We start from the raw sequence: 118,773 nt of genomic DNA, 5'->3' as shown, positions 1-118,773 counted from the left end.
ATGACTCTGATGATATTGGAGACTTTCCTGAAGATTCTGACTTTGTGGGGTTTGATGAAGTGTTGACAGAAGTGGGTGACCCTGGCATGAGAGGCAGGAGAGGGGACAAGGCCTGCAAGGGGTCAGGGGATATGCTGCAGTAGCCTGCTCCATATGCAAGCCTCAAAACAATCATCACACCAAACACCTCATTAACTCCTTTAAAGTGAGTTTTATATTACTCATGACAATAACTAATCTCATTGTTTCAGCAAAAAAAAAGTAGTGATAGGAGGACTCCAAATGGGTAAAAGTCGTGGGGTTGCGGCACCAATAAACCTATTATACATGTATTTTAATGTCACGCAAATAATATTTTCATTAATAACGACATTTTTCTGGCACCAATTATATGTTACTGGCGAGATCCTACTGTACAACATAAATATGGTTCATATGCTATTAATCATTTTGAAACACACCCATGCCAGCTTAGTCAGGAGTGCTGAAATAAGAAGCACAAAGCTCAGGATGATGTAGCGCTCTTGTTTGACGAAGTCTTCCTTTGGCTGGAGTTTACTGGTGCTTTGTAAGGTGGGAAGGCCAGACACCTCTCCATGAGGCAGAGTGGGAGAAGTGGCTGGGGAGGAGGGGATGTGGGTCTGGATGGGTCGGCCTCGCATGTAATGTTTTCCTGTTTCAATTATCTCCACTTCAAGTATTTTTCCCCAAAAGCTGTCATTTTTGGGTACCAACACCTGAAAGGTAGAGGAGGTGGCACTCATAATTGATCTATGCAGACAACATGCAAAGAAAATTGGAAGTGGGTAACAAAATGACAAGGACAGCTTGGATGGCTCACGGCACAATTAATAAAAGGTTAAATCCACTAAGAAAGAAAAATGGACATATCAGCAACATGAGGGAAAGTAAAAGATGGATGGAATGTATGGGAAAAAAAAAAAAAAAAAAAAATCAAGGGAGAGAGGGAGGAAGCATGAGTGGCAGACCTCCAAACAGTATCCCAGCAAAATGGGATAAACGGTCATTCACACGTGAAACTATGGTGTGGCATGAAAATGAAAAGTCAAGAGTGAAAGGAGTGGAGATTGGACTGCTGAAGCATGTATGTGGAGCACAGAGAGTTGATAGGATACGAAATAATGTGATTCATGAAAGATGTGGAGTGAGGAAGTCTGTGGACACCAGAATCAAAAAGAGTGTACTGAGATGGTATGGTCATGTAGAAAGAATGGATAACAATACAGTGGTGAAAAAGGTATATCTGAGCGAATTTGAAGGAGGGAGGGGACGAGGTAGGCCAAAGAGAAGGTGGAGGGATATGGTGGATGAGTGTGTGAGGAAGAGAGGTTTGGAAGTTGGTGAGGCTAGGGAACTGACAAAAGATTGAGCTGGCTGGATTAACATTGTAAGAAGCGCATGATCAGGGATTTGGCACCCCTTTTCAACATGACAGCATCCGGACTGACTCTATTGGATATGTTTATGTGAAGCTACAGTTCGTGGTGAATGTTTTTGGAGTATAAGATAGAGTCAGGATTCCGGGGGCTTGAAATGTGAGTGAATGGAAGCGTGGCCCATTAGGCTGGGCAAATTTGGGCTGTCTGGACATTGCTACTCCTTACCCTGTCCTAGGGAAAGGAGGTCCAGATGATGATGATGATGATGATGATGTAAAATACACATTTTAATAATCTCATTATAACATACCTGTTCATAAAATTTGTTGTGTGCTACCCAGTGACATTTGTCAAAAGACTCTTCTGTCACTAGCACCTCTTGCCTCTCCCCAAGTTTGTGATCATATGGGCGATACGACTGGAATAACTCCGTCAACCTTCGTGTTCGGTTTTTTACCTGGCAAAAAGGTGACAAGTTAGCACAAAGAATAACCTAAAAAGACGTCAGAGAAAAAATCATGAAAAGACTGAAAATGTTGGTGAGGGGACAAAGTGGAGGAATACATATGAGAGACCTGGACAAGTTCTTGATGATCTATTCTGGATGAATGCCAAGATTTGAAACTTGACAACAGCTAAACAGTCAATAAAAATAACTGATGTTAATGTTACATTCAAGTACAAATTCAGATTCCCAGTTCTAATTGCAAGAATTATTAAAAGGGAAACATAAGTAGTGCAAGGTGGTGGTGACCATCATCCACTCGATGCAGTGCTGCCTACTTCTTCCTTCGCATTTATTACTCTGTTTCTGTCTGCCCTCCTCTCTTCCTACTTTTCTCTTTTCTTCCTGTGACTTTTAATTACTCTTCTTTCCATTTCAGGTGGTTCTACACTGAGCAGCAAGTCTATTGGCTTCCTGTGACTCTGGACACCATTTACAAAGCTGACTAGTAACCACATAACCAGATCATGGCATGAAGTGGAGCCTACTAGGATACCCTTGGTAACTGGGTGAAGAGATGCAAATGTGGCATCCACCCAGGAACTAAACTTCCACACTTTTCCCCACACTTTGCTGCAGCAAGGGGCTGTCAACCACTTGGGAACATCGGTTCACTGCAAGGGACTGCCCTGCAGGGGCAACTGCTTGCCTGTGATTGACAAATCTGCTCAGCCAGACAGACTGGGGCTGACCAACAACGACAACAACCAATCAATTAAAAATGGTATTCAACTCCCTACACTGTAACACACAAAAACTAAGTTAAGAATGGTTTTGACAACTTTACTTGCCACGAGTTAATTAAGATAGCTTTATTCAACATAACAATGTAAGTTGTTTTCAAGAAACAAATCCCTTGAGTCCACACTTGCTATTTTAGGGAATTCTTCAACTGTTTACTTACATCATTCAAGGATGGGGGACAGGGAGGAGAAGGAGGAACAGAAAGGTTAGGCTGTGATGGATGATGGGGCAAGGCAAGGATTGTCTAAATGAATATTACTGCCTAGGCAGTAATGGCAGTGTGAAAGCTAGAGTCAAAGTCTTACGGAAAATGAACATGAAGGTCAAAATATAATGCTGACTTTCACTTATGCCATATTATCATCATCAATCATCAGTAAATCTTGTCTGTTCATCTACAGACATATGTCTTAATACTATAAGAAGTAGCCAAAAACATGTCTTGTGATAGAAATAAAATGGCAAATGGCAAAACTGGCTACAAATAACAGACAATACTGTATTATATTTAATACCTGAACTAAAGGTAAAATTGCATTAGCAATTAGTTTCGGTAACTATTAACATGGTGACCTAGTCACCATGTATTATTATGTGATTGAGCTGTATGGAGATGCTAAACCCAAAAATAACCAAACAAAAATGGAAATGAGTATGTAGGATCGTATCGTATCATACTGTTTATAATGGTTCCAACATGCCTGCATGCACCAGCCTGGTCACCTAATGGCAGCTCTCCACGCTGCTCAATCTTTGGCAGCCTCCCTATTCAATCCCTTATCCCTGAGGTCACACTCCAAGGTTTATTTGGTCTGCCTCTTGCAATCCCACCCCCGACCCTACCCCCGGTGTTCACACCACTCACCTTCCGCACCGAATTATCATTCCCCATCCTCTCGACATGGCTAAACTATCTCAAGCTACCTTTCCTCATCACAACACCATTACATTCAAGTTTCATCCTTCCTCTCAACTCTCCAATCACAACCCTGGCCCCCTCTGGCCTTGCATTCAGGGCAGCACTAAACATCTACCTAACCAATGTCATTTCTGGACATTTAAGCCTATGAATATCCTCTTACTTTACTACCTAGTTCTCACTACCATACAGCATTGCACTCCTAACACATGCCACATACAAAGATCCCTTAACACAGAGGGAGAGCCCTCAGTGTTAAACAGCAACAGCTCACTGAACTTCCTCCAACCACTCTTTACCCTAGCCACAGAACTAGCTCCAGTCCCACCTCCAGCACATGATATGTCCCAGAAATAACCAAATTCCTCCACACACTCAAAAGACTCTCCAGCAAGATTAATCCTTTAGCATTTGTCAATCTTTACATACTCTCCCTGACACACTGCACACACAAAATCAGCATTATTTTGCAGCCTACCTCTAATGCCACTACACATCTTATGCATACACTTATCACAAACACAACACAAGATGGAGTTACTTCCCACACCCTTATGGCAAAAAGCACACAGCCACACTCCCTCTGCTTTGACATTACCACCACCCGCACTAGATATCATAATCTTTGTTTTATCCGCATTTACTCTCAAACTCTCGTGCCCCATTCCACCTCTGCACTTCCTAAATCCTTCCTCTGCCTCCCTTTCATTCTCTGCAATCAACACCAAGTCATCAACACACAATGTGTGAAAGCTTCAAGCACCATGACAAACCATAAGAGCCTCAAGACTGACCCATGATGCATGCCAACATTCATGGAAAACTCATCACTCAAATCTCCATTCACTCCCACCTGGGTGCCAGCACCCACATACAAAGCCATAACCACTCTAATCTGCCACTCTTCACTCCCAAGTTTTCTCTTCGCCCATTCCACCACCTCCCTAGGAACTTCGTCACAGTACAGCTCCCTTTTCTTTCCTATATACTGTATTTTTACCTGCGGCAATAGCCAGCAGGTCAGTGGGTGGCTAGAGTTCTTCATCTTCTTCTGCTTCTGGCAGATTTGTCACATGGGGGCCTTTGGAGACATTATAGTGATACCTCATCAGGTAATTTGACATGAAGAATACAAATCTGCCATCAGCTGACACCTGAGGTGGTGCCATCTAGTGACAACTTGAGTAAATGTGCTTAATTTAAGCCTGTTGAAATACAAAAGAGCCTCAAGGCAGGTCCCAGAGCAATTCTACTCTTGTTCCTGAAGATGTTGGACAATGTTTATGGCATCAGTGGTCCCTTTGTCTGGCATAAACTCAAACTGTATCTCATCAGTATTCACTCTTTCCCTTATCATACCTACTAGACTCTTTCCATTACCTTCATAATCTGGTCCAAAAGTTTTATGCCTCTGCAATTTCCTCTTTCCAGGCATCACTCTTCCCCTAATACACATTTACAATCACACTCTTCAGCCAGTCTTCTAGGACAACATACTCATACTGTATATAATCAAATTAATCAAATCAGTAACTAAACCCACTCTCTAAATCTGAGGCCTTCAACATTTTAGTGGTCAATCCAAATGCACCCACCATCTTCCCCGAACTGCATCCTGCTAATTGCCCTGCTCACAGTAGCAGCATCAATCAAAGGTCAAGGGCCAAACACTGAATTTGCTGACTCCAAACCTTCCCTGTTCCAGCAAAACTCCTCATTCAGCAGCTGGTTATAATACTCTCTCCAAGTGTCTTTAATACCCTCAATGTTCACCACCACCTTTTCCTCATCATTCTTCACATACTGCTCATCAATGATATTCCTGGTTTCTCTCTTCATCTGATTTGCCACCATTACTACCGTACCACATTCTTCCATTCAGCATTATTTAGTTATCCAGAAAAGGTCTCTGAGGCTTGGATTTTGCCATGTATACTTCCTTTCTACCTCTACGCTTGGCGGCCAAGTATTCCTCTATGTTACAGTGCTGTAAATCAGCAAGCAATAATACTAGTACAGGTATCTGTACTGGAAGAGAAAAATTATCTGATAATTTGAATCATATTGGAATCCACTAAGTAACGAAGAAAAACAAATAAATATTTCACCCAATGACCCTAGACTTATCTAAGACTTCTGGCACACATTTCTCCACCATTTTAGGTGTGAATTAAGGCTGTAATGATGATAATCATCACCACCATCATCCGGACCTCCTTTCCCACCTTAGGGCAAGGTGAGGAGTACCAATGTCCAGACAGCCCAAATTCGCCCAATCCAATGGGCCATGCTTCCATTCACTCACCATCCAAGCCCCCGGAATCCTGGCTCTACCTGATATGCCAAAAACATTCACCACGTTCTGTAGCTTCACATACACGTATCCAACAGAGTCAATCCAGATGCTGTCACATTAAAAGGGGGTGTCAAATCCCTGATCATGCTCTTGTCCTCACAATATTCATCCAGCCAGCTCGATCTCTTGTCAGTCACCTAGCCTCACCAACTTCTAAACTTCTCTTCCTCACACACTCATCCACCATATCCCTCCACCTTCTCCTTCGCCAACCTCGCCTCCTCCTTCCTTCAAATTCACTCAGATATAGCTTTTTCACCACTGTATTGTTATCCATTCTCTCCACATGACCATACCATCTCGGTACACTGTCTTCGATTGTGGTGTCCACAGACTTCCTCACTCCACATCTTTCACAAACCACACTATTTCATATCCTATCCACTCTCTGTACTCCACATACATTCCTAAGCAGTCCCATCTCCACTGCTCTCATTCTTGATTTTTAATTTTCAAGCCACACCATTGTCTCACATCCATATGTTAAAGCTGGCACTAACACTCCTTCATGTAAGCTTCCTGCAGCTGCTACACTCAAACCCCTGTTTCTTATCAAGGCCATTGCACAAGCTACTTTCCTTCCTTGTGCCACTCTACTTTCCATTTCTTTTGCACATATTCCTTGCTTTTCTATCACTGTACTCAGTTATTTGAACTCTCACCAATTCCTGTCTCTCTCCATGCACTGTAACATCACACTGGGAGCCACCTTCTCTCTCAAAAACCATCACTTTACTCTTTTCTACATTTGCTCTTAAGGCACGACACTCACAGACATCAGTAAAACTCTGCACTAGTTTACCAAGTTCTTGTCCGGTATTTGCAAGTAGTACTGCATCATCAGCATTCAACACATTTGAGATATTCCATCTATCACCATTCATTACCAATGCCATCCCCCTCTCCATTACTCATGTCTTTACTTCTCTCATCACCCCATCTATATATATTTTGAACAACCATGGGGACATCACACAACCTTGACCGATGCCCATACCGATGGTGAGACATTCACTTAGATGCCCATTAACCCTTACACATGCTTCACTACCATCATACAAACTCTTGACGGCACCTAGCAGCTTACCATCTACTCCGTATATGAGCAAAACCTTCTATAATCATTCTCTGTCTACTTTGTCATACGCTTTTTTCCAGATCCATGAATGCCATAAACAACTTATAGTCCTTCTCACAAGCCTTCTCCACTATCTGTCTCACTGCAAATATTTGATCCACATATCTTTTGCCATTCCTAAGGCCACAAAAAGTAGTGAGACAGATGAATGTACAGGTAGGTCCCATTATATTATGATCACTCAATATACGAGAAACCGATGATACGACCTGGGTAAATTAGGGACTATTATCAATATACGATCCCGAAAATCCAATGATACGACATTCAGTCTGGGGTGAGGGGTGAGGATTCTAACTCAGTCATCCCAGCAAACGCAGTCACCGCTGTTTTCTTTCAACCTCGGAGAGAAATAGCAGGACTGCTCAGCTGCAGTGTTGCCAGACATGCGATAATTATCGCAAAATGCGATATGCAATAGCATGCATGCAATAATGTAATAACTTTCATAATTTCATGACCTGAAAAATAAATCGAGGATTGCAAAATTAACAAGTCTATTGTAAGACTAGTACAACAGCAGGATTTAGTAACTCTTTATGATAGCCAGTATTATAATCTGGAAGGTATTTAACAGTTAAACAAATTTAATAAAATTAATTAATCACTCCACATATCAGTATTTTAATTCCACAGTAATTGCCAATTTATGTGAAGAAATGCCTTTGCTTATGTGATAATTTTGATCAAAAAGTGATAATTTTAATGCGCCGGGCACAATAATATGAGTTTGGGAATCTGGCAGTGCTGCTCAGCTGGCAAATGCCAAGCCAGCTTCCCACCTCCAACACAACATTACCACCAATAGATGTGTGTTATGCATGTTTTATATGTTTAATTAATGTGCAGTCATGTTATTTGCATGCTATTTACTATTTGCTCTTTCAGGTTGCTATCTCTACAGTTCAGTAAAATAGACATGTTTGTTCTATTTGGTATCATATATTTTAGCTTGAAAACTTACCTCTGATGGGATCCTTGAGCCCAATCAATATTTTACCATTAGTTACGTGTTCTGTCACACGAGAATTAATTTTACGACTATGCCAAATGGAACCTAACTGCTTGTATCTTCAGGACCTCTCTGTATAAAAATATAAATACATAAAATAAAACTCAGCCCCAGTTTAACTCTTTTTGGACCAGTAACTGCTACTCAGACCTTGATCTTCATTTCAGCTGCTTAGTTCATATTACCTACTTGCTAGACTTTGAATAACCTAACCTAATCCAATACAGACTGTTCCTCAATACCTAATCTTGACTTGCCTGACCTCTTTGGTAGGTATCCTCTGCATCTTAGCAGCTGGAGTGCCTGGACGGGGGTAGAATTGGTTGATGAAAAGTGATGGAAATTTATACTTGTTACACAGCTTAAGGGTCTCCTGGAAATCTTCCTCAGTCTCAGTAGGGAAGCCACAGATGATGTCTGTTGCTATGGTGATGCCTGGTACTCTGGAAAATACACCAAAAACATAAGATACGTCTTTATCATCACCCCAACCTGCAAGTCCTAAGTATCATTCTCTTATAACTCTGGGAGCACACATCAGAGGAGCCTCAGTAACAAACCCTTCCACTCCTGTGCTGTAGGAGGTACACAAGACTGAATGCAACACAAATGCTGGGTAGTACGGCTGCCACCTCTATACATCAGTACACATAAGAGGGTTTTCATCCCCCCGCCCCTTGCCTACTGTAATTGGTTGCTTACAACAAAGTACAAGGAATGCATGAGTAGTATTCTTCTCCTATTCTCCACGATAAAATATAAATGAAGTATATGTAAACCATAATACAGTAGTACCCCGATATACGATACCCCTAGATGCGATACCCCAGCTTAGCGATGGGGGTACAAATACCACCAGGCCCTGATACCCGGTGGGCGAGCCCCGGTTTAACGATGGGCCCTCTGATGTCACGCCCACCGACGACAGACCAAAATTTCAAATTGCACAAATTCCCAGTGCCAGTTGAGCCCGCCCACCTCCCAGGATGCACAGAAATGCTCGCACAGGCCCCATAGCCATCGCTCACCCATATCGTTCTTCTTTAACCAGCCATCTCAGTGTGAGGATCTCCCTTATGCTCACCCACCACGCATTGTGTAGCACTACCAACGTTACGCAAGTTGCTATCGTAGTGCATCGTAACTGTGTTCAAGCAGTGCCGTGAGTAGAGCAGTGATACTAATCATGTGTGGAGTGCAATATTGTGTGATTTTTGGCCCAAATAAGTGAGATAATGTCTGGTAAGGGTTCTGGACGTAGTGGGGCTAGTGGTGATGCTGGTGGAGTCCCCAGTCATGGTGGTATGTGGCCTGCTAGTGGTGGTGCTGATGTTCCCGCGAAGCATGTACGTAAGACTGTGTCACTGGAGGTGAAATTGGATATCCTTATGCAGCACAACAAAGGTGAAGGTGTGTGTTCTATTGCCTCAGCTCTCCACCTGGCACAGTCGACTGTCTCCATCATCATCATGAAGAAGGAGGCCATTATGGCTGCTGCTGGGGAGGTTGCAACCTTATCCACCTCCCATATCACCCGCCAGCGAGAGCCTCTGATGGAGCAGCTGGAGCGGATGCTGCGCACGTGGGTGGAAGATCAGAACCAGTGCAAGGCACCCATGAGCCAGGCCATTACATGCATAAAGGTTCTCTTACTTTGGGACGAGCTAAAGGTCAGGCGTGAACTTGATGAATGCGAGACCTTTAAGGCGAGCCATGGGTGGCCTGACCGGTTTAAGAGGTGGGCAAATCTCCACCACGTGAAGATGTACAGTGAGGCAGCAAGTGCAGATATGGTGGCGGCGGCAGCATTTCCTTACGAGCTGAAACACATCATCGCGAAGGGTGACTATAACGTGAAGCAGGTGTTGAATTTTGATGAGACTGGGCTCTTTTGGAAGAGAATGTCCTCCAAGACATATCCTACAACAGAGGAAAGGTCTACGCCAAGATTCAAGCCTTCGAAGGACCGGCTGACACTGCTGCTGGGGGGCAATGCCGAGGGTGACCTCAAATTGAAGCTGCTCCTAGTCTACCACACCGAGAATCACACGGCTCTGTTAGGGTATGTTAAGGAGAACCTTGGGGTTATCTGAAAGTCAAACAAGAAGGTTTGGTTGACTTCAAATATCTGTTTGTCCTATTTCCACTCGTACCTCTCTTGTGTGCTGAAGAGGTATGCGTCCCGTGAAAATTTGGCGAACAGATTTTTCCTGGTGGTGGATAACGTGCATAGCCACCCGCCTGCAATGAAGGAATGGGACAGCGATATTGAGGTGGTGTTCCTGCCCCACAACACCATGTCTTTGTTGCAGCCAATGGACCAAGGGGTAATCGCTGCCTTTAAGGCCTACTAACTCCGCCGCACAATGAAGCAGTTGGTAAGGGGCTGCGACAGTAACGACAGGACAACAGTGCAGCAGTTTTGGAGGAATTATAACATACGCCATGCCCTTGAGAATATAACTGCTACATGGGACAAGGTTAGCCAGGCGACGATGAATGGTGTGTGGCGGATGCTGTGGCCAGAGCACGTGCACTCCTTCACTGGCTTCCCCAAGGGCGTGCAACCTCTGCCTGTCGAGCGTGTGCGGCAGGACATTGTTGAATTATCACACGGAGGTCGACGAGGATGATGTGGAGGAGGTTCTCAAGAGCCACAGGGAGGAGCTCAGCAACGAGGAGCTCCTCAATATGGAGATCCAGCGGGCGCACCGGGAGGCAGGAAAGGAAGAGGTTGTGCCTGAGGTCTGAGCTCTCAACATCAAGATCCTGAAGGAGATGCTAACGAAGCTGGATGAAATCATAGACTTAATATGAACATATGACCCCCTTCCAGGACGAAGCAGGGACACAGCTAATTGGCTCGAGGAGGGTATGAAAGTCTACAGGATGATGCTGGAGGAGAAGAGGGCGGCCAGGCAGAAAACGATCACAGTGTTCTTTAAGCAGGCCCCCACAAGGCTAGCAAGTCGAACAGGATCTCCCCAGCTCTTGACCAGCAGAGCATCTCCCCAGCTCTCAACCAGCAGAGCATCTCCCCAGCCCTCAATCAGCAGAGCATCTTCCCAACCTTCAACCAGCAGAGAAACACCGAGGGACACCTCCTGCCAAGGACATGCTTGGCCCATTGTGCTGGACCTAACCTCCAGCCAATCCCCATCTCCCATGTCACCTGTGTCTCCACTAAGGCACTCTGCCACTCCATCGCTGCCTTCCTCGTCCTGGCCTCCATCTCCCACACCACTTCGGCTACTGTCTCTGTCTCCCTCACCACGACGAGAACCACCGTAACTGACTCCATCGCCACCTCATCATTCATCGCAGCAGTCTCCCTCGCCACCTCACCAGACATCGCAGCTGTCTCCCACACCACCTCCTCTATCATTGTATGGCACTCCATCGCCATCCCCAAAGCCATCGTATCACACCCCATCGCCTCCTCCTGAGTCATCGCATCGCACTCCATCGCCAACCCCCTCTGACTCTCTCCTGGAGATGGGGTTTAAAGGTTTTGAGGAGGAGGATTGAGCATTAGGGAGCACCACATGTCCCCTAGCCTCGGAGGGGATAACAAGGATGATGACCAGGACTGGACATGGACTTAAGTTATGACAAGTGTTTGATATTTTCTAACCTATTCCTTATGATTTTCAGGCTATATTTGTTGCTTTTAGTGAGTTATTTACAGGTGTTAGGCTTCGGTTAGGTTCCTTGACAGCTGTTAGGCCATTTAGATTGCCTTTAAACCTGTTTTTGGGCTCATCTGGGTGGGTTTTGAACTTGGTTTGGGGAGAAACCCAAGGCTGGTAAACGGTCCACATTGAAATACACGTTAAAAGTATCCCGATATACGATACCCCACTTAACGATGGGGTTTTACCTAACCAATTAGATCGTTAAACTGGTGTATGCCAATACAAGGACTGTCCAAAAAGAATCCAGACTTTTAATATAGTGCACCTACTAGCTGGCATAGTGTGATTGCAACGGGAATTCTGTGTAGTGATGACTTTGAGCTTTAGTCTGACATAACTACATCATGCCACGTCACTTAGTCATCGAGGTACACGCGTTTTGATGTACACGTATTTAGTGCACTCTCCAAATTTTCCTTTATCACCTGAAACTTTGGGGGGGGGAGGGGAGGGGGGATTCTGCAGGGGCCAAATCTGGAGAACAGGGCAGCTGGGGAATGATAATCGTCTCATGCTTCATCAAAAAATCACAAATAAAGAGTGATGCATGGGCAGGTGCACTGTCATGATGCAGCATCCAGGTTTTGTTTGTCCATGCCTCAGGCCTCTTCCTTCTCACTGCTGCCCTCAGATGCTTCAGGATGCCCAAGTAAAACTCATTATTGACTATCTGACCACATGAAAGAAACTCATGATGAACGATGCCCTTCTAATAAAATGGGACGATCATCACCTTTACATCTGAGCAACTCTGACGTGCATTTTTTGGTCACAGTGACAATGTTTCAACCCACTGCGACGACTGCCTTTCTGTTTCAACATTGCAGCCGTACACTCATATTTTATCACCTGTTATGATATTTCCAATCTGAAACAAAATTTCATGCAAACACACTGCTCTTCAAAATCCTTCATTGTTCAACAAATCATCAAGTGCACTTAACACACATTCACTCAAGAGCATGTACATCAGTGACTAAGTGACGTGGCGTGATGCAGCTAATGTTAGACTGAAGCTCAAAGTTGCAACTACACAGCATTCCTATCATGATCATTGTCACGGTTTTTTTTTTATTTCACGGTAATTTTGAAATAAATGGTTAAATGTTATTTAAATTGATAATAATATTCAATAATATTGAAGAGCAGAGACAATGATTGTCTTGCTACATCAAGCAACGATTACTTTACGCTGACTTGCTACGATTCTCTAAGATCGAGAATTTATAAACTTTCTCAACAGTACACAGCAGAGACTAATTACTCACAATTGCTGAATTACTGTACTGTTAGCCTCTGGAGAAAGTTACTTCACCCCTGACAATAAATAACTAATACTAATAATAATAACATTAGGTTCTTGCTGATGCATTAACTCCTGGCACAACGGATTTTAAGTTAATACAACAAGAGTGGTCTAAGTACCAGTTATGAAAGCAAACGTTTATGCAAGCTAGGAGCTGTATGGAAAATAAGCTTAATTATGGAGAAATGAAACAAGATTTTACTTTACATTGAGCTCAAGAAAAAGAACTGTTAAATTTATTAATTACAAAAAATAAATTTAACATTACAATTCAAATCAAATTAAATGAGACGCACTCACTCACACAAAAGCTAAATACTTACGCCTAGGAAAAAACACCTTAACTAAACTCTTATGACTACAAAATACAAAAAGGAAATACTAGTCAATGAATGCGGTGTATCACCCAAAGCTGGAGAACTAAAGGTGGGAGCTTGGAGAAACTGTAAGCGGAGTTTGGGTACTAGCTGACCTCTCGCACTGCTGCACAGGTCCTGTCTCCGTCACAGCAAACACTAGACTGAGTAAGTCGTGGGAACAAAAGCGGAGCACTAGGCTGCATTTTTAACGGTCAAGTGCAAGCAGGGGCGAACAATAAAGAAAACAATAGTATCGCTCAGTACAGCACTTAGTGACGTGCATTAAATCGGTCACTCTTGAAAACAGTGACGAATGTTTTGAAAAGTGTACCGAAATGGAGGGAGAAACGGTTAGCTGAGCGATACGCAGTGAGTTTTCCACTAATAGTTCGTGGCTTCTCACAAAAGGGAAATGTCGCGGATTGATTCGTGACATTACGCCCTTACAAAGTTAAATTTTTTCCTTATGGGAAAAAATTTGTGGATATATATATATATATGTACACATCCTAAGTCATTCGCACAAGATTCACACTGTGGTGTGTGTGCTATCCTGCTACAGGAGAAAGTCGCAGTCGCCAGTGAGCGAAAAAACCTCGTATTTAAGTTAATAGAAGCAAGCTTGAGGGAAAAACTCCGTGACGACGGTGAAAATCCTGTACTCAGGTCAAACTGAGCGAAAATTCGCTACATTTACACTGACAACTAATTGTTGTGTAGCGTGGTGTATGTAATACACGGTGTAGGTGTGACAGTTGTAGTGTAACTGTACCTATGTGTAAAATGACACAGTAAATAATAATATGGCGACAACGAAGGCAGAGGAGAAGAGGCGGCAGCGTGCGGCAGACGATCAGCTGGTCCGCACAGCAAAACTGCTACACCCATTGCTGAACCTGCAAAACCAATTGAGGTGGAGCATCAAAAGTGTCAATGAGACAAAATTTTATCATGTTACAATTACTCTCTCTGCCTAGCAGTCAGTGCTACGACGTACATTCAAGGTCGCCATTAATTATAGCACACGATTATGGTCGGCAAGTTGAGAATCCTTGTGCAACCTCGGGTCTTCCATAGCCTCGAACCGCACACGGGTCCTCAACCTGTGCCCTAACCTACAGTACTTATATTAGTATCGGAGAGCTGAGAATCCTTGCGCAAACTCGGGTCTTCCATAGCCTCAAGTCGCCTCTGCGGAATTCTCACTTCCCCCTTAACCTACAGTACTTATATTAGTATCGGGAAGCTGAGAATCCTTCTGCAAACTTGGGTCTTCCATAGCCTCAAGTCGCCTCTGCGGAGTTCTCTCTTGAACTTCCCCCTTAACCTACAGTACTTATATTAGTATCGGGGAGCCGAGAATCCTAGTGCAAACTTGGGTCTTCCATAGCCTCAAGTCGCCTCTGCGGAGTTCTCTCTCGAACTTCCCCCTTAACCTACAGTACTTCTATTAGTACCGGGAAGCTGAGAATCCTTATGCAAACTTGGGTCTTCCATAGCCTCGTGTGACCCCCTGAGACTGAACAATGACCCCATTGTAACACTGCTAGGCGGTACTTGGCGGGAACGACAAACTGCAGTCGAACCTCGCCCTTGGGTGTTCGTGACTCATGGTAGAGCCGTCCTTGTTTGCGAAGGAACTTGGCTCGACCTCCCCGTGAATACTTAATCACTCGACCCTTTTGTTTGTTCCGCACGGCAGCAAGTGTCGGGTCAGAATGTTGTTCTTGTACAACAAGTTGACTACACATCAGATCTTGCGGCGATTCAATGATCACTGGGGTGACACAGTCTGGAGCCTCAGTCATGGCTCGTGTTACCGCAGCAGCCGAAGTCTGAGTAGCGTCATCGGAGCAACTATCCTTGACTCCATTAATATTGCCTACTATAAAGTCAAATAGAGGCCCTGGCATGACAACCGCAAGTGTCGTACCAGTATAAAATGGAGATGCCACCTGGATACATGCCTCAGGGAACAATCTCACTGATCCATCAATAAGCTTTGCATGGATCTGTCGACCTGTATACTGCTCAGGCCGAACTAAACTCTGCTTAATAGAGCAACCTGAGGAACCATTGTCTCTCAGGACCTTCACAGGAATGCCTCCCACAAACCCTGGCTGAACAAGGAAGGTACTGTCACCTGTGGGAGGGCCTGTGGAGGAAGCAGCTAGCCACTCATGAGGCTGCTGAATTGATGTGGCAAACATTGTGCCTTGAGGGTTATATTGGGAAGATGGAACATTGGCCATCTGTGGAGGGGGGTTCACTGTCACTGTGGGACTAGTGAACTGTGGGGAAGTACCCACACTGGTAGGGACGTGACCACCAGGCTGCTGCTGAGGAATGAAGGCTGCATTCGCTTCCTGCCTCTTTTGAGTTGGTGGTGAAAAAGTTTGTCCCGACGGTCGGTTGCGTGGCTGATACTGCTGCTGATTAGGGTACTTGTTGTATCCCTTCCACTCAGGTTTCTGAGTGTTTTGCCCCTGGTCCTTCCACTGCGGTTTTGGACCTTGGCCATTACTCTGAGAACGGCCTTGGTGCTGGGATTCAGTCTGAGACAGCTTCCCAGACTTGGCAGTATCTTTTCTGCTCCAGGTGTTTTGCTTACGAGCTTGATACCCGTATGCAGTAAAGAATGCGTCAGCCTTCTCTGCCATTTGGCTGGCATCTTTCACCTGGCAGATCTTAAGCTGTGCTATGAGCTCAGCAGGCCACGACCTCTCTAGCTGTGTACGCAGCATAAGGTCAATTATCCCCTCACGCGTGGAAGGAGTTTCATCTTTCTCCATCCACTCATTTAAGTAAGCTGTGAGACGATCAAGGAACTGAACAGCTGTCTCCTTGTCTTGGAGACGAGCTCGCATGAACTGAACTTCGGCGTCGTCTACTGTGAGACCATACGCCTTAATGAGTGCAGCTTTCATCATCTCATATGTGAGATTGTCTCCACGAATTCTGTGGAGAATATCGAGGGCAGGGCCCTCAAATAGGCTAAGAAACTGAAGCCGCTTAGCTGCCTCATCCAGTTGATACATGTCTGCCATGTCCTCAAAACGAGCTATGTACAGCTCGATTCGCTCGCTTTCCTTGTATGAAGGAAGCTTGATGCGTGGGGTCGCCAGGACATGTGCAGGGAGAACGCTCGTGGAGCTTGGACCAACTGCAGCAGACGTGTCTGAAGCCAAGGAATCTCGCTTGAGCTTCAGCACTTCAAGTTCATGTCTCTTGCGTGCTTCTCGCTCGGCACGTTCGTGTTCTCGTTCTCTCTCTCGTTCCTCACGCTGTTCTCGCTCATGTTCCAAGTCGAGTTCGCGCTGTTTTTGCTCGTGTTCGCGCTGTTCTCGCTCGTACTCGCGCTCCTTTTCACGCTGCTCTTGTTCATATGCACGCTCTCTTTCACGTTGTTCGCGCTGTTCTCGCTCGTATTCGCGCTGAATCTTACGCTCTTCACGGGCATCATTCTCGCGCTGCTGCTCCTGATTATGCCGTGAGAGTATATACTCTTTAATTTCGGTTGGGTCCGAAAGACCCATTTCTTTGGCTTCCTGTAAAAATACAGTAGTAGCCATGGCACTAATTTATTAAGCAAAACCGAAATTGAGTACTGACTGCTTAGCGACGAATACTAATAAACACAAGTAAAGAGTACAGACACAAGCTAGTGGTGACCAGTCTTATCCAGTTAACTGGCAAAGAATAAATAAAAAATGTAGATGACTGGGAAGACTCAATAATAAACACAATGGGTACGGCGACTTCCCAGGAGCGAATAAAATCGTCTGGCGTTACCAAAAATAAACTAGAGTTAAGTATTCTATTGATTAATAAAGCAAAATTCACTTGCTAAATTAAGGGTGAACACCAGAAAGCTTGTGCCTATAAACTTTAATGATAAATACCTAAATATGAATGAGTGAGCACTATCTCGTGAATAGCTTTAGAGCTAGGAGTTAATATCCTGGCGAGGTCGCCAATTGTCACGGTTTTTTTTTTATTTCACGGTAATTTTGAAATAAATGGTTAAATGTTATTTAAATTGATAATAATATTCAATAATATTGAAGAGCAGAGACAATGATTGTCTTGCTACATCAAGCAACAATTACTTTACGCTGACTTGCTACGATTCTCTAAGATCGAGAATTTATAAACTTTCTCAACAGTACACAGCAGAGACTAATTACTCACAATTGCTGAATTACTGTACTGTTAGCCTCTGGAGAAAGTTACTTCACCCCTGACAATAAATAACTAATACTAATAATAATAACATCAGGTTCTTGCTGATGCATTAACTCCTGGCACAACGGATTTTAAGTTAATACAACAAGAGTGGTCTAAGTACCAGTTATGAAAGCAAACGTTTATGCAAGCTAGGAGCTGTATGGAAAATAAGCTTAATTATGGAGAAATGAAACAAGATTTTACTTTACATTGAGCTCAAGAAAAAGAACTGTTAAATTTATTAATAACAAAAAATAAATTTAACGTTACAATTCAAATCAAATTAAATGAGACGCACTCACTCACACAAAAGCTAAATACTTACGCCTAGGAAAAAACACCTTAACTAAACTCTTATGACTACAAAATACAAAAAGGAAATACGAGTCAATGAATGCGGTGTATCACCCAAAGCTGAAGAACTAAAGGTGGGAGCTTGGAGAAACTGTAAGCGGAGTTTGGGTACTAGCTGACCTCTCGCACTGCTGCACAGGTCCTGTCTCCGTCACAGCAAACACTAGACTGAGTAAGTCGTGGGAACAAAAGCGGAGCACTAGGCCGCATTTTTAACGGTCAAGTGCAAGCAGGGGCGAACAATAAAGAAAACAATAGTATCGCTCAGTACAGCACTTAGTGACGTGCATTAAATCGGTCACTCTTGAAAACAGTGACGAATGTTTTGAAAAGTGTACCCCGAAATGGAGGGAGAAACGGTTAGCTGAGCGATACGCAGTGAGTTTTCCACTAATAGTTCGTGGCTTCTCACAAAAGGGAAATGTCGCGGATTGATTCGTGACAATCATGTAAAGCCAGTTGGTTGGTGTGCTATTTTAAAAATTCGGTTTCTTTTTGGGCAGACCTCATACACAAGAGAAGAGCATTGTAGGTGCAAAAATATGCCTATTTTAACGGGTAAAATTTTTATCTGGCTCCAATAATCATGAGAAAAAGAAACCATGGATATGCAAAAAAAAAAAAAAAAAATTCAGGAAAATACATATCCAAGAAAATGTTCTGTACATCTTATGAAAAATTACTGTAACTACTGAAGTGTTAGAGCTAAGATGAATTCAACATTCTGAATGGTAGGGGTATCTCACAGTAATATGAAACTGATGTTTCCCAGAATCTTAAAAATAGGACCATATTAGTGAAAGGGTTAGTAAGATGGACTCAGCTCTTCGGAGAAGTATGAATTTCCAATATTTCAATAATATCATCTGGAATTAGCCCACCTTCCCCCCCCCCCCAAAAAAAAAAGACTAAATTCAAGTACATGTAAAAATGGATAATTAGAAACTGTCTTCATCAACCTTTTGTAAGGCTGGGTATCATAGATCAATTTAGGTATTGCTTCGATTCCTGTCAGATTATTTCACTCAACAAAAAGGAGCAACTCTTCTAAAATGGGATAAGCTAATATATACTGGTACAGTGTACAGTAAAACCTCACTAGAACAGACTAATTGGGGCCAAAGCCATTCCAAAAAAAAAAGGGCGAAACTCAGATAAAAGCGACATGTGGACTTCTCTCTGCAAAGATATTTTCATACATGAAAAGCATCACAGCCACCATCCTGCTTCACTCCACCGGTTCCTTCTAACTCGGGGCAATATCCCATTTGCCTCTTAACTTTTTTCAAATGCCATTATAAATAATTTACCGCATAACACAGTATACCATAATTTTAACAAGGTTTAGCCTCAATAAAGGTCATATGTAACATACACAAGATACTGTCATACATGAAAAGCATCATGACCACCATCCTGCTTCACCCCACCAGTTCCTTTTAACTCATTGCAATATCCCATTTGCCTCTTAACTCAAATGCCACTATAAATAATTTACTGCATAACACAGTAAAATTAAGCAAGGCTTGGACACAATAAAACTCATAATAAAAAACAAAAAATGATTTTCTTTCGTAACCATTACGACTCACTTGGCTCATCCTACTCCCCCCCCACCCCCCACTTTCCCGAGTGTAGCCTATCATCATTCAGCACCCGGTGAACGATCCTTCAGAGCAAATCCTTCAAATTCATTACCCATTATCAGCAGAGATAAGAAACAGGGAAGTGAGCATGGAAGTGAGAAAGTTACTACATGACAGTATTGTGATACCAACTCTAACGTACGGAAGTGAAGCTTGGACATTATTGGAAGGACACAAGTCAAGAGTGAGAGCAGTGGAAATGAGTTATTTAAGAGAAGCCTGTGGAGTCACGTGGAGAGACAGGCTGACGAATGAGGATATAAAGGAACGTTGTGGTGTTGATGTGGATGTGATGGGAAGCGTTATGAGGAACACACTGAGGTGGTTTGGCCATGTGGAGAGGATGGAGGGTGAAAGACTAACGAAGAGAGTGTATGTGAGTGAGGCGGAGGGGGGAAGAGGGAGGGGGAGGCCAAGGATGAGATGGAGGGATGGGGTGGAGAGGTATATGAGAGAGGGGGGTGTGAGTTGGGAGCAGGGCAGTGAAATGGCGGGGGACAGGGCGACTTGGAGGCGATTTGTTTGTGGCCACTCCAAACGGGATTGAGGCGTCTGGCAATAGATAGATAGATAGACAGTCATCATCAACGAACAGTGAATCATCCTCCTGATTGTCTTCACTGGCAGGAGCTGAATCATGGACGGGAACTGGAGGTGCAGCTTGTACCTTGCATGCTGTGTAGTGTACCGGTACTTAATTTTAAGCACTTTTCAAGTACAGTACACTTCTTACTATTTATGATCTTACAAACTAAAGATGTTCTACTTTGTCTGTATATTTCACTTATCACTCGTCACCCTCAAGCAGTAATTTTGGGACTTCCGGGGAAATGATGTGGGTCAGACTGAGACACAACATGGGGGGACAATAGTGATGCCACCAGCCCGTCACCAACTGACGCATGAACACATAAACTGCGGGCAATATGGCCACCCCGGCCTGAGCTTAGGCAGTTCGGATCGCTTCTAGCATTTTCAGAGTCTTCCCAATATATAAAAAACTATTCCGGTCGGCTCCTCGACTCCAAAAAAGGCGAGTTCCGGTTTAGTGAAGTCCGTTGTAGTGAGGTCATACTGTAATTAAATAAAAAAAAAAAAAAAAAAATTTGAATAAAAGAAAGCGAAATCAATATCTGTACACTTTGTGATGACTGGACACATTACATTAACAAAACTGATGTGTCTTAGACAGATGGAGAGACAGAATGAGGAAACATAATTCACAATTGAAGGTACAGTACCTTTCCCTTAACACATCAACCACCTTGCTGAACTCTGCCACTGTGTACTCTCTTCGCATTTCCCCGAGGACGCCATCACTCCCTGACTGGACTGGTACATGCAGGAAGGCATAAACACGATGGTCTTGCATTATCTTGGCTATCTCCTGTTTGGAAAATGATAGTGTACAAATTACATCTGCCTGTTAGACTGTTCTTTTTTTATAATGCTGACTGATGCAAGTCCACATTTTGATGAAGGAATTAACATGTTGAAGTATAACTTATATACAGTACTGCATACACAGTGGTGGTAGGTGGTGGCAACTATCATCCACCCACCTGATGCAGTGCTGCCTACATCATCCTTTATCTTTATCATTCTTTTTCTGAGTCTGCCCTCCTCTCTCCCCATTTCTCCCATCCTTCTTTTTATAATTCTTCTTTCCACTTCTGGTGGTTCTACACTGAGTGACAAGCCTAATGGTTTCCTGTAAGACAGGAAACCATCTACAATGCTGGGTGGTAACCATAAAACCAAACATCATGGTGATGTGAAGCCTATTATGGTACCCCTGCTGACTGGGTGGAGAGACACAAATGCAGAGTCCATCTGCGAAATAAACCTCCACACTTCCCCGTGCCTAATTGTGACAAGGCGCTGACTGCCAAAAGTGAACATCAGTTCACTGCATGGGACTGTAGTGCAAGGCCAGTTGCTTGCCTGTGTTTGATGATGTATGCTCTGCCAGACAGACCAGCATTACTTAATAACAACAGCTGTATGAGAGGTCTGTCCAAAAAGAAACCAAACTTTTTAAATAGCACACCAACTAGCTGGCATAGCATGATCGCAACTTCACTGAGTTACGGTGACCTTGAGCTTTAGTCTAACACTAACCACATCTCGCCAGATCAATTAGTCGTCAAGGCACTGTACAATCTCTCAAAAAAGTATTGCCCCCCTCTGTATCCAATGGTTCTTAAATGAACACAAGATGGCATGCAACTAAAGACTTAACAACTAAGGATGGATCACTAAGACAAACAGTACAGTAGAACCTCTTTGGTCTGGACCCCTTTGATCTGGATTTCTGTTAATTCGGACAAAATTTAAAAATAATAAGCTCCAAAAATATGTTGAAAGTAATTCTAAAGTCATTTTCAGTATCGGCGCGGAAAGCGATCGTCATTCGTTTAGTCTCGGATCACGCTAGGTCGCAACATGGGCGCCTGTTTAAACACACGTTAGCATTCGTTCCATCAACTAGTTCACCAACCATTTATATTTTTATGCTGTATTTCAAACATTAATCCTCCTTACCATGCCCCTTAATGCAAGTGCAGCTTCTGCAATGAATAACGGTGTTAAAAGGAGGAGTTTGCTTACACAAAAATGGGTCAGAATATTCTGCAGTGTTTAATTATTACTGTAGGTTATTTTTTGAACTTAAATGTGCTTTACCTGTACATCAAACATTAGCTTCTTGCCCATATGGGCGTTATCAATATGCCAAAGATGACAATGTATTTTTTGCCTACATAAGTTTTATTTTTATTCCAAATATTAGTTAATTAATTAATTTTTTTTTTTGCCTACACGGACCTTAGTCACTTACTACAATTTAAAATGTAGGCTAGTTTCTTGTCATGGCCTTACCTGTAAATTATGCAATACAAAACTATCATACATGATTAGTTTGGTTATTTTAGTATCCTTTCATCTTTTGCAGTTACATAGGGTTGACATATGCCACATATGTTAATAATTAACAAACATACCATATGTAGATAGTTTTTGGTATGAACTGGAGATTACCCTGATGGTCCGGACAATCTGCTAATTCGGACAACCCTTCCCCCCATATAGTCCGAATGAGAGAGGTTCTACTGTACTTATAACATGTGTCAAACTGACAACTGGCAATTCTCCCTTACTAGGATGGCAGGCCTACAGCTACTGCAAATTGACTCAGGACCTCCCCCCACAAGGTATTAAAAAACACAGAAATCATAGTATATCACAATGTTTGTCATGAAATGCCATTCATTAATATGAAATCATGTTTCCCTTGTTTTTCAGGACCAGTTGGATGCATTTTGGCATGGAATCACTTAGATCTCTAAAGTAATCTACGGACATTTCTTTGCACCAAACATTTGTCAGTTACCCAGTTTTTTTTATCGAGGCGAAGATGCACTTGACAGATTGGTGATTTCTGGGTGAATGCAACATTACTTCATAATCTAGCATTATTAACTGACAACAAATATCTGAGGGGGAAATTTGGGTTAGTAAATATTTTTTGGACATGTTGCATTCAGCCAATCATCATCAACCTGTCAAGTGCATCTTCGCCTCGATAAAAAAAACGGAGTATAGTCTTGACGTTGTCCAGATTGGATGTCTTCTTCTCTGCCATGATTTTCTTCATCTCTCCCCAGCAGTTTTCTATCGGATTTAGATCCGGACTGTTGCCAGGCTAGTAGAGGTCCTCAATCTGATTATCCCGAAGCCATTTTGTCACCTTTCTTGACTTGTGACATGGAGCTGAATCGTGCATGAAAAAGTCGCACCAATGAATATCAAAAAAGTTTAACAAATGATCTTTCAGAACTTGAATGTACCGGCCACCATTCATCATCAAGTTCTCAGGAAGAAAGTACAGGCCTCCCTTTCCCATTTCACCTGAGAAACACCCCCACGCCATTACTGATTGTGGGTGCTTAACAGTCGGCACTGTGTAAGCAGGGTCACATCGACTATGGGAGGCAGGGCGACGAACTCTGGCAGAACGCACCTGGAACACTTGATATGTGCTTTCATCGGAAAACATAACTTTTCTCCACCCATCCGACGTCCAGTGTGCATACCTCTTGGCAAACTGAATGCGCTGCTTCTTCATACGGTCAGTGAGAAACAGTTTCTTGGCTGCTGTGCGGCTTGGCAAACCTAGCTCCTTCTGCGAGCCGTGTTGTATAGTTCAAACTGAGAGGTCATGTAACAGCTGGGGATGCATTCTCTTCAATTCTGCTGCTGTCAGTCAAGGATTCTTGATTACATCCCTCTTCAGAAGCGTATCTGTGCCTCTGGAAGTCGTCCTCTTCTTTCCACCACCATGCTTGTGCTCTGGTATGACATCAGATGGCAGAACGTGCACTGCAGCAAGAATCTTCATGACAGTCAACTTTGTGCGCCCAGTACAGTACCCTCGCGTCCAACACGGTAATATTGTCATGCATGGGTCCCGTGTTGGACCAAAAACGTGTTGGACAAACAACAGAGCTTATGGGGAAAAATGAATTACGTCAGCAACCCTAGGAAAAGTCACCCTAAATACCTACCATATACCTATACATATATTGGTACTACTGTAATTATAATAAATGGTACTGTGCTATGAATGATAACTAACCTTTTAGGATAGTGTTGGTGGGCTTGCTGGGGATGGAAGGTGGTATCCAAGGCTGTAGGTAGTCCTACTGGGTCCCCGGAGGATGGCTGCTGGTGTCACTAGCGGGTAATGGCTGCTGCTCCTCCTCAACCTCCCTCATAAGTCCTTCGAAATCACACTCAGAATCACTATCTTCGTCCACCGCCATGGAAGGTCCTGCTTCTGCCTGTCCTAGCATTCTGTAAGCCTTCACTGCTGCCAGGATCTTGTCTTGGTTTTTTATTATGGTCCTCATGTTGGCTTCATTCATGTCGTAGGCCTTGGCAATGTCAACTTTCCTCTCCCCTTTCTTCTTCCTCTCAATGCTTTCTAGCTTGGTGGGCTGAGGGAGGTGCCTCCGTTTCTTGGGGTTCTCAGAAGGCTTCCTAGGCATCGTGAGCAGGGTAAAATGCAGTAACAAGGGCAGAAAATGCAGCAAGAAAAAAGCACCTTCCAATGCGAATTATGCGACTGAGTGGTGCTGTGGCGGGAGAAATTTAAACAAAACATCACGTGAGAGCAGAAGCGTTTTTAATCGGGCGACAGCACGATCGCCTTACGATAGTGGGCGGGGGAGGCTACTTGATTGGAAGTTTTTATTGGCTGTCAGCATCACGGGAATGTCCAGTATGACCGTGTTGGACCAGGGGTGATCGTGCTAGAGGCGAACTCTGCGGATTTCGCCCACTTCTCAGAGCTCCGTCCGTGTTATGCTAAAGCACCCGTGTTACAGTAATTAAACCGAATTAAATCTTACTAATTATTGTGCTCCGTGCTGGACACGAATCGTGCTGGACAAACGCGTGTTGGGCGCAAGGGCACTGTACATTCACAAATCATGTTGACAGGGACATTATCCTGCCTCCATGCAATGATGCGGACCCTCTCATCCCTTGAGCGGTACTTTCCAGGCATGACAACTCGACTCTAGGAAAATAACAGGGCAAACAGTAATGCATACGAAGAGAGAGGGAGGTGCAAGCTCGGAGCAATGGGAACATGTACTCCCACTCTTGATTCTGGGCAAGCACTGACGTGCTGAGTGTTTCACCCCCTCCCGCCAACACCAGAGGAGTTGTCAGTTACTTCTTGCCCAAAAAATTCATTTGGTAGAGGTGTAAACCCAAAGCAAAGACAGACAACTCTCCCATAGCAATTCTGTGTGTAGGTCCTGAGTCAATTTGTGGTGGGTGTACCTACATAATGCAAGAGTATACAATTAACAGTCAGAAGCCTTTGTCCATTGTGCCATACTGTATTGTTGGGGAAAGGGGCCAATACTTTTTTTAGACCGTTCACATGCCTGAGTGAACATGTGTTTAGTGCCCTTTGCAAATATTCTTCTATCTCTTCTATCTTATGAAACTGGTGAGCTTTCAGGATGGATTTCAACTCTGGGAGCAAAACAAAGTCCGCAGAGGCCAAACCTGGAGACTAGGGTGGCTGGGGGACGATAGCAGTCTCAGGTTTCACCAAAAAGGCATGGATAAGAAACAATGTGTAAGCAGGTCCACTGTCAAGGTGCAGCATCCAGGTTTTTGTCTGCCAATGGCTCAGACCTCTTCTTTCCCACTGTCTCCCTCAAATGCTTCATGAAGTCCATCCCCCTGGGGAGGAATGGGGGAAAGAATACTCTCCCCAGTATCCCTGCCTGTTTTAAGAGGCAACTTAAAAAGGCCTTTTTCTTTCCTGTCTTTTTCCTTACATTCCTCTTCCCCTCTTCTGTTCTACCTCTTTTCTTGATATTTCTGTGGTTCTTCTGGGCTTTATCTTCCCTCTACTCCTACAGTGCCATATAGCCATATAATGGCTTGGTGCTAATTCTTCATTATTTTTTCCTCCTTTCCTTCCTTCCTTCATGAAGTCTGATTATCTGACCACACTGAACAAACTTACTTTTACATTTGACCAACTCTGACGTTTTTTTTTATTCGCAGGAACGATGTCCCATCCCACTGCAACGATTGCCTTTTTGTTTTGACATCGTAGCTGTACACCCACATTTCATCTGTTATGATATTTTTCAGAAAGTTTTCATCAACATCTGAACAATCAAACAGCTCCTGACTGACTGTGACAGTTCTCTTTTTGCTCATCTGTTAGCAGATGCAGCACCAATTCTGAGGCAACATGAGGCACCTTCAGTTCTTCAGTTAAAATCATGTGGCATGAACTTTACAGAATCCAACTTCTTTGGAAAGTTCACAGACTTAACGTATCACAGAATGCACTTTCTCAATGTGATCATTGTCTCTTGACACAGAAAGGCCATCCAGATTTGAGATCATCTTCGGTGGGTGTTCTTCCCAATCTGAACCACTGGAAACACTTGTGTCCACTGCATACGGCTCAAACAATCCTCCTCATTTGCCTGTTGCAACATAAGAAAAGTCTCCATAAAAGTTTTTCCTAATCTGAAACAGAATGTCAGGTAAACACAGTGATCTTCAAGATCCTTCATTGTTTCTGCAACAAATCACCAAGTGCACTAAACACATGTTCACTCAACCATGTGTACCTTGATGACTAGGTGCCATGGCGTGATGAGGCTAGTGTTAGATTAAAGCTCAAAGTCGCCACAACACAGCGCTCCCGTTGTGATCACACTATGCCAGCTAGGTGGTGCACTATTTAAAAAGTTCAGTTTCTTTTTGGACAAACCAATTCAGTAATATATGCCCTCACCATTCACTCTCCTATATCTTTTCACCTAATTTTCATCCTCCTTTCTCTTTACATGTCCAAACCACCTCAACCTCTCCCAGTGCAATACCATCAAAATACCTATTGCCAGACACCTTAATCCCTTAAACGGGGTGGTCACAAACAAATCGCCTCCACGTCACCCTGTCCCCAGCCATTTCACTGCCCTGCTCCCAAGTCACACCCCCCTCTCTCATATACCTTTCCACTCCATCCCTCCATCTCATCCTTGGCCTTCCCCTCCCTCTCTCCCCTTCCACCTCACTCACATACACTCTCCTCATCAGTCTCTCACTCTCCATTCTTTCCACTTGGCCAAACCACCTCAATGTGTTTCTCCTAACGCTTCCTATCGTGTCCACATCCACACCACAACGCGCCTTCACATCCTCATTTGTCAGTCTGCCTCTCCATGTGACTCCACAGGCTCCCCTCAAATAACTCATTTCCACTGTTCTCAGTCTTGACTTGTCCCTCCAACAACGTCCAAGCTTCACTTACATACGTTAGAGTTGGTATCACAATACTGTCATGTAACTTTTTCACTTCTATGCTTACTTCCCTGTTTCTTATCACTGCCTTCAAGGAACCAGCAACCTTTCTTCCTTGTTGTACCCTGTCAAGCACTTCACCCTCCAAACTACCATCTTCACTCATCACACTACCCAAGCATTTAAACATACTCACATTTTCCATTTCCTCATCATCCAACCTCACTGTACATTCACTGAGTTCACCTCTCTTGAAGACCATAACTTTACTCTTCTCTACATTCACCTTTAGATTCCGTTTCTTACACACTCTCCCAAACTCATCCACCAAGCCTTGCAGCTCCCATTCGTTTTCACTTAACAACACGGTCTCATCTACAAACAACAGTACAGGGAGTTTCCAAACACTGCCCTCTCTCACTAGGGCCACTCCAACATCCACTGCCCTATCTTGTATCTCTTTTATAACCCCATCCATATACAGACTGAACAACCATGGAGACATGACACATCCCTGTTTCAACCCAACCTTCAAACAGAAAAACTCACTCAGTTCACTATCCACATGCACTGTAGTCTTAGCACCCTCATACATAATCTTCACACCATTCAACAACTTCCTATCTACTCCATTTATTCTTAATACTTTCCACAATCCTTGTCTATCCACCCTATCATATGCTTTCTCCAAATCCATGAAGGCCGCATACAACTTCTTTCCCTTCTCTAGAAACTTTTCCACTAAAGATCTAAGAATGAAATATCTGATCTACACAACTTCTTCCTTTCCTAAAGCCTCCCTGTTCTTCTCCAACTAATTCCTCTGTTATTTCCCTAACTCTGTCAATAAGTATCCTACCGTATATTTTTACACTAAGAAGACAAATGCCCCTATGATTACCACACACTTCTTTCTCCCCCTTTCCTTTGTACAAGGGAATAATTATACCTTACTTCCAATCCTCTGGGACTCTACCTTCCTCCCAGGCCAATCTGCACATCTTCCACATCCATTCTACTACTATCTCTCCCCCATGCTTCAGCATTTCACCACACATTCCATCAATTCCTGGGGCTTTCCCCATTTTGACTTTCTTCATTGCTTCCACAACCTCCATCCTACTGATTTCTTCCTGTCTTCTCACCTCCCTCCTTCTCCCAGCCATTCCTCAGCCACTTATTCTCTATGTTTAACAATTCGTTAGTGTTCTCTCCATCTGCTCACTTTTTCTCCCTTCTCAACTAGTAATCTACCATTTTTATCTTTCACTCCCCTACTAACTTCTTTGCCACCCTGTCTGACTCTCTTTACCTCTTTCCAGAACATTTTCTCACATTCCCTCCACTCGACCCACTCGACACTCAAATTCCTTCCAAATTCCTCAATCACTCTCATCTTACTCTCTCTTACCAATCTTTTCACCTCTCTCTTCCTTTCTACATATAACTCTCTCTTCCATCTCTCAGCTTCTTCCATGCCCCTGTTTATCAGTCATTCATTATATGCTTTTTTCTTTTGTGCCACAGCCTGTCTCGCCTCTTCATTCCACCATCCTGTTCCTTGCACCCCCTTCCATCTTCTCTTCACCCCACACACCACCTCACATGCTGCACATATTTCTTCTGTGAATATTTGCACACACCTACCAAGTCCCCCATCTGCTCCTATTCATATTTACCCAATCGTTCCTCCATTTCTCCCTTGTATTCTGCCTTTTTCTCATCCTCTTGTAACCTTTCCACTCTCCTTGCATCTACACCTTCCTCCTGTCCTTCCCTTCTTCTGTTCCTCCATTTTACTTGAACCTTGATTCTGACCACCACCAAGTGGTCAGAAAGTCCTCTCCCCCAACCTCTATATGCTCTTGCATCCATTTCATATTTTCGCATCATTTCATCCACACACACATAATCAATCATTGCCTTCCTTTCATTCAGGGCACCATCCACCCTCCTCATCACTTGCCATGTATACCTGTGGATCATTTTGTGCCTGAAGAGGGTATCGGCTATCATCAACCCCCTCCCAGCACAAATGTCCACTAATGCGCTGCCATTCTCATCAATCTTAGCAGGCACACCCCACTCACCAACTACTCCAACCACCTTCACGTTCCCTACTCTACCATTCGTATCACCAATCAAAAACACTCTCTCATTCCTTTCAGACTTTTCCATGCACACTTCCACATTTGTCCAGAACTCTTCTCTCATTCTGCTTGCACGATCTTGGGTTGGCGCATACACGCACACAGTCACCCACTTTTGTAGTCCAACTTTCAGTCTTACCCACACAATCCTTGAGCCAACTGATCCATACTCTCTTATATTCTCCTTCCATCTGTTAAAAGAATACACACTCCTTCTTTTTCCCTCTCATTCTCACCTACTCCTGCACATATACCCCATCCACACTCCCATTCTCTCACACTCTCACCTCTCCATTTAGTTTCAGTTAATCCACATACATCCACTTTCGCACCCTTAAGCACTTGGACAATCTCTCTCTCTTTCACCTCATCAATTGCACCCCTTACATTCCACGTCGCCATCCATATCATGTCCTTTGTTCGGTCCTCAGTCATCATTTTTTTGTAAGTCCTGGTCCAAGGCTTCTTGTTCGTATTTTTAGTTAGTTGTTTTCCAGGAAGGGGCACTAAACCCCCGCCAACCCACCTGCTGTCATGTAGGGAACACATGTCGGTTGGTTATAAGGTTGCCACCCAGCATTGTAAATGATTTCCTGGTTTACAGGAAATCATTTGGCTAGCCACTCAATGTAAAGATACCCTAAAAACAGGGTACCACTACACTAACTGGGTGGATGATGGGCGCCCCCACCTACCACCAACAAAATGTAGCAGTCAAATCCCAGTCAGCCTTTCTGCTGCTCAAATACAATCTGCCATCTGCTGTTCTCTTTTTCCATGAAGCGCTGCACATCCATCGGGCCATCCTCATCTTGGTATGTTCAAACTCATGGATCTCATCTTCATTTACTGCCTAAGCTTCACTACCACAAAGAATTTCACTCTTCACACACCTGTCCATCTACATACCTACAGCAAGACACTTTAAGGCAATCATCTTCATTTTTTACACAAAAAAAATTAAATTTTTTAACATTCTGAGAAAATTCCAAGACGTTCTGGCATCCTTCCTCTGTCCCTGTGCAAAGTGATATCATTTTCAGAAATGTATAAGTGTTCTAAAATAGCATTTTTGTACACCCATATCAAGTGCTCGAGCAGCAACTTCAGCGCTCCTACACGCATCATGATACAGCTTTGTGCAAAATTTACACAGGAATACCTTTTTTTATTTATTTATTTTTTAGATAAATCATCCACTAAATACTCCTCCTTTCGACATCTGGCATATTTTTTAATCTCAGCTGTGTACTTAGTGCGGGCAGAGCCATAAGAGATAGATGGTGTGTTGCTCAGTGCTCTGTGACCTGACAACTTCAATGGTCGTTTTCTGAGAACATACAGGTATGTTTTTTTTTCCTTTGGACTCTATTAGCTCCTAATTTAATAAAGCTATACAAAAATAATAAAGGTACCACTGGAAAGCCCATAAAACTTACTATAAATTCTGCAATTAGAATGTTTGTATAATGATGTGTTTGGTGTACAGAGCTTGCCAAACATCCAGGAAACTGGTACTACAGGAAACACTGATTTTCTTTGAAATAAAAAAAATAACTGATATTCTTCTAATGCAAACTGCATAAAACATATTAGAGAATCTGTAAAACAACTCTTTATGATTAGTTTGCCACAGAGCAAGCCAAACTTTATGCATTACTTTAGGAACCTGGTACTTTCTTACAGATAATTTATTTATTTATTTATTTTTTTGCAAAAAACTCTCTAAATAAAAATCTAATAACCAAATCTGATGAAACTTATACACAAATAATCCCTCATCTAGGTCAATTGCTGATGTAAATTGCAGCCTCCTAGCCCTAACACTTTAGAACCAACATGTCGAAAGAGACGATGGCCTTCATTCCAAAGGAGGTGGCCATTAACAAATTGCTTCCATGTCATCCTATCCTCCACAATCAGGCTACTCTCCCTCTAAATAACACCATTCATTAATATACCTTTCCGACTTATCCCTCCAGCTCATCCTTCATCTTCCTCTCATTCACATAACTCTCCTAATCAACCTCTCACTCTTTATTCTCTTCACATGGGCCACAGGCTATACCAGGGTACTTCAAACACTTTTCCCCATATCCACATCAACACCACAATACTGTACTCACAAACTGCCTCAATTGTCTGTCTCTCCACATGACTTCACATGATCCTCTCAGACAACTCGTTTCCATTCCTCTCTTTCTTGACTTCAGCCCTCCCCGAAAAGTCCAAGTTTCATTTCCATATGCTGATGTGGAGATCACAATGCTGCCATGCAACAACTACTTCACTTGCATGCTCACCTCCCTATTCCTTACCATCACTCTCACACATGCATCATAACAACTTTCTCTTAGTGTGAAGGATAAAACTTATCATTGTAAAAGAGAGGTTATAGTTCCTTAACTTCTTCCCTCCACTCCTAACAACAGAACTGACTACAACAAATTTACAAAGCATACCAGTCCTAAAGCCACTTGACATTCTAAAATGAATAACCCATCCATGCATCCATCTTATGTTGCCCCATGAGCAGTGTAGGAACACTAGGCTAGGCAAGTTGGTCCTGACATTTTACATGAGAGTGACCAGCCTCACTCATCCCAGAGTGGCATTACGTGAGCAATAAACCCCAACAACCCCTTGGATACAAACCTACACAGGCCCAATCCGGTTGGAGTGCCGTAATTACCCACTAAAATACCAGGTGCCATAATTTCATTATACGGTTACCACCCAACGGAGTAAATGGCTTCCTGGTGTACAGGAAACTACTTGGCTTGTAACTCAGTGTAGAGTCACCCATAGGCAGAAGGAAGAAGAAAGAATGAAGGAAAGACGGAAGAGGAATGAAGGAATTGAGGAAAGGGCAGAGGGCAGACACCCAAGGCAGCACTACATAAAGTGAGTGGATGGTAAGCGCCCCCACCTACCACCATAAAGAATAATAATAGTAATAATCATCATAATCAGTATCATCTTCCAATCCTACATTGCCCCACGAGGAGCGTAGGAGCCCGGGGCTAGGCAAGTTGGTCTTGACATTTAAGATGAGAGTGACCAGCCTCACTCATCCCTGAGTGGCATTATGTGAGCAGTAAACCCCAACCACCCCTTGGATATAAACCTTCACTGGCTTAATCCGACTGGAGTGCTGTAATTACCCACTAAACCACCAGGCGCCAATATTTGGTTATGTGGTTACCACCCAGCGTAGTAAATGGTTTCCTGGTGTACAGGAAACCATTTGGCTTGTCATTCACTGTAGAGTCACCCACAGGCAGAAGGAAGAGGAAAGAATGAAGCAAAGAAAGACAGAAGAGGGAGCATAAAGTCATCTGTAGGCAGAAGGACAATTAAAGAATGAAGGAAAAAAGGACAGGAGAGGATGGAAGGAAAAAAGGATGGAGGAGAGGAAAGGGCAGACACCCGAGGGCAGCACTACATCGAGTGAGTGGATGGAGAGCACCCCCACCTACCACAATATAAAAATAATAATAATAATATTAATAATAATAATAATAATACGCTCCTCATGGGGCAACGTAGGATTGGATGATGGATGGAATAATAGTAATAGCTTTAGAAATCATAGATAATAATCCTTGGAGCATTCCAACTGTCACTGAAAATTCATCAGTCAGGCCACCATTCACCCTTACAAGGGTGCTATTCTATCTATCTACAACCAGATGCCTTAATCCCATAAAGGGCGGCTGTTTAACTTAGTTGTTTTAAGGAGAGGGGCACTAACCCTCCGCTAACCCACTTGCTGGCACGCAGGGAACACGTATGAGTTGGTTATGGGGTTACCACCATGTATTGTAAATGGTTTCCTGGCTTACAGGGAACCATTAGGCTTGTCATTAAATGTAAAGCTACCTGAAAAGGAAAGAAGAGTAATAAAATGTGACGGGAAAGATGGGACAAATAGGAAGAGCGGAGAGCATACAAAACAAAGAATGATAAAGATGAAGGGCGAAGTGGGCAGCACTACACCAAGTGAGTGGATGATGGCTGCCACCACCTATGGGTACTTTTGTCCTAGTATACAGTCATATCATAACTACAAGGCAATCTCTTCCATATGCAAAAAGATGGTAGGTGGGGGTGCTCACCAACTACTTGATATAGTGCTACTTTGGGTGTCTGCCCTTTCCTCTCTTACTTCCTTCCTCATCTGTCTTTCTTTCCTTCATTCTTTCCTATTCCTTCTGCCTATGGGTAACTTTACACTCCCTCTTCTGTTCTTCTTTCCTTCATTCTTTCCCCTTCCTTCTGCCTATGGGTGACTCTGCACTGAGTGAGATGCCAAATGGTTTCCTGTACACCAGGTAACTATTAACAGGGAGACCCCAGTTTAACGATCTAACTGGTTAGGTAAAACCCCATCGTTAGGCGGGGTAACATATATCAGGGTACTTTTCTATCTATCTATCTATCTATTGCCAGACGCCTCAATCCCGTTTGGGGTGGCCACAAACAAATTGCCTCCAAGTCGCCCAGTCCCCCGCCATTTCACTCCCCTGCTCCCAACTCACACCCCCCTCTCTCATATACCTCTCCACCCCATCTCTCCATCTCATCCTCGGCCTCCCCCTCCCTCTTTCCCCCTCCACCTCACTCACATACACTCTCTTCGTCAGTCTTTCACCCTCCATCCTCTCCACATGGCCAAACCACCTCAGTGTGTTCCTCATAACGCTTCCTATCACATCCACATCAACACCACAACGCTCCTTTATATCCTCATTCGTCAGCCTGTCTCTCCATGTGACTCCACAGGCTCCTCATAAATAACTCATTTCCACGGCTCTCACTCTTAACTTGTGTCCTTCCAACAACGTCCACGCTTCACTTCCGTACGTTAGAGTTGGTATCACAATACTGTCATGTAGTAACTTTTTCACTTCCATGCTCACTTCCCTGTTTCTTATCACTGCTTTCAAAGAACCAGCAACCTTTCTTCCCTGCTGTACCCTTTCAAGCACTTCACCCTCCAAACCTCCATCCTTACTCATCACACTACCCAAGTACTTAAACGTACTCACATTTTCCAATTCCTCACCATCCAACCTCGCTGTACATTCACTGACTTCACCTCTCTCAAAGACCATCACTTTACTCTTCCCTACATTCACCTTTAGATTCCGTTTCCTACACACTCTCTCAAACTCATCCACCAAGCCTTGCAGCTCTCCTTCGTCTTCACTCAACAACACGGTATCATCTGCAAACAACAGTACAGGGAGTTTCCAAACACTATCCTCTCTCACCAGGGCCACTCCAACATCCACTACCCTACCTTGTACCTCTTTTATTACCCCATCCATGTACAGATTGAACAACCATGGAGACATGACACATCCCTGTTTCAACCCAACTTTCAAAGAGAAAAATTCACTTAGTTCACCATCCACACGCACTGCAGCCTTCGCACCATCATACATACTCTTCACAGCATTCAACAACTTCCCATCTATTCCATATATTCTTAACACTTTCCACAATCCTAGTCTATCCACCCTGTCATATGCTTTCTCCAAATCCATGAAAGCCGCATACAACTTCTTTCCCTTCTCTAGAAACTTTTCCACTAAAGATCTGAGAATGAATATCTGATCTACACAACCTCTTCCCTTCCTAAAGCCTCCCTGTTCTTCTCCAACTAATTTCTCTGTTCTTTCTCTAACTCTGTCAATAAGTATCCTACCATACACTTTTCCTATTATACTAAGAAGACAAATGCCCCTATGATTACCACACACTTCTTTTTCCCCTTTTCCTTTGTACAAGGGAATAATTATACCCGACTTCCAATCCTCCGGGACTCTACCTTCCTCCCAGGCCAATCTGCACATCTTCCACATCCATTCTACTACTATCTCTCCCCCATGCTTCAACATTTCACCACACACTCCATCAATTCCTGGGGCTTTCCCTGATTTAACTTTCTTCATTGCTTCCACAACTTCTATCCTACTGATTTCTTCCTGTCTTCTCACCTCCCTCCTTCTCCCAGCCATTCCCCAGCCACTTATACTTGCATTACTTCCATCCTCCACGTTCAACAATTCCTTAAAGTGTTCTCTCCATCTGCTCACTTTTTCTCCCTTCTCCACTAGTAATCTACCATTTTTATCTTTCACTCCCCTGCTAACTTCACTTCCACCCTGTCTTACTCTTTTCACCTCTTTCCAGAACATTTTCTTACAGTCCCTCCACTTTACACTCAAATTCCTTCCAAATTCCTCATCCACTCTCTTCTTACTCTCTCTTACTAATCTTTTCACCTCTCTCTTCCTTTCTACATATAACTCTCTCTTTAACATATACAATATTTCAATGTGGACCGTTTACCAGCCTAGGGTTTCCCCCCAAACCAAGTCCAAAACCCACTCTGATGAGCCCAAAAACAAGTTTAAAGGCACTTCAAATGGCCTAACACCTGTCAAGGAAAATAACCTAAGCCTAACACCTGTAAATAACTCACTAAAAGCAACAAATAAAGCCTGAAAATTATAAGGAACAGGTTAGAAAATATCAAACACCTCTCATCACTTACTTCTTGTAAGTCCATGTCCAGTCCTGGTCATCATCCTTACTATCCCCCCCAAGGCTATAGGACATGTGGTGCTCCCTAACACTCATTCTTCTTCCTGAAAGCCCTCACACCCCATCTCCAAAGGAGGGTCAGGGGGAGTTGGTGATGGAGTGTAATGCGATGACTCAGGCGGAGGTGACGGAGTGCGATGCGATGACTCAGGCGGAGGCGATAGGGTGTGATGCAATGGCTCAGGTGGTGGTGATGAGGTGTGATGCGATGGCTCTGGGGGTGGCAATGGAGTGCAATGAGATGACAGAGAAGGTGGTGAGGGAGACAGCTGTGATGACCGGTGAGGTGGAGAGGGAGACCGCTGCGATGAATGATGAGGTAGCAATGAAGTCAGTTGCGGTGGCTCTCGTCGTGACGGGGGAGACAGAGACAGTGGCTAAGGTGGTGTGGGAGATGGAGGTCGGGATGAGGAAGGCAGCGATGGAGTGGCAGAGTGCCTTAGTGGAGACACAGGTGACACGGAAGACAGGGATTGGCTGGAGGTTAGGTCCAGCACACTTTCTGAGCACGTCCTCGGGGGGAGGTGTCCCTCAGGGTCTCTCTGCTGGTTGAAGGCTGAGGAGATGCTCTGCTCGTCGAGGGCTGGGGTGATCCTGTGACTTGCTGGCATGGTGGGGGTCTGCTTGAAGATGACTGTGATCGCAGTTTGCCTGGCCGCCCTCTTCTTCACCTCCAGCATTGTCCTGTAGACTTTCATCCCCTCCTCGAGCCAATTAGCTGTGTCCCTGCTTCGTCCTGGGAGGGGGTTGTGTGTTCGCATTAGGTCAATTATCTTGTCCAGCTTCGTTAGCATCTCCTTTAGGATCTTGATGTTGAGAGCCCAGACCTCCTCCTCTTCTGCCTCCTGGTGCACCCGCTGGATCTCCATACTGAGGAGCTCCTCGTTGTTGAGCTCCTCCCTGTGACTCTCTAGAAACTCCTCCACATCATCCTCATCGACCTCCCTGAAACCCGCCTCGTGTGACAATTCAGCTAAGTCCTGCTGCACACACTGGACAGGCGGAGCTTGCACACCCTCAGGGAAGCCGGTGAAGGTGTGCACGCACTCTGGCCACAGCTTCCGCCACACATTGTTCATCATCACCTGGCTAACCTCACTCCCTGCTGCTATGATATTCTCTATGGCGTGGCGTATCCTATTGCCCTTCCAAAACTGCTACACTGTTGTCCTATCATCACTGTCACAGGCCCTTACCAACTGCTGCATCATGCAGCGGAGATAATAGGCCTTAAAGGCAGCTATCACCCCTTGGTCCATTGGCTGCAACATGGACGTGGTATTAGGGGGCAGGAACACCACAATATTGCTGGCCCACTCCTTCAATGAGGGAGGGTGGCTAGGTACGTTGTCCACCACAACGAGAAATCTGTTTGCCAAATATTCACGCGAGGCATACCTCTTCACCACACGAGAGAGGTACGAGTGGAAATATGACAAACAGATATCTGAAGTCAGCCAGGCCTTCTTGTTCAACTTCCAGATAACCCCAAGGTTCTCTTTAACATACCCCACCAGAGCCCTGGGGTTCTCGGAGCAGTACACAAGAAGCGGCTTCAACCTGAGGTCACCCTCGGCGATGTCCCCCAGCAGCAGAGTCAGCCGGTCCTTCGAGGGCTTGAATCCTGGCGTAGACCTTTCCTCCATTGCAAGAAATGTCTTGGAGGACATTCTTTTCCAAAACAGCCCACTCTCATCAAAATTCAACACCTGCTTCGCACTGCAACCACCCTCCTCAATGATGCGATTCAGTTCATCAAGGAACGCTCCCACCAGCACTGTATCTGTACTCACCACCTCAACATACATCTTCACGTGATGGAGGTTTGCTCGCCTCTTGAACCGTTCAAACCACCCATGGCTAGCCTTAAAGGTCTCGCTTTCATCCAGATCTCGCCTGACCTTTATTTCATCCCATAGCAAGAGAGCCTTAGTGCATATAATGGCCCGGCTCATGGGTGCCTTGCACCGGTTCTGATCCTCCACCCACGTGTGCAGCATCCGCTCCAGCTCCTTCATCACAGGCTCTCACTGGCGGGTGATACGGGAGGTGGATAAGGGTGCAACCTCCCCAGCAGCAGCCTTAATGGCCTCCATCTTCTTGATGATGGTGGAGACAATCGACTGGGCCAAGTGGAGAGCCGGTGCGATAGCACACGCACCTTCGCCTTTGTCATGGTGCTTAAGAATTTCTAATTTCACCTCTAGTGACACAGTCTTACGCACACGCTTCGCAGGAACATCACCAGCACCACCACTAGCAGGCGACTTACCACCACAATTAGGGCCTCCACTCGCACCAACTAGCCCCACCACGTCCAGCACCCTCACCAGACATTATAACACTTATCTGGGCCAAAAATCACACAATATCACACTCTACACACAATCAGTATCACTGCTCTACTCACGGCACTGCTCGAACAGTTACGATGCACTATGATAGCAGCTTGCATAACATTGGTGATGCAACACGATTCGTGGTGGGCGGGTGTATGTGAGATCCTCACTCTGAGATGGCCGGTGCGAGAAGAGCAATATGGGAAAGCGCGAGGTGGCCGATGGCTGTGGGCCTGTGTGTTTCTGCGCATCCTAGGAGGCGGGCAGGCTCAGCTGGCAGCGGGAATGCGTGTGATTCAAAATTTCGGCCTATCGTCTGCAGACGTGACATCGGAGGGCCCATTGTTAAACCGGGGCTCTGCCATCGGGTATCGGGGCGTGGTATTATTTGTACCCCCTTCACTAAGCCGGGGTATCGTATCTAGGGGTATCATATATCAGGGCATTACCGTACTACATTGGGCAGTAACCATATAACCAAATTAGGCTATGGCGTCTGGTGGCTTAGTGGGTAATTAGGGCACTCCAATCTGATTGAGCCTTGATAGGTTTATATCCAAGGGGTGGTTGGGGTTTATTGCTCACATCATGCCACTCTGGGATGGGTAAGGCTGGTCATTCTCATCTTAAACATCAGGACCAACTTGCCTAACCCCGGGCTCCTCCGCTTCTCATGGGGCAACACAGGATTGGATGATAGATGAATGGGCTACTTATATGATGTTATGATATCCTGAAGATTCACAACAGAAAGAGGCTGTATAAATAGCTTGCTATACTCTAATTCATTAAGAAATAAGACAAATGTTTTATTGTAACACAGACAGTACCAGACATACATTTCAATTATCCACACAAACATAATGCAAGTTAGCTGTCCCCTACCATGTACTCTGATGCCTTATTGGTCCTACTTAATTACACTCCTAATCTGAAGCAACCGCCACCTCATATTTAGTGAGAACTAGGGTTAGTTTAATTATAAATGCATATCCTTTTACCTCTTCCATACACAAAATTATCTGTAGATGGTTGAGGAAAAGATAAAAGAATAGTCTCTTCCCTCTTCCACACACAAAATTATCTCAGTCACCTCCAAATGGTTGAGGATGTAGGGTGGGTTAGTCATGCCAAGTCTGAGGCGACATCCATCTGGTATGACATCAACCAACTGCCACAACAGGTCCGGCAAAGTGACCCCGATGTCTCGACCATACGCTCCTGTGTCCTCAGAGGTCAACCATATTTCACACACACCCTCACTGAATGACTGCTGCGCACGTGCCACTATCTCTTCTGTAATGGATGACAGGCAGTCTTTGTTAAAGGACAAAAATGTGTTTCAAAATCTCAGTTTCTTTTCATACACTTAATACTGTAAACTTGGAGAAACTGACAAATCAGCTTTATAAGGAGCAATGAAACTTTAGTGCATTTTCTGTAATTTATGGCAGACTTAATGGAAAAAAAAGGGACTCCAAAAATGGGAATTTATCATGAGAAAGTACTGTACTTTCAGGTTACTCTCTGCAATACGGTAGGTCTTTCTTAAGTTGACTAACAGTCTGAGAGTCGTCAGAAAAAATATATATATATATATATACATATCACCATACTACAAGGGTGATGTAGATGCATTCAGACTCATTCAGTATGTTTGAAATTTCCAAAGCAAAATAAAATTCTCTACAGGTAACAAGGGTGATAAATAAAAATGTTATCATAATGAGACTTAAGTACGGTACAAGTCAACTAAAAAGTCCTCATCAATTTTGTATAATAGCTACTACATTTCCTTCTTCCCCAAACCATACCAGTACATTCTTATGACTTACTGTTGTTTTTGTTGAGTAACCCTGTCTGCCTGACTGAGCAGACTCATCAATTGCACGCAAGTACTTGCCCCTACAGGGCTGTTCTGTGAAGTGAACTAATGTCCCCTTGTGGTAAACAGAGCCTTGTCCCAGCAAGGCGTGGGGAAGAGTGTAGAAGTTTGGTTCCCAGGTGGATACCACATTTGCGTCTCTCCACCCAGTTATCAGGAGCATCCTAGTAGGCTCCACATTACCATATTAATTGGTTATATGGTTACTACCAAGCATTGTAACTGGTTTCCTGAGTTACAGGAAACCATTTGGCTTATGACTCGGCGCAGAGCCACCTGAAGTGGATTTAAAAAAAAAAAAAAAAAAAAAAAAGTGACAGGAAAGAGAGGAGAAATAGGAAGAGATGAAGGAAGACATAGAAAATGAGTGATAAAGATGAAGGAAGAAGTAGGTGGCATTACATCAAAGTGAGTGGATGATGGGCACCCCAATCAACCACCATCTTAAGAAATATATGTAAAAACTGAAATTGGTGTCCTAATATGTTTAACACTTCAACTAATCTACTGTATACATGTACTTTTCATATAAAACATCTTAAAAGTCCACTCATGACTGTCCAATAATGTAAAGTATATGCAATAAAGATATTACCTCAGGAGTGCATACACCTTCATTTCAAATGACAATGAAAAGAAAGCTTAAAATGCCGGTTACATACAGTATAAATAAATTACTGCAAATTACTATAAATCTTTTGACAAAACACATGCAACTAACCTATAGGATAAGATCCCAGTTCTCCTCGTGCATGCTTGGTTTTACAATATGAACACTGGTTGAGACAGCCAGTGTTTATGGAGATGATCTCAATGAGTGGGTTCCTCCTCACTTTGGGCAGGAGAAGCGATGCACCTCCTATCTTCTTCCCTCTCGCTTTCTTCTGGCCCAGTAGTCGTACTGAGTTGCCTACAGGATAGATGATGGACATTGGCACAGTTTGCAGATAACATTCCAATTAGACATACAGGTATAAACACATACAGTAACTACTTTACATATATCATTACTAGTAATTAATTGGGCAATAATTTTAGGTTTCCATACTCATTTATTATTTGAAAACTGCATAAATAGCTAAAATATACTGACTGAAACTGTACATTCCATATCATTTAAACCTGATATTTATAAATATGCTAATCTGCAAAAACACACACTATGAATTTTACATACATACACACAGACACACACACACACACACACACACACACACACACACACACACACACACACACACACACACACAGTCTCTATTCTACAGTCGTTCTATTTTATGATGGCAGTTTGGGTGGGGCGATCTGGGACCTCACACTGTTAGCTCTGTTGTCACATCACCGCCGACACACATGTAATTATTTGTGCTCACCTCTCTCTCTCTCTCTCACTCTCCTATTTTAAGCAAGTAACTTCTCATAAATGAATTTTAAACACTCTGTATAGATATAATTCAATAAAAAGCTATAGTATAGTATAAATCTCATAAGACTTGTCAGCGTTGCTTTTGCGACACTGTCAGGTGGTGACACGAGGGACAGTCCTGCGTGAGCGGGTCATACTCGGTCAGTCTCCCGCCAAGGAAGCTATACAAAAAAAAAAAAAAATGGACCTATAGACTTTTACCTCAGGGATGGTGTGGAAATAAAGTCGAAAACAAGAGAAAAAATAAAGGAAATACAATTAGCAGTAGTTAATATAAATATGAGAGTGAGAGAGAGAGAGAGAGAGAGAGAGAGCACATGTGTGGCGAAGGTGTGGTAACAGAGCTAACAGAGTGCCCCACCCAAACTGCCTTCATAAAATAGGACGACTATAGGAAGGTGAAGGTACCCACCATCAACACACTTGATGTACTGCTGCCTAAAGGTATTACACACAAGCTGTAAACCAACTGGTTTCCTTATTAGACCATCAGTAAATTATTTATAATGCCTGGATAGGTAACCATGGACTTATCCCCAGGACTATGAGGAAAAGAATATTGCTCTGGCATTCTCTGCATGCTGAGCAAGCTAAATGGGAGAGGGTGATGGGGACCACAAATCCTGCATAACCTCTAAATTACAAAAAAAAAAAAGTCCACGTGGCTTCTAATCTAGGTCCTGCACCTCTCTGGGGCACAGTAGAACTTAAGGGGGTATCACACGGTACCTGAAATCATGGTTTGCCAATGGAACACGTTCCTGGTTTGCTGGAACCAGGCACAAACCCTATCACACACGTTCCTCGAACGCCGCCGACAGTCGGCAAAAATGTAAACAAAGCAAACCGGAATCTGTCCCACCATCTCACATGAGTTACACGTATCAAACACAACATGGCTTTTCTTTAATTTGCTGAGGGGAGAGTGACTGCTGCATTGGCTCTTGCAGTAGTGACACTTGAGAGGAAAGAAGCAGCGGTGGCCAATACACAAGAAGGCGGCTGCGGAGCCGCCTTCTCGTGACAAGGGAATGGCCTTATTTTTTCAATGAGAGCGATTTCAGCAGCCCTTTTCCATACTATCTGCCCAGATGCCATCATATCTGCAGTGTTGAATGAACGGCGAGGTACATACAATACTCCTTCACCCAGCGTGGTGTGCTGCATCCGCTCCCCAATGTAAACAACAATTATCGACATCGTTATTCCACCCGTGCACGATAAAAAAGTTATTTAAGCTTTCATAATTAATAATATATATAATGGAAAGTACTAGGCACTCTAGGAGGGAATTATAACTTTTAAAAAATAAACAAAATACTGCAGTATAGCCTCAAAGTTCTCCATTCAGCTCGCTCTGGTATCAGAGTAAACGTTTTGTACCAGAAATCATCAGCAGGAATGGATTTGAACCGAATCCAGTTTTGCCCAAGAAATCCTCGGCAGCTACCATGGTTTCGTGGGTGGTTACCACGATTTCTTTGGCAAACTATGATTTCAGGTACCGTGTGATACCCCCTTTAGGCAGACTCATATGGCTGGGTGGAAATGAGAGGCATGAATGAAGAATACCTATGAGCTGAGGTAGTAAAAGTGTTTAAAGAAGCAAGCTACAAGGTGATGGGGCTATAAAAGACAAAGATAAAAGGCAGCAGAATGGATGAATCAGAAGGTGTGATATGAATATGAAAGGATTTGGACTGCTCCATCCATCTATCATATAATCCTATGTCGCCCCATGAGGAGCGTAGGAACCCAGGGCTAGGCAAGTTGGTCCTGACATTTAAGATGAGCGTGACCAGCTTCACTCATCCCTGAGTGGCACTACGTAAGCAATAAACCCCAACCATCCCTTGGATATAAACCTTCACCGGTTCAATCCGATTGGAGTGCCTTAATTACCCACTAAACCACCAGGTGCCAAAATTTGGTTATATGGTTATCACCCAGCATAGTAAATGGTTTCCTGGTGTACAGGAAATCATTTGGCTTGTAACTCAGTGTAGAGTCACCCACAGGCAGAAGGAAGAGGAAAGAATGAAGGGAAGAAAGACAGAAGAGGGAGTGTAAAGTCACCCATAGGCAGGAGGACAAGGAAAGAATGACAGAAAGAAAGACAGAAGAAGATGGAAGAAAAGAAGGATGGAGGAGAGGAAAGGGCAGACACCCGAGAGCAGCACTACACATTTGGACTGCTGATGAATGATAAATGACTGAGAGCAATGAAGTACTGTATTAGAGTCAACTAAAGGTGCATGTATGTCAACTGTTAACTTAGCAAGCAGATGTGCACACGTAACATTTGCCGGTCAGTCTTCTAACATCAGAAACTTCACAAACGGTGTCCCCCAAGGATCTGTTTTGTCCCCTACACTCTTTAACCTATACATGCACGACATACCCACACCCCCACACACCACAGATACACATAGCTTCCTATGCAGATGATATAACACTTACATGTACACACCAAAATGCAAACACTGCTGCACACATCATTCAACCTTACCTCAACACACTACACAAATGGTTCACCACAAACAGGCTCAAAATAGCCCCAGCCAAATCTACAGTGGCTCTTCTCACAAACTGGACAGCAGAACAATGTCACATCCCACACCTCACCATAAACAACACTCCCCTACCACACATACACACACACAAAATCCTTGTTGTAACATACAATACATCAATGTCATTTAAACAACACATCACAAACATTAAAAATAAAATAACACCAAGACTCAATGCTTTGAGGTCACTTGCCCATACAACATTCAGACACAACAAAGAAACCACCACCACAGTATACAAACAATACATACGTTCAGTGATGAATTATGCAAGCACTGCCTGGGCTTCTAACCTCACCAAAACACACTACAACACTCTACAGACCATACAGAAAGAGGCCCTAAAAATAATCACAGGCTGCACAGCTACTACACCCACAGACCACTTGCATCAAGAAACCAAAGTCCTCAGAGTCAAGGATCACCTAGACATGAGAGGCACCCAGTTTCTTGCTGCAGCCTCCACAAACCCACAACATCCACTACAGTACTTAGCAGCACATCCACCCACACCAAGGAACATCAAAACAACACCCAGCACACGATACCATACACAAATACTGTACTGTCATCTCTCCCCCCTCGCCCACCTCAAACCAGCTTCCAGAAGCATATCCACACTCAGATCACTCGCCGCTCCATTCAGTCAATTAAAGACAACACACAGCTGCATGCACGGTCTCCTGACATCCACCCTTCTGAATCCTATCTTCCTCGTGACGACAGGGTCCACCTGGCCAGGCTGAGATGTGGGCACCATCCAGCCCTCTTAGGCTACCACAAGAGGCTGGATGACTCCGTTGCTGATGCCTGTCCAGGATGCAACACAGCACCCCATACTATTAAGCACATTATGGAAGACTGCACTGCACACAATCACCTACGCCAACAACACAACATACACTCTTTGAGAGCTCTGTGGGAAAGCCCGGTCTCGGCCATGGCCTTCCTAAGGGACTCGGGGCTGTTCAGCCAGATTGCCTTGGGAGCAACTACTACTACTACTACTGTAAATATGAATTGGTGAAAGTGAATTGTGCACATACGTCAAATGTAAATACATGATACTGAAAGTAATGATTACAGTAATACATACGAACAATGTATTTAATGACAGGGGCAGAGGAGAAGGACAGGTTTGATAATCAACCAGAGTGATAAAATGCATGGCAAGGAGTTTTGGACTGTTTGGTATGGGACTCTGAACTGAAAAGTTAACAAAGGCCCTCTTGATAATGACATGGATTTCTCTGGAGTGCCAAGGAAGAACAAAACTTGACAGTGCCTAAAGAACATGGGCCACATGAGGCTATGCATTAGTAATTCATACTTTCAACACATAGTTTCAACACAAAGTATATAAATACAAACAGTATAGAGACTGGAGAGAATGCTGAAGGGAGCCTGCTTACAGAACAGCAGATGCTTAAATGTGTTATTGACATGAGAGTAGTCAAATGAAAGTGCAGAGATTCGTATGATCATTTTGGTTGACTGGGGTATGCAAGGTGATTTGAGAGGACTTTGGTGGATAAAGGATGAGAGGAATACTAAGAAAGACCAAGAGTGGAAATCTGTTAAATATATCAATGGCAAATAAATGTGACAGATGGGAAGTGGAAAAATAATAAACAATAAACTGAAAGTAAATGGATTTGGATAATCTGTGAAGTGCCTACAACCAGTGTTTGGTTTTGAGCACCATAGCTGTGTGTGGCTCTGCAAGGATATTAACCCCTTCTTTACCGACCCCTTCCCCCGGTGTAAATATTACGTTTACCCTCCATACCGACCTGACAGCTCCCCCTCCCGTAGTGTGAGGGGTAGTGTGTGTGTGTTTTTTTTTTTTGCCACGTCCAAACTATTCACTCTTTGTGATTTGTTTCTTTACTGATGATCCCATAAACCCAGCATGTTGTTGGTAATGAAAAAAATATATACAGTATATATATTACAAAATACTGTAAATCACTGTATAAGTTTACATATGCTAAAGTACTGTTACCCAGGTAACTACTGTACAAACTGGCTTGAAAAAAAATGACATACACAGATGGATGGCTTATGTATTTACCTTGTAAGCTGAGCTTGAAGTGTGTGGACACACGTGACAGTGATGGCGACCTTAGCCCACCTGTTGCCGAGAGTGTGGCATCACTATGCTCACTACTAATTTACTCCTCCTCCTCACTCACATCAACCTCGGAATCATTTTCAGGATCATAGTGATCTACTGACATATCAGACACTGCTGCATCATCATCCGATACATGTAAATATGTATTCTCATGAGGAATAAACTCATCACTATCGGAATCCACCAGAGACGCCATGAGAGAAAAATATCCTGTACACCCTCTCTTGTGGTCAAGTGCATGGTAACTGGCTCTCTCTCTCAGGCAGGCTAAGGGGTGTAAATTTTGCCCTATGTCAGCAGAAAATATGGTACGATTTCTGTAGCAGAAATTATAAATAGAATTATCTATCTATCTATCTATTGCCAGACACCATAATCCCGTAAAGGGTGGCCATTTGACTTTGAGTTACTTGTTTTACAGGGAGGGGCACTAACCCTCCACCAACCCACTTGTTGACACGTAGGGAGCACGTATTGTTTGGTTATATGGTTACCACCCAGCGTTGTAAATGGTTTCTAGGTTTACAGGAAACCATTTGGCTTGTCACTCAATGTAATGCCACCTGTAAAGGAAAGAAAAGCAATAAGAAGTGACAGGAAAGATGGGAGAACTAGGAAGAGAGGAGGGCTGGCACAGAAAATGAATGATTAAGGCTAAGGAAGAAGTAGGCAGCACTACGTCAAGTGAGTGGATGATGGTCGCCACCACCTACCACTAAATGATTGGTCCAAAAGAGGTTACATCACAGATGAGTGAGCAAAGCCATTGGTGCCACCGCAACTCAGTCATGACGTATCTTATGATGTCAGAATTTGTCAGAACTTTATCACAGTCTTTGTTGTCAAAACACAGAGCTATTGCTATCACAAGGCCCTCAGAAACAGCCTTACTGGGCTACCCTGAGACCCATAAGCTGCCATTCATTAGAGGATGTACCAGCATACCACGGTCGTGGTCTCGGTGTCTCACAGATGTTTACAAGCAATGTACGGGGGTACATCAAATCACATTTCCAGTAAAGAAGGGGCTAACTAGTACAAAAGGAACACCTTGGTGGGATGTGGGAGGTTGAGAGAGAAGTACGAGAAACAAGAAATGCTTGGTTGTGGATGGATGCATGCAAGAGTTATGATGAAAGAAGGATGGAGGAAGCAAGATGCATGAAAAGGTCAGGGCCGTAACAAGAAAGAAGAAAATGATAAATAATGATTCTGGACAAGAAATAAATGCAAACTACTTTGATAACAAGCCACTACTTCTAGAATGATGTTAAAAGTAACATCATCATCATCATCATCCGGACCTCCTTTCCCACCCAAGGGCAGGGTGAGGTTAAAAGTAACAAGAGGGTATTATGAACTATGCAAACTAACCTTTCAGTGTTTCCTCCACCACTTCCACCACACGGTCGATTTGCTGCACACCCACTATACTCAAACCATCCAAGAACTCTGATTTAGGGGCACCTGTCAGCAGGGAAAAATACAAGGGTATAAATATATAGTACAGTAGTTACCATAAGATGAGGAAAAAGAAAAAGAATCGTGAGTGGTTTTGTTGATGTTGTTGTGGCCCCAGGCTCAACTGGAACCATACAAGATGCATAAATTCACCCAATAAAGTTCTCTCAATGAACTTTTGTTGTGAGGATGATGAATGATTACCTGTACACTCAAACCTCGATTAACGCAATGCTGAGTAACAAGGTTTTGAAGTCACGTTGCCACCTACTCTGTGACAAAGCTCAAGTAACACGTACCTTGTTTCAAAGTTATGTGGTTCATTCCCATGCACTGATGTCATGCATACAGCTCACTATGACTGAAGAATCAAACATCCATGAATTAAACATCTTTAACCTGACACCTGACACCACGGTACTGTTAGATCAGCTGGAAGAGAAGCACATGGTGCAAGAATAATGAGATGTAGATGATGAAAGGCCAGCAGGAGAGCCACTGACACGAAGCCTAAAGGAAGTGGTGGCGATGGTAGAGAATCTGACCCACACCATCACCAACATAAAACCTAATCAGGTATGAGCAGAACATTGTGTGGCCATTCAGAGTGGAATTAAAGCATACACAAACATGTTCACTGCTAGGGTCAATGCCCATCAATAGCAGCTCATCACTCAATTTCTTCAAGTCAGGCGGAAGGCACCTCCACAACAGCAACAGGGAGGCAGTGGCCGAATCAGTAGAGAGTTGGCCTGCAGTCCTAATGGACCTAGGTACATATCTCCGCAGGGGCAGGGAACAGTTTAAGGATTTAAATTTCACTAAAAATACACTTTACTGATCTACCAAAGGACCCGCTGACATGTCGTCAAAATATTCCCATCATAGTCCTTCCAAAATATCCAGATCATTTAGGCGTTGTCCCTCACGGGAATTCCCCTACGTGCGACGTTGCCAGTTTCTACTGGGCCAATTATTGGATTAGAGACAAGGGTTAACCCTCACTCCCGGCTCACTACCTCTCTCTCTCTCTCTCTCTGCATATAAAATCAACATTTCATGGAGATTTATTTCTATAAAAAGTCTATACAGTTTTATGAATTATTAGAATTTGAGGAAAAACCTCCTGACTTTGTCTGTCTGTCTGTCTGTCTCTGTCTCTCTTCCATCTTTGATGGTGGTCAGAGAGGAAGTGACCTGCAGATTAACACCTGATCTATCCTCACTGACTCACCTACAAGCGTGACAGCGTTAGAAAGCAACGTTGTCAAGTGTTGGGGTATTTATAAAAAATCATTGTTATTATTAAAAACAATAGGCATTTCCTTACGCTATATAGCCTTATCAGAGAAGTATATATATATATATATATATATATATATATATATATATATATATACATAATATATATATATATATATATGTATATATATATACATATGCTGTATATATACATATATATATATATATATATATATATATATATATATATATATATATGTATTGTATATATACATATATATATATATATATATATATATATATAGATATATATATATATATATATATATATATATATATATATATATATATATATATACAGTAAACCCTCATTATACGATGGGGTTCCGTTCCTGAAAACCCCATCGTAAAGCAATCCATCGTATAGCAATCCCATTATAACATGGAGTCAATGGGGATACATTCCCAGACGTACCTAAACTCTCACATACACACACCTTAGCACTCACATACATGAAATATCCTTATGTTTAAACATTTAAAGTAACACATTAATAGTGAATAAAGAGAAAAAAGCATGAAAACTACAGTATACAGTAGATCTTACCTTTACTGAAGCAAGCAACGGTTGTTTATGTGGTTCCTAGACAATTCGCCATGAAGTCGACAATTCGTCATCATAATATGGACGTTCCCCGTCATTCTATAAATATACTTATTACTGATTAACTGATACTTTAATAACTAATTCTCAGGGGGATCTATCAAAGTCTATTTTCATTCAATAGCACTGGCTTTGGATATCATTTGTAAGTTGCACTTTTAGACAGTATTTAACTTGTTTCTACCTTGCTGTAGTTGACTTTGAATTATGTTCTAGCATCACCCACAGCTGTTTTCATTAATTTCCATTGGTACTACAACATCCTGGGTATATTTTAAAACGACTTTGAAGAGGTACAAGTACAGTACTAAAAAACTAGTGTACTTCCTAAATAAACTGATATGAAAATAAACGACGGGGAATCATCCTGACGACGAAAAGTCCCGAAGGCAAATTGTCTTGTTATTGTTGTGATGGTGAATTGACTTGATGGGGAAATAGCCCGAAACATTTATATAGACGTAACATGAAGATTATTTGTATAATTCCAAAGTATGTCGATCGTTCACTTAAGGTAATTAGGCATTTATATAAATGCCAATGTCTCGTATGTAGCGTTATGCTAAGATGAAGGATCGATCATAAATCAGCTGATTCACATTTCAATATATTATTATTTTTCATTTAATGCCCATGATTTGATGCCATATTTTACATTTACTATATAAACAATAAACCACCATCACTTTTATAACTTACATAATTAAAAAACTAGTGTACTTGCTAAATAAACTGATACGTAAATAAATGATGGGGAATCGTCTTGACGGCGAATTGTCCCGACTCGGCCTCACAGTCACAGCCCTCACTCATCAATGTCAGAACTGCCTGGCTGGGCAGGGCTAGCTAATGAGACTGGACCGGTGGACAAGTGTGTGTGGTCTAATGCTGAAAGTGTAAGGACGTTTTTGTTGCGTTTGCACATTCACTGTTCACTGAGATGCGGATGATCCATCGTTGTAGCAAATCGTTCCCATTGTATAGTGGGCATAGGGTACTAAAATTTTGACACTGTATAAGCGAAATATCGTACACAGAGGCATCGTATAATGAGGGTTTACTGTATATATATGTATGTATGTATATATATATATATATATATATATATATATATATATATACACAGTAAACCCTCACTTTATCGCGGGGTTATGTTCCAAAGGCACCCGCGATAAGCAAAAATCCGCGATGTATCGACGCTACCCCTAAAATGGCTATTTATTGTCTATTAATGAGAAAAACCAGTACGGGTACTCACTGATGATGAATGAGACGAATTGAAGATGATGATGATCATGAAGTTCAGTACAAGATGTATATTAGTTGTGCAGCTCTTGAGAGGGGGCCTATGACGACATTTCTGAGGCGGTGAGCGAAACGTAAGTGTGGGAGGTCGGTCTACCATGCACCACACAGTTAGTTTGAATCCGATGGTCGAACCATGCGTGACTCTCAAATCATTATTTGTGGCTTATTTTTCTGCCTTCCAATGATTGCTTGCCTTGTCTGTCAACATAGGGCCTAAGCGTAGTGCTAGTGATGCATGTGGTAACACACCAAAACGGACTAGTAAAGTGATGTTGCTGACAGAGAAAGTTAAAGTGTTGGACAAACTTAAGGGAGGAATGTCAGCGACAATTCTCCGTCAGGACAATTCCCCGTCATTTATTTACATACCAGTTTATTCAGCAAGTACAGTACACTAGTTTTTTACTTATATGAGTTATAAAATCCCCCTGAAAATTAGTTATTAAAGTATTAATTAATCAATAATAAGTATATTTATAGAATGACAGGGAATCATCCATGTTTTGATGGTGAATTGACTTGATGGTGAATTGTCTCTGAACCATGTGTTTGGGGTCAGTCAACTGTTCTTACAATAAAGAAGACAGAACGTAGCATACGGGACTAAACGGGAGTCAGTGTGGGCTACTGCACCAGACTGTGATGAAGTGTCTCCACCTATGCCTGTGAACTGGCTCAGAACCGTATGTTTGGGGTGAATGAGTCAACTGTTTGGACAATAAAGAAGGCAGAATGTAGCATATGGGAGGCAGTGAGAGTTTGTGCACCAGACTGCTGAAGTGTCTCCACCTACGCCTGTGCTTGTCAGGTAAACTGGGAGGTGCAGTATGGTGGTGCGGTGCGGTCCTGCTCCTCTCTTTGAGGAGGGACGATCTGGATATTTTGGAAGGACTATAATACCACTACACCAGTACTGTATGAGACAGCCCTAGCATGTAATCAATACTGACGGTGGGTGTTAGCGACAAAGTGGTGACATGTGGAGGTGAATGGACATAGGAGGACTACTGGGCCTTGGTAATGGGCTGTGAAGCCTATGCCCAGAATCAGACACATATACTGTATGTATACTGCATTTAAAAAAAAAAAAAATGATGACTCAGCTTTGGACTTCAAAGGACTCGAATGATGAAGGTGGGGGTGCAGGAGCAGCAACTTCTCAACAAAGACAACATCAGTAGCTGGGGGTGGGAGGAGAGTGCCAGGAAGATATGCAACATCTTCATACCTGTAAACACTGGCAGCCTAACTTTAGCAACTGTTATGTTAATGTTCTTTAACTGTCATAAGTTATGTTGTTATAGTGATTACATGATGGTGGGTGTCAGTCAAGGATGATTATGTGGGGTAGGGTGGACAGAAGGGGTAAAGTGGGACCTTAAGAAGTGGCCAGACTGAGTTATGCAAGTAGACATGTAAACACATTGTTTGCGCACCGTGGTTTTGAGTACTGCGGTCCATGTCCAGGCTATATCTACCACATTATTCAAGGTTTGTGCATACTTTACCAGTGAGGTACATAATGCTTTGAGGTGTCCTGTGGTTGTAAGAATATAACAAAGAGCAAAGGCCACAACATAGACTGGACACAGCAAACTCAAGAGTCTCCAGTAAGGGCAGCTTCTTTGGAAAATGAGTACTGATCTGAAAAGAGTTCTTGCCGTGTGACTGAAGGTGTTGCGTGACTGCAGTCATCTTTTGTTCATGTACTGCATGATTGTGTATTTGTAGTGATGGGTGGTGAAGGAAGGATATTTTCACGAAAAATTATCTTAAAATAGCCAAGGTAATACAGACATGACATATCCCAGAGTTAAAGGTCCTACCAAACATTAGCTGTATACTGATCATCCATACATTTAGCAATGACAGTTTGTTAACTAAAACAACAGCACAGTATTCACTGGTATATCTCACCCTGAGGGACACAACCGGCTACCACCACCTTCTTGCCTGCTTCTCTTCCAGCCTTAATTTTATTGCGAAAGTGGTCCTCAGCAGGGCTTTTTACAGTACAGCTATTTAAAACCCACACATCAGCTACCTCCTTGTCATCTGTGGGGGAAAGAGATGATAAACCTTGTTAGCAGACTGACATTTCTGTCACCACCTCATTAAATGGGAAATGAAAATGCCAACTTTAAAACTTGATTTATTTTTCACACATTTTCCGCTGCTGCTAGGAAGCACTTATCTGATTCTGGAACTTGACCAAGCTTCAAATCCATACATAACTTCAGCTGTGCCTGGTTCCAATCCCATACAATTCAATGAACTTGGACAGGATCATTTCCAGCCTTGCAACTATTTTATACAGCAGGCTACACCACCCCCACCACAAAGAAACAAAAAATACACAGCTTCTCTATACTACACAAAATACCTCAAAATACACCTCTTCCACCAAACAATATACTAAACAAACATACACACAAACACATAGCCATCACAGCCATCCTCTACCTTCAGTCAAAGTGCATCCTCCAAGAACCCCCACCAGTTCAATGTACTGTATTCATCACACAGAAACTCCCCTTCCCAGAGAAACACGAGTTCACCTTATCAAACTACAATGCGGCCATCACCCTTCTTTATTTCAGTACCAACACAAACTATGACTTACAAAGAATCAACTCTGTTGTTACTGTAACACAACCTGTTACACCACAATATGCTTATTCATCTAATGTCCCTCACTCTCACAACAGATACAAACTTTCCACATAACCTAAATCGCATAACCTCTTGGAGCTCCTGGCTAAAGTGACCAGATTCTTGTGGTGCACTGGGATTATTTAGAGGTGAACTTGAGACTTAAACAACAACAAAATCAACACAAAGAACAAAGAAACAGCACATGACTGAGTTTCACTGATACTTTATAAAGTATTCATCATTATCACTATCTCTGATACCTTGCTCCCTCCTAGAGACTCTCAAACAGTGGATGATCATGAGAGAAGGATACTTTGTGCTCAGGTAACTCATGCACTACTTCATACACTCCATTTACTCTTCCCTCTCTCTCATGTGATGTTCCACTCTATAATATTGGACAGTCCACTCAATACTTTAACACACAACACTAACCTACAATCTTATATCCATATGCTGCCAGCTGCCCTGCCATGTACTCGCTGTCTGAATTATTGTGAGCACAGCCCCAAGTCTTGAGGTACACTTTCTGGGTGCCTGGAATGATACTCTCACACTCTGGCTCACAGAATTCTTCACTGCAGGCCTGCTAAAGTTTGTTGCTGATTAATATGGGAAACACACCAGAGAAACATTACATAAGACAGCATGAAAGGAAAACTCTCAGGCCTAAGAAATGCTGTAAGAACAATATCAAATACCATCTCAAAAACTGATTTCAATTTTGGCATGTCTGAACCTTTTTACAGTACTGTGATGTTGTTCATGTAAATTTACAGCTGAAGCTAGAGATAAGTAAGAGTCCAGCTGTTGGAAATAAGGTATTTCCTGACCCTGACAAGGCTCTTCCTCCATGCTAGAGAATCTGTAAGTGGCATGTGTTAAGAGGTGTAATGCTGTATGGCAGTGACACCTAAGCAGTAAAGGAAGAGGATATTTTGCAGACTCAAATGTACAGAAATGACAATGATTAGATGGATGTGCCATACGTCCTTGAGTGTGAGGCCTGGCTACAGCTACTGCAAACTGACTTAGGACCTCCCCTCACAAGGTATTAAAAACACAGAAATCATATTATATCACAAAGTTTGTTCATGAAATGCCATTCATTAATATGAAATCATGTTTCCCTTGTTTTTCAGGACCAGTTGGATGCGTTTTGGCATGGGAGCACTTAGATCTCTAAAGTAATCTAAGGACATTTCTTTGCACCAAACATTTGTCAGTTCAGTCTTGAGATTGTCCAGATTGGGTGTCTTCTTCTCTGCCATGATTTTCTTCATCTTTGCCCACCAGTTTTCTATCGGATTTAAAAACAGACTGTTGCCAGGCCAGTCAAGGACCTCAATCCGATTATCCTGAAGCCATTTTGTCACCTTTCTTGGCTTGTGACATGGAGCTGAATTGTGCATGAAAAAGTCACACCCATGAATAACAAGAAAGTTTAACAAATGATCTTTCCGAATTTAAATGTACCGGCGACCATTCAACATCAAGTTCTTAAGAAGAAAGTAGAGGCCTCTCCTTCCCATTTCACCTGAGAAACACCCCCATACCATTACTGATTCTGGGTGCTTAACAGTCGGCACCGTGTAATAGGGTCATATCGACTATAGGAGGAAGGGTGACGAGCCTTGGCAGAATGCACCTGGAACACCTGACATGTGCTTTCATCTGAAAACATAACTTTTCTCCACTCATCTGGTGTCCAGTATGCATACTTCTTGGCAAACTGAATGCGCTGCTTCTTCATGTGGTCAGTGAGAGGTGGTTTCTTGGCTGCAGTGCAGCTTGGCAAACCTAGCTCCTTCTGCAAGCGGTGTTGGATAGATCAAACTGAGACATATCGTAACAGCTGGGGATGCATTCTCTTCAATTCTGCTGCTGTCAGTCGTGGATTCTTGATTACTTCCCTCTTCAGAAGCGTATCCGTACCTCTGGAAGTCGTCCTCTTCTTTCCACCGCCCTGCTTGTGCTCTGGTGCGACATCAGGTGGCAGGCCGTGCGCTGCAGCAAGAATCTCAACGACGGTCGACTTTGCACGTCCAGTACGTTCATAAATCATGTTGACAGGGACATTATCCTGCCTCCATGCAATGATACGGACCCTCTCATCCCTTGAGCAGTACTTTCCAGGCATGACAACTCGACTCTAGGAAAATAAGAGGGCAAACAGTAATGCATACGAAAAAAGAGGGAGGTGCAAGCTCGGGGCGACAGGAACATATACAGTCACTACTCATTGTACAATGGGGTTGTCAGGTCATACCTTAACGTATAACAATTTTATCGTAAATCGGGAGATTGAAACACATTATAAAAGGGGGGTTACGTCATCTCAGCTTCCCAAATTCACCTACCCAAGACTGAAAAAAAAATGACAACCCACTTTAATCACTTCCTGTGTCAGTCCAAGTCATCTCCAAGACCAAAACCAACACTATCACACCAATACAGGCGGCATTACTCACATACAGTAAATTGTTGCAACAACACAACAATCACACTTGCATAACATTGGCTTGGTGCTAAACAATGTATAGGCCTACTGTAGCACGAAGCTTGGCTGAGAGGTGACGATAGCAGGGGAGCACATGTAAACGAGTGGAAAAGACAGGGCTTTGAAGGGATGGCGGGACCACAACTGAACCAAACAATGCTCTGCACGCTGGGGCTGCCATCTTGCCTGAGACATGCGACTGTCGCCTTGCGTGTGCCTGGCACTTTGTACGAAATTTTCCAAGGGCAATATTGTTATAGCGCGAAATTCATAGCAAATCGGATTTTGGAGTGGAACTTTTCAGGTATCGTTGTAGCGAATTATTGTATACCGAATCAACGTAACACATGTGGTGACTGTATTCCCACTCTCACTTCTGGGCAAGCACTGACGTGCTGAGTGTTTCACCACCTCCTGCCAACACCAGAGGAGTTGTCAGTTACTTCTTGCCCAAAAAAATCACTTGGTAGAGGTGGAAACACAAGCAAAGACAGACAACTCTCCAACAGCAATTCTGGGTGTAGGTCCTAAGTCAATTTGCGGTGGGTGTAGGTTTACGATGAAAGAATTAAGTGGTAACATGGGACTGGAATGAATTTGTGTTGTGATGAGGGGTAGACTTAGGTGGTTTGGGCATGTGGAGAGGATGGGGGATGGCAATTGGGTGCAGAAAGTGAGAAGTGTTAACACTGGGGGTATGGCTGCGAGAGGCAGACCGAAAAAGACCCAAGATGAAGTCAATGAACATGACCTAAGGGATAAGGTACTGAATAGGGAGGCTGTTAGAAATCGAGCAGCATGAAGAGCCGCCATTAGGTGACTAAGGCCGATGCATGCAAGCATGTTGGTGCCTTTAAAAACGAAATGAAACAAAATTATTTTAATATAAATAACCCATCTTCACATGGGATGGGGAGGTTCAGCGTGTTGTTCTTTAATCTCTCTCTCTCTCTCTTTCTCTCTCTCTCTCTGGGCATATGAATACAAGAGAAAAGAATTCCCCAGGTACTGTACGATGTCCCATCCTCTGCCATTGTAGCTATGAGGCTTGTGGATGTGGTGGGGCTGTCACATCCCTTCACCAATATCTTAAAAAGGTGAGTTCAAGCCCAAAATTCACCCATTTAGTTGTCTTTTATAGGCTAGTGTTCAAGGAAATACAGTACATGGGTAGTATTCTGTCCCTACTACATCCCCAGTAAAGTCATAACAGCTACCCGTAATAACACACTCCTCTTGCCGTTTCTATCCTTCAATCTATGCCTTCATCTCTAGCTTCCGTTCTGGTTGGTCTACAACTACTGTTGTAGACGGCCACCATTCTTCTCCCAGAGCTATCAGTAGTGGTGTTCCTCAGGGCTCTGTCCTATCATCAACTCCCATCTACTCATCAATGACCTTCTGAGCTCTACATCTAACCCTATCCACTCATAGGCTGATGACTCCACCCTTCACCTTTCCAACCACTTCCTGCAGCATCTATCTCAGCAGTTACTTCAAGAAACAAGGGATGGGGCTATGACACACCTAATGATGGACTTGGTTCACAACTCTGACTGGGGTAAAAGAAATCTTGTCTTTAATGCTCCAAAAACTCAGTTCTTACATTTATCAACCTGTCAAAATCTTCCACAGGAGTACACTCTAATTTTAACAATATGCAACTCAATAATCCAGCTTCATCTTTAAACACACCTGGGGTTTCATTCTCTCGGGATTTATCTTGGAATGATCATGTTACTTCTCTTTACTTGTAAAATCTGTTTCCAAGAGATTAGGTGTGTCAAGTCGACTCTATGCCTTCTTTGCCCTTGCACGGTTGTTGACTTTATGCATGAGTTTTATTCGCCCGTGTAGAGTACAGCTCCAACATGTGGGGATGCTCCCCAAATACAGCTCTTCTTAATAAGGTGAAGTCAAAGGCTTTTCATCTCATTAACTCTCCTGCTCTTACCCATCCAAGTACCCAACGCTGCTTAACTTCGCTGATCGGACGAGAAGTGGTGCATTCAACGTGATATGGCCGTTGGCCACCTCTGTCTCTATTTCCTAGTACCAATGACCTCCAGTCTTTCAAATGCAGTGTATCTAGGCATCTTAAAATGAACAAAGCTTGAATTTAGCTCTCTGCTGTCTTTTGTTTTTGTTTTTTCTTAGAGGGAACAATCTTGCGAGCGTCTGGCCTTTAGTTCCTTCTTCCTTGCAATATCTGGCTATCTATCTACTTATTGCCAGACGCCTTAATCCCGTACGGGGTGGCCACAAAAAAATCGCCTCCACATCGTCCTGTCCCCCACCATTTCACTGCCCTGCTCCCAGCTCACACCCCCTTCTCTCATATGCTTCTCCACTCCATCCCTCCATCTCATCCTCAGCCTCCCCCTCCCTCTCCCCCCCTCCACCTCACTCACATACACTCTCCTCATCAGTCTCTCACCCTCCATCCTCTCCACATGACCAAACCACCTCAGAGTAAGATTACAGTGGTCTCTTGGTTATTGGGCATAAATGGTACCGTGCCTAGTGCATGATAACAAAACTGCATGATATCCCACGGAACCTATGGGATTTATCCAAATTAGTACTGGGCATCCCACTTGTATACCTAAGTTTTCCCTTTTACAACAATTTAGACCCACTAAATACATACCGGTAGTATACATCCTATTATGGTATGTATCAGAAACACACACAGGCAAGGTAAGGTTAATAGAAATGGTGAAAAGAGCACAATAAGAGAGAAACATCCCATACATGGACCTGAGATGGGCTTGAAGTAAGGCATTCTGAGGCTAGGGGATGAAGAGATAGTGGTCTCCACATCCTGGAATTAACTCCTTATGCAGGAACTCATTTTTTAATCCTTCAAAGCCATCAGAAACCACATATTTTGCAACATCACTGTCAGCAGAATCTAGGTCAGGTGCATGAAAACAAAGTATTTTAGCCAAAAAAATGTGCCATAATAAGAGTGCAGGTTTTCATCTAGCATTGATAACGAAAACTGCTACAACTAAGTGCATGATAACCAAGGGATCACTGTACTTCCTAAGTATTTCCTGTATGTCATTCAAAGCAACTGGAAAAGGGTGCAAGTGAAAAACTCTCCTCTTTCAACTTGTGTATAGTTTTGGTGATCCCATCCCCCTAGAACTTGCACTCCAAGCAGACACATACATTCTACTGCAGAGGAACAGGAGGGGATGGGAAAGCTGGAGGGAGGAGGCTGACCTTGGGGCTTCCTCCCCCTCAGATTTGTATCTTTAGTGAGGCCAAGAAGCTGTCCTCTTCATCTTTTCACTTTATGATGTGGGAAACTGGGTGGCAGTGGCAGTGGTGGTGGCAGTGGCAGTGAACATCACAGCAGGTGAATCAAATTATAATACTGTACACTAGCACGATATGTTTTTAAAAGCCTTTTACGACACCAACCTGACCAATTCTAAATGAAATCCATTATGGTAAGGAATTCATACACTGCATTAATTTAAACAAGGATGCTTGGTGTCACCTAGATGACCTGGCACTATGAATTTCATTGCAGTTATCAAATATGTATAACAATTACTAATTGGAAAACATTTCCAAACTATGACTAACAAGCTGGAATAATGAAATGCAAGAACACAAATTAAAATAAAAGGATACTACTGTGGGTTACTAGTAAAGTAGTGTACTGTACTGTACAGTATATCAATATCACAGTTTCAATGCTACACTGATATTCCAAATGTTCCATTATAACACTGGCATGCCATCACTATTTGGGACAATTAAGGGACTTACTGTAAAGTATGTAGTAATGGTGCCATCAGTTTACAAGCATTGTAAATCTGTATACACTGTTATACTATATGAGTTTGAACAATTATAACCCAAGGTGTATTAAACATAACCAGTAAAACATACTAACCTCATTTGCCAGATCTACTTTTCGTCTTCTAACTCGAGGCATCACAGAGTTACGCAGACGTGATGAGACAATATCTCCCTCCTCACGAACCAAATCCTCTATGTCCTCCATTTCTGTATGCTGAAACAAATAAATTACATCACTGCTACAGTAAGAATGATCATAGTCGAAACATTAGCTCTTAAATTAAATACAGTAGCTAATGCATCATTTATACAAAACTTCACTGAGTTAATTTTGAACTTTAAAAAAAATACAGGTACAGTACAGATCAATACCTGCAATATAACTTTTTTTTCCCTACCTCCAGATAATTTTATTCAGCCTAAGAGAGGTTTCAGATAATAAATCTGAGAAGGAGGATGGGACTGGAGTGTATTGATACTGTGATGAGGAGGTGCATATTGAGATAACTGGGGTATGTGGAAAGGGTGTGGATTTGAGAAGCATGAACACCAGGGGTAGGGTTGCATGAGGTGGAGCAAAAAAGATCTGGGATGGGGTCATAGAGTGTGACCTCAGGCATAAGAAACTCAACAGGGAAGCTGCAAAAGATCGAACAGTGTGGAGAGCCGCCATTAGGTGACCAAGGCTGACGCATACAAGCATACTGGAACCTTTGTAATGATACGACAGAATAAAGTATGTAGATTTATTACAACCCTGATAGACACCTGACTCTAAAAACTCCTATTTGGTCGTCACTGCTTTGTGAGGCTAAAATGCACTTAAGAACATTAAGGAAATTAATCCACCAGTGAGGAGAAGTAGACTGAGATGATCTGGGCATGTTGAGAGGATGGAGGATGCCAACTGGGTGCAAAAAGTGAGATGTAAAAACGTTGGGATAGGCCTGCAAAAGGTAGACCTAAAAAGACAGGACGAGGTCATAGAGTGTGACCTCAGGGATAGGGGATTGAACAGGGAGGTTGTGAGAGACTGAGCAGCATAAGAAGACACTATCAACTGACCAAGGCTGACACATGCAAGCATGTTGCAGTCTTTATAAACAATAATCATGCCCAGGTAATCTGCCCTGACAGGACAGGTAAAGTGCTCTCCTGTCACCTGGCAGGTTGTAGCAGCTGTGGCTCAGTGGCTTAGAGCACTCTGACCAAAGGGTCTGCGGTTCGAGTCCATCCAAGGGTCATTGGTAGACATCAGGAAGGGCATCCGGTTATAAAGTGCTACATGCTCCAAAACCAAAGTCCTCTACCCAGGGGCAACCCTTTGGCCTTTATCAATAAAAGGGGACATGGAGTAAAACCACACACAAAAAAATAAATAAATAAATAAAATTATACAGTAATATCCCACTTATCCAACATGATAGAGCCAAAGGCATGTCTAGGTTGTGGCAATGTCTGGATAATGAATAATATCCCACTGTTATACCCAGATCTTACTTATACCCAAACTCCAACCTATACCTAACCTAATTGTACAGTACCTCTGCTTACTTTAGCAGTGTTTTCCAGTCATTCAGGCATATTTAGACATCAAAACACACATAAGAATATCCAAAGTAAAGCTAAACACCAAGAAATCCATGTTTAAAAAAAAAAAAAAAATGAAAACCAAACAACATCCTACCTATACATTACTGTATGTACAGTACCCTCTCCTAATTTTGGCATTGTTTTCAGGCCACTCTGCCATATTTAGACATCAAAACACACATAGGAATATCCAAAATAATGCTAAACACCGAGAAAACCATAAAAAAAAAAAAAACACAGAAAACCAAAAAACACCCTACCTACAGTATACACTACTTTATGTACAGTACAGTACCCTTCCTCATTTTGGTAGGTCAATCTGCCATATTTAGACATCAAAACACAAAAGGAATATCCAAAGTAATGCTAAACACCAAGAAAACCATGAAAAAACACTGAAAACCAAAGACACCCTACCTATACACTACTGTATGTAACGTACCCCTCCTAATTCTGGCACTGTTTTTAGGTCAAAAGCCATATTTAGACATCAAAACACACGTAGGATAATCCATATTAATTTTAAACACCAAGGAAACAAAGCATAAACAAGACACATCCACAAAAAACCTCAGGACGGTTGGAAAATTATTTATCTAACACCAGTGATAACTGTTCCCAGGTCACAAAAAAATTCCATGGCCAATTATCTATCTATCTATCTATATACCTAGGCTGCTTCCCCCAAGGAAAGGGAGGTAGCCGAGACAGGACGACTCACTCTCCATTTACTCATCCAATCAAACACATTTATTCGCATCTTAGCCCCAAAGGGGAGAACGGACAGATCCTCACCGCACCACACCGCACAAGGGTCAACTGCACAATGCAATCAGTGACATCCGCAGCAGGGCCCGACAGCAGAACTGGTTTACCCCTGCCACATCATAATACACCCATCCCCTTACCCGCACCTGACCTGACTAGCTGATCAGACCAAATGCGGGAGAATATCCCCTCAAGGCTGCGTCATCACTTATTCATTCACAATTTCTCTCCATTTATTTCTGTCACGCACAGCCACTCTTCCTTGCTCAACAGACATCCCTCTCGCATCCAGCGCTCTCTTCACACAGTCCATCCATCCTATTCGTGGTCTTCCTCTCAGCCTTACACCTCTCACATCAGATCTAGTTATCTTTTTCACCAATCGCTCATTATCCATTCTCTCCATATGCCCAAACCATTGCAACACCCTCTGCTCAACTCTACCAGCCATCTCCCGAACAACTCCAGTTCTCCTTCGCACTTCATCATTTCGCACTCGATCCATACGCGTCACTCCACACATACTCCTCAGACACCTCATCTCCATTACATTCAAACTTTTCCTCTCTGCTACACCCATATTCCATGTTTCAGCCCCATATAATGCAGTCGGTACCACAACACCCTCATACAGCCTTCTCTTTACATCCATTCTAATCTGACGACATTTAAACACTTTTTTCATTCCTCCCAGCACCTTTCCTACTTCATTTACTCTAAACTTCACTTCTGCATCTATTCTTCCATCCACAGCAACATGTGACCCTAGATATTTAAAACACTCTACCTCCTCAAGCAACTCACCATTCAAAACTATATTCATCCCCCTACCATCTATCAACCTCGTACACTTCATCACTTTACTCTTATTCTCATTTACTTTCAATTTCCTCCTTTCACACACCCTTCCAAACTCCTCTACCAACTGTCTCAATCTCTCCTCTGAATCAGTCACCAGTGCGGTATCATCTGCAAACAGCAGCTGCTTCAGATTCCACTCTCCTCCATCAACATTTACCAGACTCAGACCACCTAAAACTCTTGCATTCACCTCCCTTACAACACCATCCATGTAAATATTAAACAACCAAGGCGACATCACACATCCCTGTCGCAGCCCCACTCTCACGGGAAACCAATCACTCACAGCATTTCCCACTCTTACACACGCTCTACTATTTACATAAAAACTTTTCAGCCCTTTTAGTAACCTACCATCAAGTCCATACAGTCTTAAAACAGTCCACAAAGCCTCCCTATCAATTCTATCATACGCTTTCTCTAAATCCATAAATGCCCAAAACACATCCTTGCCTTTCGCTAAATACTTTTCACACACTTGTCTCACAGCAAACACCTGATCAACGCATCCCCTCCCTCTCCTAAAGCCACACTGCTCATCACTAATCACTCCCTCTGTACCCTCTCTAACTCTCAAAATTAACACTCTACCATACACCTTACCTACAACACTCAACAGACTTATACCCCTAAAGCTAGTACATTCATACTTATCACCCTTGCCTTTATACAACGGGACCACACAAGCACTTGCCCAGTCAATTGGCACCATACCTTTCTCAAAGCACACATTCAACAATCTTACTAACCAGTCAACAATAGTCACTCCACCACCCTTCAGGCATTCCACAGCACACCCATCCATACCTGCAGCTTTCCCTGTTTTCATCTCCGTTACTGCTTTCTCCACTTCCTCCTTCGTGATCAAAGAATCATTCAACTCTCCCAACACATTTATTCCTTGCACCCTTCCATCCGCCACAATCTCAGCCACCCTTTCCTCCTCTACATTTAACAATCTTTCAAAATACTCTGCCCATCTCTTCCTTACTGCATCCATCTCAGTTAACATCCTTCCATCCTCTGCTTTTACTCGTTCTTCCTTCCCCGACTCTCCCTTTCGCACCCTTTTCACCTCCTTCCAAAACATTTTCTTATTCTGTTGAAAATTCTCTGTCAGCCGCCTACCCCACCTCTCATCTGCTGCCACTTTAGCATCACGCACAGCCCTTCTCGCTCTATTCCTCTTTTCCTTATACCTTTCATATGACATCTCATCCTTCCTCTGCAGCCACACTTCATATGCACTTCTCTTCTCAGCCACAGCCATACTTACTTCCTCGCACCACCATTCACTTCCTTTTCTTACACCACCACCCACACGTCTCACACCACACACCTCTTCTGCATGCCCCACCACAGCACTCTTAAACAACTGCCATTCCTCCTCCACGCTGCCATTTTCCCGATCTTTCATTGCGTTCCACTCATCTTTCAATTTCTCCTGATACTCTATCTTTTTCTCTCTTTTATCCAACTCACTCACTTTCAAACCTCCCTGCCACACCTAACCCTCCTAGCTCTCACCCATCTCTTACCTACTCTTAACTTTCCCTCCACCAGGTAGTGGTCAGACATACCTCCACCCTCCCCTCTCAGAACTCTCACATCCAACAATCTTCCTATTACATTCCTAGACACAACCACATAGTCCATCAAGGCTCTATCAACAACCCTTCCACCCTCCTGTCTCACCCATGTATACTTATAAATATCTTTCTTCTCAAACAGCGTATTCCCAATCACCATCTCTCGCTCAACACACATCGCTATCATTCGTTCCCCATTTTCATTTCTTTCAGGCACACCATGCATACCAACTACGCCTTCAACTGCTACATTTCCCACTCTAGCATTGAGATCTCCCATCATTACCACATTCACATTCGCTCCAAAACTCTGCAGACACTCATCAACATCATTCCAGAAAGACTCCCTCTCTTCTTCATCCCTTTCACTACCAGGCCCATATGCACTCACAAACACCCACAACTCACGTTCAAATTTCGTTTTCACCCACATCAGTCTTGATGACACCTCCTTCCATTCAATCACACATTGCTGTACTTCCGGACTCACTAACAAGGCCACACCTTCTCTTGCCCTTCCTCTATCAACACCTGACAATCTTCCGTTCACACTTCCAAACATAGACTCACCCTTCCCTTTCATCTTCGTTTCACTCAAAGCTAACACATCCAACTTTCTTCTCACAAACATTCTCCCAATCTCCTCCCTTTTAGCCTCAATCGTACTACATCCACGCACATTCATAGACCCAATCTTCAGGGTACGGGGATAACTCCATCCCCCATCCCTTTCTCTGGCCTGTCTCTTTTTAGGAACTAAAAAACAGAGGAGGGGGTCCCTAGTCCCCTCACCCCGCCCCTTTTAGTCGCCTTTTACGACACGCAGGGAATACGGTGGCAGTATTCTTCCTAACACAACCTGGTCGCAGAGTAGTAGTACCACCCCATAGTGCGGCCAGATTGTGTCCCCCCCGCCACCAGAAATTGGTTAAATAGGTATAAATGGTATACCATCATCTTTGCTGGTGTTTATACTATAAGTTAATAAAAACATAGAAAATTGATGAGTAAATGTACAGAAATACAGTGACAATAAATAGTGTTCAGGAGTAAAACTTACCTTTATATACAGCTATACCTCCATATAAGACATCTCTAGATGTGATACCCCAGCTTAACGATGGGAGTAGAAATACCACCATACCCCGCCTAATGATGGCCAAAACCCAGTTTAACGATGGGTTCTGATTTTTTCTACTTATTTTGATGATATTTTATACTAAAATTGTGTGTTTAGGTTCATTTATAAACTGTTTTTAGACTTAGATTAAAGTGTTTTAGCCATAGGTGGGGTGAACATTGTCATTCTAGGGTACAGTTTACTAAGCTTGATTTTTCCAGACTCATATTTGAAGATTTTCAGATTTTATTTGTTGGTTTTAGTGAGTTATTTACAGGTGTTAGTCCTAGGTTAGCTTCTTTTACAGCTGTTAGGCCATTTAGATTGGCTTTAAACTTGTTTTGAGGCTCATTTGGATGGGTTTCAGCCTTGTTTGGGGGGGAAACCCAAGGCTGAAAAATGCAACCCATTACTTTACATTTAAAATCTACCCCAATATATAATACCCCACCTGACGATGGGTTATTACCTGACCAACTGCATCATTAAACCGAGGTATACCTGTAACTTCCCACCATCCTAGTGCACAATTTTGCCAGCATCTTCCAAGAGTTAAACCCATCTAGATGCAGAATTTCATGAGCTTTCTTGTGGTCACTTTGGAATTTCAATATGACCAAGAGTATTCAAATACAGTCATCCCTTAACATCCACATTTTTAACATATGCAGTTTTAAATATCAGCGGGTGGATATAACATAAACGGTTTTAACATCTGCAGGTGGATACAGTACCAGGGCTGGGTTTACTAAAGCGTTTTATTTCACTGAACTCTGCTGACACTGTTCACTGCAAATGTAACATTATCCCAGGCACAGTTCATGGCTGTTATATAACACTCTTCCTTTTGGCCACTTCATTTATTTATGCCATTAATTCATCAGGGGAAACGTTAGGACAGATTGGGAGTACTGTATTTCTTTTCTTCCATGTACCCTCGATGAGCTGGTCTAAACCGGTTTGCTGCCCCCCCCCCTCTCTTTCGTAGTACAGGTAAGTAATATGAAGCAATATGCACCCAAATCACACTGAAATAAGAGAGTGGCTGAAAGTGTTATTTTATATTGTGAATTATCCTATTGTGATAAAATACAAGTCATTTAGTGATACTTTTGCGATAATGCTAAGCACATTTGCTAGCGAACATATTTGCGAATGCAAACTGTGCAGCAATGTTATGAAACGACTCATGACATTATATCAATAAGCTTTACAAAAGTAGGTGGTAATAAAAGTCAGTCATGAAGTCTGATAAAGTTTGTAATGATTTTCCTCACATCGTTACTGTTTCGCTAAAGTCTAATGTAAACACTGGAATATCGTAATAAAATCATAGGAGACTGGCTAGAAATGTTTCATTTTTATTATTATTCCAATTACTGTGATGAGGTAACATGGCTGTAACCCTATTTTGTATGGAAAAAATCTTGTGCTTTGGTGGAAACTTCCACCTCCCTGGGCTCTTTCTAGCATCAGTCAAAACTCACCTTGTGTTCTCTCAAATCGTTCTTTGTGCCTAGAGTGCTTAAGGACATACAGTTTGTTGCAAACTATAGTAGATAGATTGACATTTGTCTGACAAAAATTTTAGCTCTCAAGATTAACAATAAGTGGGTTAACCCGCCCCATCCCGTCGACGTATAGGTACGTTGCAACATTTTGCATTTGCCAGTCCCGACGACGTACTGGTACGTCGTGCAATTGCAAGGTCCCTAATTTGCACAATTTTCAATTTTCGCGTGTGATTTTTCATACATATACACGGGACACCTTCCTCTATTCCTCTACAAGATGCCAAGCAGGGACAGTGCCTTACACCGCATAACCTCCCCCCTCCCCCCCTCACGCCATTGTCTCGGCAATTCACCTGTTACCAGTGACCTGGCCAGTAAAGACATTCAGGGCCAGAATGATTCCCCAATCGATGACAATGTGGAGGACAAAGTTTACATAGCATTAGAGGAAGAAACAGTCAGAAATAATGATCAGGTAATGTGGCAAAAGAAGGTCAGGTATGGTGATGAGTTAGTGAGTGAAACAATGCTTATAATGCCTATATTACTGTTTGAAAACCAATATACTCTCGTACTACATATATATTCGGAACAGTCAGAAATAATGATCAGGTAATGTGGCAAAAGAAGGTCAGGTATGGTGATGAGTTAGTGAGTGAAACAATGCTTATAATGCCTATATTACTGTTTGAAAACCAATATACTCTCGTACTACATATATATTCGTACCAAGTAAATACATAAATACAGTTTAGGAGTGGTGTGAAATAGTTACCCTCCCACAGAACTTGTTTTCTTTGGCGCCAGCCTGTTAGAAAACCCAGTCAGGTAAGGAGGTACTGGTACCTGGATCGAGTATTTTAAACCTCAAGTGAGCGATTTCTCTATGAATTTTCGATGTTTCTCACCAAAAGCGGAGGTTTTAGCCAAAAAAATTTTTTTTCGAAAATATCTCGGGATTGGGGGGTGTCAGAGGTGCGAAATAGCTCAGGACGTGACGGGTTAAAACACGAGTTGAAAATGCACAATTTTTTCCCTATTTCTCCGCAATGAGCACAGTCAGTACGTTGTCATCACAGCCGCTGCAGCCAGAGGGTTAAGGGGGATCCAGGGGTGTTTTTAAGGGGGGCAGCAGATATCCGCGGATTTTTAACATACGTGGGTGTCTCTGTTACCTAACCCCAGTGGATGTTAAGGGAGCACTGTAAATCACAAAAAAAATTAAAAACTCACAAGTCAGTGTCATCAGTGTGAAGAAGGGGAGGGACTGAGGGAGTGAGGAGAGATGGGAGGGAGGGAAAAGCGAGACTGTGGACAGGATTTTCACCCTTCTGTCTTGAGGCAGACGGGTGCTTTTACAATATAATTACCGGTACTCGTAGCTTGTGGTCTGTTAGACGCGTGGTGGCCATTCAGAAACAAAGTTCCGGTGACTGGGCGACTTTGGACGTTCGGTTGAGAGGAGGATGGACATTGTCAACGAACATGTACTTGTGGCATGTGGTTGGTGTTCGATGAATGGTGGCAGTTGGGAAAGACTTAGCCCGGTGGTCAAGCAACTCTGGACATTCAGTGGGAATGTGTACGAATGTTCTGACACCGCCTGTGGGCTACAGTCATATTACTCGAGTGCTAGAGGTTCATTGGGAATGATCGGACCCACGTGCGACTTTGACCATTCGGTACAAGGGCAGACAGATATTTTAGTTGTGGTTGTGGGTTATGGCCTATTTCCTGCTCATGGCTCAAGCCCAGAGGCCACAATACCAAATGTTTGAAGGTGTAGGCTGGCAGGCCAAAGTTCTCATGGACTTTTATGTCCAGATAATTGCAAATAAATTTGGATATGGTTTAATAGAGCAAATGCCCAGTATTCGGATAATGAACAGGTCTGGATACTGTATCAGACTTGTAACTGATTAAACTGATGTCACGAAAATATATATCAGACCTGTAATAGATTAAATCGTAGTCGTAGCAGAGTTGTAGGTAACAGCGAGTAGGTTTTGTGAGAGATAACCTTAGTTCGCTTGTAGTCGATGACGGGAGAAGTTAAAGATGAGTCTGGGGTTGATAGTAGTTTTATTCTCTTCACATGGGAAAGCTCAAGATTAACACTGAGTGTATTACATAAGAGCCTTTATATGCTAGCTAACTGCTCGCAGCCCACCATGCCTCTCTCTGTCTAGACTCCCCTTCTCGCTCTCTCTTCTCCAGCCTCCTAACTCCTTCTGACTTCTTCTCGCTTCTCTCTCGTATAGGAGAGCTTCAGTCACGTGGATTATACAGTTGTCGAATGTTCTAGGAGCCTGTGTGTGTGTGTGTATGTGTGTATGGTAGCTTCCGGTCACACCTTGCTGTCTGGCATTCCTGAAAGAGAATTTTGCCAACACATTTCCTTCAGCCTCTAGCATATGACTTTCATTTAACCTCTAGAATACCTATGTAGGTTTTATGATAGAGTCCTGACAACTGCACATCCAGATATATGAGGGATTACTGTATATACAGTAATCCCTTTAAGACCCAGACACCCCCAAGTCCCGGACATTTTGGGCTCAGGTCCTCGGACACACACACACACACACACACACACACACACACACACACACACACACACACAAAAGATGTGTTCATCCCTACTTTAAATTTGCTGCACGTTGATAAATAGCTGTGCTTTCGTGCATAGTGGAGTGCCCCTGCATCCTCCCCACCCCAGTTCCTGCCTAACTACCGTCGTGACTGTACACTCGCCATGGCTGAGCCAAGTGCTCGTTTTTGTGAATAAACTGCAACACCTCGCCACTAGACCACATGGAAATTTACAGTGTTGTGCAGTGTAAAGAAATTAGAATTCACAGAGCAAAGGATTAAGTGTAGAGTGCAACACTGGCGTGTTGCAACTGGCGTGGCGCAAGTAAGAAAAGAATGTGCGGTGTTTAACAATTATAATTCACAGTGCAAAGGATTAAGTGGATCACAACACTGGATTACTGTATGTGCTTCAAGATCACTTTCACCAATGTCAGAGCCTTAGAGGAGGCAGGTTAATAATCTTCATGACCACCATGGATGTGTCGTAAGTACCCTGTACACTGCTAAATATTTTCCATACTCACTTCTAATTTCTCATTCTCTGGTTCCTTTTCATTTATTTCATAGTTTCTGTCCCTCATTTGTGTGCACAGGGTCTTAAATAGGTTCTGTGCATGTTCAGGAGGTATTTAGGTGGCTTTCAAAGTTACACTGGGTTGGGGTCTATAAGTACCAGTCCAGGGGCAAGAGTGAGGCTGGTTACTCTCATCTTAAATATTAGGACCAACTTGCCTAACCCCGGGCTCCCACACTCCTCATGGGACAAAACAGGATTGGATGATGGATGAATGGATGGATGGATGGACATATATATATATACGTACATGGATGGATGCGTGGATGTGTATATATATATATATATATATATATATATATATATATATATATATCTATCTATTGCCAGACGCCATAATCCCGCAAGGGGTGGCCATTTGACTTTGAGTTAGTTGTTTTACGGGGAGGGGCACTAACCCTCCACCAACCCACTTGTTGACACGTAGGGAACATGTATGGTTTGGTTATATGGTTACCACCCAGCGTTGTAAATGGTTTCCTGGCTTACATGAAACCATTTGGCTTGTCACTCAATGTAATGCCACCTGTAAAGGAAAGAAAAGCAATAAGAAGTGACAGGAAAGATGGGAGAAATAGGAAGAGAGGAGGGCAGGCACAGAAAAAGAATGATAAAGGCTAAGTAGGCAGCACTACATCAAGTGATGTAGTCGCCACCAACTACCACAAATAAATATATATACAGTATATATATATGGTAGAGAGAGAGAGAGAGAGAGAGAGAGATGCTACAGGACCACTGAGAAGACAGCATTCAAGGTCAAGAAAGTGGAAAAGGACCTCATTTTCTTAGGGACATGTAGGGATTATGGCCAAGTGCCTAATTTCATTAGATTTAAATTACATGAAAAACAGGAATACAGTATTTTTTTTGACTTCGTGGAGCATACTGTTGGACCAGTCAGATTAGGTTTACGGGCCAGGTCAGGCCCAAGCACCGGAGGTTGATGATCCCTGCTCTAAACCATCAGGTGTGCTATAATTAATGATGTCCAAAACATGAACGATAACTGCAGGAGTGCAGATTTTCATGCTGCAGTGATAACAAAAATCGCTATAACCAAGCGCGTAATAATCAAGGGATCACTATATATACAGTACAAAGTAAAACCTAGATGTGGCAGACTTCAATAGATTGGAATTCACTTTTATCGGAGTCGAGGAGCTACCAGACTAAATTCTTATATATTAGAAATCCAATAAAGTCAGAAGCAGTCCAGACTGCCTGACCAATTCAGCCATGTTCATTAAAATAACATAAATAAAAAACGTGTATCAGTGTACAGTCACATCAAAAAGTATCGCGCAGGTAGGGTATGATGATATCCGAAATGACCATTACAGCCCACGAATTCTCGGTAAGATTTATTTGTAACAACTTTGCTATACATATAATAACAATACGGACTAGAAAACGTCATAAACAAACCATATATTGCATCCTTGAGAAAGCAAGCTTATCAGCATGGGGAAAAAAAATCATGGTTCAGTTTCCGGTAACCATCGTCTGGTGTCTCAAATTGCTTCACGTCAAGTGAGCACTGATACGTTTTCGTGTGAGTGTACAGGACAGTATTATTATATATATTATTCCATTTGATTATTGTAGTGAATGTATATAGTGGTAAGTCCCGTTATACGACCACTCGATATACGAGAAACCGATGATACAATCTGGGTAAATTAGGGACTATTTTCGATATATGATCTCAAAAATCCAATGATACAACATTCAGTCTGGAACGAGGGGTGAGGATTCTAACTCAGTCATCCCAGCAAATGCATTCACCAACATTTTCTCTCAACCATGGAGAGAAATAGCAAGACTGCTCAGCTGCAGCATTGCCAGACGTGCGATAATTATTGCATATGAGATATTTTGGCACACTTTGCGATATGCGATAGCATGAATGCGATAACTTTTATCTATCTATCTATCTATTGCCAGACGCCTCAATCCCGTTTGGGGTGGCCACAAACAAATCGCCTCCACGTCGTCCTGTCCCCAGCCATTTCACTGCCCTGCTCCCAACTCACACCCCCCTCTCTTATATACCTCTCCACCCCATCCCTCCATCTAATCCTCGGCCTCCCCCTCCCTCTTCCCCCCTCCACCTCACTCACATACACTCTCTTCGTCAGTCTTTCACCCTCCATCCTCTCCACATGGCCAAACCACCTCAGTGTGTTCCTCATAACACTTCCTATCACATCCACATCCACACCACAACGCTCCTTTATATCCTCATTCGTCAGCCTCTCTCTCCATGTGACTCCACAGGCTCCTCTTAAATAACTCATTTCCACTGCTCTCACTCTTGACTTGTGTCCTTCCAACAATGTCCAAGCTTCACTTCCATACGTTAGAGTTGGTATCACAATACTGTCATGTAGTAACTTTTTCACTTCCATGCTCACTTTCCTGTTTCTTATCACTGCTTTCAAAGAACCAGCAACCTTTCTTCCCTGCTGTATCCTTTCAAGCACTTCACCCTCAAAACCTCCATCCTTACTCATCACACTACCCAAGTACTTAAACGTACTCACATTTTCCAATTCCTCACCATCCAACCTCGTTGTACATTCACTGACTTCACCTCTCTCAAAGACCATCACTTTACTCTTCCCTACATTCACCTTTAGATTCCATTTCTTGCACACTCTCCCAAACTCATCCGCCAAGCCTTGCAGCTCCCCTTCGTCTTCACTCAACAACACAGTATCATCTGCAAACAACAGTACAGGGAGTTTCCAAACACTATCCTCTCTCACCGGGCCACTCCAACATCCACTACCCTACCTTGTACCTCTTTTATTACCCCAGCCATAAACAGATTGAACAGCCATGGAGACATGACACATCCCTGTTTCAACCCAACCTCCAAAGAGAAAAATTCACTCAGTTCACCATCCACACGCACTGCAGCCTTAGCACCATCATACATACTCTTCACAGCATTCAACAACTTTCCATCTACTCCATATACTGTATTCTTAATACTTTCCACAATCCTTGTCTATCCACCCAGTCATATGCTTTCTCCAAATCCATGAAAGCCGCATACAACTTCTTTACCTTCTCTAGAAATTTTCCACTAAAGATCTAAGAATGAATATCTGATCTAAACAACCTCTTCCCTTCCTAAAGCCTCCCTGTTCTTCTCCAACTAATTCCTCTGTTCTTTCTCTAACTCTGTCAATAAGTACCGGTATCCTACCATACACTTTTCCTATTATGCTAAGAAGTCAAATGCCCCTATGATTACCACACACTTCTTTCTCCCCTTTTCCTTTGTACAAGGGAATAATTATACCTGACTTCCAATCCTCCGGGACTCTACCTTCCTCCCAGGCCAATCTGCACATCTTCCACATCCATTCTACTACTATCTCTCCCCCATGCTTCAGCATTTCACCACACACTCCATCAATTCCTGGGGCTTTCCCCAATTTAACTTTCTTCATTGCTTCCACAACTTCTATCCTACTGATTTCTTCCTGTCTTCTCACCTCCTTCCTTCTCCCACCCATTCCCCAGCCACTTATACTCGCATTACTTCCATCCTCTATGTTCAACAATTCCTTAAAGTGTTCTCTCCATCTGCTCACTTTTTCTCCCTTCTCCACTAGTAATCTACCATTTTTATCTTTCACTCCCCTGCTAACCTCACTTCCACCCTGTCTTACTCTCTTCACCTCATTCCACAACATTTTCTTACAGTCCCTCCACTTTACACTCAAATTCCTTCCAAATTCCTCATCCACTCTCTTCTTACTCTCTCTTACTAATATTTTCACCTCTCTCATTCTTTCTACATATAACTCTCTCTTCCCCCTCTCTACTTCTTCCACGCCCCTATTTCTCATCCATTCATTGTATGCTTTCTTCTTTTGTGCCACAGCCTGTCTCACCTCTTCAGTCCACCACGCTGTTCCTTGCACCCCCCTCCGTCTTCTCTTCATCCCACACACCACATCACATGCTGCACATATTTCTTCTGTAAATATCCTGCACACACCTTCCACGTCCCCTATCTGCTCCAATTCATATTTGCCCAATCATTCCTCCACTTCTCTCTTATATTCTGCCTTCTTCTCATCCTCTTGTAACCTTTCCACTCTCCTTGCAACTACTCCTTCCTCTCGTCTTTCCCTTCTTCAATTCCTCCATCTTACTTGGATCCTAATTCTGGCCACCACCAAGTAGTGGTCAGAAAGTACACTCCCCCAACTTTTATAATTTCATAATCTGAAAAATAAATTGGGGATTGCAAAAATTAACAAATCTACTGACTAGTACAATAGTAGGATTTAGTAACTCTTACGATAACCAATATTATAATCTGGTACGTACTTAACAGTTAAACAAATTCAATAATGTTAATTAATCATTCCACATATAAGTATATTAATTCCACAGTACCTCTCCACTCCATCCCTTCATCTCATCCCTGGCTATACAGCTATATACTGTAATATATATAAATCATGGCAAAAGGGTTAAGCATATTATTCTACATCCTCTGCTTAATGAGCACACAAGCATTTTACAAATTTACAAACATCATAGCTACTGCAAAGAGAAAAAAAAAAAAGAAAAAAAAGTAAATGTTACTCAGATGGTCATCATCTGACATCTATCTTTTGCCAGACGCCTCAAACCCGTTCGGAGTGGCCACAAACAAATCGCCTCCACGTCGTTCTGTCCCCTGCCATTTCACTGCCCTGCTCCCAACTTACACCCCCGTCTCTCATATACCTCTCCACCCCATCCCTCCATCTCATCCTCGGCCTCCCCCTCCCTCTCCCCCCCTTCACCTCACTCACATACACTCTCTTCATCAGTCTTTCACCCTCCATCCTCTCCACATGGCCAAACCACCTCAGTGTATTCCTCCAAACGCTTCCTGTCACATCCACATCCACACCACAACACTCCTTTATATCCTCATTTGTCAGCCTCTCTCTCCATGTGACTCCAAAGGCTCCTCTTAAATAACTCATTTCCACTGCTCTCACTCTTGACTTGTGTCCTTCCAACAACGTCCAAGCTTCACTTCCATACGTTAGAGTTGGTATCACAATACTGTCATGTAGTAACTTTTTCACTTCCATGCTCACTTCCCTGTTTCTTATCACTGCTTTCAAGGAACCAGCAACCTTTCTTCCCTGCTGTACCCTTTCAAGCACTTCACCCTCCAAACCTCCATCCTTACTCATCACACTACCCAAGTACTTAAACGTACTGTACAGTACTCACATTTTCCAATTCCTCACCATCCAATCTCGCTGTACATTCACTGACTTCACCTCTCTCAAAGACCATCACTTTACTCTTCCCTACATTCACCTTTAGGTTCCATTTCTTACACACTCTCCCAAACTCATCCACCAAGCCTTGCAGCTCCCCTTCCTCTTTACTCAACAACACAGTATCATCTGCAAACAACAGTACAGGGAGTTTCTAAACACTATCCTCTCTCACCAGGGCCACTCCAGCATCCACTACCCTACCTTGTACCTCTTTTATTACTCCATCCATGTACAGATTGAACAACCATGCAGACATGACACATCCTTGTTTCAACCCAACCTTCAAAGAGAAAAATTCACTCAGTTCACCAACCACACGCACTGTAGCCTTAGCACCATCATACATACTCTTCACAGCATTCAACATCTTCCCATCTACTCCATAGGCTATATGCTTAATACTTTCCACAATCCTTGTCTATCGACCTTGTCATATCCTTTCTCCAAATCCATAAAAGCCGCATACAACTTCTTTACCTTCTCTAGAAACTCTTCCACTAAAGATCTAAGAATGAATATCTGATCTACACAACCTCTTCCCTTCCTAAAGCTTCCCTGTTCTTCACCAACTAATTCCTCTGTTCTTTCTCTAACTCTGTCAATAAGTATCCTACCATACACTTTTCCTATTATGCTAAGAAGATAAATGCCCCTATGATTACCACACATTTCTTTTCCACTGTACAAGGGAATAATTATGCCTGACTTCCAATCCTCCGGGACTCTACCTTCCTCCCAGGCCAATCTGCACATCTTCCACATCCATTCTACTACTATCTCTCCCCCATGCTTCAGCATTTCACCACACACTCTATCAATTCCTGGGGCTTTCCCCAATTTAACTTTCTTCATTGCTTCCACAACTTGTATCCTACTGATTTCTTCCTGTCTTCTCACTTCCCTTCTTCTCCCAGCCATTCCCCAGCCACATATACTCACATTACTTCCATCCTCTATGTTCAACAATTCCTTAAAGTGTTCTCTCCATCTGCTCACTTTTTCTCCCTTCTCCACTAGTAATCTACCATTTTTATCTTTCACTCCCCTGCTAACTTCACTTCCACCCTGTCTTCACCTCTTTCCAGAACATTTTCTTACAGTCCCTCCACTTTACACTCAAATTCCTTCCAAATTCCTCATCCACTCTCTTCTTACACTCTCTTACTAATCTTTTCACCTCTCTCTTTCTTTCTACATATAACTCTCTCTTCCGCCTCTCAACTTCTTCCACGCCCCTATTTCTCATCCATTTATTGTATGCTTTCTTCTTTTGTGCCACAGCCTGTCTTACCTCTTCATTCCACCACACTGTTCCTTGCACCCCCCTCCGTCTTCTCTTCATCCCACACACCACATCACATACTGCACATATTTCTTCTGTGAATATCCTGCACACACCTTCCACGTCCCCCATCTGCTCCAATTCATATTTGCCCAATCATTCCTCCACTTCTCTCTTATATTCTGCCTTCTTCTCATCCTCTTGTAACCTTTCCATTCTCCTTGTAAAAACTCCTTCTTCCCGTCCTTCCCTTCTTCTATTTCTCCATCTTATTTTGATCTTTATTCTGGCCACCACCAAGTAGTGGTCAGAAAGTCCACTCCCCCAACCTCTATAAGCTCTTGCATTCATTACACATCTTCGCATCCTTTCATCCACACACACATAATCAATCATTGCCTTCCTTTCATTCAGTTCACCACCCACCCTTCTCATCACTCGCCATGTATACCTGTGGATCATTTTGTGCCTGAAGAGGGTATTGGCTATCACCAACCCCCTCCAAGCACATATGTCCACTAATGTGCTGCCATTCTCATCTATCTCATCAGGCACATCCTACTCACCAACTATTCCATCCACCTTCACATTCCCTACTTTATCATTCATATCACCGATCAAAAACACTCCCTCATTCCTTCCAAACTTTTCCATGCACACTTGCACATTTGTCCAGAACTCTTCTCTCGCTCTGCTTGAACGATCTTGCGTTGGCGCATACACGCACACAATCACCCACATTTGTATTCCAACTTTCAATCTTACCCACACAATCCTTGACCCAACTGATCCATACTCTCATGTTCTTCTTCTATCTTTAACTCACAACTATACACACTCCTTCTTTTGCCCTCTCATTCTCACCTACTCCTGCACATATACCCCATCCATACTCCCATTCTCTCACACTCTCACCTCTCCATTTAGTTTCAGTTACTCCACATACATCAACTTTCGCACCCTCAAGCACCTGGACAATCTCTCTCCCTTTCACCTCATCATTTGCACCCCTTACATTCCACGTTGCTATTACCATGTCCTTTGTCCGGTCCTTTGTCGTCATCTTTTGGTCAGTCCTTGTCCGAGGCTTCTTGTTCGTCTTTTTAGTTAGTTGTTTTCCAGGCAGGGGCACTAACCCTCCGCCAACCCTTTTAGTCGCCTCGTACGACAAGCAGGGATACTGGAGGAGTATTCTTGAAAAAACCCTCTACCCCCAGGGGTTATTTTCTGCATTCTTTATTTTCAATACCTGGTTCCTACAATTAGTTTCCCTAATGTTTTCTCCAGCTTCATTTTGCTTATATGCATCCTCTCACAATGTACAATATGAACTAACCTAGGAATATTTCACCCTAGATCAGATCAGTTTGGTTTGAATATGGTACATTACATACACTTGAAGGAAGCATTTTTATGGGTATCAGCAGTTTGCCTTCAACATAACACAAGCAATAAGAGTAAAAAATGACTACCAGTCCCGTATTATAGTACTTTCAAGGCATACAGGGCCAAGGTTTGATTGCAAAACCCTAATCCAGCACATTTAAGAGTAGTTGACATGCCTACCCTACTTCTCTTGATTGGCATTACATAATGATTAACCTCCAATCACTTCTTGTGGACTGAACCTATATGCACAAGGTTAGAGTGTCACTCTGAATGGGGCATTCTAACCACTAGACAACCAAAAAAGAATCTCATCAGGAATTACATGGTCTATTATGATGTGGCAGGGGTAAACCAGCTCTGCTGTTGGGCCCTGCTGCGGATGTCACTGACTTCACTGCGCAGTTGACCCTTGTGCAGTGTGGTGTGGTGAGGATCTGTCCCTTCTCCCCTTTGGGGCTAAGATGCGAATGTGTCTGAATGGATGAGTAAATGGGGAGTGTGTCGTCCTGTCTCGGCTACCTCCCTTTCCTTGGGGGATGCAGCCTAGGTATATAGATAGATTGACAATAACAATAAAAGGGTACAGTAATTATCTATCTATTGACAATAACAATAAAAGGGTACAGTAATTATCTATCTATCTATCTATCTATTGCCAGACACCATAATCATAAAGAAAATATGAGCAACATTCATAAACTAAAAGAAATCTGTTGAGTCCTATTAAGTGCTGATCATATGAATAACATTTACTGTACTAAAACTGGGTTACTTCTACATAAACAGTGCCATCCAACATTTTGAAAATAAGTTTCCTATGTCTATACCATACAGTACAGTGTCAAAGTACACTGAATGATCAATTTTAAAACTCTCTATCTACTGACACCACAATTCCGTAAGGGGTGTCCGTTTGTCTCTGGGTTAGTTGTTTTATGGGGAGAAGCACTAAACGTCTGCCAACCCACTTCTTCACACACAAGGACCACATATGAGCTGGTTATATGGTTACTACCCAGCACTGTAAATGGTTTCCTGACTTACAGGAAACTATTAGGCCTGTCACTCAATATTAAAGCCACTGAGAGGAAAAGAGTACTTACTATAAAAAGACAGAAAAGACTGAAGAACTAGGAAGGGAGAAGGGCAGACACAGAAAAAGAATGATAAAGGTGAAGAAAGAAGTAGGCAGCACATCAGGTGAGCGGGATGATAGCTGCCCCCACCTCTAGTGATGGAGGAAAATACCGTACAGGTTATTTTTTCTTGTGTACATAACTGGTTTATTTTCAATGCATATGCAGTTGATAGTTCTCTCACTTTCATATTTCCTCTTCCCAGATTTTCAAATCTCACCTCACCCCATCTATGGATGGAAAAATGGATGATGATGATTCAAGTTTGTTGGGATTAAAAACCTCACAACTATTTTGTGCAGTTCGTCCAAATTTTCCTACTGATTATGTTTATCATCTGTTTTTGTTACAGCACTTTACCTTACATTAGGATCACTAAGTCTGATGGTCAATCTCCCTCACATGATAGTTTTGTCCAAATATTTTTTTTTTTTTTTTTTTTTTTAGTGTTCTCTCTCATTCCCTTCAGATAATTACGGTAATGTAAATCATACAAACCAAACCTAACTGTACCTAACATAGCTATCAGGCCCTAACCATGATATTATTTGACGCTTACACTTATATTTCTATCCTACATTCTTCGGCTCTTTAATATTGCCATTTATTTTTCGACCAACCCTGGTATTTAGTGATAACCACCATACATCTGACAGGCTGAAATGGCCTATAGCCTGTTGGCCATCAAGCCGTAATGATTACCTGTTATGTCTCAAATCGAAGATCCACCCGATAGACAACAACAACCTTATTTATAGCGTTACCTCCTCACGCGCTTCGTGACGACGAATAAGCAATAAACGTTGACTCTGTAAAGTATATGTAGGTGACACAAATTGAGTTACCCTCGTCTCGCCTAATGATTCGACTCTCTCCTCTTAATCTAGTATGTACTCAATTATTTTGAGCTTTACTTTTTAAAACGAATTAGTCAAACTACTGAATAAGAGATAACAAAAACAAGATGGTCATGTTGTGCTGCCAATATAAACGTGTACCGAAATACTATGTGATAATGCTGTGACGTAAACAAACGTGGCTAGAAGTCTGGGAAGGTTGGGTACAAGCAACGCTACGGTAGTCGTAGTGGGATGTAAATTATGCAAGTACAAGCAGATACATTGCACACAATGAAAACTTTTTGTTGCCATATATTCATTATTTTCATTTACACAGTATGATATGAGATTCTTCCTGCAGTAAAAACTTGTAATTATGCTGTTGCTTACCTTAATAGGAACTACCGATAAGAGACCGGTAGGTGAGTAATTCTCTGCTTGGTTATTTGTCTAAACTTATTTATATTTGGACAAGATAATTATATGAATTGGATGGAGTGTCCTTGTTATATAAATAAACATTCACTTTAAGCAATAGAAACACCTAACCAAATCATTTCTTCCTGATTAAGTTCTTGTAATTATTTCTGGAGTGGTAAAGAAACGTTTCATGTTAAATCTGTTTCCTGCATAGTGGCAGGAGGAACAGCCCTAACCTATGTGTTTAAACTTAATGGTAAATTTTTACAGGTGGACAATACACTCCCCAGGTAGTGCAATATATTTTTCTGGTAGTTTTTGATGCGGAAATCTGACTTAGCTTAACTATACCTACCAATTATACCTAACTTAGTCTAACGTAACCTAACCTCCAACTTGAAAATTGGGAAACAATATCCACCTTTAAGTATGTTCAACAAGTTTCTTCCTTTATGCCCAAAGCAAACAATCATTGGTATGGCTTAAGGAACATGGCAATAATAACGAGGGAAACTTTTCAGCAGGAAAAGGTAATTTACCACCCTGAAAATTGTCAGAAAAATACAGAAAAACTGGAGGAATGTGAACTGAAGTGGTAAGGTCTTTCTGCTGCTCAGTGTAAAATGTACATTTACCTTTAGGGTATATACTGTACAACAAATTACCTAATTGCAAGCAGTTTACTCAGACTAGTTGGCTACGTTGTCCTGTTGCATGGAAACTATTTTTTTTTTTTTAACCTCGACCTAAAGATAGCAGAGTGCCACACTTTGATTTTTTTTTTTTTTTTTTTTTTTGCATAGTTTCAGCTAGTCAAGAACTTACCTCAGATTATTGTGATGCATGAGACAGCTTTTGAAGTGCTGAATATGACGTCCGTTTTTGTAATCCATTTTTTCAGGCTCATTCACAGGCTGTGGTCATTTCACATATATACCGGGTATTTGGAGCTTAGCTATGTTAGCTCTTTGAGTCTTGTTTTGTAGTGCCCCAGAAAGAGTGGGAAATAGATGAAAACAGAAAAGTTGGATAGAGATTTTTTTTTTTTTTGTTTTTTTTTTTTTTTAAGCTGACTTTCCATGTTTCTTTGCTGTGGGTGAGTGGTCAGCATTGCAGACCACGAAGCTGCTGGCTTCTGTGTGCCAGGGTTCAGATCCTTGTGCAGGCAGCTGTTGTCACTCAACTCAGGTGTCCTTCCATGCTTTTTAGGTCTGTAGCTAGGTAAAACAAGTGCCTTGGGTAGTATGCAGGGGAGATAACTGTGGTAACTTGAATGATGTAATGGTCTGGGATTCAAGGATATTTGGTGGAAAATACACCACAGGCTCAAGCCAAAGTTACAGAGATGAGCAATGTGGCCAAGTGTCATAAGGTTTCAGCCCCCTAATTTACCTTTATCTATTTTTGTCCAGACTGATAATCATTGTGCAGATTTGGGAGGTTTTGTAATTATAACTCAAAGAATACCCTGCACGGCATCATGCCTAACTGAATGTGCTTACCTGCTTACACCGGGATAAGGTCCACCATCCATTATCTTGTTTTTGCTGACCTGTTACTTGTTTTGTGTTACGGTAAGTTTAGAGTCAAAGTAAGCCAAGATCTGAATCAGGGGATGCCGGAGTTAGGACAGAAGAATGTAGACTGGATGTTGCCTGTATGAGTAGGTTAATTATGATACAGTCTGTGTATTTCATTAGTCTCATTTTCTTCACATCTTTTTCCCATTTGTCGGGATCACCATTGATGAGGAAAGAAAAGGGTGTAACATCAAAAGACAAGAAGTCATATCAAGAATGGATCTCGCCTTTGTTAAGAGTATCAAAAACTGTTTCAGACAATACATGTCAAAGAACAAGCTTCCCAGAATCATTCTGATTTTTGGTTACAGGAGGATTTCAAGAACTAGCTCTGTCTGTCTGTCTCACTCTGTGCAGACACAAAATGCTTCACTGTCATAGATTGTAGCAGTTTTCGCAGAGCCACACCACACCACACAATGCACCATACCACCCTCTTACACCAGACCTCATAAAATCACCCTCCCACACCATCCCTCCTTGGGAGGGGGGGGGGAGAATACTTCCCCATTATCCATGCTTGTTGTAAGAGGTGACTAAAAGGTGCCTTTTTGTCTCCAGTCCATCTGTCCTTACTGTCCTCTTCTGCTCTTTTGTCCTACCTTTCATCTTGATATTTCCATGTTTCTTCCAGCCTTTATTTTCCCTCTACTCCTACAGTGCCATGTAGCCATAGCAGCCTATGGCATTTTGCAAATTCTTCATTATTCCTTCCTTCCTTTCTCCCACACCACATTATACCAAGAGCATTAACTGAAAGGCCTTGAAGCCTCCACTTCTTGTACATTTGTACAATATCTGTTTCTTTCTCTAGGTACCGGTAATATTTTATCCAGTCATATTAAAACATGTGTTGGATTTGAGATTTGGAATATTTTGGGAACACTGGGAATTCTCAATACTTTCAGATCCCATCCAAAAACATTTGCTGCCTTTCAACAAAACCTACAGTTTAGTATTGTGCATGGATGCTGACATGACCTTGCCTTAAGAAGACTGACTTCCATCACAGAACACCATCATTGCTGTACAGTAGGATCTGCTTGAAAAGCTATGATTAACATCAGTTTTATGATTCGGAAAATTCCATGAGACACTCAGAATCGGGTAACCTTGCTCCCCACATGGTTACCTTACATAAACTTATGCCAATACCTGGGGACAGAATATATACTGATCAGTCTCCAGACTTGGTTTTCTATAATGGTAACTTTTATTTACACAAGTTATCAAATTACTGTACTACCCTAAAGTTTCACTCATTGCAACAGGAGTTGATCTTGTGCAAGAAACACTTTTATATAGTTTCACTGTTATCTTTGCTCTTCATTATCAGTCCTCCTCTCATCATCTTCCCATCAATTTTTCTTCATCTCTCTCTCTCTCTCTCTCTCTCTCTCTCTCTCTCTCTCTCTCTCTCTCTCTCTCTCTCTCTCTCTCTCTCTCTCCAGGTTTCATATTCTCTTGTGTAGCTTTTATGCTCTACAATCCTTTCAGTCTTGTTCTTGGTCTTCATATCTACATTTTTCCATTGAATTGACTTTTGTGCAGCCTGTTTTCCTTCTAGCTATCTCATTCTCAACCTTCCTGTCCTGTTTCATCAACCTAGCTTCATTAAATTCCCTCTGATTTTCTTGTGCCTCGTCTCAGCCCTTTTCTAATAATCCTACTAAGTTTGCATCCATTGCTACATTCTCTTGCCTAACTTTCCATCTTATTCTCAGCCTTCTTCTACTTATTCTGTCAGTGACTATGGATCATTACACTTTGTTCATTATTTCCCTTCCAGCTTCATTACAGTACATTCTGTTCATTATCCTCCCAAATTGTTAGCTTTCCCATCACTTTCCAATATACCTGGCTTCTACAACTTTGTTCTCATTCCAGACTTGCCATAAGATTAGATGACGGGGCAAAGCATTGAGATTGCTAGACCATAGTTATGCTTTATCAAATATATTAATCATGAACGGCCATGCCACGTTGAGTACACCGCTTCCCGTCCGATCAGCGAAGTTAAGCAACGTTGGGTCTGGTTAGTACTTGGATGGGTGACCGCCTGGGAACACCAGATGCTGTTGGCATAACGTTCTCCCTACGTGTCAGGTGGGGTTGGTGGAGGATTAATGCCCCTCCCTGTAAAACAATTAACTCTAAGCCCTTGGCCACCCTGTTTGGGATACATGGCGTCTGGCAACGAATGAAAATGAAAAAAGTGGTAGGTGGTGGCGACCATCATCCACTCACTTGATATAGTGCTGCCTACTTCATCCTTAGCCTTTATCATTCTTTTTCTGTGCCTGCCCTCCTCTCTTCCGATTTCTCCCATCTTTCCTGTCAGTTCTTATTGCTTTTCTTCCATTTACAGGTGGCTTTACATTGCGTGACAAGCCAAATGCTTTTCTGTAGCCCAAGAAACCATTTATAGCACTGGGTGGTAACCATATAACCAAACCACACGTGCCCCCTACTTGTCAACAAGTGGATTGGTGGAGGGTTAGTGCCCCTTCCCATAAAACAAATAACTCAAAGTCAAATGGCCACCCCTTACGGGATTATGGCATCTGGCAATAGATATATAGATAGAAGTACTGTACATACTGCACAGAAGTGTGAAATGTGGCATATTTTGCTTCTGAATACCATACAGTATTTACAAAAGAGCTGATATAACCCATTTTAGTACTTCAGGTTCACAAGATCTATCCATAACATAGCACTGGCCCAGTTACCCTTGTGCCGGCTTGGTTTCTCCATCTTATGGTACCTCTTTGCATGCACCTGTCAGTTTCTCTTGCACAGCATCTGTTATCTTGTGGTTCTCAGTCTCCCTGTCATTGTCCTCCCATTTACTTAAACCTCTAAAGACTGCAATGCTGCCACCCTGCCTGGCCCCAGAACCGCATTTAGGGTCCGATTTTTCAACTTTCCCCAAGGTATATTTTGATCTCTTAAATTTCAGGAGCTAGTTTTTACATGCCAGAATACAGTATGTATACTTTACTCTCATATGTCTACTGATTACCGTACTATCAGTCGTCAAAGAACACCAAAAATAAACATTGTTACTCTTTGCGTATAGAAAGAGAGAAAAAAAAAAAAATGCACCAAAGTAAATTTTGGTCCCATAAATTTGAAGAGGGTATCATGTATCTAATTGTTACTGTACTCTCAACTGTCAAAAAAAAAAAAAAAAAAAAAAAAAAAGCCACCCCTCACTATGAGCAGGAATGGGGTGACATAAGGAGGAATAGAGAGATGGAGGGAGTGTGAGGGGGGTCATTAGGAGGTAGGGAAAGGGAGGGAATATTCCTGCCACATACAACCAATGTGGTCTAGAGGGGGTATGGGGGGTGATTTGAGTGGGAGGAGAAATTGAGGATAGTGCCCAATGTAGCAGAGGGATGTGGAGAAATGGCGGGGGGGGGGGAAGACTCTTCTCCACGGCATCTAGGGGGACCAGTCAGGGCAAACACCACCAGATATTGTACTTTCCATTGGCTAGGCTCCATACACATCATCAAAGAAGTCAGGATATCTCATGCCAGTTTTTGGTACCTTGTGTATGATCGATGATGATAGGACTGTATGTACCAAGGCCCTAACACATCAGTAGATGATCATAGGACTTTAGAGTTAATAAACTCTGTTAATTTTCCTTCCCCCCATCTCCATTTTTTATCTAGCTGTCTTTATTCTCCTATCAGCTTTATTTGCATGGATTCCTTTTATCCTTCCCCTCATATTTGGTCAACCTATTGTCGTTCTCCCATCGTCTTCTTGTTTGTACATTCTCTTCTTTGTTCTTTCACCTCGTTGTGAGTCCTCCTTTCTTCATTCTCTCATTATCTTTGTCTTGATACACACTTTGATAATCATTTATTCTTTTTAGTCGTGTGTTGATAAAATTTTAGTATTTACAATACCTGCTCATCTAGCTTCCTATTTCTTTAAGAAACCAGCTACTGTACCTACTTTTTCTCTCTCTCTCTCTCTCTCTCTTTTTTTTTTTTTTTTTTTCAAGGAAGAAGGAACCAAGGGCCAGGAGCCCGCAAACAGTTCCTTCCAAGAAAAAAACAAAAACAATACAAAAGAGCCAAATTCGAGATCCGTTCATTTTAAGATGTCTGGACACACTGCGTTTGAAAGACTGGAGATCATAGGGAGTACTGTAGGAAATATGGACAGAGGGAGACAGTTCCAGAGTTGACCTGTTGCATAAATGAAGGACTAGGAGTAACAGTTAACTCTTGCATTAGAGAGTTGGACAGAAAAGGGATGAGAGTTTGTTGCTAGATGGGTGCTACGCACCCATCATAGAGGTGGAGGGATGCAAACAGACAGTTCAGATGAGCAGTGACCATTGAAGTAGCAATAGAAAAGAGATAAAGATGCAACAATGCGGCGAAGAGAAAGAGGTTGAAGGAAGCCAGTAAAGAGGAGGAGAGTGAATGAGACGAAAAGCCTTTGATTGAGAAGAGCTGTATGTGGGGAGCCTCCCCACACATGAGAGTTATACTCTACACAGGGGGGGAATAAAACCTGTGTATGAAGTCAACAACTGTGCAGGGGTAAAGAAGGTATGGAGTTGGCTTAGCACACCTAATCTCTTGGCAGCAGATTTTACAAGAGATGTAATATGATCTTATCGAGATAAGTCCCGAGAGAATGAAACCCCAAGTGTGTTTAACCCCTAGAGTATGCAATTCGATCGACTGAACCGGCGTGAAAATCTGCATATGGAGCCAATTTTTCGACTTTTGCAGAAGTAAAAAATGTTATGTCCAAGTTTTAGAGCTTGAATTTATGCACCTTATGCTAAAACTAGAGCATTTTATATCAACTGGTTCATGAGCTATAGCCCATCAAAGTTGGCAGCATGACTCTCGTATTTTGTTCGCTCTCACTCCATTCCTCCCTCATTCCTCCCCTCCTATGGCCTTCCTCACTCACTCCTATCATCCCCCCTCTCTTCCTCCCCTCTTCCTCCTCCCCCCTTTCAGAATTTTCTGGCCCAATTTTTTTTTTTTTTTTTTTTTTTTTTTTTTTTTTTTGAACTATAGTATGCAAAATAATTATGTCAGTGTTCCTCACCTACTCCCAACCCCCTTTCCCCCCAACACTTCTCCCCTCCCCACCTTCCCCCCCCCATCCCCTTCTCTCAAAGGTGTGTAGCTGTCAAAAAAAAAAAAAAAAAAAAAAGCAAAAACATGCAAAATCTTTTTCTTGGTGTTACACACTCCAGCACCCACTCCCCCTCACCCCTCTCCCCTCACCCCTTCCCCTCACCCCTTCCGCCCCATCCCCTCCTCTCAGAGCTGTCAAATCAAGTAGCTGTAAGAATTTCAAGGAATGAAAAAAAGAAGCTAAAGCGTGCAAAAGATAAGCATAGGCAAAAAACCTTTGGCAGGCTATATAAAAATGTTAATCATAGCTTTTCAAGCAGATCCTACTGTACAGCAATGAAGGTGTTCTGTGATGGAAGTCAGTCAGCAAGGTCATGTCAGCATCCATACACAATACTAAACTGTAGGTTTTGTTAAAAGGCAGCAAATGTTTTTGGATGGGATCTGAAAGTATCGAGAATTCCAGGTGTTCCCAAAATATTCCATTGAATTGACTTTTGTGCAGCCTGTTTTCCTTCTAGCTATCTCATTCTCAACCTTCCTGTCCTCTTTCATCAACTTAGCCTAATTAAATTCCCTCTGATTATCTTATGCCTTGTCTCAGCCCCTTTATGGGGAGGCAGTGGCTCAATCGGTAGAGAGATGGCCTGCGGTCCTAACGGACCCACGTTCAAATCCCGGCTGGGGCAGGGAACAGTTTAAGGATTTGAATTTCATTAAATCAGGCTTTACTGATCTACCAGAAGCCCCGCCGACATGTCTTAAAAATCCCCCTGCTAATACCGAGACACCAGCCCTGTATGAGACAGCCCTAGCATGTATGCAATATGGATGGTGGATGTTAGTGCCAAAGTGGTGACATGTAGAGGTGTATGGTATGTAGGAGGACTGGCCTTGATAGCTGGCTGTGAAGCCTGTGCCCAGTCAGACACATTAAAAAAAAAAATTACATAATTGTGCAAGTAACATGCTTTTCCCCAAAAAAAACATGGAAATTCATTAAAAAACATGAAAAAACATACATTCTGTGTTTCATGCATTAGTGTATACAATTACACAAACAATAATCTGGTAATGAATGAAAACATGCAACATGAATAGTAACAGTGACGTATAATGCTCTAGGCGGGGTGTGTGAGTTGTAAGCGTACAGCATACTACAGGGGGTGGGGGGTGGGGGTGGGATGGGGAGAGGCCTGGAGGGGTGGTACAGGGGTATAGAGATGGGAGGCAGACAGTCACCAGACAAAGAGGACAGGCAGAGAGGGAGTACAGGGTTGTGGAGGGTGGGTAAGGGGGATATAACCCTCCCCAGGGAGACAGGGAGGGGGGAAAGGGGGGGGGACCATGGCGGCGTGATAGAGGATGGTGTGGTGGGGGAGGGGGAGGGAGGGAGCAGGAGGCAGCCAGAGACAAGGGAGGAGGAGAAGGAACAAAGGTAGTGGGGTAGAGGGGGGAAACGAGAGGGCCATGGGGGAGCCCCCCCCCTCATTGTGGGTATGGGCCTGGATCCTCCTTCCTGCCTGTTCAGCACTTAGTTCTGATTGGTTGGAAGGGATATAGGTCACAATCGGGGCAGAGCATGTTGTCCCCAATTTTTCCCTGAAGCCCCTCTGTTGATCACGTTAGAGATCTTGTGTAATCCTGAAAAAGGATCGATCGACCCAGTTAGCACCAGAGGGGTTTAGGATGATACAGGATTTTGGATATTATTAAACATTAGTGGATTCTCCTGTGGAAGATTTTATTGGGTTGATAGGTGTAAGAACTGAGTCATTGATGCATTAAAAACAAGATTATTTTTACCCCAGTCAGAGATATGAACCAAGTCAGATATTAGGTATGCCATAGACTCATCCCTTGTTTGTTGAAGTAATTGTTGAGATAGATGTTGCAAGAACCGATTGGAAAGGCAAAGGGTGGAATTATCAGTGTATGAGTGGATAGGGTTAGATGTGCAGCTTAGAAAGTCATTGATGAATAAAAGGAAGAGAGCTGGTGATAGGACAGAGTCCTGAGGAACACCGCTGTTGATAGGTCTAGGAGAAAAATGATGGCCATCTACAACAGCAGCTATAGAACAACCAGAAAGGAAGTTATAGATGAAGGCACAGATAGAAAGATAGAAATTGTAAGAGGGCAGTTTGGAAATTAAAGATTTATACCAGACCCGATTGAAAGCCTCTGAGGGTATCAAGTGCAATGGCGAAGCTTTCACCAAAGTCCCTAAAGGAGGATGACCAGGAGTCTGAAAAGTAGGTGAGAAGATTGCCAGTGGAGTGTCCCTGACAGAACCAATACTGTACTGATGATCAGAAAGAAGGTTGTAATAGGAAAGATGCTTTTAAATTTTTCTGTTAAGAATAGACTCGAAGACTTTTGAGACACAAGATGTTAAAGCAATTGGGCGATAGTTAGAGCGTTGGAAATGGTCACCCTTCTTTGGGACTGGCTGAATGAGAGCAAGCTTTCAGCAAGCAGGAAAGGTACAAGTTGATAGACAAAGGCAAAAGAGTTTACCGAGGCAGGGTGTAAGCACAGAAGCACAATTCTTGAGGACAACACGAGGGACTCCATCAGGCCCATATGCCTTGCTAGTACAGTATTGAGGCCATTGATGGCAGAAAATACATCAGCAGAGGAAATTTTAATGTCAGCCATGAGGCATGTGCCTGTCTGCTAGCCTGATTATTTACTTATATACCTTTTATACAGTATAATTATATGCATGCTTGTGTTGTTATTTCCCCCTGTACTTATGGTACACAAGCTACCAAAACTCATCCTGCAGGAAAAAAGAAAAAAAAAATTTGCACCATTTCCTGTCATCATATATGTTTATAGTTTATGTACCACAGTGTATGATGATAAGGCTTAGTATTGACTGAATTTTCAAATAGTCAAATGTTGACCTTTGTTTATACTTTCAGAGTCAAGACATAATAACCCTCTTCGAGGAGGATACTACCAAGTACAAGCAGCCCCCTGCCTCTCTCAGACTACAAGGTCCTCTAGCTGTCAGAGTGCAAAATCATCCTTCCTAATTAATGCAGGGAAGTGGAGCCAAGAGTTGATCCCATATGTTGATCTGCGTACAAAGCAGCTACTTTTCAAGATGATGATTGGAAAAACTGTGGCAACCAGAACTATAGTTCAGGTGTTAAGAATTAATGTAGAAATGAGGAGCAGATTGTTGCTCACACAGTTTGTTAGAACTTTTAAAGCTAAATCTGACAAGAGGGAAAGTTTCTTTATAACAACTCCGATATTTTATGTAAATGCTCAACCTCATCTTGGTCATGTTTACTCTGTTGTACTTGCTGATGCTGCAGCCAGATTTCAGCAGTTATGTGGTATACAAAAAGACCAGATTATCTTCTCAACTGGAACTGATGAACATGGTTTGAAAATCCAACAGGCTGCAGCTGCTGGTCAGTGTGATGTTTTGAAGTTTTGCAGTGATGTTTCTGGGAAATTTAAGACTCTTTTTGATATGACAAACATTGGCTACACTCAGTATATACGAACTGTAGAAGAGAGACATAAAAGAGCTGTCCAGCATATTTTCAGCACTTTAATGGATAAAGGCTATATTTTTCGTGGCAACTACAGTGGATGGTACTGCATACCTGATGAAACATTTCTCACAGAAGCACAAGTAAAAGAAGTAACTCTTCCATCAGGTGAGAAAAAAATGGTGAGTGCAGAGAGTGGTCATACTGTAGAATGGAGCAGTGAGGACAATTATATGTTTCAACTGTCAAAATTTCAGGATGATTTGCAGTACTGGTTAAAATTTGATAAGCGAGTGCAGCCCAAGAGGTTCCAGGACCAGTTGCTCCTATGGCTGGATAGTGAGTTACCAGACCTGTCAGTATCTCGACCAAGGTCAAGGATCTCATGGGGTGTACCTGTGCCAGGAGATGCTAATCACACTGTGTATGTTTGGGTTGATGCCTTGATTAATTACCTTACAGTTGCTGGCTACCCTGAGTTGACAGTATGGCCTCCTGATGTTCAGGTGTTGGGAAAGGACATTCTGCGTTTTCATGGTCTTTATTGGCCTGCCTTACTTATTGCAGCAGGACTAGAACCACCTAACTCCCTTCTTTGCCACTCACACTGGACAGTTGAAGGGACTAAAATGAGCAAATCACTTGGAAATGTGGTGTGTCCTTGGACAAGTATTGAACGTTACACTGTGGATGGTTTACGTTATCTCTTACTGCGAGGTGGAACACCACATTCAGACAGCAATTGGAGTGACACACAAGCAATTTTGACCCTTAATGGTGAGCTTGCAAATATTCTGGGGAACCTCTTAAATCGTTGTACTGCCCCCTCCCTCAATCCTGGCCTGTTGGTGCCACCCTTGAGCCCTCACTACTTTCAGACGATGCCAGCTGCTGGCTATAGGCTAGTGGATCAGATGGCTAACCTCCCCAACACTGTAGCCAGACATTACACAGACTTCAATTTCTACCATGGGCTAGAAGAGATCATTGCAGTTGTCCGTCAGGCTAATGTTTTTGTCCAGGATGCAAAACCTTGGGAATTGAAAAACCTTCCTGACAGAACTAAGCTTGACTCAGTGTTGCGCCTTGCTCTAGAAGCTGTGCGTTTTGCAGGCGTGACACTACAACCCATTGTACCATCACTGGCATCACAGCTTCTGGATACCCTAATGGTACCAGAACACCACAGAGGCTGGGACAGTCTAGAAACTAATACTGATGTAATTCTGAAAAAAAGTTGTTTACATGTGTCACGCCCCCTCGGTGCACGTAAGAAGCTCTTCATGAAACTAAAAGGATCGCTGTAACATCAATTGCTGCTCATACTCTGGATGAAGTTAGTTTTAAAACCTTCTGCAATACGGGATTGCTGCCCATACTCTGGATGAAGCTAGTTTTAAAACCTTCTGCAGTACGGTGCAATTCCCCCAATCCAAAGTGGTCAGGATCACGAGGCTTGTGGAATATTGAAAATTTTTTGGAAAACTGGAACTTTCTGTTATTAGCAGCAGTTATATGTATAGAAACCCACCTAATTGGCATTTCCATTTATTATTCACTGTATCCATGCCCAAATTAATTATCTCACAATCATAGTTTTGGTGGTTCATGTATGAAAACTTGGGAATAAACTGTGCTGACTTTTTTGTTCACAGGGACAGAATCCATCCATCCATCATCCAATCCAGTGTTGCCCTATGAGGAGCATAGGAGCCTGAGGCTAAGCAAGTTGGTCCTAACATTTAAGATGAGAGGACAGAATCACACACACACACACACACACACACACACACAAAATGAAGCGAGTCTTGTAGCTCAGGTGAGTCCATCTTGAGATAGGAAGTTAATGTTAACTACTGTGACACTTTTTCAATATAACAGCAAGTGTAAGCGAACAGATTTTTCTGATGCATCAGGTTGGACAAAAGTGTACTCTCTGATTCAGGCTGAGGCCAGCAGACCTCTTGCAAATTCTGCTGGAGAGACAGTTCTATGTGTACAGTGTAGTCATGACACTAGACAACACACATAAAGGAAACTTTCTACCTGTGCCCAGAAAGATTGTATGAGAGTTAAGAGATCAACTACACTCCATGGGTGTAACATCTGATCTGCCAATAAAGCATCCAGTAGTAATACAAAATCTTTAAGATAACCTGAAATCCTGATGGTAAATCTACATGTCCACATCTCACACAGGCTGGCAACTAAAACATTTTTTTTTATTAAATATATTCTTTACCTTTATTTGTTTTTCAGTCAATTGATTGTTTCAGAATTCTTTTAGAAAGCTGGAATTTTTGGAAATCTAGAAATTGGATTTTGGTGATTACTCTATATTAAAATATACTATACTGTAGTTTATTCCTGAACTATAATTTTAAAAACATTTGATTCCATTTGTTGTCCCACAGTGTTTACAACTGTAACTCAAGGTATCATTCACCTACAGGAGTAAAAAGAATGTTTGAGCATCATTTTGTTTGTACAGCCACTGGGCCTCTTCACTATTCACACAATTACACATTCCAACTTTTTTTTTTTTTTTTTTTTTTTTTTTTTTTTTTTTATATAGTAAACACTTTGCCTAAGAACATGGAAACCATTCCCATCATATATTTTGATGCCTACAAACATTTCTTGTCCATTTTTGTTATAGATCACATGAATCCACGGATAGTACTGTAGTTTTGATTAGTCTGTCTGTTGTTTGTCTCCTTTCATGTACAGTACTGTTGAATAGGGAAATACAAGAGCTGACACTTTTTTATATCATATTTTGTTCTAAACTTTTTTTTTTTTTTTTTTTTTTTTTTTTTGAGTGTGCCAGCACCACTCACTCACTCACTCAATGATGTGTCACCTTCACATCACTTTACAGTGAGTGACAAGCCAATAGGTTCTTATAGCCCAGGTAATCATTTATAACACTAGATGGAAATCATATAACAATATAAATGCCTGGTGATATAGTGGATTTAGATACTCTGGTTGTGTCTTATTGTTTGGGTTTCTTGCTCACTTGATGTTCCTTAGGGCTGAGCAACTAGTCACTCTTACCTTCAGTGTCTGTGAACTGAGTAGCCTAGCTTCAGGCTTTTGTGCTGAAGATGGAGCATTATAGGGCTGGATGTTGGATGGATGCAGAAAGTTGGTTGATTGTCATTTGCAAAAGCAATAAGTTTTAGGTAAAATGGTAACTGCCAGTTTCATATTACAGTGCTTCCTTTAGCACATAATGCCCCAAGGCCAGGCAACAGCTGCAGTAGTCCAGAACATTGAAGAGAAGGGGAATGACTTATACCCCTGGTAGCATTTCATCAATGGAAAATTCTCAGCTACCTCCAGGAAATTCAAACCATAGTTCATAAGGCAAAGTTCTCAGTCTGACTGGTATATTCAATGAAAGTCATAGCACCATACAAATATCTTTATTAAAGACAAAACTGCAGTTGTGAAGTAGTAAATGATAATAATCCTACTTGCCATGAAAATGAAATGACTGAACATATAAATAATTATGCAAATGAAGAGGGATAGATACAACTGAAGAGATACATACAGAAATTGATGTCAAGATGATAGCACACAAGGGAACATTAAATGTGCAGAAGAACCTTTAGGTGTCTTAATGCATAAAATTAAGGGTCATCTTAGATTAGGAAATAAAATACAGTCTTGCCAATTAGTGAAGACATGCCATAAGCTAAGATCCTGATGAGTAAGAGAATTGTATTCCTCAAGTTGTATGTTGGAATGGTGTACCAATGTGGACCTGATGTGACCTCTTTTTATTGAAAGAAAAATATTAAAATTTTTCTGTCAAGTCACTGTGGATCTAATACAGGCATCATATGTGAATATTGCACTTGATCCTTATTGGCAGAATTTGACACCCTTCTTACTTATCACGATCTACCACATCCCTTGCTTGACGTTTCTTCCAGACCAGGTTTAGAACAAAAGTCTGTGAGATAATTTCACCAAGATGGTTTATAATGGCGGCACAATTTTTCAAAAGTGACTTTGTTCTGAACCAAACGTCTGTGAGTGAAGCAAGTGAAAGACACATTAGTCACTTGTCGAATGGCAGTGTATTAGCACGTTGTGTCATGGAATGTTCTTCCACTTAGCTCCTCTCAAAGTATACACTAATTCATATACAGTACATTACAATACTAACATTCACAGTAAGTTAGTTTATTCACTGTGAAACTCAATTATTTCAGTATGAAATCCAATGCTAAAAACATTAATAACATAAGGAAAATCAAGGCAAGAATTATAGCAATGTAGAGGCAAGTGAAGACATATCTCCATGGCTGATGAGATCGTATTTTTTATAAAGGCTTGTCAATTCTCTTGCAAGCTGAAACTACACATAGCATCCGCATTAATCTAAACCAAGAACCAGGCAACACAGAGACTGGCAGGTGTAGTACCCACAGCTAGGGTCATACTCTTAAAATTTAGCACCAGGTAGTTTGTTAACTTTAATATAGTAAAAATTAGGCATGTGTTTACATTTCTGAAAGAGTAAGTGCACCACAAACAGTTGTTTCAATTAACAATTAAATCACCAAGTCTTCCTTCATTCTTGAGCTATCTAAAGCTAGAAAAGTAAAGGTCATTCCAGACACATACATTTCCAGTAGTTAAATAGTTTTTTAGTAAACAAATATGAACATTTAAATTATTACTTCTGGATACTGTGTGTAATGTACTAACCTTTCCAAAAAGCCAATTTTCTCCTCTTAGGACTCTCACCAAAGTAAAGATATTAACCTTTAAAATATTAAGGGTATGACTCTAACAACTGTCACAAGGGTGTAAGATTACAGTACAGCCCCAAGAGTTTACTTTGTGGGCCTCTATGCCTCCTCTGCATGCTCCTCCTCATCTTCATACTCTTCTTCTGCTGTAGCATCCTGGTACTGCTGATATTCTGACACCAGGTCATTCATGTTCGATTCAGCTTCAGTGAACTCCATTTCATCCATACCTTCACCTGTGTACCAGTGGAGGAAAGCCTTTCGCCTGAACATGGCTGTGAACTGTTCAGAAATGCGGCGGAATAGTTCCTGTATGGCCGTTGAGTTGCCAATGAAGGTTGAAGCCATCTTAATTCCACGGGGAGGGATATCACACACAGCTGTCTTGACATTGTTGGGAATCCACTCCACAAAGTATGAGGAATTCTTGTTCTGGATATTCAACATCTGCTCATCTACCTCTTTCATGGACATGCGGCCTCGGAACACAGCAGCCACTGTGAGGTAGCGGCCATGACGGGGATCACAGGCAGCCATCATATTCTTAGCATCAAACATTTGCTGTGTAAGCTCAGGCACAGTAAGGGCACGGTACATCTGAGATCCGCGGGAAGTGAGTGGTGCAAATCCAGGCATGAAGAAGTGAAGTCGAGGGAATGGTACCATGTTGACAGCCAGTTTCCGGAGATCAGCATTAAGCTGGCCAGGGAAGCGAAGGCAGGTGGTGACTCCTGACATAGTAAGGGATACAAGATGATTGAGGTCACCATAGGTTGGAGTGGAGAGTTTAAGAGTGCGGAAGCAGATGTCATAGAGGGCCTCGTTGTCTATGCAGTAGGTCTCATCTGTGTTCTCTACCAGCTGGTGCACTGACAAGGTTGCATTGTATGGTTCCACCACAGTGTCTGAAACCTGAAGGCAGATTTTTCATTGTATAGTATGGGAAGAAACTCATAATACAATGTGTAAAATTATAATCCTTTATTTTAATGTGAAATTAGGTGACTGAATTATCTCTCCCCCCCCCCCCAACTAGACCTCTAGTAGTAAGTTAAAAACAAGCTCCACTAACTCCTTATGTATGATGTTAAAGTATATTTTTTCAGCACAGGGTAAACTCCCACTGGTGAAGGGATTAAGGGTGGAAATTACTATGATGAAGTTAATAATTACAAATCTTTTTATTTAAATATTCAGGAAAAATTATAAATATCCCTTTACGTACTTTAGGGCTGGGTACGACAGAAAAGGTGTTCATGATACGGTCAGGGTACTCTTCACGGATCTTGGAGATAAGCAGTGTGCCCATACCGGAGCCAGTGCCACCACCTAGTGAGTGAGTCAGCTGGAATCCCTGCAGACAGTCACAGCCCTCAGACTCCTTCCTTACCACATCCAGTACTGAGTCAACCAGTTCCGCTCCTTCAGTGTAGTGACCCTTTGCCCAGTTGTTTCCAGCACCACTTTGGCCTGAAATCCAAGTACTGAAAGTCAGTGGATGTATTCTCAGAAAAAAAATGCCACTCCTGTCATGTCATGAGTCATTATGGTACAGTACTCCTAATGTTTCTGGGCTTAGGGCTGTAATTGTAGTAGAAGTAATATACTGTACAGCAATATCCATTTATCCGACGCTGCATTACATGTCATATGTCAATATCCGATGAAGCAAAATTCTATCTATCTATCTATCTATAGCCCGACGCCCTAATCCCGCAAAGGGTGGCTGCAGACAAAACGCCTCCAAGTCGCTCTGTCACCCACCATTTGACTACCCTCCCCCCAACTCACCCCCCCTCCCTCATATACCTCTCAACTCCATCCCTCCACTTCATCCTTGGTCTACCCCTCCCTCTCCCTCCCTCCACCTCACCTGAATTAAAGCAATAACAGTTTTTTATTACATTAACCGACATCAAGCAAGGATACTGAATTTTTTAAACCACCTGCTGCTCCCTGCAACACCTCCACACCATAGATTATACCTGCCAAAACAAAGACCACTGCCCACTTGACTTCAGTCAAAGAGAGTAAGCCGTCTGTTGGTGCGCGCAGTAAGTTCATGATGGAGCTTGTGGGCTTTGTTGCTTTACCAGAGATTCTACAGGGGCCTGTGTTGCCTGCCTCTATGCTGTGTGCATGTCTGTAGCTCCTTTGTGGAAAATAATAAAATATTAAGGTAAATGTGCACGCAATTGATGCCAGTCTGTCTCCTTTATATGTCCTCCTGCATACTATACACCTCTACATGTCACCACTTCAGCGCTAACACCCACCATCCATATTGAATACATGCTAGGGCTGTCACATAAAGGACTGGTGTACAGTATTAGTATTAGCAGGAGTGTTTTTATGACATGCTGGTGGATCTTCTGGTAGATCAGTAAAGTCTGCTTTTATGAAATTCAGATCCTTAAACTGTTCCCTGCCCTCTTTGTGTGTTGTTACTTTTGTAGTCATCTGCTTTTGGCTCAACTCAACTCATCCATCTTCGCATCTCATTCTCAATTTTAATAAATAAAAAAATATTTTCAGTGCCTCTACCTCCTCCTGTGGAAAATCTTAAATGTTCATGCATGCAGATTGTGCCTGGCTGTCTCCTTTGTTATGTAACTTACATAGCTAAGCACCAGCTTGTGGTTGTGCTCATCTCCATATGTGCATCTCATTCTCACTTTTAATCAACAACAATATTCTTAATGCCTGTAACTGAACAAGAATGAAATAGATGGAACAGGTCTGTAGTGGAATATGTATAAAGAAAACACATTTTGAATAATTAAAGTCATGTTAACATAACGTATGAGTGCTTGTGTAAGAATCATATAATGAATGTGATAAGGTGGCCATTGGAAAATCTGTATTGAAACAAGTTTTGCATACTGACAGGGAGATCTGCATCGGATTTTATGAAGGGCTGTATCCTCTGTAGAGGGATGGGGGGAGGGAGGAGGATGGCATTCTCAAGAAATGCATTACGGTATCCAACAGGGGCTTGGTTGAATTATGATGGATAAATGGGGGATTACTGTGTATTACACGGCACATCCAACTCATATTAAGTGCATAAAGGAAGTTAAGTGGATACTAATTTTTTTTTAAACTAATTACCCATATTTTCAGTTTAATGTTTGTACTCGGTTACACTGCTAATGAAAAGCACAAGGATAAGTGTACTGTACTTTGTAAAAATATGGTAGTATATACCTGTACACAATGTACCACCCATCGGGGTACTTACTGTATACAAAAATTAATCGTGGTACACTGTTGCCAAATAATGTACGATAAGGTTATATAACTGCCGTATAGTGAACTCTGTTTTATGCCCAATGAATCATGTTGCAGTAATACATATATGGTCACTTGGTAGAAAATCTACCTTTAAAATAAATTCTGTATATCATTACCAATACAGTAATGTATCAGTATTATTCATGCTGTATGTCAACTGCCCCAACATAACCTTCTTAACTGCACTGTATAAGCTACAGCACAGTAATTAACCAGTAGAGTTCTTAAGGTAATAGGAAAAGTATATGGTAGGATACCTATTGACAGAGTTAGGGAAATAACGGAGGAATTAGTTCAGTACGAACTGGGAGGCTTTAGGATGGAAAAGTTATGCAGATCAGATTTTCATCCTTAGGTCTTTAGTGGAAGAGTTTCTGGACAGGGGAAAGAAGCTGTATGCATCCTTCATGGATTCGGAGAAAGCATATGACAAAGTGGATAGACAAAGAATGTGGAAAATATTAAGAATGTACAGTATGGAGTACATGGGAAATTGTTGAATGCCCTAGAGTATGTATGTATGTGGGTGCTAAGGCTGCAGTTCGTGTTGATAGCAAACTAAGTGGATTTTTGTATCTGAATGTTGGATTAAAATGGATGTATCATGTCTACATGGTTGAACAATCAGTCTATGGATAGGGTTATAAAAGAGATACAAGGTTGGGCAGTGGATGTTGGAGCGACCCTAATGAGAGAGGGCAGCGTTTGGAAACTTCCTGTACTGTTGTTTGCAAATGATAGCCTACTGTACTGTTAGGTGAAGGCGAAGGGGAACCATAAGGCTTGGTAAATGAGTTTGGGAGAGTGCGTAAGAAACGGAATCTAAAGGTGAATGTAGGGAAGAGTAAATTAAGTTATGGTATCTGAGATAAATGAAGTCAATGTATAGCGAGGCTGGATGATGAGGAAATGGAAAATGTTAGTGCATTTAAGTACCTGGGTCGTGTGATGAGTTAAAAAGGAAGTTTGAAGGATGAAGTGCTTGAAAGAGTACAAAAAGGATGAAAAGTTGCTCGTTCTTTGAAAGCAGTGATAAGAAATAGGGAAGTAAGCAGGGAAGTTAAAAAGTTGCTGCATGATAGTATTGTGATACCAACTCTAATGTATGAATGTGAAGCATGGACCTTGTTGGAAGGACACAAGTCAAGTGAGAGCAGTGGAAATGGGTTATGTGTGAGGAGCATGTGGAGTTTCATGGAGAGACAGACTGACAAATGAGGAAGTGAAGGAGCATTGTGGTGTGGATGTGGGTGTGATAGAGAGCATTTGGAGAAATACACTGAGGTGGTCTGGCCATGTGAAGAGGATGGAGAGTGAGGTACTAACAAGGAGAGTGTATGTGAGTGAGGTGGAGGGGGGGAGAATGAGGGGGAGGCTGAGGATGAGATGGAGGGATGGATTGGGGAGGTACATGAGAGAAGGGGGTGTGAGCTGGGAGGAGGGCGATGAAATGATGGGGGACAGGGTGACATGGAGGCAGTTTGCTTGTGGCCAACCCTTGTAGGATTAAGGTGTCTGGCAATAGATATATATAGATAGACAGATAGTTTATACATAATGCTACATACTGTAATACAAATAATCAACACAGAAGGTTCTTTCCACACTTACCAAATACAAAGTTGTCCGGTCGGAAGAGTTGTCCAAAAGGTCCTGATCGGACGGAATCCATTGTGCCTGGCTCCAGGTCAACCAGGATGGCTCGGGGAACATACCTGCCATAGTATATCGGTTATTTGTCATCATCATCATCATCATCACCCTGATCTCTTCACCTAATGCCATGTCCATTCTAACTACTGTACTTGCTTGTGCAGGCAAGAGTTACATCACTATAACCCACAAACGTTCTCACCTGCACCTGCCCAGGTCCAGTTGGGCCACTTACATAAGTTACAATGATGCAAAACTCCCACCCACAGCCGTCCGCGACGGCAGGTGTTTGTGGGTATAAAACCTCTGAATGAAGTGAGGCTGAGTCCAGAAAACAAGGAATGACATAGCACAAACAGGAAGAGCTATCAACGGCACCCTCGGTGAAGGGAACCAGACAATCATTCACACACTATTCAAGCTCCAAGATTCCTAGTTCTACCTTATAAGCCTGACCATCTGCATTTTTTTTTTTTTTTTTTACTTAGATATGCTTCACATTATTGACCAGATACTGTATAGTTAATCCAGTGACTACCTGTGTTAATATCAAAACAAATTATGATCAGGATATATAAACCAAGCAAAACACTGCAGCCATGGATAGGTGAAGATCAGGAATATTAACCCTCTCATGGTCAGAGAAACTCCACTACTGTACAATATTCTAATTCAGATAATGCCAGACAATGCTAATCAGACGAGAGTTAGTACTAGAGGTCAAGAGTGTTAATGCTCTCATCACTGAAATTATGATCAGACAACTCTACTACTGTACATACTGTATATTCTACAGTATTGCAAGTACTGTAATGACAAACAATTTCAGTCAGCTGAAAACGAACCACAGGAACCTGAGAGAGTTACTCAAAGTATAGAGGTCTGGAAAAAAAAGATCTCTGATTTCTCTCCACCAAATTTTAGCTCCACTATGATTATGATATTGTATTGCTATAATTTTAGTAATTTATAAGCATCTAACCAGCTTTTTCCTCAAATGATAAAGCTGTTATTTAATTCTAAGGAAACAAGGATACTAGTACACATAACATCTGAATGAGTTTGACTGAAACATGAGTAGTATATTTTCTTGCATGACATACTTCAAGGGGAGAGCACTTAAGGCAGTTTATTCAGAATCTATATCCAACTGGTCTAGAACCAAATGATAAGGTAACAAAATGCTGCATGATTGGGACAATTTTGCTCATGGATGTGACAAGACAACAAGCCATCCACCTACTCGTAACACCTTGAATCCAGTGTTTTTTTTTGTTTTTTTCCTATTAATTTTTGTCACTTTAACTAAGACCTCTTATAATGAAAACGTTACTACTATATTGGTAATACGTAACTCTTCCAGTCCGAAAAGTCTCTCCAAAGCTGAACATCAGCATCTGATAATAGCAATAACTGAATATACAATGCATTATAAACTGAAGGGTTAAATTTTCTGATCTATGGAAGCCTAGACTCAGGCCCCTATGTATCACAAGATGTGATATGGGACTGGCTGCTGACTGTTATTACAATCTATCTCTATCTATCTATAGCCCGACGCCCTAATCCCGCAAAGGGTGGCCATAGACAAAACGCCTCCAAGTCACTCTGTCACCCACCATTTGACTCCCCTCCCCCCAACTCACAAACATAATATTAATAAAAGTACCGGTACTGAACAAGGAAAATATCCAAATTCCGGTCGTCATCAGGACTGGAACACAGGAGAATACTGGTAGTAGTAAGTCCAGCTACTATGATTATAGGTCTATGGCAGTGTCAAGGACCCCCGATGGGTGTCAAGGGTTATTAAATCTGGAAGCAATGAGGGATCTAATTTTCTTATAGATGATGGGACAGCATTTTTCAGTACAGCTTCACTGCTAGTGGCCTCCAAAATGTGCTTGAGTCCAGTACGAGTAATCAGATCTTTTTCCATGTAGCTGTGCTGCTAGGCATAGGATGTCTTCCTCCTGGGACTGCATTGCTGCTAATGAAACATTCTCCTGGGGCTGCAGTTGGTTAAGTAGGTATTCTGAGCATCACATCAGGCCAAGTAGCTGTGGGAGGTCATTCTGCTGTAGGTACTATTTCCTCAGCTACAGGTTGCTCTCCTACTGCTACAGCAGATTCTGGCACTGATGTCTCAGCTATGGAGGATCTTCCTTGTGTTGGTACTGCTATGGCATTAATCACATGTTTGTACTGTTAACTCATTTTCAAGTCATCATTTTTCTAATATATCTCTAGGATATCACCATCCCGGTCTTCCTGCACTGCAACTGACTGCTGATTTTTTATTCCTGCTAGTGTGCTACTAAGGAACTGATGACATTTTGTGTTGAATGCAGTAGAGTACACTCTCTTCTTTTGAGGCACCCAGGCTGCATTCTGCTGGTCTCCTATTAAGACAAATCTCATTTACAACTGTGCCCTTTGATATACTTGCTTAAATGGCAGGGAGGACTCTGAGCATCATTCATTCATTTGTTTATATATATATATTTTTTATGCAAGGAAGAAGAAATCAAAGGTCAGGATCCCGCAAACCATTCCTTCCAGACAAAAAAAAAAAAAAAAAAAAAAAATACAACAGACAAATTTAAGATTTGTTCATTTCGAGATGCCTGGACACACTGTGTTTGAAAGACTGGAGATCATAGGAAGTAAGAAATACAGACAGAGGGAGACAGTTCCAGAGTCGACCTGTTGCATAAATGAAGGACTGGGAGTAACAGTTAACTTTTGCATTAGAGAGTTGGACAGAAAAGGGATGAGAGTTTGTTGCTAGACGGGTCCCAATCACCCATCGTAGGGGTGGAAGGATGCAAGCTGACAGTTCAGATGAGCAGTGACCACTGAAGTAGCAACAGAAAAGAGATAAAGATGCAACAGTGCGGCAAAGAGACAGAGGTTGAAGGAAGCCAGTAAGAGAAGGAGAGTTAATGAGACAAAAAGCCTTTGACTCCACCTTGTTGAGAAGACCTGTATGTGGGGAGCCTCCCCACACATGAGAGTTGTACTCTACACGGGCGAAGAAAACCCGTGTATAAAGTCAACAACTATGCAGGGGTAAAGAAGGTACAGAGTCGGCTTAGCACACCTAATCACTTGGAAGCAGATTTTACAAGAGATGTAATATGATAATTCAGAGATAAATTCCGAGAGAATAAAACCCCAGGTACGTTTAAGGATGATGCAGGATTGAGCTGGATACTAAACATTAGTGGGTACTCTTGTGGAAGATTTTGTTGGGTTGATAGGTGTAGGAAATGACTCTTTGATGCATTAAAACAACAAGATTACTTTTATCCCCGTCAGGGATACGAGACAAGTCAGACATTAGGTGTGCCACAGTCTCATCCCTTGTTTGTTGAAGTATTAACTGCTGAGATGGACGTTGCGGGAACCAAATGGAAAGGTGAAGCGTGGAATCATCAACGTATGAGCGGATCGGGTTAGATGTACAGCTCAGAAAGTCATTGATGAAGAAAAGGAAAAGAGTTGGTGATAGGACAGGGCCCTGAGAAACACCACTGTTTATAGATCTTGAAAAAAGGTGGCCGTCTACAACAGCAGCTATGGAACGACCAGAAAGGAAGCTATAGATGAAGGCACAGATATAAGGTCAGAAACCGTAAGAGGGCACACTCGATCGAAAACCTTTGACACGTCTGGTGCAATGGCAATTTGGCAAAGCTTTCGCCAAAGTCCCGACGGGAGGATGATCAGGTGTCAAAGGTAGGTGAGATCGCCAGTGGAGCGTCCCTGACGGAAACCATACTGATAATCAAAAAGAAGGGTCCAGCAAGAAGGAAAGATACAAGGCCCCAATATGCTTGTATGTGTCGACCTAGGCAACCTAATGGTGGGTCTCCATGCTACATGATCTCTACCAGTCTCTGTTTTCAGTCCATCATCCATGAGATCACATTCTATGACCTCCCAACTCATTTACGGTCTGCCTCTCGCATCCCTGTCCAAGATGTTAACAACTCTCACCCTCCACACCCAGCTATCATCCACCATCCTCATCACATGCTCACATGTCCAAAATATTTCAATATACCCCTTCTCATCACAACAATAATGCAGTAAGTTCCATCCTTCCACGCAACTCTTCATTCGCAATCCAACCCCCACTCCCCGGACCTTTAATTTAATTCATAGACGCATTACACATCCATCTAATCATTATTATCTCTGTAGGTAAATTTTTAGAAGTAACCAACGTTTTCTTTTATTATTATTTTTATGGTTTCCAATGCAAAATACCGTGTTTTAATTAGTTTTGACCTTCATTTTGGGGGGAAAATCCCCTTTTTGTAATTTTGAGTAAGATTTCCAAAAGTGGGTTTATCCCCCAAATCATGATCAAAATTAATTAAAAACACACTATTTTGCATTAAACCAACTTAACCTAACCTAACCTAGGCCTAACCTAGGGCCTGACATAGACCGAGTGCACACGCCTGCACCAGCCAATACGGCGCGACATTCATCCGCTACTGAGCAATAGCCTAACCTAAGCCACTATATGACGACCCCTACAAAATAAGGTCCCCCAACTCAAACTAGCCTTAAAAGGTACGTCTTGGTTAGAATAGTTCAGGGACATAATATAAGGAAAATCGGTAACGTTGGTTACTTCTAAAGTTATACCTCTCTGTATATTTGAGCCTCCTCCTTCACTGTCCAAATCTCATTATTGTGCAGCATTACACTCTGAACACTTGCTGCATACAAGGACCCCTTAGCACAGACGGAGAGTCCTCTCATCGTCAGAGGGGCAACAGTTCCCTGAACTTCTTCCAACCACTCCTTACCCTTGCCACTGAACTAGCTCCAGACCCACCTCAGCACATGTCATGTCCCCCAAATAACTAAACTCCTCCATGCACTCAAGATTCTCCAAAAAAATTAATCCTTTCCTGCCTCTCTGCTGTTGTATACCCTCCTTTACATATTACACACACAAACGTTATTTTGCAGCTAACTGCTAAAACCACTACATCTCTCATGCACCAGTTTATCATAAACACTGCACAATATGGAGTTACCCCCCACACCCCGGCGGTAAACCGCTTATGGCTAACACCCCCCCCTGCTTTGACAATACTGCCACCTGCCCCATTCGCATATAAGTACATTTTCCGTTTTGATTTTCCTTGAACAGACAACGTAAGGAAAGTTTATTGTATATTTTTGCACTGCCATGAGCAGGTATGTTACCATACTTTAGATCAATAAATGCGATACGTAGTTCGACAATCAGGCCTGAGGAGCACCCATATGCATCTAAATGATAATTATGCAGACACGAAGACTTGGGCCCCAGCACTTTATAGTCATTTCCACTGCCAAAGTGCACTGGATGATGTGTAGATAAATCATCCACACATGACATGGATGATACTGATAACTGACTGCGGATGATCCGGGGACATGGCCAACTGAAGTCACCAAATCTAAATTGCCCATGAAACTGATACAGATCACAGCTCTCCTTACTCTTCTTTTGCTGTTACTTGATCCTCCATCGCACTGTTTGCTGAAGACTGTCTGTCAGCATCACCTTATGGTACAAATATGAACACTTTATAAGTATTGATTACATAAAGATCATACTCACACCTGACTGAAAAACACCTTATAAGCTTTACTTGTCTCACCTGCATTTTCATTGTAAATGTCGATCCAAAGATTAGGAAGTGGAGAGATGGTGTGGGGTACAAGGGCTTGAGTAAATGCAGGTAAAAAAATAATGGAATCTAGGGCTAATGGCAGTATTGTCAAACATAAGGGAGAGTGGCCATGTGCGATTTGCCACAAGTGCGTGGGAAAGAATTCCATCTTGTACAGTGTTTGTGGTAAGTGGGTGCATAAGAGACGTAGTGGTATTGGAGGTAGACTGTAAGATAATGCTGATTTAATGTGTGCGGTACGTGTAGGGTAGAACATATGGAGATAGTGATGCGCGAAAGGACTGATCTTGCTGATGAGTCTCTTGAGTGTGTGGAAGAGTTTTGTTATTTGGGAGACATGTTACGTGCTGGAGGTGGGCCTGGAGCTAGGTCTGTGGCTAGAGTGAGAAGTGGTTGGAAGAAGTTCAGGCAGTTGTTGCCTCTCCTGACAATGAGAGGGCTCTCCCTCCGTGCTATGGGATCTTTGTATGCGGCAGGAGTTATGAGTGTAATTCTGTATGGTAGTGAGACCTGGGCAGTGAAGGAAGAACATATTAGCAGGCTCAAACGAACAGAAATGACAATGATTACACTGGATGTGCAGTGCGTCCTTCAGTGCAAGGCCTGGGGCGGCTATAGGTTTACGATTGAAAAGTTGAGAGTTAGGATGGGACTGGAGTGTAATAGTGCTGTGATAAGAGGCAGACTGAGATGGTTTGGGCATGTGGAAAGGATGGGTGCAGAAAGTGAGAAGTGTTAATGTTAGGGGTAGGGTTGCGAGGGGCACAACGAAAAAGACCTGGGACGAAGTCATTGAGCGTGACCTCAGGGATAAGGGACTGAACAGGGAAGCTGCCAGAGACTGAGCAGCATGGAGAGCCGCCATTAGCTGACCAAAGCCGACGCATGCAAGCATGTTGAAGCCTTTAAAAACGAAACGAAACGATTCCAAAGTGTTCAGCCTTAGGTTTTATGCCTTCGGGTACGGTATAGGGTAGCCTCTTGCTGGATCCAATTTCACGTTAGTGGCTTAACCTGTTTATTTCTCCGATTTGTTTCTGTCATGGCCACTACAGAAGCAATGATGGACTGTCAGTAAATCCTGAGGCTTTGTTCCGGTGAGGGCTAATACCTAACATGTATGTCTGGGTGCAAACTTCCTTTTGTGAACAATATTATCAAAATTTGTGTTCAATGGTCCTTTGTTTGAATTATGCATACCCTTGTTCGCATTGTAGAGTGCTTACTGATCACGATCAGTATTTACAGACCCTCCTAAGGTGAAGTTGTGTGATTTGTTTGTACTCATACATTCTTTTGTGAACAATATCTATTTGGGGTTCAATGGTCCTTAGCTTGAATTATGCATGCCCTTGTTCACACTGTGGAGTGCTTGCTGATCAGGAACAGTATTTATAAACCCTCCAAAGGTGGTTTTATGTATAAGTTTATGCATCTGTCTGTACTCATACTGTTACCAAATACTTCACAGTCACACTAAAGTGAATGTTAATGTGACAAGCGACGAAAAACAAAACTGACTGCAATAAATATAATAGTAGCCTGGGAGGAGGGGGGAGTCCCGGAGGATTGAAAGTCAGGTATGATTGTTCCCTTGTACAGGGGGAGGGGGGGAGGGAGAGGTGTGTGGTGGTCATGGGGGCGTTTGTCTTCTTAATGTAGTGGGAAAAGTATAAGGTGGGATACTTGTTGGCGGAGTTGGGGAGGTGACAGAGGCAGGGAGGCTTTGGGGGGGGGGGGAAATTGTGTGGATCAGATGTTCATTCTTGGATCTTTAGTGGAAGAGTTTCTGGACAGGGGAAAGAAGAGCGTTCATGGATTTGGAGAGGGCGTGTGACGGAGTGGATGGACAGGGATTGTGGAGGGTACTGAGAATGTGTGGAGTAGATGGGAAGCTGTTGAATGCTGTGAAGAGTATGTATGAGGGTGCTAAGGCTGCAGTGCGTGTGGATAGTGAACTGAGTGAGTTTTTCTGTATGAAGGTTGGGTTGAAACAAGGATGTCATGTCTCCATGGTTGTCCAATCTGTATATGGACGGGGTTATAAAAGAGATACAAGGTAGGGCAGTGGATGTTGAAGTGGCCCTGGTGAGAGAGGGCAGTGTTTGGAAACTCCCTGTACTATTGTTTGCGGATGATAAGTACTGTGTTGTTAAGTGAAGACGAAGGGGAGCTGCAAGGCTTGGTGGATGAGTTTGGGAGGGTGTGTAAGAAACGGAATCTAAAGGTGAATGTGGGGAAGAGTAAAGTTATGGTCTTCGAGACAGGTGAAGTCAGTGAATGCAGAGTGAGGTTGGATGATGAGGAAATGGAAAATGTGAGTACGTTTAAGTACTTGGCTAGCGTGATGAATAATGATGGAAGTTTGGAGGGTGAAGTGCTTGAAAGGGTACAACAAGGAAGAAAGGTTGCTGGTTCCTTGAAGGCAGTGATAAGAAACAAGGAAGTGAGCATGGAAGTGAAAAAGTTATTCCATGACAGTATTGTGATATAACTCTAACGTATGGAAGTGAAGCTTGGACGTTGTTGGAGGGACACAAGTCAAGAGTGAGAGCAGTGGAAATGAGTTATTTGAGAGGAGCCTGTGGAGTCACATGGAGAGACAGACTGACAAATAAGAATGTGAAGGAGCGTTGTGGTGTGGATGTGGATGTGATAGGAAGCGTTAGGAGAAACACACTGAGGTGGTTTGGCCATATGGAGAGGATGGAGAGTGAGAGACTGACAAGGAGAGTGTATGTGAGTGAGGTGGAGGGGGAGAGAGGGAGGGGAAGGCCAAGGATGAGATGGAGGGATGGAGTGGAGAGGTATATGAGAGAGGGGGGTGTGAATTGGAAGCGGGGCAGTGAAATGGCGAGGGACAGGGTGACGTGGAGGCGATTTGTTTGTGGCCATCCCGTATAAGGGATTAAGGCGTCTGGCAAAAGATAGATAGATAGCTTGTGAAGACTACTTTATCTTCTGAACTGGTTAAGATCCTTTACAAATGTTTTGCCTGGTGACTTTATGATGCAAGCTATCAAGCTGCCCAATTTCAGGAAATAACTTTATGTTATGGAGATATGTCATGATTCAGAACAAACTTTAAATGAACTTAAGTTCACAGCTGCATTCCCAGGCAGTAAACAAGCAGAGACCAAAGAAATTTGTGTCTGTGCAAAAGTAAGAAGAAACTTGTGACTGGGTGTACTTCTGATCCCTGTACGCCCAAACCTTGAAGGATAAAATACATTGCATCTAATTCACGTTGATCTTAAGTTTCTCTGTTCACTTGTATGTCACATTCGTAGACCAGCATATTTGTAGACTTACCAGTCCTCTCTCTCTCTCTCTCTCTCTCTCTCTCTCTCTCACTTACTTTCCCCCTGTTGCCTCATTGTAGTACACATTGATGCGCTCCAACTGCAAGTCATGGTCGCCTCGGTATGTGCCTGTCGGGTCAATGCCGTGCTCATCGCTAATGATCTCCCAGAACTGTAAGAAGTTGAAGAGCTTAATTAGTTGCATGTGATGACTGGATGATAAGAGATAAAGGAGTGATTAGTAGCATGTGGTGACTAAATTATATGATGAGGGAGTAATTTAGTTGCCTATTGTGATTGGGTGATAAGGAGAAGAGGGAGTAATTAGCTGCATGCGGTGACTGTATGATAAGAAGACACGGAAGTACTTAGTTACATATGGTGACTGGATGATCAGTAGATGAAGAAGTAATTAATGGCTTTTGTGATTGGGTATTTAGTTTCATGTAGTGACTGTGATTTACTGTTTTTAATCTCTAATTTTAAACCATAATTGTAAGATGATGGGCCAATTTAGTTGCATATGGTGATTGGATGACACGACGAGGGGGTGATTAGTTACATGTGGTGAGTGATTAGTTACATGTGCTAACTGGATGATATGACGAGGGGGTGATTAGTTTCATGTGCTACCTGGATGATAAGACGAGGGGGTGATTAGTTGCATGTGCTACTTGGATGATAAGACGAGGGGGTGATCAGTTGCATGTGTTAATTAGATGACAAGATGAGGGGGTGATTAGTTGCATGTGCTAATTAGATGATAAGACGAGGGGGTGATCAGTTGCATGTGCTAACTGGATGATAAGATAAGGGGGTGATCAGTTGCATGCGGTGACGAAGACTATATCAGATACAAGTCTCGTGTATGTTCTCTTGATTTTCTTCAATAATTTTACTTATTCTAAAACTCAAGTCGTTAAGCATTCTCCAGTATTTTATTTCATTCTAATAGTAGAGCAAGCTGAGTGAATCACAAAGCATGCTTTTTTTTCATTTTATTTTCTTATTGGTTTATATATTCTTTCATTTATCTACTTAACTAGCTATCTAGGTATCCGTTTAATTTACTGGTATTTACTTTTTATCAGACTTATCACGACCCTAGCTGCCAGCCGGCATGGGTACTGATTTTTGTTAAATGTGGCTCGCCACCCTCAGTGCTGTATGTACCGTATGTTGTTGGTTAACTGGTCGCCAGGCAGCTACAGTGTGTGTGTGTGTGTGTGTGTGTACACACACACACTGACGCTGGACAACCATATGATACCCTGTTTCACTATGTCCATACTCATACAGCGGAAATAATGTACTGAGGCAATTAAAGGGAAATACGTCTGATGCGGTTCGGTCAGTATGGAGGGAATGGAACGTGGAAGAGTGGAACTGTTTCAAGAAGAGGTACCGGTATACCAAGAAGAGCAAGGTAAGGTAATTCGACTACCGCTGGGGTTCTTAACCCAGAAAATTTTTCATAGTGGGAAATTTCGGCATTCTCGGGGCAGGGGGGGGGGGTGGCGGTATTACATGTATTTATTATGTAACATTCTGTGAGAAGGGAATAACAGTTCATCTGAACATTTCGTGAACATTTGATCCGAACATCTAAATCAGGGGAATCCTTCCTGTGTTATGGGTCAGCATCATAACATCTCGTGCAACTCCTTGTAAACTAAGTGGTTGTTACACAGCTTGAATCGTGAGGTAGCTAAAGAAGTGACAACCGTCCCTGAACTGTACCAATTTATAGGCTATACTGCATACTCTTCGGTTTGTGTGGCCGTACACCTCACACGAAATAATGCTCCCCGCCCCATCTCTACTGTTCCAACCCAAGGGTCCAGCCACGTTTGCGCGAAACATATGATCGACGAGATGAACGAAGCACCGGGTTAAAAATGGTGCAATATCACTCTGAACCTTGGTCGGATCATAGAGCATCGTTCCCTCTTGTCGATCACATGTCTGGGGCAAGTGTGGCCGCATTCGAAGAGTTATCCAGACTATTATCAATATTTGCCGTGTGTGTGTGTGTGTGTGTGTGTGTGTGTGTGTGTGTGTGTGTGTGTGTGTGTGTGTGTGTGTGTGTGTGTGTGTGTGTGTGTGTGTGTGTGTGTGTGTGTGTGTGTGTGTGTGTGTGTGTGTGTGTGTGTGTGTGTGTGTGTGTGTGTGTGTGTGTGTGTGTGTGTGTGTGTGTGTGTGTGTGTGTGTGTGTGTGTGTGTGTGTGTGTGTGTGTGTGTGTGTGTGTGTGTGTGTGTGTGTGTGTGTGTGTGTGTGTGTGTGTGTGTGTGTGTGTGTGTGTGTGTGTGTGTGTGTGTGTGTGTGTGTGTGTGTGTGTGTGTGTGTGTGTGTGTGTGTGTGTGTGTGTGTGTGTGTGTGTGTGTGTGTGTGTGTGTGTGTGTGTGTGTGTGTGTGTGTGTGTGTGTGTGTGTGTGTGTGTGTGTGTGTGTGTGTGTGTGTGTGTGTGTGTGTGTGTGTGTGTGTGTGTGTGTGTGTGTGTGTGTGTGTGTGTGTGTGTGTGTGTGTGTGTGTGTGTGTGTGTGTGTGTGTGTGTGTGTGTGTGTGTGTGTGTGTGTGTGTGTGTGTGTGTGTGTGTGTGTGTGTGTGTGTGTGTGTGTGTGTGTGTGTGTGTGTGTGTGTGTGTGTGTGTGTGTGTGTGTGTGTGTGTGTGTGTGTGTGTGTGTGTGTGTGTGTGTGTGTGTGTGTGTGTGTGTGTGTGTGTGTGTGTGTGTGTGTGTGTGTGTGTGTGTGTGTGTGTGTGTGTGTGTGTGTGTGTGTGTGTGTGTGTGTGTGTGTGTGTGTGTGTGTGTGTGTGTGTGTGAAGGGGTCTGTGCATTCCTGAACCCATCCCAGCCGTATTCTATTCCCCTTGTCCCATGGAGTATAAAGTTAATAAGTAATCAGATTACAAAATTACAAATTCTCATGAACTATAGATAAGAATAGATACAAGTCGCCAGAATCCACCCCTGTCGTATTCTTTTTCTCCCTGTCACACGGAGTATAATTCCTGATAAGTATTCACGTTACTTAAGTTACAGTAAGCGACAGCTACTTATGATTAAGTTCAAGTTTTGCTGGAAGGGCTGTGTGTGTGTGTGTGTGTGTATGTGTGTGTGTGTGTGTGTGTGTGTGTAAATCCCGAGAGAATACGGAAGTCTCATATATCCCGGTATAACTTTTTTGCGTATCGTAAATCTCGAGATAACTTTCCTGTGTCTCGCAAGTCTCGAGATAACTTTCCCGCATTTCGTAACCCGCGATATAACTTGTGCCTCAAAGAAATCCCATTACTCCTCTTTTAGTTTAAATCTTGCTATATCCATACGGTTTTGATCAGCTCAGGAGATAGCTACTCTTTTACTCTGGAAGGTTTAAAGTCTTCAATAACTTTTTCTCTATTAGGGCGTTCTCCTTAACTGGAAAAAAATCATATGGTAGCAGCAATAAACTGAAAAAATATGACCTTCTTGTACTGAAGAGCTTAACTCCTTCACTATGATGCCCTTTTGATCTTGTTCTTGTTACCATAAGACGATTCATCCTGTTTCGGCTGACACTCAAGGATTTTCTTTTATTGAAGTACCAAACGATTTTCTACTTTAGTTTTACTACCACTTAAGGACTTTTCAGCTTATTCTTACTATCAGCATATGACTTTCATGTTTATTTTACTACCATTCTTTGAATAATCTGCTTAATTCTTATCGCCACCACATGAACTTCTAGAGTATTATTTCTACCAACAGACGATTTTTTAAAGATATCACCAGACGATTTTTCTAGTTCAAACCACCACCAGACGATTTTCTAGTTTACTCTTACTGCAAATACACGATTTTTCTAGTTAATTCAGACATGGCAGATTATTTTACCTCTTATTCATACAGTTATATCCGACCTCGTACAGGCCAGTCAAAGTTTGGTGTTCCCTAAGTCCACGTAAAACTTTTGAGACAAATTCCCAAAGAGAGAGAGAGAGAGAGAGAGAGAGAGAGAGAGAGAGATGTGGGATGTAACTGGAAGAGACGAGAAGATAGGGTATATCTTCCAGGGTAAAAATTAGGAAGAGATGAAGACAGGGGGTGAGGGGAGGAAGGGGTTGCTGCAACATGGAGGTTAAAGGGAAGGGAAGAGAGGGGGAGGTAGTCAGGACAACGGGTCTAGGGGGTCGGTGGGGCGTATGGGATAGGGGGGATGGTGGGGAATATGGGGGAAAGGGGATGGTGGGGAGTATGGGGGAGGGGGGAATGGCGGAGGGGGTCTGGAGGAAGAGGGGGTTGTAGGTTTAGGGCAGGAGGTTGGGGTAAAGGGGTCTAGGGGGTATGCGGGAAAGGAGGAGGGGCTAGTCATGTGCCACCATCGATCCCTGGGGTCGTTGTCCTCCCTGCTGGGCTACACGGCTATTTTACCGGCAGACATTAGTTCAACCTCGAATTTACCTTTTGGTGCATTTTCCTATTGGATTTTTTTGCCCCCTCCTCTCTCTCTCTCTCTCTCTCTCTCTCTCTCTCTCTCTCTCTCTCTCTCTCTCTCTCTCTCCTGCAGTTACATCACCCACCTCCCCCCCCTACCTCCTCCTGTCATGCTGAAATATCCCCTCTCCCTCCTTTTACCTCTCCTCACTTTCTCCCCTCCCTTCCTCTCCCCTCTTCTCCCGGGTGTTCCCTCCCTCTAGATTTTTGTATATTTTATCCCTCTCCCTTCTATCTTCGGGCACATCCCTCCAGATCTTCTCTGTCTCTCTGTCTCTCTCTCTCTCTCTCTCTCTCTCTCTCTCTCTCTCTCTCTCTCTCTCTCCACTATATAACTTGGATAAGCCCTCCATGTAAGCTATGAACTCACCCTTCCCTCCCACCGCCTCTGACCTTTCCTACCCTTCTCTCTCGTCTCTCCCTATTCCCCTTCTCCCTCGCTCTTTCTTTCTCTCCCTCATCCTGCCATCACCGCTTTCCTCTTCCTTTCACCCTAACTGCAGCCCCTTCTCCCTCCCTCTCTTTTTCACCCCTGCAGCCTCTTCCCCCCCTCCCATCTCTCCTTCACCTTATCTTCATCCTCTCCCCTCCCCCGTCCCTTGTCCAACCAGCCACCTCTCCCCCTCCCTCCTTCGCTCACCCTTCTTGCACTCCTTTTTCCCTCATTTATTCTGTTAGCACCCTCTCCCCCTCTCTCTCGCTCTGCTCCCACTCCTCTCACCCGTTCTGCACTCCATCCTCCCATCCTTGCTCCCCACTCCTCTCCTCGTTTCCTCATTCCCCATCCTACTTCTTTCCTTACTCCCCACCACCGCCTCCCTTCCTTACACCCCATTCCTCTCCTCCCTTCCTGACATCCCATTCCTCTCCTCCCTTCCTTACTTCCCTGTTCTCTCCTCCCATCATCACTCCCTTCTTCCTCCCCTCCCTCCTTCTCTCTCTCCCTCTCTCGCTCCTCCCCTCCCCTCCCTGTGACACAAATCCCTCCACGTATGAGTCAGGCTGTGTGTGACACATAAAGCAACAAAGAGAATACAGTAAAGAGCACTGTCTAGACGGAGTGGCTAAGAGTTGATGACGACGACGACACCGACGATGATAAAGATGACGATGGTGATGATGAGGATGAGGATTTGGTGCAGACGGAGTGGCTTAGACGGCAGGGATGATGATGGTGATTATGATGATGATGCCCAGACGGAGTGGCTTGGAGGACAGGGATGATGTTGGTGATGATGATGTCTAGACGGAGTGGCTTTGAGGACAGGGATGATGATGGTGATGATGATGATGTCTGGAAGGAGTGGCTTAGAGGACAGGGATGATGTTGGTGATGATGATGATGATGTCTAGACGGAGTGGCTTAGAAGACAGGGATGATGTTGGTGATGATGATGTCTAGACGGAGTGGCTTAGAGGACAGGGATGATGATGGTGGTGATGATTTTGTCTAGACGGAGTGGCTTAGAGGACAGGGATGATGTTGGTGATGATTTTGTCTAGACGGAGTGGCTTAGAGGACAGAGATGATGATGGTGATTATGATGATGATGTCTAGACGGAGTGGCTTAGAGGACATGGATGATGTTGGTGATGATGATGATGATGTCTAGACGGAGTGGCTTAGAGGACAGGGATGATGATGGTGATGATTCTCTCTCTCTCTCTCTCTCTCTCTGTTCCTGACAGTTGACGTTTTCAACTTGAAGGGCCATGGATATCTTATTCTGACTAACGCCTAACTATTTCATTCAGCTGTGGGAAATTCCACATGCCAAATGGGTTAGCCTAATTATTTTTCGATTATTTTTCTTTCCAGTTATGGAAATTTATATAGTTTGACCAGATAAATTTGCTTCTTTCCTGCATGTCGTAACTCTCTAATTACGAGGAGGGCTTAAGCTAAACAAAGTCGCTGGTGGTAGAGAATAAACATTTTAAAAACTCCTCGTTGTGAAGAAATTAATGAATGATGTTTATTATTTTAATTTACTGCAAGAAGTCCTCCCAAAGTTGAATAAAACTGTCTGGCGAAGACCGGAATGCAATACAAAGGGCGTCACACTAATGAGGAAGATAGTGGAGATCACTTCTGCCTAGCTACTTCACTACACTCCCTTAAGATGAGTGAAATCGTTTGTGGTACCCAGAATAATAATAATAATAATAATAATAATAAAAAGAGAAATGGTACCGGTGGGGTAAATCTTTTCTCCGCTTATTTGTACTGATTTACTGGTGCTACCGTCAGACGATCTAGTTAGCTGTGGTAGGCACTTTTATAGTGAAGAGATAAATGGAGGCTGTATCTAACCTCTCAGTCGGAGTCTCTCTAGAGCTGATTAAAACTGCCAGGAGACTGCAAGAATGAAAAGCAAAATACGCCATAGGATTGACGGAGTTAATACAGAAACTTATAAAATCTTTAATACAAAAGGTCTCCCTGAACTCCTTCAGCTCTAGAACGTCCTTATTATTCTTGCTACTTCCAGACGATTCGGTTTAACTTTGGAGAGACCTTTTTTGTAGCGAGGGGATTAAAAACACTCTACATTAACCCCTTCACTACCAAAGATCTCCTTTGACCTAACCAATATTGTATGGCGGTAGCATGAACATAAAACATGTCCCCGGACAGAAGTTGTTAAATTGATTTAATGGTGTGGTTGCAACATTAACAAACTACAGTCTGTCATCATACGGTGAGACTTACTGGAACTACACAATTCAGAGCAGCGTCGTACCCGGTATTGTTTTTATCTGATAATCATTGTAGTTGCTCTTCTTTAGTTAATCAGACGAGCACTACTGGATGAATGGCATTACCAACGCATTTACATGATTACCGACATTTATTATAGCACTCCAGTGGTAGGTGGTGGCGACCGTCATCCACTTACTTGATGCAGTGCTGACTCCTTCCTTCACCTTTATCAATCTGTGTCTGTCCTCTTCTCCATCTTCCCTGTAACTTTTTATTACTCTTCTTCCAACTTCAGTTGGTTCTGCAGTGTGTGACAACTTTAATGATTTCCTGTAACCCAGGAAATCATTTACAACGCTGAGTGGTAACCATACAACCACATCACGGGATGAAGTGAAACCTTCTATTGCTCGTATGCCCCTGTAAACTGGGTGGACAAGTATTTGCAGTATCCATCCAGAAACTAAACCTCCACACTTTCCCCTATGCCTCGCTGTGGTGAGGAGATGTCAACCGCAAGGGAACATCGGTTCACTGCACGGGATGGCCCTGCAGGGCGGTTGCTTGCCTGTCGATGATGGGTCTTTTCGACCAGACAGATTGGGGTTGATCAATAACAACAACAATATCTATAGCACTCCCGTCAACTGCTTGAAGTATCTTCGTTCGTGAAATGTATATAACCTCGCTCCTTCAGTCCGGTGAAGTTTTATTATTATTATTATTATTATTATTCTACCTACAGATTATTTTCTTCAGCTTTGAGGAGATCTCGTGTTATGACAAAGGATATGAAGGCTATACCTAACCTCTCCAGTTAGAAAAGTCTCTCCAAAGCCGAATCAAATATCTGAAGGTAGCAAGCATAAAATGAAAATTACGTCATTGGAATGAAGGGGTTAAGTCGCCATCGGTTTCCTTATACCTTTCGTTGCCACTTTTTTTTTAATATTCCTGAAGATTTTATTCATCTTACGAGATACCTCCTTTAACAAAGAGGTCACTGAAAGGTATATCTGACCTATCCAATTCGAGATATCTTTCCCTAGCTGAATGAAATCGCCTGGTGATGGCAAGAATGAAGTATGCCAGACGCCATCATAGTGTAAAGATCATGTATGTGTTTACAGTTTTTTTTTTTTATAAGTAACTGTATTTAATTTTATACCAGTAACTTTTTTTGTTTGTCAATAACGTACATTTTAAGCGATATCAAAATCTGTTTTCTTCCTCCTTCCTTCCCTCTCTCCTTTCTTGCTTCACTTTGTTTTCCCTATTCCTTCCTTCATTCCTTCCCTCTCTTACTTTACCCCTCTCCCTCTCCACTTTCATTCATCTTTTCTCCTTCCCTACTTGCTTTTCCGTACCGTCCTT

General features: G+C 42.7%; 3 protein-coding genes and 1 non-coding gene across 4 annotated transcripts in view; 2 read left to right on the top strand and 2 right to left on the bottom strand.

Moving 5' to 3' along the window:
• Positions 1–320: 320 nt before the first annotated feature.
• Positions 321–62,354, bottom strand: LOC145414201 (threonylcarbamoyladenosine tRNA methylthiotransferase). The gene is made up of 11 exons (XM_080283777.1): positions 62,316–62,354; positions 60,375–60,494; positions 54,397–54,547; positions 53,224–53,361; positions 48,006–48,098; positions 41,220–41,408; positions 39,707–39,909; positions 20,903–21,048; positions 8,337–8,517; positions 1,711–1,857; positions 321–737 (listed from the first exon to the last, which is right to left on the bottom strand). Exons 1-11 carry the CDS (start codon positions 62,352–62,354, stop codon positions 432–434), a joined length of 1,713 nt encoding a protein of 570 aa, XP_080139903.1. The 3' UTR covers positions 321–431.
• A 22,463-nt stretch (positions 62,355–84,817) lies between these two features.
• Positions 84,818–84,936, top strand: LOC145414319 (5S ribosomal RNA). The gene has a single exon (XR_013899858.1). It is a non-coding gene; the product is annotated as a 5S ribosomal RNA (ribosomal RNA).
• Positions 84,937–90,976: 6,040 nt separating this feature from the next.
• Positions 90,977–92,800, top strand: MetRS-m (Methionyl-tRNA synthetase, mitochondrial). The gene has a single exon (XM_080283776.1). It carries the CDS (start codon positions 91,094–91,096, stop codon positions 92,798–92,800), a length of 1,707 nt encoding a protein of 568 aa, XP_080139902.1. The 5' UTR covers positions 90,977–91,093.
• Positions 92,801–94,920: 2,120 nt separating this feature from the next.
• LOC145414256 (tubulin beta chain) overlaps positions 94,921–118,773 on the bottom strand; it is a 32,408-nt gene continuing 8,555 nt past the window's right edge. The window contains exons 2-5 of the mRNA XM_080283855.1: positions 110,276–110,391; positions 101,171–101,274; positions 97,491–97,735; positions 94,921–97,177 (exon numbers count right to left, since the gene is read on the bottom strand). Coding sequence (XP_080139981.1) covers positions 96,365–97,177; positions 97,491–97,735; positions 101,171–101,274; positions 110,276–110,391 — 1,278 coding nt within the window. The 3' untranslated portion in view covers positions 94,921–96,364. The remainder of the gene's footprint in view (positions 97,178–97,490; positions 97,736–101,170; positions 101,275–110,275; positions 110,392–118,773) is intronic.

This window comes from Coenobita brevimanus, chromosome 98, assembly GCF_032717465.1.
Source record: "Coenobita brevimanus isolate Jiangsu-jjx chromosome 98, ASM3271746v2, whole genome shotgun sequence".
Taxonomy (NCBI): domain Eukaryota; kingdom Metazoa; phylum Arthropoda; class Malacostraca; order Decapoda; family Coenobitidae; genus Coenobita; species Coenobita brevimanus.
The sequence above is the reverse complement of the archived record's forward strand: the minus strand, read 5'-3'. Positions and strand labels throughout refer to the sequence as shown.

What these genes read in the sequence shown, in the direction of transcription:
- MetRS-m (XM_080283776.1), top strand. Translation starts at nt 91,094, where the DNA reads ATGATGATTGGAAAAACTGTGGCAACCAGAACTATAGTTCAGGTGTTA.
- LOC145414201 (XM_080283777.1), bottom strand. Translation starts at nt 62,354, where the DNA reads ATGGCTTTTGACCTAAAAACAGTGCCAGAATTAGGAGGG. An exon ending in CAGTGCCAGAATTAGGAGGG is followed by an intron (nt 60,495 to 62,315) that starts GTACGTTACATA and finishes TATTTGTTTCAG; the next exon opens with CATACAGAAATGGAGGACAT. An exon ending in AAGTAGATCTGGCAAATGAG is followed by an intron (nt 54,548 to 60,374) that starts GTTAGTATGTTT and finishes AAACTTTAGCAG; the next exon opens with GCCTGCAGTGAAGAATTCTG.